General features: G+C 32.9%; 7 protein-coding genes and 1 long non-coding RNA gene across 9 annotated transcripts; 4 read left to right on the top strand and 4 right to left on the bottom strand.

Moving 5' to 3' along the window:
* Positions 1–854: 854 nt before the first annotated feature.
* On the top strand, positions 855–42,103 carry LOC132720077 (rabankyrin-5-like; the record flags this gene model as incomplete). The annotated part of the gene is made up of 24 exons (XM_060704068.1): positions 855–1,044; positions 4,604–4,725; positions 5,255–5,390; positions 5,986–6,109; positions 6,453–6,602; positions 7,351–7,516; positions 8,589–8,793; positions 9,557–9,686; positions 10,719–10,824; positions 11,863–11,960; positions 12,967–13,204; positions 14,777–15,026; positions 15,472–15,640; positions 16,096–16,214; positions 16,511–16,573; positions 17,228–17,321; positions 18,220–18,420; positions 19,357–19,533; positions 20,331–20,478; positions 23,298–23,388; positions 37,168–37,292; positions 38,738–38,884; positions 40,611–40,701; positions 41,293–42,103. Coding segments are annotated over 24 exons (3,473 nt in total), but the record flags the coding sequence as incomplete, so codon positions are not given.
* On the top strand, positions 25,045–29,696 carry LOC132720078 (neuronal acetylcholine receptor subunit alpha-7-like). Its single transcript, XM_060704069.1, has one exon. The coding sequence runs from the start codon at positions 27,738–27,740 to the stop codon at positions 29,085–29,087; it is 1,350 nt and encodes a 449-aa protein (XP_060560052.1). The 5' UTR covers positions 25,045–27,737; the 3' UTR covers positions 29,088–29,696.
* Positions 33,132–35,708, top strand: LOC132720076 (neuronal acetylcholine receptor subunit alpha-5-like). Its single transcript, XM_060704067.1, has one exon. The coding sequence runs from the start codon at positions 33,274–33,276 to the stop codon at positions 34,630–34,632; it is 1,359 nt and encodes a 452-aa protein (XP_060560050.1). The 5' UTR covers positions 33,132–33,273; the 3' UTR covers positions 34,633–35,708.
* A 4,118-nt stretch (positions 42,104–46,221) lies between the features above and the next one.
* LOC132720080 (amyloid protein-binding protein 2-like) lies at positions 46,222–65,759 on the bottom strand. Its single transcript, XM_060704070.1, has 13 exons — positions 65,581–65,759; positions 60,144–60,232; positions 58,140–58,288; positions 57,151–57,274; positions 56,196–56,364; positions 54,975–55,064; positions 54,615–54,682; positions 52,380–52,485; positions 51,516–51,640; positions 50,809–50,894; positions 49,992–50,182; positions 47,471–47,636; positions 46,222–46,813 (listed from the first exon to the last, which is right to left on the bottom strand). Exons 1-13 carry the CDS (start codon positions 65,719–65,721, stop codon positions 46,593–46,595), a joined length of 1,725 nt encoding a protein of 574 aa, XP_060560053.1. The 5' UTR covers positions 65,722–65,759; the 3' UTR covers positions 46,222–46,592.
* Positions 61,203–64,034, bottom strand: LOC132720079 (uncharacterized). Its single transcript, XR_009624297.1, has 3 exons — positions 63,876–64,034; positions 62,249–62,444; positions 61,203–61,760 (listed from the first exon to the last, which is right to left on the bottom strand). It is a non-coding gene; the product is annotated as an uncharacterized LOC132720079 (long non-coding RNA).
* Positions 65,760–72,318: 6,559 nt separating the features above from the next.
* On the bottom strand, positions 72,319–88,622 carry LOC132720081 (intermediate filament protein ifa-1-like). 2 transcript variants are annotated; one of them, XM_060704072.1, is made up of 11 exons: positions 88,470–88,622; positions 80,367–80,867; positions 79,605–79,770; positions 78,891–78,986; positions 78,332–78,499; positions 76,281–76,492; positions 75,626–75,762; positions 75,273–75,385; positions 74,685–74,795; positions 73,658–73,768; positions 72,319–72,919 (listed from the first exon to the last, which is right to left on the bottom strand). In XM_060704072.1, the coding sequence occupies exons 2-11, from the start codon at positions 80,843–80,845 to the stop codon at positions 72,887–72,889; spliced, it is 1,626 nt and encodes a 541-aa protein (XP_060560055.1). In that variant the 5' UTR covers positions 80,846–80,867; positions 88,470–88,622; the 3' UTR covers positions 72,319–72,886. The 2 variants fall into 2 exon arrangements, with proteins under 2 accessions (XP_060560055.1, XP_060560056.1); XM_060704073.1 differs by lacking the exon at positions 88,470–88,622 and adding an exon at positions 87,596–87,746.
* Positions 88,623–102,685: 14,063 nt separating this feature from the next.
* On the bottom strand, positions 102,686–115,442 carry LOC132720082 (fructose-bisphosphate aldolase-like). The gene is made up of 9 exons (XM_060704074.1): positions 115,288–115,442; positions 111,600–111,740; positions 110,579–110,737; positions 109,667–109,774; positions 109,030–109,190; positions 105,672–105,755; positions 104,676–104,850; positions 103,849–104,048; positions 102,686–103,058 (listed from the first exon to the last, which is right to left on the bottom strand). The coding sequence occupies exons 2-9, from the start codon at positions 111,712–111,714 to the stop codon at positions 102,966–102,968; spliced, it is 1,095 nt and encodes a 364-aa protein (XP_060560057.1). The 5' UTR covers positions 111,715–111,740; positions 115,288–115,442; the 3' UTR covers positions 102,686–102,965.
* A 3,458-nt stretch (positions 115,443–118,900) lies between these two features.
* On the top strand, positions 118,901–120,143 carry LOC132720083 (mitotic-spindle organizing protein 2-like). Its single transcript, XM_060704075.1, has 2 exons — positions 118,901–119,028; positions 119,927–120,143. The coding sequence occupies exons 1-2, from the start codon at positions 118,901–118,903 to the stop codon at positions 120,141–120,143; spliced, it is 345 nt and encodes a 114-aa protein (XP_060560058.1).
* The last annotated feature ends 24,036 nt before the right edge of the window (positions 120,144–144,179 follow it).

Consider the following 144,179-nt stretch of genomic DNA (forward strand, 5'->3'; position numbering starts at 1 on the left):
ATTAATGTTAGGATTTTTTTGGCTGTCCTATGACGTTAGGTAAAATGTTTATTTGATATAATGTCTGTTGTAGTCTGATGAAGCTACTGTATTTAGCGAAACGCATAAATATATATTAAACTTCACATTTCTACATGTATATATATATACATGTATATGAACAAAGACAGTTTCACTTTATCAAAAGACTGAAGATTTAAAAATATAAATATGATATATAAATATTCACAACCAATGTAACTATCATGAATTAATTTAATTTCGTGGGCATGAAATTTCGTGGAATATCTTCTTGAGGTTTTTAAATTCGTGGTCAGTGTATTTTTTCCAAAAGGTATAAAATGTAAATAAAGTGATGCAAAATAATTTTACAGAAGACAAATATAATTTTCGTTGGATCTTAACTTCGTGGTTTGGCATATCCAAGAAAACCACAAAAAGTATTACCCCACAAATAATAATGATTTTGCAGTATTTATATTCTTTATGAATGAATTCATCTTTATCACCTTATCTCTACCCTTCTACCTAGTAAGCATTCTTTTTGCATATTTTGACTAAAAAGCATGCAACATGAATAGGTTACTGTTTTTTATTCAAAGATTTTCAACCCTAACTAATATTATAACATAATATTACTAATTTAATGCTTATGCTCTATCAATAATTGCAACAGCTCCTGATAGTTATAACATGTGTTAATAGACTTTTACTGTTACTACTCATTTACCGCATAAACTTTATTTGGTGTCGGGATTGAGTTTATATATTTATGATAATACAAACTAAGAAGAAGCAAGAGTCTCTTCAGGTCTCTAGAAATATTATTGGTAATATACATTTTCGTTTTTAAGGAGAGGTCACAAAGCTACAGAACCATTTGCGACTCCTCCGTGAAGAGTATGTCAAGTTGCAGAAACGTCTCGCAGATGTTGAGAGGAAATACCAAGTTCTGTCAGCATCTTCCGGTCAGAGTGGCGACAATAATTTTGTTACGAAACTTCTTCACACAGTTGCAGATCTGTTTGATAAACAACTTTACAGGTAATGTTAATATGTTCCATTGATTGATTTTTTTTTCAAGTCTATGGCATTAAAAAGAAGCTCCACTGAGGTTTTTTGATATGATGAATCTGGAAAGATTTTTCGGAGATTAGTGTGCCAATAGATTTTATAAGGAACTGGGCAAATGTGGGTTTTTCCAAACTGATCCCCCAGTACATGTACAAACAAACTTTTACCATTATAGTTTCACTGTCTGTTGCATTAAAGGGACTACACTGAGGTTTTTTTTGATATGACGATGCATGAAATATTTTTCAGAGTTTTGTGTGCCAATTGATGAAGGTCAGGACCAGTATCTTGTATGCAAATATTAAGGACATTCCTGTTTTTCCAGAATAATTAATTTTATTGTGTAAAACAACGCTAAAATAAAAAGTGTTGCAATGCATTTCACTTAAATCCAGCTAAAAATCACACTCAATTAAATTCTGGATATTTTTCTTTGTTATTCTTAGCCGATTTTTCCATTTTAGTGCTTCACTTGATATTTGTAAGATTTTCAAATTTTATGTTTTTAGGCCTTTGGACCTCAGTGGAGTTCCTTTAATTCATAAAAAATTTATCTATCTAAGATGTGTGGAGGGCATTTATTCCACCAAATTGTTGCTTTTACTTTAGTTAATTTGAGCCTGACCAAATGATTATTTTTCTTTGGCTTAATTTTCTTATGGATTTAATAGCAGACAACATGTATATCTCCAACATTCTTTGCTTTCTATAAAAATCACGGGGGAGAATCACGCCGTTCGTTACCCAAACAAACAAGATGGCAGATGCAGCCAAAAAGTAGGTTTTTCCATTTTTACTCTGAAATTCGTGATGTTCTAATGTAAAGGTACATATAATAACCTTCTCCACAATTTTCCTGGCACACACGATTTTGTTTCATGATGTTTCGTCCCGTACTTCATCTGAAATGCGCGTCACCAGATTCGAAGCGAGAGAATTTTCCACCGGTTTGATCGTGGTAACGTACTGCTTTTTTTCCTAAAATTCACTGTTTCGTTTACATATATGTATATTAACTGAAACCACTGACTTTAAAAAAATGTAATATGTCGTCATCTAAGCATTCATGCCCATTCTGGCTAGAATAACCCCTGAAAATATTAATATCGGGATATTTTCTGGAAATGATAACGTATGGCGCACAAAATATCAATGATAACATACAGCGCATTTTTTTCTGATTTATTGATTTTCTATATGATAGGCATAAGAGGATGTGTAGAACCAAATAAAGAAACTGAAATAAATAATATTAGTGTCCAGCTTTATTTGTCATCCAATGAAAACGCTATATTTCTTAAAAATTCTTTGTGTGAATTTTTATAGAAGAACAAAAGTCGATGATATATTTAAGTCCGTTCATAGCAGCCTTCTATTTTTCATAGTGCTTCATAGAAACGCGTTCGTGAAAATAGACGAAATAAAGTAAATATTAATGAAGTCAAATAAAGCTTGACACTAAGTATGTTTGTATTCATCCGTAGCTGTTCTACAGAAATAAGAAATATTCTCCGGTCGCTATCGCTCCCGTCGAAGTTTCTAATTTCTGTAGAACAACACGGATGAACACTAACATATACTTAGTAAACACTAGTTTAAGAGTAGCGTTATAATTTTTAAAACCGTTCTGTCATAAAGATAATGACGACATCTAAGAGCATGAGCGGTCTGTTTTTTATATGTATGTACATGTATATGTATTTATGTATGTGAATATGTATACAAGAGACCTATAATTTAGTGGTTTAAAGATCAATTTTGATATGGAAATGTTCATTATGTAACTACTTAAGAAAATTTCGGCTGGTATTTACTTTATCAATCAAAATTGATCTTCTCCAAACTTTTTCAAGATTTTTGATATTACACTGTATGTTTATATGAAAACTTATGTCATACACTGTTCATTATTGTGCATGTTTTTATGTCGTCATCGGCTTTTAAGCCTATTGGAATAAAATAAAATGTTTACTGTCTACTATAATAAAAAAAACTGTAAGGCTATGTCGCGTAAATATATCCGACGTCATAGAGGCACAACGTCACGCTAAATGATAGCGTTTCAATATTAACCGCCCGTCAAATAAACAGAAATTTTCTTATTTACTAAATTCATTGAAGTTTTTCGCATAACATTATTTTCTAACTTATTCAATAAATTCAATATAGAACCTACAGTCATTCATTATTCTCTGTTATGTATTTTTCTTTCAATGGGCGACCAGATTGAATAAACACAGGCTCATCTCATCTCACCTGGGTGTAAGCTAGTCGCAATCACTTTTCGTTTTGTTTATGTTTGACAGATTTGATAGGAATGTTTTTAGACTTTTTCTTTTGAAAAGAAAATATATCAAGCCGTCCGTACCTTTTTAACAATTTTGCTCTGCAGAATGCGTTTCTTCTTTCTGATAAGGGGATACGACCATAATTATCGCACAACACTGGCAAAATTTAATGTGAAGACAACACTACACAAATGTTTCCTGAATGTGGAGGCTTTTCTTTCCATTCTGCATTTTATACAAAATATTCTCAAAATATACACGTGTGTTTTAATTGGTATATTAACATCGAATATCTATTATGCCACCAGCTGGAAAGATATTTATACCCAATGGTGCAGCATAGTTCAATTAATTATTTCTTTTCTGACCTGACCAACATTTTTTTTCAGATATCTATCATTTCCTACATAAAAATAATTCATTATCAGCTGATTGGACAAATGGAAATCCACCAAGTAGTAAAATGCCCCGTACGTTATCACTGATATTTTGTGCGCCATACATTATCATTTCCAAAAAAGCCCCGATATTAATATTTACAGCAGTAAATCTAGCCAGAATGGGCATGTTTGCTTACTTGACAACATATTTCAACTTTTTAAAGTCAGTGGTTTCAGTTAATATACATATATGTAAAAGAAACAGTGAAATTTAGGGAAAAAGCCGTACGTTACCACGATCAAACCGGTGGAAAATTCTCTCGCTTCAAATCTGGTGACGCGCATTTCAGATGAAGCACGGGACGAAACACCATGAAATAAAATCGTGTGTGCCGGGAAAATTGTGGAGAAGGTTATTATATGTACCTTTACACAAGAACATTACGAATTTCAGAGAAGAACAGGGAAAACTTACTTTTCGGCTGTATCCGCCATCTTGTTTGTTTGGGTAACGAACGGCGTGATTCTCCCCCTTGAAAAATGGCAGTTAAGTTATATAACTCTTTTTATCTACAAATAATTGCATAATTGGATAAATAATTCTCATTTGAAATATAATTTCAATTAATTGTGAATTATGTATATCTCAATGATTTTATTTTTAAATATCTCATATTTTTAGTATAAATATGCATAGCTAAAGCTTTAATAAAATTTCATTTTAATGGTTACGGACTAATTTTTATTATTTCATATGAAAGAAAATCTTATGAAATAAAAAAGTACTGCAAAAAATGTATATAATTATGTAAATGTCAACATATGTAGCCTTGACTAATATTTTGTCAACTATTGTTTTAGTGATCTGACAATACAATTGGAAGGTGGCAGACAACTGTTTGGACACAGGTTTGTGTTGGCAGCTCGTAGTGACCACTGGGGAGTTGATGACCTGTCAAAAGTGTCAGATCTGGACTTTTCAGGTTAGTTGATACTGCCATCAAGAGACCCTTTTTTCTCTCTTATAATATAGGATTTTAATACCAACCTAAAGTTCTTTTGATAAAAATTTTCTTATTGCTATTATTTAGTTGACAGGTAATTGGTAGGATAATTTAACTGAATTGAACTGATTTCTACAGATCAAGTACCGTAGGTGTCGGAGAGGGGCTTTCTTTAGGTGCAAACATGTAGATAAAAAAAATAAATTTTTTTTTTAAAAAGCAATAAATAATTTGTGTATTGGTTACTCAATGGAATAAGTGGGCTCTACACTTTAGCCCAAGAAAAACAATGGAATATTATAAAGTATTAGAATAAAATGCTTCCTGAACGGTTATTTGTATTGGTTTTCTGTCCCCCACACAGGTCACAAAATGTCACATGGTATAGGAACCATAATATTACATTGTGATGTTGATATCATTTAGGAATCAAAAACAGTATGTCGAAATTGAAACAGAGCCGTATAACAAGTAAAAACTCTGACTTTTTTCTCCTTTTTGTTTACAGATATAAAATATAATGTATCATACGCCTTGATGAAATGGGTGTATACAGATGACATCAACATTGAATCAGATAGTGGATTCTTGTTAGAACTGTTACGTGCAGCGACCAGATTCAAACTAGAGCATCTACGGCAGAGGTATGCTCCACATATTTAAATATTATGTACTTTATGTAACAGGAAATAAAGCTATATGTGTATCTTTCACAGAAAGATTAAAATTTTGGAGAAAATTGTTTGACAAATAGAGCCCCATAATGGTAAAAATGTTGAGACAAACCTACATTTTAGTTAAAAATTATTTTACCCGTTGTGCCCCTTAAAGAGTCCCAAAGTTGGGACAATCCCAGCAGTTATTTGCAACTTTAATCTTATTTTATTTTCAGAAGAAAAAGTAAAGAATTGGATTAGAAATAAAAAAAAAATAATGACCTCAAAGTGGAAAACACTTTTTACCTACTAGTATTCATTAGGGTTTGATATCCTGTATGGTTTGGTATTATTAAATCAAATCAGGTTTAATTTTATTTATAAACATTTTTTTTTTAATACTTGTTCTCTGTACATATACAACAAATGCTCGTATGTTATATCTTTTACTCAATTATTTGTCATTTGTTTAATGTCTGTGTTAGATTTCTTTGAATATCTACCCCTAAAATGGTTGCCCGTTTTGTCAAGGGATATGCAAAGTGAAACAGGCAGGAATTATAAATTACAAATATCGTTTCAGGTGCGAGAGCGGACTTATGTCGTACGTCAACATGAAGAACTGTATACAATTTTATCAGACAGCTGAAGAGATGGACGCTGAATTGTTGAAGAGCCATTGTTCCGAACTTATATCTAACCACTGGGTAAGTGATCAATTTAATTAATTTTATTTTAGTTTGAGAATGGGGAAGGCCAGCTTTTGATACAGTAAGTGGTTGTATGGTCTTTATAATGTCACTATGACATTAATCAGGAAAAAAAAAAAAATTGAAAACCATTTGTTTAATGTAAATGAATATGATGTTGTTTTTAACTTTTTATGGAAGCAGTTACAAAAATGCTGCTGTTTTAATTCGGAGCATTGTCTCTTTGTATAGCTATTACTGCTATTTCTACATCTATTTTCATGTTTTTATGAATTAAGGACAAAATTTGCATCCCATATATACATATTTACAATAATAATATTTCATTTTATTTTCACAGAATGACTTTACAAGCGAGGATTTTGTGTCAATGCCAGCACCGCTGTTATACAAAATGTTTAAAGCAAAATCAGACTATCCTCTACATACAGCTATACGTGCCAAAAGAGAGGATGTTGTTTTCTTGTATCTTATAGAATATGATTCACAGGTATGTATCCAATGGGTAGATGTTCTATACGAGTTCCGCACATTTCTTTGATAAAGTTTCATGCAAGTATTTCAGTGGTCTATCATTCCATCACGTACCTTTGCCATTTCTCATACCATCTGTATTGACTGATGTTTTACATATTTAACTTTGGGTTAGAGATTATCTGGGGTTATATTGGGTTAGAGACTGTCTGGGGTCTTGTTGGGTTAGAGACTGTCTTTGTTATGTTTCCTGATATGAAACTATTACTGGTTGGTACAGAAAGTAGATTTAAGATGGTTAGTTCCAATCTTACAAGGGGAAATCACTATGTTTTATCACATATTACTACAAAATGTGCTTAATCATGCAAGACAAATGTGGGGGCATCCTCTCCAAGGGATTTGGTTAATTTGTGAAACCCCTTTGAGATTTTGATATAAACTTACAATTTAGTGAAAATCACACAGAGGCTAGTGAAAATTAGGAAAACAATATCACACCCTCTGGAAAACTAGTAAAATATCCCCCCCACCCTCAAGAATATGCATTACCTCTTGTCAAAATTTTGCAAACCTGATTTGGAAAAAAATCCTAAATCAATGTCTTTACAAAGTTGTTTCTATAGTGATTTATAGAATTTGAAGATATCTTATTGAAATTGAACTTAAATGAATAAAAATATAATAGATAAATTAAAGCTAGAATTTTACACTTTTGATTTGTCTCCCCTTTTATATTATTGTTTGATAAATTTTTGTTTTAGTTGAGCATAAAGTTGAATGAGGTGGACAACCAGGGAGATCTGCCACTAGATCTTGCTCTGAAATCTAAACAGGAAAGTGTGGCACAGACTCTGGTTGGACATGGTGTAAACTGTAGCAATAAAGATAATGCTGGGAGGAGTCTACTTCATAAAGCAATTAAAAGAGGTACGTTGTATTTGCAGGTAAATAAATCGTACAAAATGAATAAAATAGACCATGGTCAAAAAGTGTGTCAGCATTGATAAGAATATTCACAATTAAGACCACCCCGCAATTAAGACCACTTTGGTCCAGTCCTGATGGTGGTCTTAATTGAGGGATTTTACTGTAATTTTTGTAACAATTTACACAAAGAGTTAACCTTTACCACAGTAAATGGACTTGTCTATCTTAAAATCTGGACAAATCTATTCCTCATTTTTAGGTAAAATTTAAAACTTTGAACTGACTGAATAGCAAACAGTGCAGACTATGATCAAACAGCACCGATGTGCCTGTAATCTTGGGTTGCACTAGTCTGATGGGTAGATGAGCATATTGTGAAAAATAGCCGTTTTCATTGAAAAGCTTCCTGATACAAGTTCAAACTGCTATGAAACTATGAATACTAATCAAACTTGGCACAAATGTTGACTGGATCATTGCCTTTGTAACAACATGCTCAGTCTTAAATTTCCTGTTACCATGGCAACGATGGGACGTCTCAAATTGCCAAAAATCACTATTTGGGTTGATTTTTTCCATCAAAATTGATTTCAAAGTGCTGCAACTTCTCAATGGATTGAGATAGAGTCAAAGGCTTTTCAGAGTTGGTTACACATTACCTTATGATCGAAGTGGGGTCATTTTTAGCCACTCACGATTCAAAAAAAAGTTCTTGGCGATGAGGGGACTACTGCCCCCCTTCAACCCCCCCCCCACGCCAAACAGAAGGGGGCACATCCTCCTTCTGGCAAGCCCCTGGTGTAACTTTTTGAATGGGGGTGGAGCCGAAAAAGTGATCACTTTTTTAAGCAAAATTTCCCAAACGAAACACAGTGTTTTGGGCTTATATAGGGTAATTTTCACTGTTTGAGGCCAGGGTCGAAAAACCGTCAAAACACGTCTATATGAAGTAAAGGGTTAACTGTTCATTCTTTCAGCTGTTTAATTTTATGAATGCTAACTTATTCTCATCAGGTTATACGCTTTTGGCCAGATAGGTACGTGTAATATAATGGAATTGTATTATATTTAGGGGACGAGTTTTCCGCAAGTTTTCTGATAAAGAATAAAGCAGATGTGAACATGACCACACATCTGGACAAAGAGACCGCACTACACATGACGGCATGTTTCAGTCCTGATGTTACGAGTCCAGAAATAATGTCGGGCATGGCAAGAATTGCGGAACTTCTGTTAAATAATGGTGCGCAAGTTAATGCTCAGGATACGGCGGGAAGGTTTGTTTGTTAATTTGTTTGTGTAACAATATCTGTATAACGAGTATTTATGCATATTGTATGTTTCATCGATCAAAGTTTTAAGACCTTATCAATGTTGATGTGAAAATAACATAGAAATAAAAAAAAAGTAGTAATTGATATACATGTATAACATTTGATAGATTTCTTGATAACATGTGACAGAAAGCATGCAAGAAGAAACAAGCTACAATAATGATTTATTTTTTTTTAATTGAGATAATGAATATCTTTTTTCAGGCCTTTCCATAATATCTGACATATTTGATAATGATACTTTACCATGATACAGTATATGTATTAAGGGAACTCCACTGAGGTTCAAAAGTCTAAGAACAAAATAATTTAAAATTCTTACATAGATCAATAGGGACATTTAAAAAATGCAAAGATATGCAAAAAGATAATAATGAAACATACTCTGAATTAAATTAAATATTGTATTGTTTGCATGATCCTTAGCCATATTTGAGTTAAAAGCTTTAAACACTATTAATTTCTGGGTCATTTTTCATGATTTATGTAATTATTCTGGAAAACAGCTTGAGTGAATGATCTGAGATTTTGAACAGATATTAGTCCAGACTTTTATCATATGGTATTGAAAATTTGAATAAATAATTCCAGTTAAAACATTAAAAAGTAAAAATGTCAGTCTTGATATTTTTTCTTACTTTTTGAAAATGTTTGACTTACGAAATTAACCCATTTTATGAGCAGATGTATTTTATATTATTTACAGCACCCCACTTCATAGTGCAATATTCTGTAAAAACAAACCAGTATTTAAAGTATTACTGCAAGAAGGAAAACCAAACCTAGAACTGAAAAATGCTGATGGTCATACTGTCTTATGGCTTGCGTTACAAGAGGTAAAATTATACTGGTGATTTTAAGCTATTTTATTTCTCTTTAAAACTTTCATTCACAAGGGCATATACATGTAGTTGCTAGGTATTCTTTCTTTTATCCAAACAGATTCATTTCTCATAGCTCCTTCAAAAATTGAGCAGTATCTTAGCTAATTGGTGTTTCTTAAAGTATCTTGCATGACATCCCACTGTCTTGACGTCAGATATCCATCTGTAGACCAACAAAACAATGGAATGTGGGCGTATGCATGTTCTGTATACATATTTTTATTTTAACTGGGGTGGTGAGAGTCTAAGATATAAATATTTCCACTGTTTCTGCTTAATTTGTGTAATGACATTGTTACTTTGGAACAGTCTATAACCCTCATCATATTAGATATCTTAAATGGATTTGTCGCGCCTTCAATCTGGACTAATCCATCATGAATAGGAAAAATTTTCAAAATATGTATTTACTGAATAGCGAATAGTAAAGACCATAATCAGATGGCACTGATGAGTTGTTTGACCTTGATCTGCACTAGTCACAGTTGCAACTAGCAGGCTAAGGGTTAATTACTGTAGTTATACTTAAAATATGAAAATTAAAGGCACATTAATTCTAAAAAATGAAATATTTTTCCTTCTATAGAAAGAGCAAATATTTGTTTTATTATGTTGTAACAATGGATTTAGAACATGAGAGTTGCTAATTTCCCGACGGACATAACGTTGAATGTGAAATAATTTGTGAAAAATGGAAGCAAAATGTGAACACAGTACATACAAAATACTAAATCACTATAAGTTTTGCTTAAATGCAAATGAAGCAAAAGATGATTGTGTTATATTGCCATTGAGTATCTTTTTTGAAACTATTAACAAAACACACACACAAAAAAAATAATAAAAATGACAGCGCTAATTTAAGGCTAAGTGGGCCTTTAACAGTCTGGTTAGATAGCATGGTTTTGTAGACTGAGCTGAATCTACACTTGATGCCTAGGTCTGTAATTTGTATTGCTAGTACTTGTAGTGTTGTTATTGTAGGGCGAGTCAGTAGATGGAAGGACAGAAGATATCTATAATGAGGAAAGTTTTGCCGCTCAGTTATTGAAACATGGCAGTGATCCAAATGCTACTGAACCTGAATCAGGTAACTAGAGCGTCACTTTTTTTTATCAAAAGTACAGCATACATATGAGTAGATATGAAGTACATCAATGTAAAAATAAATAATATCAGAAATGTTAAGAAAAATATGTTTTTTTTTCATTTGACATGTTTTTAACATTATTTCATTGAGACTGTGTGCTTTTTGGTAAATATTTCATTAGGTCAAAGCTTTTTTTGGTCATTTTTTCATTGAACCTAGCTTTTTTGTCTTTATTTCATTGGACACATTATTTAATGGGGACAAAGCTTTTTTTGGGCATTATTTCATTGAACCTAGCTTTTTTGTCTTTATTTCATTGGACGCATTATTTAATGGGGACAAAGCTTTTTTTGGTCATTTTTTCATTGAACCTAGCTTTTTTGTCTTTATTTCATTGGACGCATTATTTAATGGGGGACATAGCTTTTTTTGGGCATTATTTTATTGAACCTAGCTTTTTTGTCTTTATTTCATTGGACGCATTATTTAATGTGGGGACAAAGCTTTTTTTTGGTCATTTTTTCATTGAACCTAGCTTTTTTGTCTTTATTTCATTGGACGCATTATTTAATGGGGACAAAGCTTTTTTTGGGCATTATTTCATTGAACCTAGCTTTTTTGTCTTTATTTCATTGGACGCATTATTTAATGGGGGGACAAAGCTTTTTTTGGGCATTATTTCATTGAACCTAGCTTTTTGTCTTTATTTCATTGGACGCATTATTTAATGGGGACAAAGCTTTTTTTGGGCATTATTTCATTGGGACAAACTTTTTCAGGCATTATTTCATTGGGACAAAACTTTTTCGGGTATTATTTCATTGAGACCTGGCCTTTAAAAAAAAAATACATTGATAGAATTTCCACATTTTTTTCACTCAAGGGGAACTTTTTTATTAATTTTCCAGTGTCACCAATCAGTTAACAAAAAGTTGAGATGTAAATCATGATTTTTTTACATAAATTTGAACGAAAAAGTAAAGTAACAAAATTAAAGGCAAATTCTTATTTTAAACATACATGTATTTCATTACCTAGGTGATACAGTTCTACATTCTGCAGCAAGATCTGGTAATGAGAAGGCAGCAATATTCCTTGCTCTCCATGGTGCCAAACCTGGCCTGGCTAATCATAAGGTATACGTTTAACTTAAATATTTGTTGTTGTTGTTGTTTTATGTATGTTAATGTATAGTTAAACTCATTAAATTCATATCCTAACTGTGGCTCCACTACCTTTCACTAGGTAGCTTTGTAGTAAAGAGTAACAGAGCGAAAAACGATTTTAATGAGATTGATGTATAGTGGTCCCAGGTAAAACAAAGTGGCCACTCCTCTAGATGTGTGCTGATAGTCATGTGTAAATGTTAGATTTAGTTTAAGTCAGTGCTAGTGAATGTCGACATTAGCATGCTTTATGGACTTTCCTTTGCTGTCCATAAGCAGGCTCAGTCAAGCAGAACCTGTAACATTTTAAATTTTGGCCCTTTTTGGCGTTCTTTAGGGATTCCAATTCTCTATTATTATTTTTTAAGTACATTTTGAGAACATTGCAGGTTACAGAAGCTCTTCCATTTTAAAAGTGACATTTAATTCTTTGTTGTACATGTTCATAAGCAGAAATAAACAGGGCCTTGTCATCAAAATGCCCATTTGTTATTATACCTCCACCATATACTGGAATCACTTTGTTGCATATAGTCAGTGGATCTGTCTGTCATTGTGTTAGCTCTATAAATCCTATACCCCTTAAAGGAATTTCTTCAAACTCGGCTCAAAAGTTCAACTTAACAAGAGTTTACAAGTCATGCTGCAACTGTGCAAGGTTAAGGTCAGGGTCACCCTTAAAGGTCAAAAATTGAACATTTTGTATGTGCACAATAATGTCTAAAACCAGTCAAAACATAATAAGATTATTGTTTATTGATGTTATATTCATACATAATTATATCCTAGTTATTATCTTTTGCTCTTGAGAATGGTGTAGCAGATAAGCATTTTATGAACAAGTCTATATTGCATTTACTGAAAATGCACAAATGATTTTGTGCACAAATGATTTAAATGTATCTTTTATGTAAGTGTATTTATTTGTATCTAAACATAGTCTTTTCATTATGAAAATTTGTGTTCTATATTCCAGGGTGAAACCCCATTACACATTGCCTGTGAAAAAAGCCTTACAAATCTGGTTGTTGTTCTACTAGACAAGGGAAGTAATCCAAATGCACAGACAGTAAAAATAGAGACCTCTGGTGGCAGCTTGACTTCAGATTTACTGTCAGAAAATGACACAGTGCCAGTCTCTCAGCAGACTCCACTTCACCTAGCCTTGTTAAATGGACATAGTGATATAGTTAATGTCTTCCTCCAATTTAAATGTAAGTTTACAATGCTGCATTTGTTCATAAAGTCTACATTTGTTTTATGAACTTGTCATGCTTGGGACTGTTCATTATCATATATAGCATGACTATTAGAAGAATTTGGAGAGCTATTGTACTTGCCCAGTTTTTGGATCAGCATCACACTTTGGTAAAGATACATGCCTCCGTGGTCGAGGGGTTAGAGTCGATGACTTCTAATCCAGTTATCTCTCTTGCGTGGGATCGATCCCGGGGAGATGCTTTGGTAGTTTAGTGCGGAGGAAGGTAGTCTAGTACGGGTGTAACTCTCCAGGAACGATGGTTAGGAAACTACCCGCCTATATGACTGAAATACTGTTGGAAAAAGGTGTAATATGAAACAAACAAACAAAACAAACTTTGGTTAAGATAAAGCTTGCAAGTTGATATCTCCAAAAGTACTGAAGAAAATGGGTAGAAACCACATACTTTATGAGAGCATAATAGGAGGTCGCTGCCTAAGGCCCATAATTTTAACATGGGATACTATCAAGCACTGCTTACCTAAAACAGGTAACCTTTTATACTGTTGAAATGTGTGCTCTGGTTAACTTAAACAAGTAACCAGGTATGCCCCTGAAATGTCTGCACTGGTTACCTCAAACATGTAACCAGTTATCCTCTTGAAATGGCTGCACTAGTTACTTCAAACAGGTAACCAGCTATGCTCTCGAAATGTCTACATTGGTTAGCGTAAACAGGTAACCAATTATGCTGTTGAAATGCCCACACTGGTTTGCATAAACAGGTAACCAATTACGCTGTTGAAATGTCCACACTGGTTAGCTTAAACAGGTAACCAATTATGCTTTTTAAATGTCCACACTGGTTAGCTTAAACAGGTAACCTGTTAACTTATGCTCTCAAAAGGTCTACACTGGTTAGCTTAAACAGGTACCCAGATATGCTATGAAATGTTTGCATTGGTTACCTGTTTTATGCCCTTGAAATGTTTGCTTAGCTTAAACAGGTAAAGTTTGTTATTGAATGTCAAGATTGGATATTTGTAGTCCTTGGCATTGCAAAATTACAACTAGGTATTCTGTGTGATGTATTTAAAGGGACTTCATTTAGGTTTATTGACATTACAATATTATAGAAATATAATAATGAAAATATTATAAATATTTAGATGGAAATATTTTTGTGATTTTTGTACCATTAAAAAGGCATTTGATGTAGGTCTGGATCAATAACATGTTTGCAAATTATCAGGTCATTCCCTCACCCCAATTTTACAGATTGTGCAAAATGACCCAAAAAATGAAAAGCATTGCATTTCTTTTTACTCATCTAGGGCTAAAAATTGCTCAGAAACTCGATAACCAATTTATTCTGAGTATATTTCTTTTTTATCTTTTGCAGATTTTCCAATTTAAGTGCTTTACTTGAATCTATGTAAGAATTTCAAATTTTAAGTTTTAAGGCCTTTTGACCTCATTTGAGCAATTTTGTTAAATTTTCCTCAAAAATATTTTGTTATCTGGTTTGGTTAAAAACTGTGTGAAGCCAAATTTTCTCTACAACAATTTGCTTTGTTTTAAACAGTGGAAGCTGCTCAGAGCTTGGACAACAAAATAATCCCAAACTTCAATATCAAAGACTCTGATGGGCAGACCGTTCTTGGTCTTGCATTGTGGAGCCATCTATATGAGGAGGCGGGGAAATTGTTGGGGGCGGGAGCGAATATTAATGAGAAGAACACGGAAGGTCTTACTCTACTTCATCAGGCAATTGATAAACAAGACATCTCTGGGGCATTGTTTTTAATAGAACATCAAGCAGATCTGACTATCAAGTGAGTAAAGAATATTGATGTTTTTTTGAAAGCATAAAAGAATGCGAACAAATCTTCAAATTCAAAAACCACCATATTATTCAAATATGAAATTCTGGTTTGAATAATCGAATTTTGTTCTGTTGAATTTAATGACTTTAATTTTACAAAATAAACCATATATTCAGGTCTTTTGTTTATTGTGTGTCATAAATTGTCCGAATAACAAAGAAATTACAATGTTTAACTTGTTATCAGCGTTTGGATATGCAACAATTTGAAGATTATTTTCCCATAATGTTTATATCTTCAATTTCTTTCTAAACATTTGTGTAAATGGTATTTGAGTGTTGTTTTTTTTCTCCATTTTCAGAAAAATGGAAATTTCAGCTTCATTGAAACTTGCATTTACATGTATGTGCTATATTTGTGTTTGATGTTATTTTATCAATCTATTCTATTTTAGAACAATGGAAAATGAAACTCCATTACAACACGCAATAAAGCGCCACCTACCTGTGGTTGTAGAGGTTCTCTGTCAACGTGGCGTGGATATGAACATAACAGACAACAACAACAACTGTCCGTTGTGGCAAGCCTTAGATTCAGGACAAGAAGATATAGCCCATACCTTGGTAAATATTACTGAGACTTCACTTTATTTCTTTGGCATCAAATTTCATGGTCTTGTCACAAAGAACATTTTCGTGTGTTCTTAAATTTGTGAATTTTTTTTTTTCGAAAGTTTAATTGTAAATAATGTAATAATGTTTTATGGCTTTACACCCAATAGTTATTTTACTTATCAGTTACACAGTATATAAAAATCTGGAAAAGGGGTAATCCAAACAATTGAAGGAAAGTACATGCAAATTGTAGACTTGCAGACATACCCAAAATAAATCCTGTTTAAAGTGCAAAAGAATCATATTTCCTATAGTGTAACGCAAACATTAAGCGCGTCTTTACACTTTGTTTATATTGTGTAAATGATGTCACATCAAAATATATGAATGATAGTGCAATACCATTTTTATGGAGTCACAAAATTGTCATGGGTATGTGATAAACATGTATATTATAATTGTAGGTAAAACATGGCTGTGATGTAGATCTGTGGTTGTCCGGTCCTGGAAACTGTCAACAAACATTGTTACACCGAGCCATCGATGAAAACAATGAATCTGTAGCGTGCTTCCTTATTAGAAGGTAAAATTTCTGTGTCCATGGCAACTGTATTAGTTTGCTTAGTGGTCTAGTTTTGTTGTCTCCCTTTGTATAAATGTTGTTGGTTGTCTCTCTTTGTATAAATAATACAATCCTGTGTTAGTGTGTTGATTGCAGATTTGCTTTCTAATTCATTGAAGTCTTCATCGTTTAGAGATGGTCCAGAGCATATATTTTACTTTATTTAGAATTAAATATTGTTAATCTTGATTTAAATATTGATTTTCTTTAGATTAAATGATGTTTTTTATTCAGATTAAGTATTGTTGTTCTTTCAGTCACTGTGATAAAAACAGTCCTCGAAGACCAGGACCTGATGGTGAAGGTGGGGATGAGGCAAGGTTCGTCACTCTTGCTTATTCTTTTATAGTAATTTTATATTACAGACATGTATTCATTTCTTAAGTTAAGTTGTAAAGTGTTCAAAGCTGTAGTATGTAAAAGATGTGTGAAATGCAAGCATCCAATTGAGATTATCTTGGCACTCATTAGATACTGGCTATTGAAAACAGCCTTTTTTGAGAGTAGTTCTCATATATACATTGTGCTTCAGTGGATATTTAGATAAGAATGGCAAAATATTTTGTTTAAAGATATGACAAATTGATAAATTGTAAAGATTGTGGGATTGAAGTTTTGAGTGGAATGAAGATATTCATATCCTAGTCGGACTACGAATTCAGGTTAAGGTTCACCCGCTTGTCAGTTAATGACAGTATTGTAAAACTATGGTTTTCTGATCCGCCTCTACTCCAAACACTTTTACTTATGAAGGCAATATTCAGCTAGGTCTAGTGTATTGCACGGTAAAGAAAATGTTTATTTTTAAAATCTATAGTTTCTGTGCCTACAGATGTTTTCCAAAATAATACATAATAGTTATAGAAGTTAATGACTAGTACATGTATATTCCTAAAGGGTTTTCCCTTTGAGATTTGAAGGTGGTGGTTATATATAATAAATGTAACATATTAGGTTAATAACTTTTTTTGCAGAGATGGACAAACACCTTTGCATTTATCATGTGCCTGGGGACTGGAAATGGTTGTACAATGTCTTATGGAGTTTGGTGCCGAAGTGAATACTCAGGTTAGAAAAGATTTTATATTTTCATCTTGTTTAAAGTTATGATATGGGGGAGAGGGGTTCGGTATTTTTGTTTTACAATCAGCTTTTAAGTACATAAAGTTTTTACTTATTTGTACTTTGAGGGGCAATTTCTTCATGAAATTATGCATTTTCAAGCTACTTAAATTTACTTTCTCTTACTTTTAATAAGATGTAACTTCAATTATGAACTGTTCCATTCACAGATTTTTATTACTCTTTGTCTGTCTGTCTATCTATTTGTCGGCCTACTGACAACTCTTAGTCTAAGTTAGGCACTGCTATGTCTTTTCTATAAGCTAGAGTCTTAATACTCTTTGAGGTTTAAAAATGAGCTTGACTTCGCATATTTCTGACATTGAGTTTAATAGTCATTTGATTTCTCACAGCTGATTTAGAAATCAAGTTGAATAAGTAGACCAACACTTGGTAATTACTGGTTAGTTAACCATGGACCAATCTGTGAGATATATCTAAAAGAAAGTTAGAATCAAATAAGAGGGAGTGGTGACCTAGTGGTTAAGGGTTCTGCCTCTCAACCCAGGAATTGTGGGTTCGAGCCCTACTCAGGTCATGATCATGATTTCTCATATGATACCAGTAATGGTTTGTTCAAGGAAGAAGACTCGAAAGTGATAAATATAAGTTGCAAGAACTTGTTTTGCAATGAAGCTAAACTAAATCATGTGTTTAAACTTAAATCAGAATTAAAAAAAAAGAGACAAATAAACAAAATTCAATGTACTTGATAACATCTGGCTTTGTGCATTTTCTCTTATATCATAATTTAAATGTACATGTAGTAACATTATGATAATTTTTAATTTCTTACAAAGATTTTTATATACATTGTGATGTTTTTTTGTTAAATTTAATTTAGGATGTGGATGGAAAAACACCAGTCCATATTGCCATAGAAAATCAGCATACTGTGATAATCTCCCTTTTACTCTCACATCCAAATCTTGATCTTAACTTACGAGACAAGAATGGACTCACCCCATTTGCAGCTGCCATGACAACTAAGAATAATAAAGCGGCACAGTCTATTTTAAATAGGGAGCCGAAAGCCGCAGAACAAGTAAGAATATTTGTGATACAGTCTAAGTTCATATTTTGATTTTATCGTGTTAACCTGCAAATTTTCTTAAATGGACTTGTTCATGTTTCATTCTGGGCAAAACCATTCAGTATTTAGAAGGAAAATTTTCAAACAATATACTGACTGAAAAGCAAACAGTGCAGACCATGAACAGTTGGTACAGATGTGTCAGCTTGCTGATCTTGGTCTGCACTGGTTACATGAGTAGTATTAGTTGCTGCTAGAAAGGTAAGAGTATAAAGTTGTATTTTTTTTTGGTTGTCTGTTTTTGATAGAAGAGAATATTGGTTTGTATGTTGGTAAAAATCATACCTTGAAAGAATGATGACCTGTTTTATAATATATAAGATATGGCAGGGTGTGTCATTAAGCCAATAACAAATTACAAATTTCTGACAAATAAAGTATGACAGCAGTAAAACTTAATTATTAATTTATTACTGTTATTACATACGTTTGCATAGCTCCACAATGTGTGGATGCTGCCTCCTAGGGCCTCAGTCTTGGTTTTAGAAGTATATAGAAAAGATATCTAGAAAGGATGCATATTTATACCAGTTAACTGCATTTTCATGTAGTGTAAAAATCAACAATGGAGCATGAAATTCACAGTCGGCAACTTTTGATTCTTTGATGTGGGGAAGTGAAACCTTGCGCAATTCTCCACCAGCTAAGCTGTAAAAGTCCTATATGACCTAAAAAAATCAACACAACCCCTGACATGATGATGTAAATGCCACATGCACTTCAGGTGTGGAGCCTTAAAATGCAAATAAATTGTATATTTGTCAGTCCTAGCTCCTAAATGTATCTATATATTTATATATGTGAAAAAAATCATATTTTACATTGTACATTTTAGACATTGAAATATTTAGAATTATTTTTCACCAATATTTTTCTATTCTTTTTTAGGTAGACAATAGAGGTAGAAATTTCTTACATGTAGCCATAATGAGCAAAGACATTGAAAGTGTACTGTTCTTAATAAGTGTTCACGCTAACGTTAATTCTCGTGTACAAGATTCCAAACATTTATCTCCGTTACATCTAGCTGTAGACGTCGGCACTGAAATCATTGTTCGAAATCTAGTATGTATTGTTTTTATATCTATTTTAGATAGCTTTCGAAAAACAAACTTATACAATGCTCTGTTTTTCAAAATGCTAATTTTGTTTTAATGATAGGGCTCCTCTTTTAACAATTAACACCGATTTGGGATTAAGGCCATTGACTTCAAACCACTTGCCCCTCACAGCTGTAGGTTCCAATCCCAACAGAGATTTCGAATTCTTTCATGTGAGGAAGCTATCCAGCTAGCTTAAGGAACCTTAGTGACTCTACTCAGGTGCCAGTTTGTACCTGAATTAATGCTTGGAAGGGTACCTGAGTAAAGCTTGAATGTCTCCATATGAATTCTTAATTAGATAAGGCAGTCTGCCCAATAAGCTCAATAGGGGAGAGCAATGGAGTAGTAATCCGGAAATCACTGGTTCAATCCTTTCAATGAGCCTAAATTTCTACATGATAATTGATCTCAGATATTGAGTCTAATGATCATTTAACATTTGACTTTCATTGCTGATTCTAAAATCATGTGAGATTAGTATTTGGTCACTTCTAGAAAAATTGGTATTTACTGGTTATGGTAGTTATTCAGAAAAGAAGTTAAGGTGGACAAAGCAGCAAGATAACACCAAAAAATATGTTAAAATGGGCATTAAAAGAAACCAAATAAATAAACTAACAACCACCCCCTCAAAAAATAAATAAAAAATATAGCTTTATATAAAGATATTATGGATAGAACAAACAAAAAACATGATGTAGATTTATTCTTTTTTTAATTAACACTGAAAAATAATTTTTTTTTATATATATTTTGTAGTTATTAGCTGGTGCGGATGTTAATGCCAAGACGAATAATAAACAAACGGTGTTACATATAGCGGCCAGTAAAGATCATTCTGTAATTTGTACAATATTATTGGAGAATGGCGTGGACTTTGATGCTGTTGATGACAACTTAGATAATGGTATGTCAGTGCTTTTTTATGCTTGTCCAAAACAAAAATATATGGAGAACGTTTTAACTGTTTACCTGCTGAATTTCTTTAATGGACATGTCTGTCTTTCATATTAGGAACCCTCCATTATCAGTTTTAGGGATATAAAGATAAAAATTTAAGAGTTATCAGGAAACAGTTTTGGGCCTTTTTCAGACTGGACTTGGTCTATACTGATAGCAAAGGTTCCATCACTTTTGATCCCAGCAGGGTTACTGTAAATTTGCTTTATTTTGTGGGCATGCATTTCATGTTTTTTGTGTCATAGAACATTGGCCTCTTAAATTAGTGGACTGTTTATTTATCTAAGAGGTAAAAATGTAAATAATGTGATGCAAAATAATCTTACAGCAGACAAAATAAAATTGTGTTGAATTTTAAATTTGTGTATTGACCTTTACACGAAAACCATGAAAATTAGTCCCCCCAGAAATAGCCACTTTGTCCTTTCATCAATCACATTTACTGTTTCTCATATTGTCTTTCTGTAATGACCAATATTATAGATGCATTTGTTATCTGAACAGAAAAGGATTAGCCTTTACCACCAGTATAGAGGTAGGACAGCCTGCATGTCATTGCATTCTTACCAGGCTTTATACTGTTGCTTGAATAACTTTAAAGTTTGATCTTGATATCCCCAAAATTAATAATTGACAGTTCCAAAAATGGAAGCTGGACAAGTCCATTTATGAAAGTCAGCAGATTGAGGGATAGGTACCTTGAATGACTCATTGAATGAGCTCAACCATTAAGAAGGATTCTAACTTGATTGGTTTAATGTCAAGGTTACTGAAGCAAAAATGGATTTTTAAATTGACTAATTTTATAAACACATTGGAAATAATTGATGGAAGTTTTGAATAAAAATATTATCATTCCCCTTCAGTTTGCTTTTGATAATTCTGGACTGGAAAACAGTTATAAAACCAGTTATTTCCCCATTTCTGTGATCAAATTGTGTCCATTTCATAATTGTTTGTTATTTCTGAAAAAATTTATTTTTCATAGCTGTAAAACATATTTTCGATATTTTCACTGGTGTCTTGCTGGTGTACTTTCTTCTAAATTCAGCCAATACAAAGTATATCAACTCTTAAGGTTAAAAAAAAACAGAAAAGGTATATGATAAACATAAAGTTCAAGTATGGGATTTCTTTTCAATTTTTTATCTCATAAAAATGAAATCCATATCTATTGTAAAAAACTTGAATATCCTCTCTATGTATTTTTGTTGTATACAATACCATTTATTCAACAAGAAAGATACGTGGTGTCAACTTAAGAAAAGATTGAGGGTTGTTATCTATACTGATGGCTATGTTTATAATCATATAGATCTCCGACAAAATAATAGCAAGCTCGGAGAGCTGGCCCAAAGGTCCTCCTTGCAAAGCAAGCTTGACTATAACACGAGTACCAGCTTGATGGTGATGGTTTTGAAAACTTAATACTGAATTGACACATCACAGATTTTCCAATTACATGATAACGATAAAAGCCGAGAAATTCTGTTTGAAAATGGAGGCGTAGACTAGTGTCCTTGGCACTTTTATAGGACAGGAAAACCAAAATAAATGGAAGTAGTGTATAAAATACCGAATGACAGTTTTAAAACTGAAAATGTAAAATAAAAATTAACAATCATTTATACTATTTGACAGTAAAAGTAAATGAAGCTCGCTTTGAGGCTTTGCCTTTTTATCCCCCGCCGAAAACTTTTAGGCGGGGGATATAGAAATAGTCTCCGTCCGTCCGACCTTCCGTCCGTCCGTCTTTTCGTCCGACATTTTTGTCCGGAGCATATCTCTAAAAGTATTTGAGTTATCAACTTGAAACTTCATAGGTGGATAGACCTCATTTAGGAGGTGTGCAGTGCACAAGAATGATAACTCTACCTTTCATAATTTTTTAGTTATTGCCCTTTGTTATTTTTCTTACTTAATTTTTCACCTGAGTGAATCATAACTCAAAAAGTGTTTGAGATATCAACATGAAATGTCATAGGTGGATAGATCTTATTGAGGAGAAATGTTGTGCGCAAGAATGATAACTCTTCCCTATACAATTTTTGAGTTATTGCCCTTTGTTCTTTTTCATGCTATTTTGTCCAGAGCTTATCTCAAAAAGTATTTGAGGTATCAACTGGAAACTTCATAGGTGGATGGATCTCATTGAGGAGGAGTGCAGTGCTTAAGAATGATAACTCTACCCTGCATAATTTTTGAGTTATTGCCCTTTGTTATTTTTCAAAATTAATTTTTGTCCAGAGCATAACTCAAAAGGCCTTTGAGATATCATTATGAAACTTCATAGGTGCATAGATCTAATTCAGGAGGTGTGCAGTGCACAAGAATGATAACTCTACCTTTTATAATTTTTGAGTTATTGCCCTTTGTTATTTTTCATACTTAATTTTTCAATTCAATTTTTTTCTCAAAAAGTATTTGAGGTATCAACTTGAAACTTCATAGGTGGATAGATTTTACTGAGGAGGGATGCAGCCAACAGGAATGATAAATACCCTGCATTATTTTTCAGTTATTGCCCTTTGTTATTTTCAGCCATCAGTATTCACATAGGTTTCAAATCTGTAATCACTATAGCCATCAGTTTTCATTATCAAAAGACCTCTTAAAATGGAATTATTCTGCTCTACTACATATACATTTTTCCAATGAGCAAACACATTCGGCGGGGGATGGCCATGTTGACATGGCTCTTGTTCATATTATTAAGGGAAAATAATATTGTCACTGTAATAATTTGTAAAACTATCTTGTTTTCAGCCCTACATTTAGCTGTAAAGAATGGAAACTTGAACAGTGTGCGTGTCTTACTAACAGAATCTAGTATTAATGCTGAAGCTGTAAATGCCAAGTAAGTAGCAGTATTTTATGTGCTTGCAGATTAGTTTATTATCCCCCCCCCCCTTCGAAGAAGAGGGGGTATATTATTTGCTAATGCCCCCCCTCCCTTGCTAGTGTCAATCTGTCTGTCTTTCGGTCTGTCCATCAGTAGACAACATGGTTTCCGCTGATTATCTTGAAAACTATTTATCACACAGTCTTCATATTTCACATACTGATTGGTCATAAGTAGTAGATGACCCCTATTGATTTTGGGGTCACTATGTTAAAGGTCAAGGTCACAGGGGCCTTAAATGTCAAAATGGTTTCTGCTCATTATCTTGGTTACAATTCATCACACAGTCTTCATATTTCACATATTGATTGGTCATAACTAGTAGATGATCACTATTGATTTTGGGATCACTAGGTCAAAGGTAAAGGTCACAGGGGCCTTGAATGGTAGTATGATTTCCACTTATTGTCTTGATTACTATTTATCCCAAAGTCTTCATATTTGTAATATTGATTGGTCATAACTAGTAGATGACTTCTATTGATTTTGGGGTCACCAGGTCAAAGGTCAAGGTCACAGGGTCCTTGAATGTTAGTATGATTTCAGTTCATTATCTTGAAAAATGATTATCACAAAGTCTTCATATTTCACATAGTGATTGGTCATATCCAGCAGATGACCTGTTTTGCTTTTGGGGTCACTATATCAATGTCAAAGGGGCCTTAAATGTCAGAATGGCTTTCATTTATTATCTTGAATACTATTTATCACAAAGTCTTCATATTTCTAATATTGATTGGTCATAACTATTAGATGACCCCTATTGATTTTGGGTCACTAGTTCAAAGGTCAAGGTCACAGGGGCCTTAAATGTCAGAATGGTTTCCATTTATTATCTTAAAAATTATGTATCACAAGTCTTCATTATTTTTCTTTTTTCCATAATTGAACACTTCCTTGTACCCATTTATGGCAAGTTTCTATAACAAAATTACCAATAATTAGAGTCAAGGGCTAGAAAGGGGGACATATGTGTCGGTCAACATTTCTTGTTATTCAACTGCTGAGCTTCATAGGTGGAGTATCTGATCCAGGAGTTGCGGGTTTGATCCTCAGCCGAGGTTTAATTTCTCGGTGACAATTGATCTCTGGCATTGAGTCTAATGGTCATTGGTCATTAGAAATTATATAGAAATCATGTCGGATTAATAATTGGTCAGTTTTGGAGAAATTGGTAGTACCTGTTTAGATATCAAAGAAAGCCAGTTAGGTGGACTGACATCCAAGATGTGACCAAAAATATGTTAAAGTCTGCATTAAAACCAACTTGTCAAACCCCAACCATGCACATGATACATGTTAAAGGGGGTGAATAGGGGGGGGGGGGGGAGGTATGTGCCACTTTAACATTTAACTTAGCACTATTTTCTGTATTATATTTTATATATCTGTCTCACAACATTGACTTTAATGTGTGTCCAAAAGTTTAAACTAGGGTGTCAGTTCTAGGTTTTCATCATTTTATATTTCAATCAAATTGGAACTACTAGTATGTTAACTATTTACTTAAAATAAAACCATATCATTTTAGACTCTTTACTGATATAAAATGTCTTATTTGAGACATTTAAAAAAAAACTGTTACATACGGGAAGTTGTAGGTAAATTAGCATTATGAACATGAACAGAAAAAAGGTATTGTTTTGAAAATTGAAATAAAAACATCACTGTGCATGACTTTAAAGCTGCACGCCTCCAGATGAGCCAAAATATTTCAAGAAAATCAATATTGAGAAAAATGTATGAAAATTTTAAGAAAAGTAAAAACATTCAAGATCCAAATTATATTTTACATGTTATGTGTGGTTTAAGACTGACTTTGCAGTATTTTATTACCATATTTCTACTGTGTTACAAACGCAATAAGGGCCGATTTTGCAAATATTTACCACATTTTGGTAATTTTCTTGGATTGTTTAAAGGCCAATTGCAATATATAATTACTTTTTTTTATCACCTCACAATATTTTACTTTGAAATACATTTCCAAAATGTTCATGAAAAGTAACATGAACCTGGAGGTGTGCTGCTTTAAAATGACGAGAAAAAAATGATTATGTGCCACTTGGCTACCTGTACGATGTATTACAAACAGAAAAATTATGTGAAATAATTGGAATATGTGAAAAAAATTTAATTACTGAAATAAAACGCCTGTTAGTCTGATGTAAATGTTTTGAATAACAATGACTGGGTAAACTAGGTTTCAACCCAATCTGTTTACATTTTACCACAAGGTAGTATGTGCTCATTTCTTTACAAAACTAATTAAAAGCTAATTTATGGTATTTTTGACATTCCGGTGTCAAAAAGGTAAATATCATAAAATATTGATGACTCAAATTACAGAATTATTTGAATGAAAATTTGAAATGATATTTTTTATTTACTTCAAACTGTCAACCATAAGGTGATTTTAAGTCTCAATTTACATCTTACCAATAATTGACTGAAGTTTCTGTTTACATTGAACCAATTAAAGTATACTTCAAAATAAGCATTGTCCTCTTTTTAAGATTTCTGTCTTCAAACAGATTTAATTATAATACTATTTATATCACAAAGATTCCCAGTATTCATGGTATTGTTATTTAAAAAAATTAAAAAATTAAAAAAAAAAGTTATTTATTAAATCACAGATCACTGTGATCACTGAAATAATAATGGATAGATCACAATTTGATATCACTGCCCTTCAAATAACAAAGAATAGTTCCCAATTTTGATATAGTTCCATTAAACAAAATGGAAAAAAAACTGTTGCAATCATTGTGATATTAAAAAAAAAGAAATAGAATGAATGAATGAATGAATGAATGAATGAATGAATGAATGAGTGATAGAACAAAGAAAAAAAGAAAGGAAGAAAAAAAAGAATAAAGAAAAGAACAAACAAGCAATCATATGAATGAATGATCATATGAATGAATAAATAAATTAATTAAATTAATTAATTAATTGATTAATTAATTAATTAGTTAATTAATCATTCAATCAATAAATCAATCTATTCAATTAATTAATTAATCAATCAATCAGTAGAAAGATAATAAATAAATAAAAACTATGTTATGAAGAAAGTAACAGTGGTTTGAATATCAAAGAGAAAGAGATGAAAAAATGGAGAGTAGTGATAAAATAATTTTTTTTTAAAAATTAAAGGGAAAAATATGTGTTATCGTGAATTTTAAATTGGTTGATTCTGATGGAAGGTAAGTTGTAATGAAATGAATTTCCTTTGCTTTGTAATTGTGATTTCAAATTAATTACTAATTACACCTCCAAGAGAATGTAACTGAAATGGGTTCAATTTCCATTTCACCTGAACAGATCTTATCCCTATTATTTCATAGAAATTGATAATAAATCCTCACATATCTGCTTATTATCCTGCAGTTCTTAATTATTATGTCATCAATGTTTTCAATTAAATTTTGTTTGAAATTTGAAATTTTAAGCCTGCTTCCAAAGCCCATGGTTTTAAGCCCCTTTTATTCTCTAATAATAAAAGACATAGCCACCACCAATGTTGCTACTTTTAATGGGAAAATAAAAGTTCAAACAAAATGTCTCAACAGTTTTTGATTAAAAGTAAACATTATAGTGAACTATTATTGTTTGCTTTATTCTTTGTTTATAATTAAACACTGTTTAAATTCTAAAAAGTCAATAAATAAAATAAAAAGATTGAAATTAAACATTTTAGAAACATTTGTTTGAGAGACAGAGAGAAATAAGGCTGGTTTCCTAATTGGCATTTAATATGACCCATTTAATGTAAACATAATTCATATTATTGTATGTTTTGATCAAACAGTACATATTTTTTTTGTAAATAGATATTTCCTAATTTCCTAAGGTATATCGATAAAGCAATAAGGCATTTAAGGTACGAAAACTTGATATCAAACTTGATATCTCTAATGTCACTAGTTGTTACTGCTGAAAAGTGTCCGCAAAAGTCAGATATTCTTTTGTCCGGAAGAAATAATTGGCTATTTAAGATGTATGTAATAAATTCAAAATAGATGATAAAGAAGGTTATTAACAATGAAAGAAATTGATTGATGGCACATAATTGAATTTCGTTCGTCCCGAAGACATGTTATAAATTTGAACGTAAAGTTTAATTGTTGATTATTGTTAAAATTTAACAACAGGACTACACATTGTTAAAATTTAAGGACAGGACTTCAGCTTTAATTTATTTCTTAACCATTACTGTAATCATACAAATTTCAAGATTAAAATAAAGGGACGTGGAATAACAAAATAAATACCATACCAAAATTACAGAGAAGACAATGATGCAGAAAACTTTGCTTGTAAGTGTTTGGATATTTTTGGGTGCCGATATTTTGTGTTTTGTGAGCGGCTTTTCAAATGTTACACACTCTACAACAACGTCGTACTTTGTAACATTACAAAACTTGTACAAAAGCAACAGCAGTAATAATGTAACTCTACAGGACTTTATCCCAAAGCTTTATACTGAAAATGCAATGCAGGTACAATTTGACATAGAATTGTACGCTTTGAACGACTTTGACGAAGTATCTGGGTCGTTGGATATAATGCTCGGTTTCAATATGTCATGGTTTGATGAGATAGTGTTCTGTAATGGATTGACAATGGAACAAGCGTTTCCATTGGATACTGATATAGAAAGGCTTAAAGTTCTTCATGTTCCACATGGAACAATCTGGACACCTAATTTGATATTGCTAAACTCGGTCGAGTCAATGGAGAATGTCGGAGGCGTAGCATTTAAGCAACGGTTTAACTTAGAAACAGGAGAGGTGAAATGGAATCCAATTGTTAAAGTTCACAGTGCCTGTTCACCAGATGTGACATACTACCCTTTTGACAGACAGATCTGTCGATTTACTTTCAGATCTTTGGGATATTCAGGGTACGAGTTGTATTTTGATCCATATAAAAGTACATGGGGCATGAGTTCCTATGAGGAGAATGGGGAATGGACTTTGATTGACACAAAAACGGAGACCTCTGGCTCTTTTTCTGATAATGAGCCAACTGTTACTTTGACGTTAACTATTCAACGAAAGCCGTTATATTTTGCGTTCAATATTATTCTACCTATACTGGTTCTTGTTATCCTAAACGGAATGGTTTTCTGGTTGCCAGTCGAATCCGGGGAACGTGTGGGATTTTCGGTGACTTGTTTTTTGTCATTTGTAGTTCTTTTGAACATGATCATGGACATTCTTCCAAGATCCTCCTCGCCGATCGCATATCTTTGTTTCTATACCGTTTCGATGATGATATTTAGCGGACTCAATACGGGATTTGTCATTCTTCAAATGAAACTTTACCATAAACCGGACACAGAGGAAGTTCCACGATGCATTGTCGTTTTTATAAAGTTCCTGAAGTGCAAATACATTAGAGATAAGAAGATATCTTGCTCTTGCTTAAAAGGAGGTGACAAAATTCACTCTGAAAATGACCTGAAAGTAAAAGATATTGACTCGGATAGTGAAATGGACTTCAAAGATAAAACTGAGAGTGAAGCGGAAATCACCTGGCAACAAGTTGCTAGCATTTTGGATAAATTTTTCTTTCTTGCATTCTTGGGTGTTCAAATGTTTTTCAGTATGTGTTTTCTTTTGCCCATTGGGTCAAGGGCTTAAAGTTAAAAAAAACAACTCTTTATTTAGATAAATACTTTAAAGTGAATTGGTCTATTATTTGGTCTATAATGGGACGTCTGTAATGCAATGAAAATTACATATCAACTTTAACAGCAAACTAGGAAAGAATTAAAAAAAGTGTAACCAGATGTTTTTGGCAAGTGAGAGTTACATGATCCCATGTAACATACATTATATATTGATATAGCAGATAATAAAGTGTTCTGGAACAAAAAATTATAATTCATTGTAGTTCATACCTTAACTGTGTAAAATTTGTATGGGATTAATACCTAACTGTGTAAAACTTTATCAATTTTTACTTTGTATACTGTGATTATTAAAAGTTTGTAAATTCCTTCCCTTTTTTAACAAAAATCAACAACATCTTTTTCCTTATTGTTGGTTACATTTTTGTGTTTAAAAAGTAAAAAAATCAATAGGAAATGAAGGAATCATGTTGCACTTTATTTAAATAAAAATTGAAAAAATGAAAATGCTTTATTTATTTCAAACTGTCAACAAAAAAGTGAGCGAGGTCTCTGCAATTTAATCCAGATACATGCATGTACTTCTTGCTTCACTAAGCAAGGTCGGGGCTAATCAGTGGCCTCCTCAGCACTGACTTGTCATCCAGTTTTGGTCCAAGGTGTATTCTTTTATGTGAAGTAAAATTACAAGTCATTTAAAATCAGTGCTGCCCATACATATATGTATATGAAGAGTTGAATTAATTCAAAGACTTTGGAAAAATTTATGATTCTTCTAAGTGTTTTAATGTTAATTGTCTTTTTGATTAATTGGTTTATTATACAGGTATAAAAAATATATTACTAGAATTTTTCATTTTCAAATATTAAAATTAATTTTCAAACAGAGCTTGCAATTACTGCTACGTCTAAAGTTTTTCACAAAACAAATTTGTCCAAACCTTTATCTAATTGTACACACATCACGAAAAAATTATTTTCAGTTCCGTCAAGTCAAAACTCCTCAGTGGAGTCCCTTTAACTTAAAATAACTTTTCATTTGTATTTTTTTTTAATCCATGAAAGTTAATGAAATAGACAAAAAAAAATTTTGAACAGTGATGAGAATATTTGAAGAATAAATGGAATTAAATGTAATAGATATCATTATTTTCAAAGTGTTTGAGAGTCGAGAACAGTAATTTAATATTGATTGAAATAGTTATTTCGGCACAGAACTGGTAATTGTTTTTCTATTGATTACCCAATCTTTAAGTGTAATTGTTATTTGATTGGTACTTAAACTATTGGAACTGTATTTATCTTTGTGGTGGGTATTATGATAGAGTCTGATTGATTAAATAATTATATGTCATAATAAAATTATTACCGACAAATTATCACTGAAACAATGTATATCTATCACGTACATTTGAGCCGCATCATGACAAAACCAACATAATGGGTTTGCGACCAGCATGGATCCAGACCATCGGCGCAGTCTGATTAGGATCAATGCTGCTCGCTTACAGACCCAATAACAAGTCAAGAAACGCAGGCTGGTCTGGATCCATGCTGGTTGCAAAGCCATAATGTTGGTTTTGTTTTGACGCGGCTCTTTTGTGAAACACAAATTAATGTTAAACTATTACTTGGACATGCATTCATATTAAATCAAATTTCTGGTTGATCTCAAGACATATAATAATTTAACACAGTGTAACCCATGAAAGTTCAATATTGGACAAAGAACTTTAATTTCCAATGGGGTCCTGGTCAACAGTCTTACGTTAGGCTCTGCACTGTTGGTAAACCAATTTTTACATACCTATCATATATATTAAAAATGCTTAAATTTTGAATGGACTGTTCCAAATTCAAAATGGTAAGAATCCAGTGCACAGAGCCTGCACAGTGGGTTTGGGATTAATGGACCTTTCCAGTTTTTAGTAGTGAAAAGTTTAGCCCCGTCTTTCAAAATTATAAACTGCTCACAAATAGTAATCAAAAGAAAGCCATGTGTTGTTTCCTTGAGCAAAAAAATAATCACTCATTGCCCAGTACTGGTTGACTTTTCTATTACATCCTGCTAGATATAGGGAATTTTAAAGTAAAAATCTAGTTGTCACCATTCCTTAAACATTATTATATAATTATTATATAATTGGCAGAACATCATGTTACAGCTAGTTTAATTCAAACAGTAGTAAAAATGTAAAATTATTTAAAAAACAAACAAACAAATAAAACAAAAAACAATTGGGTACATTGTTAATAATTACATAAAAAACTTGTGCAGAATTGCCCCAGTAATGCTTTTATCTTTATTTCTTGAAAGCTGTTTTCCTTGTGGGTTGTTTTGTGGTTTTATTAAAGTAGCCACAATTTTACTTGATTCTTTTGCTTCTTTTGATTCTTTTGCTTTGTTGGCAATTAATACAGTTATATTGATTTAGTTCTTTGTAGTGAAGTTGTTACTTTAATGACAAATAATTTCTTAGACCACAGCTGTTTTTTCTCGGCCAATCAGAGTAGTTTAAAAGTGTTTGATATATCCCACACATCACAGTAAAGTGTTTGATATAACTATTATGTTTGTATTCAACTGAAAGAAAAACCCCGTTATGTGCACGCTTTATGCGGGGAAAATTTATATGTATATAGTAAAGTTCAAATTGTAATTCCCTTCTTAAAAATTAACAGATAGCAATAGTCCTTTGACCAATTTATTTCGTCAGTTCATCATTTTACAAGAATAGTTACTGTATTTGTAAATAAGAAGAAACAAGCAATAATGAAATGAAATGCGTTTGTCGAATCTATTTAAATCTATATATGTAACTACATTTAACGACCGCTTTTTTACTTAGATGTACATTCATTTTCGGTTTGGGAAGAGGGGATTCCACTGGTTGGCAGGGGGGTGGGGTTTCCGAACGGTGACTGGGCTGAGGTTGCAACGCTAAGGCAATGTTATGCTTTAAGGCTTCAGAGGGACGTTTGGAATATTTTTTCAGTTCATGAATGAGATAAAAAGGCCAATGCAGGATGTATATAAAGCATACAACAAAAACACAATTCTATATGTCAAGTAAAATATTTTCAACTTCAGCCGGACAATTAGCCAATAAATATCCTGAACCCTAGGGTTGTTTAAGCATTAAGGAAAACGTTTAATGAAAGTTACCTGCCCGTTTCTCCAAGAGCCCACTCTTGAAAAGCAGCCATCGCCCATGATTTCTGTCTAAGAGTATTTTTCGGTAAGCAGTTTTGCTTATTGACTTCTTATTCAAGTGCTGTGTACAGTGTTATTTCATTAAATCATTTAAATGAAGAATCAACAGGAATAACAACAAAATCTCTCAACTTGCAAAATTGTAATAATATCACATTCAGAAATATTTCTTCTTCTGACTGCACCTTGTGATGGAATGTGAAATCTATCATTCATAAGATTGTGTATTCAGTAACTTATGAAAGAACATGAATTATGCCATTTTCTTGTGTGCTTTTTTTGCCTACAATAAGGCCAAATAGATTGAATAAGAAATATTTGGATGTCCCTTTGTAATTGTCGGAGAAAAAATCGTTTACGCATGTTAAATCTTCACCTTAAACAGAGAAAACTACATGTGGTCTAAGTCAGATAGATCGCTCGTACCAGTTGGATGTGAGATTTATCAACTCGCTTCGCTCCTTGATAAATCTCACATCCAACTGGTACGGATGTGAGATTTATCAACTCGCTTCGCTCCTTGATAAATCTCACATCCAACTGGTACTCATGATCTATCCTATACATATTCAGTGCTACTTTCTTCTGTTGATACTACTTTAAAATCTGATCACTAAAACATCATAAAACACATGAAAGACCATTTCCAAAGAAGGAAACATTTAGTTATTTCTGAGGCATCATTGTGGCTATAAATAGGTCAGTGGAAGTATTGTTTCCTTTGTCAGAAAGAGTTAATCAGGCATTTCATGTGGGTGTTAAAAATTAAACCATTATAATATTATGAAGGAGGGTATTAAAAGTGATTAATGGTATATAAATAAATTTATTTCTTCTAAAGGACAGTCACTGATTTGAGCGTAAGTGTACTTGTAGACAATTGAAATATTTTTAAAACTACTGAATTTGACTTAATTATTTCTTTTAAGACCAGTATATTTAAATTTCAAGATTAAAAGAGGCAAGGAGAAAATTAGAAAAGATGATGCTGAAATCTTTGCTGTTTAATGTTTGGATAATCTTGTGCTCAGACTTTTTGTGTTTTGTAAGCAGTTGGAACGTGACACACACAAATATTACGTCGTACTATATGACGCTGAAGGATCTGTACAACAAGAGTACTAGCAACACCAGTGGTAGCGTACCTATGCAGGACTTTATCCCGAAGCAGTATCCAGAAGACACAATGAATGTTCAACTTGACATTGAATTGTACTCCTTGAACGACTTTGACGAAGTATCCGGCTCAATTGATATAATGCTCCGATTCAACATGTCATGGTTCGACGAGATAGCCGCCTGTAATGGTATGGATATGGATGATGCATTTCCATTGGATCGTTCAACGCCAGATAGGCTTAAATGGCTACAAGTTCCCCATGGAACTATCTGGACACCTTATTTGATATTGTTAAACTCGGTTGATTCATTGGAAAATGTCGGAGGTATGGCGTTTAAGCCAAGGTTTAATCTAGAAAGGGGACAGGTGAAATGGAACCCGATCATTAAGGTTCCCAGTGCATGCTCTCCGGATGTGACATACTATCCTTTTGACAGACAAATCTGCCGATTTACATTTACAGCTTGGGGCTATACAGGGTATGAGTTGTACTTCGAACCGTTTAAAAGTACATGGGGAAATGATTCATATGAGGAGAATGGAGAGTGGAGTTTGATTTATACAAAAACCGAGACCTCGGCCTCAAATTCTGATACTGAACCAACAATTACTTTGACGTTAACTATTGAACGAAAGCCATTATATTTTGCGTTCAATATTATTCTACCCATACTGGTTCTTGCTATCCTGAATGCATTGGTGTTTTGCCTGCCCATTGAATCTGGTGAGCGTGTCGGATTTTCTGTGACGTGCTTTTTGTCATTTGTCGTTCTGTTGAATATGATCATGGACATAATGCCACGTTCTTCTTCACCGATGGCATATCTTTGTTTCTACACCGTTTCGATGATGATATTTAGTGGACTCAATACAGGATTTGTCATTCTTCAAATGAAACTATACCATAAACCGGACACAGAGGAAGTTACACGATGCATTGTTGTTTTTATAAAGTTCCTAAAGTGCAAATACATTAGAGATAAGAAGAAATCTTGCTCTTGCATAAAAGGAAGGGACAAAATTCACTCTGAAAATGACCTTAAAGTGGAAGAAATTGACTCAGATAGTGTAATGGACTACACGGATATGGCTGAAGGTAAAGCGGACATCACCTGGCAACAAGTTGCCAGCTTTTTGGATAAATTCTTTTTTCTTGCATTCTTGGGTGTTCAGATCTTTTTCAGTATGTGTTTTCTCTTGCCCATTGGAGCAAGAGCTTAAAAGTCTAAAACTAATGTTTACTGAAAAAAGAAAAACAGAAGATTTTGGGTCAAATTTTCATGAACACATTTTTATGCATCACTGTTGTAACTCAAAGATGCTCAGTACTGAGGTCAAAACCTTTTGTATTTGTTTCCCTTAAAAATGGAGGGAAAAAATGAAAAAAAGGATAAAAAAGATGACATGGCCAAATTAGCCTGAATAATGTGTAAAAAGCATTTTAATGCTTTTCTTTTCAGGTCACTTTTCAAAATAAAAATGATTATTCTGGAAAAACCAGTTTGAACAAATGATATAGAATTTTGCAAAAGGTTTTTGGTGTAGACCCACATTAAATGGTAGCAATGAAAATGTATATTAAAAAAAAGATCCAGTCTTGCCATATAGAACAAAACAAGGAAACCCATTAAAGTGCCAGTAACTTGTCTTTATTAGTTCATTTCTAAACCGCATTTTTCTAGTACTTTATTGTGCAAAATTGCAAAAAAATGAAAAGCCTTGCAATGCTGTCAAATTGGGCTATGAATTTCACACAAAAAAAGAATTTCAATTTAATTCTGAGCATGTTTCTTAATTTTCTTTTGCAGGTTTTTCCATAAAGTATTATCTTAATCTGTGAAAGAATTTCACATTTTATATTTTTATGCTTTTTGACATTAGTGAAGCTGATGAAGGTAAAAGAATGAAAAATGAAATCAATATTCAAATATTTTAATTTGCAAATTGTTGGAATATATTAATCTCCTATTTCATTTTGGCGAATTTGTTGTTTATCTGAAGATTGGTTTTCAGGTGGTTAAAGTTTAATTTTTCCTTCATTCTGTATGTATCATAATTATAATTGTGGTTATCACTTTCATAAAGTGGTTTTATTTTTACAATGCAGTTTGAATACCACTTAAGAATAGCAATGTTGGGATGTCTGTACAATGATATATATTGGAATCCGAATTTTGTTACATTGAAATCTGAATTTGGTGTATTTAAATCTGAATTTTGATGTCTGGAAGTTATTTAAGTTAATAAAAGCCCTCCTTTTGCAGAAAAACAGACAGAGAAAGAAAAAGTTGGGTAGGGGAGGGATTGAAGTTTGCTTTGATACTATTATCTTTGTTATATAATTAAACAGATGTATAAAGTACTAATGTTCTCATTGTGTTTTATATATAAATGTGTTAAGTGTTTGGTGTTATGCAATAAAACATAAACAAACTTATTTTGGACTTTTGTTTTGCATTTAACCTCTTTACTTTTGAATAATAGAGATTATTAAGGGCAATGTTATTGTTTAAATAAAAGTGCAAATAATTATAGGAATTAAAAAATAAGTAATATAAATTTAATAGAGATTAATTTAGAGAAGTGTCAGGTGTTTTAAGAACAAAACACATTGTAATAGGATAAGATTTAGATTATTGCAGATGTTAACTTTGAAATAAGGGTTTAATAAATGTGACGTCATGAAAATTTATGGTTGTTAAAGCTGCATGGCTGCAGATTAGACAAAATATTGCAAAAAAATCAAACTTGAGAAAATTGTTACAAAGTTTTAAGAGAGGTGAAAAACATTTGATTAATAATTCATATGTTACATGCGATTTAAATGACTGATTTAGCAAGGATCACTATATTTGTACTGCATGACTTAAGTTCTGCATATTTTGACCTCTTTTTAATAATATACATGAGTTATAATTGCCACTTGCAATGTGTAATCACTTATAAATTCTTTGTTCACTTTGCAATATATCACTTTCAAAAACATTTAAAGCATTTTATGAAAATAAGCTTAATGAATCAAGAGGCATACAGCTTCCAAAGATTGATTTATCCAAAGATCGATTTATGTAACATAAAAATTCCAATGAGAAAACAAGAGAACCTATAAACTATGACAAATCTCCATACTGCAGATAACTTAATTGCAATCATCTTACAATTCATACACTAGAAAAAAATAGTTCTTCTATCAATTGTACATTATTTATAAATGTGAACCCAAATAATTGTTGGTTTTCATATTACAAGTTTAAAAACATTGCCAATGGCGATAAGATGACCCCTTTCAATTTTAGGTCATTAGGTCAAAGGTCAAGGACCTTAGGTCATAAAATCCATGTAGTCATCAGTTAATTGTCAATCTGTGGCCAATCAGTATCTTAATTGGGAAATAAATTAACTTCAGTTTTTTAACCTAAGTAGGGACTTAGGTTTTGACCTGGGGGTCATGACACCTTAAACGATTTTGCACATGACTTGTGTGGAACCTCGCTGAAATTTAATATCAAAATACATTAGTGTAGTATAAAAACATAAGTGATGACCTTTTCTGGAAACAAGTTAAATTCCTAACCTCCCCTGCATACCCCTTGTGAAATTTTAGGTGGTTAAAAATCTTTGATTAATGCCTGACATAGAAATATAGTCCTTTCATTTTACTATTGGTGCAGAGTCACAAGTAAGGTTATATTGAGCATAAACAAAACTATATGAACTATTACCATAGTTCTAAAATTATGCCCCATTTTCTTACAGAGGTCAGAATCCACTGCATGTTCTTGGTCAGTATGGAAGAGACAATGCTGCTGCAATATTTGAACTGTTTAAAGAAAGTATGCCAGACTATCCCATTGCTAAACCAGACGTGGAAGGAAATACAGGTTTGCTTGATTTTAGCTTGACTATACTAAAATTACAGAGAACTATAATTGAACTCAACCTGGCATTGGCTTTGGCATCGCTGTCACGCTTCAGTTAAGTTTTACATCATGCAAGTTGGTATCTCCAATTGTATTAAAGGGAATGGATTTGAAACTTCTTACACGTCTTGTTATCTGTGATTATCTATTATCTATTAACATATTAGGCACAAGACTAATAACTCTGACTTACCTTTGTACAGAGTTATGCACCTTTTTTTACTGTCGAGCACTGAGAAAAGTCAAGCGCCATATAAAAACAATAGGTTAATCATATTTTCTTCACAACAAAGGCATAAATTTTGTTGAAAAATGGTTTGGTGTAAATGATGATACTATCAGGAACAACAACTCTTACTAGTAGAAATTTAGTATTTGAATTATGTTACTTAATTTGGAGAATTTATTGTGCCCCCACGTTAGTGGCGGGCATTTAGATTTACCCTTGTCCGTCCGTCCGTCCTTCCGTCCGTCCTTCCGTCAGTCCGTTCACATTTGTGTCGCACGTAACTCAAAAAGTATTTGATCTAGAGTCATGAAACTTTACAGGAATGTTGATCAGCATGTGTAGTTGTGCACCTGGGTATTTTGGTCTGGATATTTTAAGTATTTTCAGAGTATTAGCCCTTGACTTAGTAAAATTTTGCAATTTTCAACTTGTGTCGCAAGTAACTCAAAAAGTATTTGACCTACAGTTATGAAACTTTACAGGAATGTTGATCAGCATGTGTAGTTGTGCACCTGGGTATTTTCGTCTGGATATTTTTAGTATTTTTAGAGTAATTGCCCTTGACTTAGTAAAATTTTGCAATTTTCAACTTGTGTCGCACATAACTGAAAAAGTATTTGACCTAGAGTCATGAAACTTTACAGAAATGTTGATCAGCATGTGTAGTTGTGCACCTGGGTATTTTGTCTGGATATTTTTTAGTATTTTCAGAGTTATTGCCCTTGACTTAGTAAAATTTGGCAATTTTCAACATGTGTCGCACATAACTCAAAAAGTATTTGACCTAGAGTCATGTAACTTTACAGGAATATTGATCAGCATGTGCAGTTGTGCACCAGATATTTTCGTCTGGATTTATTTAGTATTTTTAGAGTTATTGCCCTTCACTTAGAAAATTTTTGCAATTTTCAACTTGTGTCGCAAGTTTCTCAAAAAGGATTTGACATAGTCAATAAACCTTATGGGCAGGTTGCTCAGCATATTTTAGATTTGCACCTGGGGTTTCGCTTGTGGATTTATCCAGTATTTGTATAGTTATTTCCCTTGACTTAGTAAAAAGATTGATAGAACAGTGTCGCGAGGGGGGCACCCGTGTCCTATGGACACATTTCTAGTTTTTTAATGTATTTTACCATGGCTTAAGTTACTTTTTGTAATATTCTTTATAATATTTCAGTATTGTTGTTGGCATACATGAATGGTAACGGGAACTTGTGTAGGGCACTAGTGCGAGCGGGATCTCCATTAGGAGATGTCAATAAACAAGGACTGAGTGTGTTCAATGCACCAGTAGCAACCAAACAGCTGCTGTTTAAACTTTTAGGTAAATATTTTTATCTCACCTGTCACAAAGTGTCATCTGTACATCCATGCATTAACTTAATTTTGACAGACCGGTTTTCTTCTACGGTTTTGTCCGTATTTTCTATGGATTTGATGACTAAAATACGCACTATGGCTAAATACCGAAAATTCTGGATTTTGGCCAAAAAATGGCGTTGTATTAATTTTTAGCTCACCTGTCACAAAGTGACAGGGTGAGCTTTTGTGATCGCTTTTCGTCCGGCGTCCATCTGTCCGTCCGTCCGAGCCAACATTTGATTATTATGAGCTTCATTCAGTAGTTAAATAAAGAACATAATTCTTTTAAAGAACTCAAAGAGCTAGAGCTAAGATATTAAGCATAAAACATGTTCTAATGGGTGTCTACCAAGTTTGTTCAAATAAAAGCCCTGGGGTTAAAATTGGCCCCGCCACGGGGGTCATTGATTTTCCTTATATGTGTATAGCAAAAACTTAAAAAATCTTCTTTGAAAAAACCCAAATAGCTAGAGTTTATATATTAAGCATGAAACATCTTCTAGTGAGTGTCTACAAAGTTTGTTGAAATAAAAGCCCTGGGGTCAAAATTGGCCCCGCCCCGGGGGTCATTGATTTTCCTTATATGTGTATAGCAAAAACTTAAAAATCTTCTTTTAAAAAACCCAAATAGCTAGAGTTTAGATATTAAGCATTAAACATCTTCTAGTAAGTGTCTACAAAGATTGTTCAAATAAAAGCCCTGGGGTCAAACTGGCCCGCCCCAGGGGTGTCATTGTTTTTAACTATATGTGTATAGTAAAAACTTTAAAAATCTTCTTTTAAAAAACCCAATGAGTTAGAGCTTAGATGGTTAGCATGAAACATCTTCTTATGGGTGTCTACCAAGTTTGTTCAAATAAAAGCCCTTGGGTTAAAATTGGCCCTGCCGATATTTATCATACATCTGCTTCTTGCCTGACAAACCTGTCAATTGCCTGCTTAAAATACAAGGCATTAATGGGTATTAACTTCAAGCAACTTGCTCTTTACCACTTTAAGTTCGAATCCTGCCAGAGAGTTTGGATTCTTTCATGAGAGGAAATATCAAGCTAGCTTGATAGTTGATTTTAAATATGATTTACATAAACTTGATCGTGACAGAAACATTGCGGTTTATTTGAAGGACTTCATGCTGGTACTAACCAGTACTGATATCAAATGAGAATACATGGTTGTGACCCCATTTGAGCTTGATCCCACAATCATGGGGATTGTTAAGAGGCACAAACACCTTTACCACTAGCTATTGTTCTTTTTTCAGAGTTGAAGTTTACAATGAATAATATGTCTGTAATGAATAATCAGTCTGTGATTTAATCTACCAAATTATGAAAATGTGTTATAAAAAAAGTTTTTGATTAGGCAAAATTTTTGTGGTAATTGATCTCATGACATTGAGTCTAATGGTCATTTGTCCCTCACCACTGATTCAGAAATCATGTGGGATAAGTTGTAGTTCACTTGTGGAGAAATTAGTGATTACTTGTTAGTTATCCAGGAAAGCCAGTTAAGTAGACCAACTTGTTAAGTAGTCAAACTTCAGAAATACAGACATTGATAAAATTGGCATATGCTAAAATTGGCGTAAAAAACCAATCCACAAAACAATCTCTAAGAAATATAATATATTTTTATTCTCTGTGTACATGAAATGAGATTCTACAAGTAAATATATGTAACTATTTCAGATATGTTGTCAAAGGAACCACCTTGGAGTGATGGTGAAGTTTGTTTAGAGTGTACTACTAAATTTAGCATCAAAACTAGAAAACATATTGGGTAAATAATGAGAATTGAACAAAAAACAAAGGGGTTTCGACCGCAGGGAATAACCATCCTTTTTGGGCTTTGATTAAAGGAAAACTGATCCAAGGCCTAAACTAATTGTATTTACCATCGGGTGAAAAAGGGGCATTTAAATGAAAATTAGGGATCCCAATTTTTTTTCCCTTTGGGTTTTATATTTTTTTTTTGTTAACTGTCAAATTTAAAACTTTTGAAATTTTTGGAGGGCTTGATTGGGATTTTTTTAAAATTTATTTTTTTGTAATTGTAATTTTTAAAAAAATGATTTTCTTTTACATTTCACATGCCAATAGACAGGTGAACAAGCAGATGAAATTGATTTTTGCTGAAAGATATTTACTATTCTCATTCCACATTTTATATTTCATTATCAATCATATGATAATAAGAGAGCTGTTTATTAGTCATTCATTGGCAATTAATTGAATTATTATGATTTTTAAAATCCATAACTATTGTTAATGAAAAGATGATGACTCCCTACTTTGTAAATTTGTCATTTTTTAAAAAATTTATATTTAAATGAAGATATCAGTTTTGTATTATTTTTTTATTTTTTTGCAGTCGGCACTGTGGCCGCTTATTGTGTTCCAAATGCTCTGCAAAAGATATGCCAATAGTGAAATACAACCTGTCAAAGCCTGTACGAGTTTGTGACGTCTGCTTCGATGTACTCTCACTGGGAGGGGCATTTTGAATGGGCGTAATCAACTTTTCTATAAATAACTTTCATAAATGAATGACATTTGATTCTCTGTCTTGGAGAGACCTCAATTCAAAAAGGATTTTGATTGGACAAGAAGTCACATTCTGCTTCCAAATCCTGTTTTCTAACAGGACATGTGATTAGAAGTAATGCTATAACATTCTGACTATGGGGGAAAAAAAGACTTGATTGGATAATTGTGATGTCACATGTTAATTGGTTTAAAGTTAACTAAACCTGTGTAGTTTTGTCTATGGTTCATATAGAAAGTTGCCTTTTGGTAATTTTGAAAACTTAGTGGGAACTAAAAAGTGATTTTGCTTCCAGTTTGAGCTGTTGTTTGATATATTTTAATCCAGCAGAACTAATCTAATATCTTGAGGGTTTGGTGCAGAATTGTTATATTTCCTTCTTTAATCCCATATGAATTGTAACCATTATTCACCAAACCCTCATTTTTTGTTCAGCTGAATTTATAAGTACAATGTATTAAAGGCAGCTTTTAGAGAATTGAGTGACTTATAATATCACATTTCTTTTAATAACATTGTATTAGGGATCAGTCATTAATCTTAAATGGGATCCCTCTTTAATTTTATGTGCAGATTTGTTATGTTTGATACTTTCGTGGTGAAAAAGTAGAAAAAAATGTTGTTATCATATTCCCTTGCATTTATGGTCCAAAGAAATAAAGGTCCACAAAAATTTAACAAAAAAAAAAAGGCAACTTAAATTAACCCTTAGCTTTTTGAACTGAGTTTTTTTTTGCCAGTAAGAACGGGCCCAGTCATTCCATGCTAAAATTAAAATTTAAAGAAAAGTTTAAAAATCAAGCAGCGGGTTTATGGTTAAATTCAGGCCCGTAGATAGGCTAATTAAGATGAGTAAATACAATAATGGAATTGTGTACTTTTTTAAATCTGTTAATAATGCATTAATTTAAAAAGTTTTTCAAAAAATAGACAATCGCTTTGTTGTACTCATTTTTAAAAGTCTATAAAAGGGTTGGATACAGTTAGGATATATTTTAATGAGTTTCGTAAAACAGCTAAAAATCATGTGGAAATCTGTTGGTTTATTTTCCAAAATAGACAATGGGGTAAACAGTGTTTAGTATGGTGTTAGTTTTTTTAAACAATTTTTATCACCAAAGATTTTACTATTTCAGCTTAATGCCACTGTTTTTATATTTAAAATTTTTGCATTTGTGCCTTTCTTTCCAAAACAGACTTAAAAATATTTACCATTTTAAAAATTTAATATTTTTTTTTTGGAAAGTAAAAAATTAAAGGTAAGGGAATTTATATTTTTCGCGGAATTTTTTTAATTGGGTTTTTTACACGAGTGGCATTTTTTTCATGGTTTTATTTTTAAAAAAAAAACGTGGGGATATTTTTTTAAGTACCTAATTTATAATACATTTTTAATAATCTCTAATCTAAATGTTTAACTGTAAAGTTTTTATTTTTTGGAAATAATTAATTTCACATTTTTTTTTAAACAAGGATTTATGCTTTACCTAAAAAAATTTAATTTTTTGGAAAAAATTTCCCTTTTTAAGTTTTTAACTTGTTTACAATATCACCAGGATTATGTAGTATATTTTGACAAACCTTCACGGGGGTTTTTTTTAATGAGTGGTTATTTTTAGTGAAATGTAAATTTTTGGAAATTTAAAAAAGAAATGAGTGAGTGGATTTTCACTGTAATCTCACTGTGAAACATATTTCACTAAGAGGTATATTTCACTATTAAATGTTTAGGAACATGTAAGACTTTAGAGATAATTATGGAAAATTAATTTAATTTTGTATTTGTTTCAAAAATAATTAAGTATTTGCTACAGTTAGAATATAAAATATATTTCACTGACCAAATTTAAGTATTTAGTTAGCAAATACAAGATTTAAAGATATTAAAATATGTTCATAACAATCTATAGATAGCTATATATGAGTTGTGTTTGTGGTGTGTTAATATATTTCATTAGTTATGTCAATTTTTCTATGTGCAATAACTTACATTAGTGCTACAATGAGTACATTGATTGGTAGCTATTTTTAGAATTTTACAAGCTGAGTTTTGTAGTTATTTTTAGCCTTTTGAGCAAAGAATCTTTATTAGTGTTAGTTGTTTTGCCATTTTTTACTAGTTTATTTAGTACATTCCATTTAAATATTTTCATTTTTCTTTTTGTGCTTCTCAATTTTTATTTAAGCACTTAGTACTTTAGATATTCAGATGTATGCATGTTTATAGACAAGGGTCAAAGGTCATAAGGTCTGTGATTCTGAATGCCTGGTCAAATAGATTATAAAAATATTATCCAGAACAAGGAAAATGTGTTTTTTTTCAAGCTTATCCCTAAATGGTACAAACAAACCTTTACCGTTTTAGCTTCACTGTGAAATACCGTTGACAATAGATAAGTCAACCAGTTGCGCATACATACCGTAATATTTAGGCTTATTTCCGGGGGACTTTTCATGTGGAGGTGGGGCATTGATCAGCAACCATATTGTTTCTAAAATTTACAGTACTAGCTTTTATAATTTTGCAAGGCATTAAATATTTGTTTTTATGCTTTAATACTTTTGTTTTTTATATTATTTGCTGTCAATTTCTCGTGTTTTTTGCCAAATGATCAAAAATAAAAAAGTGTTATATTATATTACGTTATATAAGATTATAAACAATTTTTTAATGGTTTGATTAAGCTAAATAAATATGGGATATGGTGATTAGATGAGCATGGAGTGAAGTTGCATTGATTAGTGTCTGTGGACAAAAAAAAATGCAGTGCATACTTTATCTCAACAAATCTGAATGAAAAGAAATGAAATTTCACTAGAATTACTGATATTAAACGTGTCTAACTGCCCATATTGCATTAGAATTACAGATATTTAATGTGTCTTACTGCACATATTGCATCTAACTTTTCATGCATTTTCATACAGAGTTACATCCATTTGTGGTTTTTAAATTCATATGAGAAGTGCTTTTCCTTACATCATTAGTATTAAAGTAAATGAGAGACATTGTGTGATATTTCATGGATCATGTTTTACAGCCAAGTTCAACATTCACTGTCATGAAAGCTGCACATACATGAATGAACTAGAACAACAGTTTACATTATTTCAATTATTTTTACATTAAACTTCATGTAGTTCATGATAAAAGTTCATGTTCATTATATGACAGCTTACAGTTACATATAATAACATTCATTTTTGCATGTTTGCTATTAACAGTTACATTCTTGATGCCAGTGTGCTTAAATCAATTTTTTTACAGTATCATATTTATATAATGTTCATAGCAAATCAAATTTTATCTAGACAATGTTGAAATCATTTAAATTATAGCTGTGACAGAGGGCCTTTAAATACTTATGCAGCTGAAATTTAACATAAGCAATAATTCTTAATGTTGTATTGTTAATTGTATTAAAGACAATATTGGTAGTTGTATGGTTATGAAATTATTTTAAACTTAGACTTTTATTGTAATAGTAATTTAAGTGCAGTAATACTATCTTGCCTAAGTCATCAGTATAGTTGGGTCAATCTACAATACTGTGAAGTCTGACCAAACTCTATTGTAGTGTGACCAGACCTGATACTGTAGTCTGACCAGACCCTATATGGTGGTCTGACCAGACTATATGGCAGTCTAATCACACCCTATAATGTAGTCTGACCACACACTATAATGTAGTCTGACCAGACCTTGACCAGACCCTATAGTGTAGTCTGACCAGACTCTATATGGTAGGATGACCAGACCCTATAGTGTAGTCTGACAGACTCTATATGGTAGGCTGACCAGACCCTATAGTGTAGTCTGACCAGACTCTATATGGTAGGCTGACCAGACCCTAAGTGGTAGTCTGCTCATCAAGGTATTTCCATATTGAAGCTTTGAAATGCTGGTACCTGTATGGAGCTTGGCCAGTCTGTACATACATGTATGTTACCTGTCTTACTTAAATTTTCATTCTGATATCCCAAAATTGGTAATTGACTGTTCCAAAATATGGAAGTTGGAAATTCAGTAAGTTAAAGGTTAAATCCTGTATGATAATGAGGAACAATTTGAAATAAAGTCCAGTCAATTAAACAACATCTCATTCAGCTTGTCTGGTTGATATAGGTCCTCTGAGGAGCAATTATAAATTATTGACATTTTTTCATATAAAAATCTTGGTAGTGTTTTTTTTTATAGAATCAATAATATGCATGTGATTTAGTGTTGTATTGTTAAAGTATTGCTATAAACTTATAAAAAATAATAAATAAAACTTGAATGTACAAATACTGTGTTATTATTTATTAATAGGATTTACACTGTCTTCTATTGTCCAACAAATGACTTTCACACCCCTTTAAATCATTTCGTATTTTATTCTTCGCAAGGCAACGCATATATTAAACCAACGAGGCATTTTTACATTATGGATACGGAAATTAATTTTTTTTAAGCTTTTGATGTACCTGATACAGCTCTACACCAATAACTTGTGTGAAAAATTTCTGATAATACCCTTACTGTGTTTTTTTAGAATAATCATTTAAATTGTGTAAAATGACCTAAAATAAAAAAAAAAAATTAAGTTACATTGGACTACGGTCAATTTTCCACAAAATTATGAGTAAATTCCTTTATCTTTTTATATTCTTCAATTAAAAAGCCCAAAAACATCTACCTAAGATTTTCAAATTTTATGTTCTTCAGTGGAGTGCCTTTAAATCTTGTCTAAGTTTTATTTAATGAAGAAACAATTTCGTTTTATTTTGTATACTTTAATATCATTTGTTTAGAGGATTCCTCCTCCTTTAAGCGTACATACATCACACATGTATATTTTAAATCACATAAATATAGACACAAAAATATCCATTCACAATATAATGTCATATAATTTAATTTCCCTAAACATTAATTTGGCTTGTCCCTTTTACCCAAATATACTCCATGCTACAGATTTTTCACAGCTGAATAAAAATCATGGATAAAACATTATCTGCATTATACATGTATACTCCAATCTTTTTTCACTATAATCACAGCATTTTTTGCGTCATATATAATGAAAGAGCCAGCCTTGAATTTCATGAAATAAAAAAAAAACGCTTTAAAACACAATTCTTCATTAAAAATATGTAGTCACAAGATCTTGTAAAGTAGAAGTCAACTCAAATTCTAGAGGTTTCACTTGTATAGCATTGTTTCTATGACGTATGCCGTTCCATTGTTGGAGAATACTGGCATACTGATCTGCCATGTTCTGGTTCCCGACTTGTCGATAAAGTCTTAACAAGCCCCGGTAATCATACTCTAGTCCAGAATAACCTTCCCCAAATAGCTTTTTCCCTGAAAAAATATCCAAAATATTCAAAACCATGTTATGTTACTAAAAAATGGATATGTTACTATAAATAGAAAGTATGCTGCTATTAATAGTAAGTATGTTCTATAAATAGATAATGTTGCTATTTATAGACAATAACCGGTTCTGGTATACAGTATTTGATCGTAACTGCTTGCTGGTATCTGATCTAGTGTCCTGACCTATTTTACCCCTACTTATTCAATTGATTTCATCAACATCATGCAAGGAATTATGGGGAAAATCATACACTTCTAACCTAATGGTCCAATAAGGTGTGATATTTTCTGAAATACTTGAACAGCTGCTGAAGCTTTAACAACATCTGACAATCATCCGGTCAGATTTAGACTGTCTGAAAATGCTTTTACCTGTAACTGACTGTTAGTCCATGAATCCAAACTGACAATCACTCATTAAAATTTGTTTAAAATTCAAAAACTTTTTACTTGTGATTAATGCCATTATTTTTACTTTCTGACCAATGATTTTGGCAGTTATATATGAAGCAGCCCTTCAGTTTTTCAAGCAGTAATATAATACTTTACTAAGACAGGACCAAATCAATAACCAATCTTTTTTTGAGAAGGTTTAGGTATAAAAAACATAAAGCTAAAACTACAGAAAACAACAATAATTACCTATTTCAATGGATCTAAGATACAGTTTTTCTGCTTCATCATATTTATCCATATCATAATTATATAATGAGGCCAGATGTCCAACAGACAGAGCCACCTCGTAGTCCTCGGCCCCCAACAGTCGTTCCTTAATGTCTATAGCCTGAAGGTGCATCTGCTCTGCTTCCTGTAGAGAAGAGACAAAAATATAAAAAATATCATGTCTCAAATAAAATATGGAGTTAAAAAGTTATTTAAAGCGGCCTTCAGCTTTTATTTTCTGTTGAGAAAAACAATTTTGTGTTGTTTCAAATTAAGTATTTCAGTAATTTTATCTTGAAAAAGTGTATCATATCACTGTAAAGACTTCTACAAAACAGCTTCCAGAGAGTTATTTATAAAGTGTCAGTGAATTTTTTGTTTCTGAAAATAGAGGGCCGGAAACGAATTGTCCGCTTTACTTATTTAAATTCAAAGAGCAGACAGGTAGTTTAGAAGCATTGATATGTTTCTTTATTATGTATTTTATTGGTGGCATAGTTTATTTTCCACCATAACTCTTTAAATTTGACATATAAAATGATTTATTTAAAAATAAAATTTAACCTTTAGAAAAGCTAAATGCTGCATTAAGTAAGCATATGTCAACCATAACCAGGCTTTATTTAGGTATTGGACTCATCTTGTTTTGAAATCAGAACTGTCAATTATTAGTTAGGGAAATTTCAAAATCAAAATACTTTAACCATGTAAACTGTATGGACAGCAGCGTAAAGTTTGATCAGATAGAAAATTCATGAGCAATCAAGTCAGGCTTAATGCAGGTGACATAAATAAGGACTTATAATGAAATGTTTTAAATAACCATGTGGGATTTGTAGTCTGTAACTAGTGGAACAAGAGGGCCATGATGGCCCTGAGGTCGCTCACCTGTATATAGGCCCCATCAACCCCCCCCCCTAACGTTGCAGGGCCAATTTAACCCAAGGGCTTTTATTTGCACAAACTTGGTAGACACCCATAAGAAGATGTTTCATGCTAAACATCTAAGCTCTAGCTCATTGGGCTTTTTAAAAGAAGATTTTTTTTAAGTTTTTACTATACACATATAGTTAAAAACAATGACACCCCTGGGGCCGGGCCAGTTTTGACCCCAGGGCTTTTATTTGAACAAACTTTGTAGACACTTACTAGAAGATGTTTCATGCTTAATATCTAAACTCTAGCTATTTTGGGTTTTTCCAAAGATTTTAAGTTTTTGCTATACACATATAAAGAAAATCAATGACCCCCGGGGCGGGGCCAATTTTGACCCCTGGTCTTTTACATGAACAAACTTGGTAGACACCTATTAGAACATGTTTCATGCTAAATATCTTAGCCATAGCTCTTTGAGTTCTTTAAAAGAAGATTTTTTAAGTTTTTACTATATGCATATAGGGAAAATCAATGACCCCCCAGGGCGGGGCCAATTTTGACCCCAGGGCTTTTATTTGGACAAACTTGGTAGACACTTATTAGAACATGTTTCATGCTAAATATCTTAGCTCTAACTCTTTTGGTTCTTTAAAAGAAGATTTTTTAAGTTTTTACTATATGCACATAGGGAAAATCAATGACCCCTGGGGCGGGGCCAATTTTGACCCCAGGGCTTTTATTTGAACAAACTTGGTAGACACCTATTAGAACATGTTTGATGCTCAATATCTTAGCCATAGCTCTTTGAGTTCTTTAAAAGAAGATTTTTTAAGTTTTTACTATATGCATATAGGAAAATCAATTACCCCCCCCCCCCCGGGGCGGGGCCAATTTTGACCCCAGGGCTTTTATTTGAACAAACTTGGTAGACACCCATTAGAACATGTTTCATGCTAAATATCTTAGCTCTAGCTCTTTGGGTTCTTTAAATGAAGATTTTTTAATTTTTTACTATATGCATATAAGGAAAATCAATTACCCCCCGGGGCGGGCCAATTTTGACCCCAGGGCTTTTATTTGAACAAACTTGGTAGACACTCACTAGAAGATGTTTCATGCCAAATATCTAAGCTTTAGCTCTTATGGTTTTTTAAAAGAAGATATTTAAAGTTTTTTCTTTCGGTTGCCATGGCAACCAAAGTTCTGCATGGAATTAAATTCTTTGAACAATTTTTAAAGGTGACCACCAAAGGAACATTCCTGTGAAGTTTGGATGAAATTGGCTTAGTGGTTTATGAGGAGATGTCATTTAAAGTAAAAGTTTGCGGACGGACGGACGGACGCCGGACGAAAAGCGATCACAAAAGCTCACCCTGTCACTTTGTGACAGGTGAGCTAAAAATTGAAAACGATGCTTTTCACTCAAATCCAGCTAAGAATAGCACAAAAATATTTTTTGTTTTATTATTCTGAGTATATTTCAGAATCATCTTTTGAAAATCTTTCTGTTTTAAGTGCCTCAGCTGATCTATGTTAGGAAATTCAAATTTTTGTTTTTGCCTTTAGGACCTACCTTAGTCGAGTTCCTTTAATAAAGCCTTAAAGTGATAACAATTCAATTTACCTCAAAGTTATGCATTGACTGATAAAGGCGACCAAGATTTCCATAATGCTTGGCAGTCTGTACGTTGTTTTCTCCGAAAGCTTTCCTCGCCAGTGCAAGAGATTGTAAGTGTAGTTCTTGTGCCTCAGTTAATAACTTGTCCTCCACTTCTTTATTGTGACTATCTATTGCTATTTCTTCTAGAATAAGAGCTGAAAAACAAAAAACAAACACTGTTTTGTATGCCTTAAAAAGCTGAAATCTTATTTCAATTGACGTTATCCGAAATTCTGCAAAGTGGGTTTTTCCCAGTTAATATGTAGGTATAAACTAACTTTCACCATTATAGCTTTATGGTGCACTACCCGTCACAATAGATAGGTCAAACCGTTTCACTTATTTTCAAAGCTGTTACTGTAAAAGTTTGTTTGTACCTACGTCATTAGCTGGGGGGAAAAACGAAATATTCTTAATTCCGGAGTAAGTCTATTGCTTGCAATTTCATTTGATAACCTTGGAAACCCAGGGTCCCTAGTTTTCTTGACCTTAGAGCTGGTGAGGTGAACGGACAGCCAAGACACAACATAAACATGTCTTGAAATTGGAGTGAAGAAACAAACTAAACAAATGAACACAAATTTACTTAATATGAAAGTAAGATACCCTATACAGGCAGAGCCATGAATCTTCTAAATATCTTACAAACTTTAAAAACATTGCATAATACTGTAGAATCTTTTCTTTTCTGATCAACTGTAAAATATAAATTTTGAATTAGCTGTGGCACAATTTTCAAATAACTTTAACTCAGTGATTAAATACAATACCCAACACATACCTTTCACTCTCTTTGATGATGACAGCATGAGATGGTCTTTTGGCAAAATGTGTTCTAGAATTTCAATGGCCTTTTCAGCATGATCCCTAGAAAAATTGGAATGAATACATGTTAAAAGCCACTTAAAGCAGCATGCCTCAAGATTCATTGTGTGGTAATTTTCATGAAAATTTTGAAAACGTTTTTTTAGAGTAGAAGAATTGTGAAGTTAACAAGACAGTTATTTACACATTGCAAACCGCCCATACAAATCCATCTTAGTTACCAAAACAAAGTCAATTACTGAGTTAGTCTCGTAGTAACAAATATGGTAATATATACTGCAAAATCAGCCATAAATGGCACATATCATGGATTATTACTTCTTGAATTTTTTTCTCAAGTTTGATTTTTTTTTAAAATATTTTGGCACATCTGGAGGCATGTAGCTTCAATATCAAATGTGAAATTATGCCCATTCATAAGTAAATTGTAAGTGTTCAGGTAAAATTCCAAATAACTAAACATTTTGTCATATTTGTTTTTAATTTCATGATAAATATCACCTTAATAATCAATAACTGCTGTGACCAACACAAGTATCTAAAAATCTTCAAAAATATCTATAATGTTCTATTTATAAAAACCTATAATTAAATCATAAGAGCTTACAGAACTTGTAAATTTTACTGTAAATAACAATGCAAGAATATGTATAAAAATCTCACTTGGCATCAGTAAATCGTCCGGAACTATATTCTTGTACATACGAGGCATAAGATAAATCTTCATGGGCGACAGCTACGTGTAGATTGTTTCCTCCAAAAACAGCTTGACGTATATCTAATGCATTCTAATATAAGCACATGAAATATTTTGTTAATAAGCAATGAGACCATAATAATAATAGAAACAAGAAAGCAGGGTACTTTGTATACATGTCCCTTTTGGCTTCTATACGCAAAAAAATAAAGCAAGTCATAAGTATTAAAATACATTTTTATCAGATATTCTCTTTACCTTCGCCTATTTAAGAAAAATATTTCAGAGTGACAATACATACAAACCATAACAATAATTTGAAATGAATAATTTCATTTAGAGGACAAAAGGCCTACAAGTTAATGTGTCATCCTCTAATCCTTGCAATCATAGGTGTCAAGTGTCGTTTGACAGCTGTAAAAAGTTGCCCAATACTTCACTTCAGTATTGTTATATTTTCTGCTCGTCAGGATCAATGACTCCAGAACTTTTAAGTGTTAAAAATTGAGCACCGCTCAAGACAGTGCTAGGGGGTGCGAGGGATGTTGCATTTTTTCATTATCCCTCATGTACAGACTCAATTTTAACTGAGTCTGCAATATTCATGAAAATTTGCTGTGATTAATGCTTCCAAGGGATCACACTTTTTCCAGATTTTTATACCATTCTTGTGTGTGTTAAAAAAGCCATATTTCCTTGTGTGACTCTAGCACTGGTTAGTCCAAGTACTAGATTTAGTGGAAATTTAATTAAGTTGCAACAATTGGCGCCATTAATAAGAGGAAAAAGAAAAATAATATGTTTGAAGTAAGCTAACAATGACAAGTTACCTGATAAACCTGTACAGCAGCAGCTATTGAATCTACATTGAGTAGATAGAAGCCGTAATCTAATAAAGCATCAGCATACTTCGGGTGATGGCAGCCAAAACATTCTCTGTAACAAATGCTACATTGTCAAATTGTGAAATGTTACAAAAAAGGACAGTTAGGACTAATCAAGAGCAAAATATTACTGGTGTAAGGGAAATTGAACAAATATAACAACATGTGACATAATACATAGATTCCTCACAATTTACGACAAACTTTATGAATACAATACAACACTAAAACAAGAGCCGGTTGAACCGGGTGATGCTCCCCGAATAGGTTTTGGACACAGGAAGGTATACCTCTTGTTGTGTCAGAGTTATGGCACAGACAAAGTTCAAAGTGTAAAAACAACCCAAATATTGTGCATGACACATTGTCTCAATGTGGTGATCATTTTTGTGAAATAGTTGTAAAATCCGACTTCAAATAACGAAGTTATGCGCCTGACATTATTTTGCTGCAAGGTCATGCTGTGACCTTGACCTTCAAGGTAGTGACCCAAATGTTACATGCGACACGTCGATTCAATATGGTGATCATCTCTGTGAAATAGTTGTTAAATGCGAGTTCCAGTAACAAAGTTATGGGCCGGACACGATTTTGCTGCAAGGTCATACCGTGACCTTGACCTTCAAAGTAGCGACCCAAATGTTGCACGCGACACAATGTCTCAATGTGGTGATCATTTCTGTGAAAAAATTGTAAAATCCTACTTCAAATAATGAAATTATGTGCCGGACACAATTTTGCTGCCTTCAAGGTAGCGAGCCAAATGTTGCGCACGACACGCCATTTTAATATGGTGATCATTTCTGTGAAATAGTTTAAAAATCTGACTTCAAATTAGGAAGTTATGGGCCGGACACGATTTTGCTGCAAGGTCATGCTGTGACCTTGACCTTCAAGGTAGCGACTTAAATCTTGTGCATGACACGTCATCTTTATATGATGATCATTTCTGTGAAATACTTTTTAAATCCAACTTCAAATAGCGAAGTTATGGGCCGGACACGATTTTGCTGCAAGGTCATGCTGTGACCTTGACCTTAAAGGAAGTGACCCAAATATTGCGCCCAACACATCGTCTCAATATGGTGATCATTTCTGTGGAGTATTTTTTAAATCCGACTTCAAATAACAAAGTGATGGACTGGACACGATTTTGCTGCAAGGTCATGCTGTGACCTTGACCTTCAAGGTAGCAACCCAAATATTGCGCGCAACATGTCGTCTCAATATGGTGATCATTTCTGTGAAATATTTTTAAAATCCGACTTCAAATAATGAAGTTTTGGACCGGACACGATTTTGCTGCAAGGTCATGCTGTGACCTTGACCTTCAAGGTAGTGACCCAAATGTTGCGCGCAACACGTCGTCTCAATATGGTGATTAATTCTGTGAAATATTTTCAAAATCCGACTTCAAATAACAAAGATATGGACCGGACACGATTTTGCTGCAAGGTCATGCTGTGGCCTTGACCTTCAAGGTAGCGACCAAAATGATGCGCGTGACACGTCGTCTCAATATGGTGATCATTTCTGTGAATTAATTTTAAAATCCGACTTCAAATAACAAAGATATGGACTGGACACGATTTTGCTGCAAGGTCATGCTGTGACCTTGACCTTCAAGGTAGCGACCCAAATGTTGCGCGTGACACGTCGCCTCAATATGGTGATCATTTCTGTGAAATATTTTTAAAATCCGACTTCAAATAATTAAGTTATGGACCGGACACGATTTTGCTGCAAGGTCATGCTGTGACCTTGACCTTCAAGGTAGCAACCCAAATGATGCGCGCGACACGCCGTCTCAATATGGTGATCATTTCTGTGAAATAATTTTAAAATCCGACTTCAAATAACAATGTTATGGGCCGGACACGAATTCGGGATGTACGTACGTACATATGTTCGTACGGACGGATGGACGGACAACCCGAGGACTATATGCTCCCCCGAAATTTTTTGGGGAGCATAAAAAACTCTCCTGACTTTCTGTTAATATACATAATCATGCTTAGTTTTCCTTATTTATTGCTTAAGTTCCTTACAAGTTACAATTTGTATGACTCTGGGTTTGCAATATAATTACCTAGCTTTTAACAATAAAAGCATGTCATTTGTATAAGCAAAACATATTTTCAAGGAAATTCAATATTTGTGACAAAATTAACCATCATTTACCTGGCATAGCTAACAGCATACTTGATCAATACTTCAGCTTTACAAAACTCCCGTTTTACAACACAAGCCTTGAAATATACAAACATTTACTCTGTTATACAAGTAACATATATGGTAAACAGTGAAATGTTTTTCTGTTTTTCTAAATATAGAATGTCAACAGTGATTTCATTGCATAATAACACACACTTTTGATCCTAATAAAATTGTATTGAACACATTGAAGAAAAAAAATGTTTATACCAATATCCAATTCAAACTTACAGACAAGGATCAAGTGGTTCAAAATTAGTTACTCATGTAAGATCTTTTGGAACCGTTATATATGTGTACACATAGTATAAGCTTTTGTGTACTTACCTTAGAACATTGCCTCAGAATATCAACAACAGCTTTCTGAGGTAAACTCAAAGACAATTCTTTCATCGCCAAGCCACAATGTTTAAATGCCTGTAATGAATGTTTAATGATCATTAATTATTATGTATAAAACCATGGGCTACCATTGTCAGCAAACCATGTTGATTAACAATTTATCAAGCTGTGGATCAAATGAATTGATTTGTGCTTATATACAGCAACAGGTGTGTAAAATATCAACCAATAAAATTGTGTTTAATGCCATTTATATTCTTCAAAGCGGAAATGTTTGTGTAATTATCATTTTTTATCTACGGGACTGGGAGAGGAACTATATAAGTTTTCTTTCATTCTAATCCCTCTCAATTTTATGTTACAATTATATCCATATTAAATGTAAAACATTGTATATGTAAAATATTGAAATAAATATGTTTAAACTAAATGGGAAAGTAAAAAACTTGCAGTCACATTCAATTTTCAATGCTTTTTTGCTGGAATGTAGAAGTTTTCACAAACTGAATTTAATTGGTTTTGTCATTGGTTTTATTCCCTTCCTGAAATCCTGAGGCAACAAATGAAATATCTGTCTTTGACACACCTCTAATTGACTGGATATAGACCGAAATTCCAACAGCTGATAAATGTTAATTGTTTGGCAGTGAGTATCAGACGATGATGGGCTACATAACATGATACTTATATTATTTCTTGAAAAATTTCTTTTTAAATTTTCAGGCTTAATGGGACAGCATCTGTTATTATTCAAGCAATTTATTGGTCAATTAACCAGAAAAGCCAATTAGGCAGATCAACCACCGAGATATGGCTAAAAATGTGTAAAAATAGGCATAAAAAACAAAATAGAAAAACAATGATGAAATTATACCTTTTTCATAGAAAAGAATTCTGGCTCCAAGTCATGATTCAAACCCTACACGCTCAGGTGCAAATGATTCAAAATCATGAGTTTTTAAACAATTGGCTACTTTAAATTCAGGTTTATTTGCCTCAATCCTTATCCCCCTAAATATATTCAATGGACTTGTCCATTCTTTAATCTGGACAAAACCATTTATCCTTTTTATGGAACTTTTTTTTAAATCAGTACCAACTGAATATCAGTGCAAACCACGATCAGATAATCCAGCTGATTTGATCTGAACTGTTTACTTGGGTATATTATGCTGCCGACAACAGGTTAAAGGTTCAAGAACTCACCTCATCATACTGGCTCTCGGCAAAGAGCAGGGCACAATATTCTGTGTACAATGTTGCTTTGTTTACACTGGTTCCATGCTCATCAATCTTCTCAATTACATACAAGGCATCTTTACATGTGGCTTTAGCCTCCTGATATTTACAGTTAGAGTTCTGCACATGAAGTAACCTATAAAAAACAAAACCTAAATAATCTATTTAAAGAAATTATCTCAAGCCGTAAACAAAGGCAGGAAACATGCTTTTTCTCCAGAATCCAATTTTCACAAACATGTATTCAAGACTTTGACATTCAAATATCATAAAAATCTTGAAATCAGCATGTTTTTCCCCCTAGTTTTACATGTAGAGAAAAAGAGAGGTTAAGTGCTTCTCAATGCCCTAAAATAAATTCAGAGATATTCTAACCCATGAATTCAAGGAAAATTAAAGTACTAGAAAATCAATAGTTACATGTAAAAGCTCAAATAGACAAGAATAAAGGCTGTTTGTAAATGCCCATTTTCCACCTAAATATGATTGATTTGACAATTATATGAAACACTTTACCTAAAAACAACATATTTAACCTTTAGAAAACCTGAACTATAAATAAACACTCTCTAAAATCATAAGTCTTAAATAACATGTTTGCTATCAAAATGCTTTGCACAGTTTAAATATAAAAAAATCAGGAATAGTTATTATTACATGTAGTTATAAAGATTTTTGACAGGTTATATGGCCCTATATAAACCGTTGTTTGGAAATAGCAGCTTGGGTTGCATTGCAAACAACGGTTCATATACGGCCATATAATCACTCAGAAAAAAAATAATTACATGTATAACAAACTTGTAATACAGCAAGCATTCTTTTAAAGAGGAAAAAGTGTGAAATCTTCATAAATTGAATGTTACGATTATCCAATGAAAAGCGATGTTACGATTGTGCAGTATTATAAATACATATATACCTGACACTGCACTCCAAGGATTTACACATACTAGGAACAGTGACATCTATTTGACATACACTCAGACATGCCTTATATACCTTCTCTGCATCACTAAACCACCCTGCATCACTGAGAAAACCTCCTGGAACATTAAAATTATACAAAATATAGTCTTACCAAATATTCATTTTAAACCTTTTTAAGCTTTTCAGAGCAGTTATACACTGCATTTATAGCTCCCCATGTTACAACAGAGTTCTTTGCATTTTCTGAGATAGCAAGACAAGATCAATGATTAGTACTATACAGTTGTACTTTGTTTCTCATTGGTAAATTAGAATTTTTATGTATATAATATCAGTTGACTCAGTACCTTTTTACTCTACTCTATATGCAACATATATAAAAGGTAAACTTTTCAGGTCATTACCAACAAGTCAATTATTGTACTCAGGTAAGCTAACAGTTATTTGTGTATTAAAAACAAAAGAATTAACTTAGATTTTTGTACATGTTTAAACTTTGGCTTTTTGTATGACCATGACAAATACTTGTTTACAAGAGCTGTACGTAAGACAGCGCGCTTAACTTTTGTAGGTATTTGCAAGAAAAGTGGAGAAGATGGTCACTAACGAGTAATTTAAAGTTTCAAACCAATACCTCAAAAGGTATAGGAAATAAGTGGTGTGGTACAAAAAAACTAAACCAAAATTCTGAGTGAAAATCCATCACAGAGTTATGTCCTCTTGCTTGGAAATGGAGATGATGATCACTAACAAGAAAGCAATACCTCAAACAGTATAGGAAATAAGGTTGGTGGTGCAAAAAGTTTTGTTTTTTGAGAAATCCAGGTCAACCAGTGACTATGCATTATTCCAGTGTAGCAGTTAGATACTCATCATAGCCACTCAAGTCAGCCAATTTGCATGTAGAATTGTAAACATTGGAAAGGTCCATTGATATGAACAGACCTAAAAATATCATTTGATAAAATCTGCAAATCTTACCTAATGCAAAGCCTAGCTGTATTACTTTATCTTTTGATTGTATATCTGGTAAAGCCTGGTACACTTGACTTGTAAATGCATCGGCCAGTATCTCAGAGACTCTTACACCATGATCCATCAATGCTTGAAAGCAGTGGTGTAACAAATGCCTACAATTTGAATTGACGAAAATTTTATATTCGCTAAAAAAGATTATAAATTTATATAAAGACTATGATATATGAAAGAAAATAGTTCATTATCAGTGGCTAAAATCAAGATCGTGTAAAAAAATCATATCACTGTCTTTAATCAATCTCTTCTATAAGGATTCATCAATTTCATGTTCAAACAAACTTTTAAGCCTTTAAATTTTGTTTTGAACAGTATTATTATGATACTACACTTAAAGTGAATTGGTCTACAATGGAAGGTCTGGAAATACAATAAATAATTATGATCATAGTATTTATTATCACACATAACATAAAACCAAAAAAGAATTCTACAAGGACATTGTTTGCAAGTGTGAGATATATGATCTGATATCTAATATATTTATAGCAGGTAATAATTTATTCTAGACCAATATATTATATTTTATCATACTAATGTTCATTCTTAATCACTTAAACTTTATCAACAATCATTTTTTCAAGCAATATTTAATAAGAATATCCAAATGATACATTTCTATTGTTTTTATCAATATTTGAAATACTTGTGAAAAAAATATGCCTATTGTAATTTGTAGACCAATCCACTTTAAGGTTCAATGAAACTGTGTGTTTGAAATTTCTACAGCTCCCTCAAAAACTTTTCAACCTCTAAGCTAACTCAAATATAGTAAGAAGAGTGTCTATAAGTACAACATACAATGCACATGTATCACGGATTTATATTACAAGGATCGGACACTATCATTTAGCTTAAAATCTTGTGGTGTGCATGCACGGAATCGCACATCAGATAAAGGTGGACAGAATGAGAGATGACGGAACGAGTGGAGTGCGATATATGACAGATTTTCACAAGAGTATGCGGTGTTATTGGCAGCTTTGTGAAAAATTATACACATATGAATGTATTGATACAGTATTATTTTGTGCCGCTAAAGTATTAATATTTGAAAATACATGTATGCCGATAGAACGCTGCAACGCTGAGTTAAAAAAGTACCTAATTTAAAAAATACCTATTGTTTATGCATACTCTCTACACCTTGACACCCTTTTACTTCAAGCACAAATTATTACCGTGATTCAGATTAAGATAATCATTTTTTAAATGGTTTAATGGTTGCATTGCAAAAAAATGTTTCTCGATTGCTTAAAAACTTTTAAAGAAATTCATGTTTAAAATTTGTCTTTATTTCTGTGAATTATTTCCAAATGAATACCCTAATATTAGTATAAATATAGTAAATCTTTTACTAATTAATGTATTAAATATATTTTCAGATCATTCAAGACAAGCGTTCATATATAGATGAATTCATTAGATTGACAAGGAAGAAACTTTTATTGGCATACAGAACAGCTGTTTTATAATATTATTTTTTATTCTAAAACAGATTTTTTTCATAGTTATCCTTCACATCAAATGATTTATTTGTGATATGTTTATTTTCATTATTTTTCAAAGAAAAGCTATACAAATTTAGAAATCTTGACAATAAACTTTAAATTTCCAAAATCGGATAATAAATGGAAAAGCTATATGGTTTTTTGTAATGTAGGTATCCGTTGCGAACGGGCATTTTCGCTTAGCGCCGGTAAATTATCGATCGTTGTACCTTTATCGGGTGCATGACAAGATATTTAAGCATTTATATAGGGTTAACTGGGAGTGTCCCATCCCTGTAATATAAATCCGTGCATGTATGTATGTTATTCATTGACCAAAAAAAACAACAACAAAAATTCCTGCTTCTTGATTTCTGTTTGAGACTACATGTACCAATATTACAGTAAGTTGACTGTCAAAATGCTAATATTTAGAGAATTTTTAACTAACATACAGTACCTCTTGTCATTTACTTTAAGAACCTTTGCAAAGGTATCTAATTCTGAGAATTCCATGCCAAGTTGACACAATCTCCCTTTGTTGTATAACTGCAAAACACAAAGGTTTTAAATGTTATATTGTAAATATTTATATAATTTTGATATATAGTTTAACTAGAAATTAAAAACACAAATGATCACAATTGGTGAGAAAGAGTGCAAACTTATATCAAGGTAGCACAGTCAAATTGCAAGTAGAACACACTACATAATTCAATACACCGATAAACACTTTCCCCAACTAGCAGACGACAGGCTATTCTTATCAGTAGGTTTTCAAGTTAAGATAACCGGTTGCGTATCTCACTGTATAAATCGTATGTAAAAAGGGCTGACACATGGCAGGTTTAACAGTTAATTTAAATACTTTGATGTCAAAAGATATGTAAAATTATATACTGTGACAAAGCTAAGATCCCAAGCTTTCCATTGATGTAAAAAAAAATATAAATCGGACATTTAATCACAACAAACTAGCTGTTTAAAATGGCTTAATTTGTATTGTTTTAGCGTAAGAAATAACAATTTTACTCTAAGATAAGGGAAACAACTCGTATTTTTTTCACTAGATATACCTCGGTTTCTTTACGTAGTTTATATGAAAAGTGTTTAATTATAAGTTTATGGGTGTATAATTGTTTAGGCAGGCCTTGTAAAAATGTCCTTCCCAAACAAAAAAAAGAAAGGAATGAATCAGTATAATAAATGATAAACAAATTTACAATTTATTCCCAATTTATTATAGATGGAAATGACATGCAAATGAGCCAATGCATTATGAATAAATTGTTAATAAATCAGTGAAATGAATTGGTAATGAATTGGGTCCATTTACCAACTTATTATAAATTGTTAATAAATCAGGTTAACAAATGGGTAATGAATTTGGTCCTTTTTTTTTTACTTAGTCAATGAATTATCAACAAATCAGGTCAATGAATTGGCAATAAATTAGGTTCGCTGACCAACTGATTCATTAATGAATTGCAAATAAATTGTTAATGAATCACTAATAAATTGTATTTTTCTTCTTCCATAAACCGAAATTCAATGTATTAATGAATCATTAACAAATCAGGCTTGTCTGCTTATATTCATCTAATGGATTTTGAATAAATGCAGGTTCCAATGATGGTGTCAATTCCGGAGAAAAATATGAAAATAATAATAATAATAATAATAACATATCTTGATAAATTTTATTTATTTTTGTTTTATTTTTTACAAACAAAAGCTGACTAGATAAATCAAGAACATACAATAAGATTAAAATTTGTGAAAAAATCTATGCCACCACATCATAACATTGAAAACTCATAATGTACGTGCTTAGCTCATTTCATAAATATCCCTGCAAATAAAACAGGTAATGTCAGGTAAACAAGTAAAGGGGAATAATTCTGGAAATATTCGTGCTTGCTGTTAGGAATATATTTCTAGTTTTAGAAACTAGGGCTTTATGTCAGTCTAAAAACATCTTTGCCTTCCTTTTCAGTGTCTGTCTGGAGCTACACCTTTTTTATTCCTATAATTATTAAATGTTGAATCTCTATACTGAGGCAATGAATGGCATACTCTGAAATAGAAAAGAAAATTCTCATAAAAAGTATCATATTATAAATAAAATATCAAAATTTAAACTTAGACTTCTGACATATCACTCTGAAAAAAGTATAATATATTTTTATTCTATTTGCAATACAATCTGAATTTGAATTTCAACTCGAGCCAAATACACTAAAGGACTCAACCACTTTAGACTGTACATGTTCAGTATATTTCACAAAGTCTGATGATAGATAAATATTTGTTGATAAAACAAACGGGTGAATGTTCGATTTCATTTTCAACAGAGGAATGAACAAATATTTTGTAGCAAGTCCAGTTTTTTACTATTTGCTTCAATTAAATTTAAAACGAAATTGAAAGGCTATGACATTGAATGACTATATGTACATGAACAAAATTCAGATTGAGAAGTATTATTTTTTATCATTTACTTAATATTTAAAAAGCACATTGTCATTTTTAAAATGATTAATATATATGTAGCCCTATACTTACGCTTCAAAGACTCATATATGTCATTTCCTTGGAATGCCCTCGTCCCATAACTAATAGCAAACTCTTCACGATCAAAGAAGCCGTCCATCTGCATTTTATTATCTCCCGTTCATCTGCTTTTTACCATCTCATCAGAGTTGCTGATTTTTACGTTCTGTCCTTTCTTTGCTGCTCTTTTCAGTTTTCTGCGAGATAACTAAGTAAAAGAAAAATAGTCTTCTGAAGTCACTTAGAATAAAAAAGAACATCATTTTTCATCGCATTCAAATGTGCAGATGAGCTCAGTGTGAAATAATGCAGATTTATGTTTTTGAAATAGGCTGTACGTATACATAGATATCCTCATAAACAATGCATGTACATTCGTGCATATTTTAAAACTTGTATCTTGTATCATAAATATTTTTCAATCCAAATCAAATGAATAAAAAAATGTTTAATTTAAATTAAGGTGGTGCCATTAGGGTGGGACGAATCGTCACTAAAATGGGGCGAGTCGTTATGGGGCGAATCGATCGTTATCCTTATCTGCACATTACTCCAGTAAATTTTTTTTTTGTCAACTTACTACATATGATATAGATCTAGAAGGTTTTTAACAAGAGCTGTCAGAAGGACAGCGCGCTCGACTTTTTTAGTGCTTGCCTATAAAACAAAACTTTGACAGTTAAGGGCACACAAGACTTTAACTAGGAATTTCTAAGTACAAATCAAGAAACATTTTCACAGAGTTATCTTCTCTTGCTTACAGATAGGTCTCATGATGGCACATAAGAACTCCAACTTCCAAAGTAATATCTCAAATGGTTAGGTCAACAAGTGGACAAGAATGAAAATTTTAACTGAGTTTCTAAGTCAAAAAGGGCCATAATTCAAATAAAATCCTTAACAGAATTACCTTCTCCTGCCCATGTTTGGGACCATGATGGTAAACAAGTATTCCAACTTTCAATTTAATATCTCAACCAGTTCAGTCAAAAAGTTGACTGGTACAAAAAACTTAACCAAGATTCTAAGTCGATAAAAGGCCTTAATTTTTAAAACAAATCCCTGACAGAGTTACCTTCTCTTGCGTACAGATGGGGGTAATGATGTGAAATAGCATTAAAAGTTTCAAAGCAATATCTCAAAGGGTTAAGGCAATAAGTGGATTTTACCCATATTCAATGTATTTTCTAAGTCAAAAAGGGGCATAATTCTGTCAAAAACCTTGACAGAGTTATGTCCTCTTGTCTGTTGATGAAGGTCGTGATGGTAAACAAGTATGGTCAGTTTCAAAGCAATACCTCCAATGGTTTTGAAATAAAGTGAGGTGGTACAAAAAACTTAACCAAGCTCAATACACTTTCTAAGTCAAAAAAGGGCCATAATTCTGTCAAAAACCTTGACAGAGTTATGTACTCTTGTCTGTAGATGGAGGTTATGATGGTGAACAAGTATGGTAAGTTTCAAAGCCATACTTGTAATACTTCTGAAATAAAGTGGGGTGGTACGAAAAACTTAACCAAGGTGTGACGCCAACGCTAACGCCGACGCCGACGCCGGGGCGAGTAGGATAGCTCCCCTTTTCATAGAAAAGTCGAGCTAAAAAACGCTATGTAGAACGAAAAGAAAATTTTGAACTTACCGTCTTTCAGTAGTCTAGATGACTTGATATTGTTTTTTATCCATATTTTTGTGTAATACCACAAGTTTTCATCTTCCAAAATAACCGCCTTTTTCCTATGCATAGAATTAATGCAAACGAAATGTTATTCCTAGCTACTATAGTATTGTATAAAGTTCCTAATTTTGCAGCTGCAATGACAAAATCTGTTGTAAGTTAGTTTGTTTCTGACATTAGTTATATCCAAAAGAAAGAAAACTGTTTGTATGGTAAGATATCTTTTTTTCTGAAATGGCAAAAAAATTTCGTTTCCTATTAATCTTGTTCTGTTGTCGGCTGATAGGGGGCGCTCGGTAGGCTGCAGTTCCCTGCAAGATCTTATCGTTTAATCGCGCGGCTGGGAGCCATGCTGTTTAAAACAATCAACTAACAACAGATGTTAAGTCCGAGAGAATTAAGTCACTTTTTTACGACATTTTACCTTTTTACGCATATACGTAAATCTATTCGACAGTTTTTTTACTGATAATGATAGATCTAATCATAAAAAGCCGTGGGTATGGATCAGATTGCGTATTAACAATAAGAAAGACAAAAACTGATCTTGATCACTCAAAAATAAAATCTACATGCAAATTAGTTAGACATATTTAACAGTAAAACGAGATTGTATAATTGACTCTTTTTTACGTTTTGCGCTGAGCATGGAATTAATAATATGGTGATGCTTAAACTAATTTATAAGAGACTTGAAAACCCCATTTATATTTTCCAGTGACTGATTAAAAACAAGTACGGTAATGAGTAAAGGGAAATTAAAAAAAAATGTGTATAGTTGATTATGAACAGTAAAACAAAAGGACCTACATCAATGAAAATTTCTGTTATAATTAAGCAAATTATGAACATCTGAAGTACAATGAATATGAATTGTATTGAATAAATACTGGAAAATCTCTGATTTTAATGAATCATGAACAACTTGTGAATATCTCAGAACTTTAAAGTGTAATGAATTTGTAATAAATGGTATTAAATGCAGTCGGGAAAAGTTCTATTTCCAATAAATCATGAATAAATTGTATACATTCCAGTTCAAGTGCAATGAATTTGCAATAAATTGTATTGAATATATCTTATGTTTGTAATCAATGGTTAATAAATCTGTCTTTTGTAATGAATCTATAATAAATGGGGTCTTTTCTTTCCAGTAAAAGCACAATTTATTTATGATTCATTTAATTAATCATGAACAAATTGTATTAACAAATCAGGAAAACATGATTTATTCCAGATTTATTCACAATTTTGATATAATTTGTTGATGTATTTTTTTGTTTGGGTTGTGTCGAAAATTTATTTAGCACCTTGTGCTTTTACGTAAGAATATTTAGGTTCAGTTAACACTTTAATTTTTTGCAAAAGTAAAAATCTCCATGGACTGATAAAGGTGCCTGCTATAATGTAATAAAGTCTAACCAGACCTGTCACCAAAATGCCCCTCCCACTTTCAAAATGCATGCAGGAACTTGAAATTCTGTCAATAATGGCAGTTAAGTCCTAATAAAAACAAAAATCCAATATGCAGATGGAATATATTTTTCAATCGGACATTACTGCTATAACTGACAGAATTTCAAGGTCCTGTGCAAAATTGATTATGAAAATGTCAAATGAGCTGTCAAGTGGCAAATTTCGTCATTGAATTCACGTCAAAGATACTTACTTTATAATAAATATCAAACTGGACATTTTCAGGTAAAGACTTAAGTTCCCTTCTATATTTAGAATATGTTGTAACTATTGCAGAAACTGCCATATTGTATAAAGAATCTGGAACCCATTCTAAGGCACAGGCGGAAGCCATATTGAATTCCTAATTTTTGTTGAAGTTGTCTCCCTTGTCTCGAGGAACATTAAATGAACTGAATGTATTTACACGGAAAGTTTAAGTAGCTTTTAATGTCACGAATTTAACAGAGACTTATCTTAAATAAATAGCTCTACTGTGATTAAAGTCGTGGACATATTAAGTATAGATCTAATTAAGAAGAGTTAAATGATGCATTTATTTCTATAATGAACAATGAAATATTAATTGATACATATACCACCGTGCATTATTTGTGACTATTACCGTGCATTATTTGAGACTATACTACCGTGCATTATTTGTGCCTATCACAGTGCATTATTTGTGGCTATCGCCGTGCATTATTTGTGACTATCACCGTGCACTATTTGTGACTATCGCTGTGCATTATTGTGAATATCGCCGTGCATTATTTGTGACTATCACCTTGCATTATTTGTGACTATCACCGTGCATTATTTGTGCCCATCACCGTGCATTATTTGTGACTATCAGTAATCACCATGCAATATCTGTTACTATCACAGAGCATTTTCTGTGACTATCACCATGCATTTTTGTGACCATCACCGTACGTGTATTATCTGAGACCGTCATCGTGCATTATTTTAGACTATTACCGTGCATTCTTATTTATTTTCACCGTGCATTATCTGAGACTATCACCGTGCATTATTTAAATTGTGACTATCATCATCCATTATCTTAGACTATCACTGTCCATTATTTGTGACTATCACCATGCATAATTTTGTGACTATCATAGTGCATTATCTGTGACTATCACCATCCATTATCTGTTATTATCACCGTGCATTATTTGTGCCCATCACCGTGCATTATTTGTGACTATCAATTATCACCATGCATTATCTGTAACTATCATCGAGCATTTTCTGTGATTATCACCATGCATTTTTGTGACTATCACTGCGCATTATTTGTGACCATCACCGTGTATTATCTGAGACTGTCATCGTGCATTATTTGAGACTATTTCCGTGCATTCTTTTTCATTTTCACCGTGCATTATCTGAGACTATCACCGTGCATTATTTGTGACTATCACCATCCATTATCTGAGACTATCACTGTGCATTATTTGTGACAATCACCGTGCACTATGTGTGACTGTCACCGTGCATTATCTGTGACCATCACCATGCATTATCTATGACCATCACCATGCATTATCTGTGACCATCACTATGCATTATTTGTGACTGTCAACGTGCAATATTTGTGACCATCACCGTGTATTATTTGTGACTATCACTATGCATTATTTGTGACTGTCACCGTGCATTTTTGTGACCATCACCGTGCATTATTTATGACCATCACAATGCAATATTTGTGAGTGTCACCGTGAATTTTTGTGACTGTCACCGTGCATTATCTGTGACTGTCACCATGCATTATTTGTGACCATCACCATGCATTATTTGTGAAAATCACCGTGCATTATCTGTGACTGTCACCGTGCATTTTTGTGACCATCACCGTGCATTATTTGTGACCAACACAATGCATTATTTGTGACTGTCACCGTGCATTTTTGTGACTGTCACCGTGCATGATCTGTGACCATCACCATGCATTATTTGTGACCATCACCATGCATTATTTGTGAAAATCACCGTGCATTATGTGTGACTGTCACCTTGCATTATTTGTAACCATCACCATGCATTATCTGTGACCATCACTATGCATTATTTGTGACCATCACCATGCATATTTTGTGACCATCACCATGCGTTATTTGTGACCATCATCATGTTTTATTTGTGACTGTCACCGTGAATTATTTGTGACCATCACCATGCATTATTTGTGACCATCACCATGCATTATTTGTAACTGTCACCATGCATTATTTGTGACCATCACCATGCATTATTTGTGAAAATCACCGTGCATTATTTGTGACCATCACCATGCATTATTTGTGACCATCACCATGCATTATTTGTGAAAATCACCGTGCATTATTTGTGACCATCACCGTGCATTATTTGTGGCTATCACCATGCATTACTTGTGACCATCACCATGCATTATTTGTGACCATCACCGTGCATTATTTGTTACTGTCACCGTGCATTATTTGTGACCATCACCATGCATTATTTGTAACTGTCACCGTGCATTATTTGTGACCATCACCATGCATTATTTGTGGCTATCACCATGCATTATTTGTGACCATCACCGTGCATTATTTGTGGCTATCACCATGCATTACTTGTGACCATCACCATGCATTATTTGTGACTGTCACCTTGCATTATTTGTGACCATCACCGTGCATTATTTGTGGCTATCACCATGTATTATTAATGACCATCACCATGCATTATTTGTGACTGTCACCGTGCATTATTTGTGACCATCACCGTGCATTATCTGTGACTATCACCGCGCATTATTAGAGACTATCACCATGCATTATTTGAGACTATCACCGTGCATTCATTGTGACTATCATGTGCATTCATTGTGACTATCACCGCGCATTATTTGTGACTACTATCGTGCATTATTTGTGACTATCATCATGCGTTATTTGAGACAATAACTATTAGATACGGATATCGCCGCGCACTTAGTGAGATATACTGTATTCCTGGAGACGACCACCGTTCATAATTGGAGACTATCACCGCGCATTATTTGAGAAAAAAAATATTAGATAAGGCTATCACCGTGGGTTTACTCAGCTAAACTGTATTACTTGAGATGATCGCCGTGCATTATTTGAGACTATCACCGCGCATTATTTGAGACAAGAACTATTAGATACTAATATAGGGTCATCAACACGGAGCTTAACTGAATTACTTGAGACTACCACCTCATGACATCTGTTCTTGAAATGGCACGATCTTTTATTTCCTCTACACAATGAATACATAATCTAAAGCGACGTAATAATGACTTGAAAAATTCTTTTAAAATGTAATTTTTCACAATGCACTATGTATCGTCTTTGTTTTGTTTGGTTTTTACACCGATTTCAACCCATTTTCGGTTCATCTAACCCGTTTTCCATGACAATTTACTTTCTCAGCACATGCCGATTACTAATTTTATCTGTATGGTAATTGATTAATGAGAAACAAATGGCCATTAGATTGAATAGAAGGAGAAATTTCGCCTCGTTCGAGGATTGAACCAGATCACAAATCCAATTTGATGTTGTCTCTTGGGCTAAGCATTCTTCAACATGTAACATTTTTACACAGGAGTTCCGCGCGTTGTTTGGTCAATGTACCTTTATTTATTTTATTTTATTGCAAAGTGACCGATCAACGTACCAAACACCATGACGTTGGCCTGCACTAGTCAAAGAGATTGACTCAGTTGCCGCCACCAGGGCAAGGTTTCAATGAGAAAGAGTGTTATTTTGAATGTGGTATGGAATGATTAGATTTTGCGTTTTGTTATTTGAACTACACAAAATCCAAATAAATTTATCCTCTTTTTTCCCTTTGTTTGATTTTGTCCGATATACAGAAAAGAACTACTTTTCTTAAATTATTTTTGCATATCAGACTGGCGTGTCCGTTAGTTTTACCCATGCCGGAAATTTAATATGGCATGGGGGTGCCAGATAAGTCGCGTGTTGTACAATGACACGCTCAGGCAAGCCTCGTTGCCGCCCTCGGGATGGATATTCCAAACCGAACCGCAACATATATGACATATATCATTATTCTTGTATATCAGACTAGCGTTTCCGTTAGTTTTACCCATGCTGGAAATTTCATCTGGCATGGGAGTGCCAGATGAGTCGCTGGCATGCTTATGATGACGTAATTTTACCGTTATGAATGAAGTTGTAATTTCATACGTTGTTGGAAGAAAACAATTTCGGATGTTATGACATAAATTTTCATGGAAAATTGTTTTATTGAGGTGAAGAGTTTGAAATATAATAAAATATGGTAGAATATGCAAGAAAAATTATCTGACATTTTTGCAAGCCTCGTTACCGCCCAATGGGTGGGTCCCCCAGCTCGGATATTCCAATCAGAGCCGCAACATATGACACTCACAGATATTAAGGCCCTGTCACACCAGACTGCACTTTCACTGCGTTTGCACGGCGTTGTAAAATTTAACAAAGCGCCACGAGATCGCAATAAAACATGTTATATATTTGATGACATGAAGACTTCACGGAGTCCCTACGGCGATCAGCTTTCACGGCGTTTTAATTGACGATTGTCTTCGTTCAGATCGCGCTTCTACGACGTTCTTTGCGCTTACACTGCACATTTACGGCGCTCATACGGCGCTCTCGCGGCATTCACACTGCGCTGAAATCGTAAAGCTCTGTAAAAGCGCCGTGCACACGCAGTATAAGCGCGGTAAAGACGCCGCACAAACTCCGTAGAAGCGTCGTGGATAACCACCGCGTTCATTCGGCGTTCCTTTTGCGCTTTCACGGCGCTCCTGTTGCCTTGTAGGAGATGCTAATGAGTTGCTATGGCGTCCTATCTGCGATCCCACTGCGCTCATTTTAGAACGCCGAGTGACGGCGTTTGTTTTGAACATGCTCAAAATGCGCGCCGTCGGTCGGCGTTCTATGCGATGCCACTACGATGCAACGGCGATGCTGCGGCGATGTTTGCGATCTTACTGCGCTCACCTCGGCGTTCTGAAGTTTCATTGGACGCAGTGAGAACGTCGTCCTAGTGTGACAGGGGTTTAATTGATATAGTATTTATACACACGTATCTGCAATGACGTTGCCATAACTTTAGATCTAAGTGAGGTGTATGAAACGCCTGGGCAATGCTAAATAGAGTCATCGTCCGTCGGATATCCGGCACATAGTCGACCGATATGAAGGCCTTGAATGAAACACTTGGGACTTTATGATGGCATCTCAGTTGATTCAACGGTTTTGATACGGACAATGTTTCCTAATTTTTGACAGCTGCTGCCCGTTATACTCGGACAACAAAGGATCCGACCCCCTGTCAAAAATCCTATTCATTTAGTTCCGCTCAGTGTTTTTCTCATTTTAGGCCCATTCTTTTACTTGGGGTCCATACGCCATTTTTGATGGGTTGGCACGAAATCGAAACATTGATAGTTCCTCGATAATTGCCGTAAGAATACATCTGCGTATGTTACTAAATTTCCATACTTAAATGATATACTTTTTGCCTAAGTCGGTGCTAGGGGGCTCAGATAGCAGTTTTCGTTACCAGTACCGTCCATGAACAGAGTCAGTGAAATATGTTCAGTGGCGGAGTGGTCGAGTGATGAACGCGTCGGACTAGTAATCTAAGTTTTGCTGGCCGAGTAGGTTCAAACCCCGTCATGGGCAAGCCGTTGTTTCCGTGAGCAAGATACTTAACATTCATTGCTTAGTACTGGTTGGTTCCAAGAACGGATTCGAGAGTGTTCCAATAAGCGTATAGCTTCTAACACAATCAAACTATAATAAATTAGTATAAACTAAACTAATCATGTTCAATTTAGTCGTGATGTGCTTTTATAAAGGTTTCCATTTTATCTTTTTCAGTTTTCGAAAAAAAAACAAAGTGAAATGGCACGTGGAATTGTTCCAATCATCTAAATGATGTCAATATAATGACGAATGTTCTTAATATTCCCCCACCCCTCACCCCATAATAAAAAGCAATATACGTCTGCACTGAGATTGATTTATTTTACAATAGATATAATTTGACCAGTACTAGAATTCTATTTCTGGAATTTGCTTTCTTGCATATTTTATAAAATTTCACAAAGGATACCCTCCATTTTGTATGAAACTCCGATTTCAACATAGCTTTTAATATACAATGCGTTTGAAAGATCCTGTAACTCAACTTTTTACGGTTTTATTTCATAAATATGATGCTGGATTGAAGAATTTTCGATATTGTAAGTTCGAAAAAGCATTATTTGTAAAGATATAAACACATTTAAATTTGGGAGGTAGTTAGAAATTTATTTTCGATTAAGTCTAAACCAAATGTTTCAATACGAATTAAATGGATATACTTTAATGATTACATATAATGCGTATAAACATTTGCAGTACATATTAAACATATTCTTGGATGTTTTGGAATTGTTTCAGAAGAATAAGTACATATATATGCATATATAAACTTTTACTTAAGTATGGTTACATCCAACAAGATCTTTTATGAAAAGGGCTGCGATGAATGCAAAAGGGTAAAACAACAACAATAACAACAACTTTTTTGTTATTTCTGTTTAATTAACAAAAGCAGAAGAAATAAGCGACTTCTTTAATATACAGTTGTCATGTTAATTTTCAGCATTCTGTAAGTTACGACTCAACTTACAATAAATAATACATGTACTCGTCTTTAAGACGGCGAAACGAAAAACATGTACATATTAATGCTAAATATACTAGTAATTATCATTGATCCCACAAAAGCTAGTTAGCCAACGCAACCATTTCTGTTGTGTACTAGTATTTATCAAAACTTCTCTCAGCAGTTGCTGAATCAAAAACATGCTTAAGCTTAGTACATGTATATGTTAATATGCGATGTTTTATGAAACCAAAGCATCGGGTGAGCTTAATATTAATAATATTAACATTAATAAAATATGTTATATATTAATGATAATAATAATATCTGCCTGTAACAATAATGACATTAGTCAGATATTCGATCTCCGATTTTAATTCGAACTTAACTGTCACTATCAACTTAATACGATGCTAATGTGGTAATGTTTAATTTAAAAGTAAATACAATTCCTTTAGTATAAAAATAATTCTTCAAACTTCATAAATATGTTTTTATAAAGAAGTACCAATGGGTATGCAAGTGCAAAAATACAAAACAAACCCAATCCATTTGAATGCAGTCAGTATATAATAAAGCAAACAGAAAATACACACATTATGTAAAAATGTATTAAAAGTACAAATATGTATAATAAAAATACGAGTAGAAATTCGTTCAATACTTCAATGCAAGCGATTCGTTGCCATAAAGGACATGCACAGCCATACATCGCTGTGTATTCAATCTAAACAAACATTGTCCATAACAGTTTATCAATCAATGAAAGCGACACAAATAAACTATTCAATATGTCATCGTAATTGTTGGACGAAGTTAGTAGACTTGTTCCCCCTTTCTTGGCATTATGACATGGTATATGTGAACAGTATCACCTCCTACAAGAAGAAATCAAGTCATTGATTAACGATGGAATCAATTTCCAAGAAAGCATTAAAATTTATTATGTGGATTCAAGGTAAGAAAAATATAAGCGTAGAATAACATAATATTTTGTTCTTTGCTTAGCAAGACCAATACATTTGATCAAATTCCTGACAATATTATTAAGCGATTCAAGCAATTCACCAAGGAGATGTAAAATCAATCTAGATTAACAAATTTTCATTTTTCAAACATGTTAATTGGTAGGAGCAAATTCGGTGGTTTTTTTTTCCTGATTTCTTTCTTTATAGGTGACTGATATGATCGAATTTGAAACACAAAATCATTGAATTTGTTATTCATCAAAATTCAAATGAAAATTTATATAACGTATCTTTAAGGAGAGTCTTTTAACGAGAGAATGCAACATGATCTCTGTGCCCCCTAGCACCTATTTAAATTGGTATTCAATCAATGAGCACTTAGGACATTCAAATATTTTTACACTGTCGTGACTATGTTATTTTTTTAAGATTATGATAAGGAAGGCAAATAAAAACTTATATCAATAAAAGAAAGTTCGACAAAAAATCCGTAAAATCTTGTATTAAATAGCTGGTCATTTACCGTTTTTATGTCAAATGTCATGTTTGAAAACACCTAACACCGCGAGTATCATGCTTACAAACATAACTTAATGCATTGTTTAACAAGGATTTTTTCTAATTAGCAGTGTATTAACAAATCCTTACCAATCCATTTTCGTCATTTACTTTCACTTTACCGTTGCCTGTACCCCATGACTTGCAATTTGCTACAAGATCACCTGCTGCTTTTTTGTCAGCACCGGCTTTTGAGCATATCTAAAATAGAACATACGTAAATTGTTTTATCAAATTATGACATGACATTTGACCGAAAACTGAGAAATGCAAAGCTGTCTCTTGATGAATTTATTTTATATCTACAATACCCATTTAACTAAAATATCAGATCATCGATCGGAATAATAAACTCTTATGGAATTGTAGATGATTCTACAAGTAACACTTTTCTGACTAACGTATGTTTATTTGGTCTTCAATATCATTGTGCTTTCTACTCTCTGACACATTCACGATAATTAATTTTGTTTGGCCCTTTTATGAAACAACAGAGCATACTACAGGATAAGTAATAGAAAGAGCACCGAAACACGAGGCTATCTGATTTGTACGAGGGGACGTAGCCCCCGAGTATTAATCAGATTGCCGAGTGTTTTGGTGTTCTTTCTCTTTTGTATCATAGTCAAACATAAAAGCACGTTCCCTGTTGTCACAATATGAAACCCCGGCAAAAATGAACCAATGAACGAACATCTGAATATGACATTTCGGTCGCTTTCTCTCTCTCTGCCGTCACAATATGTAAACCCCAGCAAAAATGAGCCAATCATTGGGCATGCTCTGGAGTGCGGGTAACGTGCGGGTATTAGTATGTATACGATTTAACCCTGACACATTTTCAACAGAAAGGTCTCCAAACTATGATACAATATATCATTATGTTTCAATGTGTGAAGAAAAGTATCAAATATGATGAAGTGCAGCCCGACACCGCCCCAGGTTAACAAACTCATTGTTAATCTGCTAATGAGCATGTAAATTAAAGGTATGTCTCCACACTACCGTATTACAAAAACAGTTGGAGCAGCAAAGAAATGCATCATAACTGTTCAAATTATATGATGATAAATTTCTCATTAGTTGAGGGTAGACAAGAAACTTCGATCTTTCTTACCTTAATTTCCTTATCCGCGCCAATTTTTGTTCCCTGTGGTATCTTGAACTGAGCCGTACCTTTTGGATGAACCCTTTCTATTGTCCAGTTTGATAAATCAACCTCCTGTGTCTGAAATGTAACCATGAAAACGATAATTATGTTATCATTCAAATATAATTTATGTTTATTGATATTTTAATACATTGAACTTGTAGGACGCAACTTGCTATCATGTTTATTTCTTTGCCTGAAAAACGTTCCAAAGTTTCAACAAATGTTTCTTAAAGCGGTTACATCGTTCGCACTAATAAAAACAAGTGCATAGCAATATACCCCTACTTCTTCGGGGGGGGGGGGGGGGGAGGGAGGAGGGGGGACAATAATGCAAAATATGATATCACTAATGAATATAAGAGAAAACAAAAGTAAAACAAAAAAGATGCACAAAGGATAACTGAGGTACATACAAAAGTCAAAATATTTATGACACAAATAGCATTGCATTTTGGCAATTGTCTAATTCATTAATTTAAAAAAGGATGCATATATTTGATTTTAGATGAAACAGGTAGACATTTTCAAAATAGTATTCATGAATAGCTTTACCTTTGAAGTGTTGTGGAATAGGAGATAACTTCCTGTGGATTCGACGTCCTTGATGTTCATGGGTGTGGACATGCGTACAGATTCGGAAGATTGTGTAGACACTACATTGGTAACTTTGTAATATATATGTAAGATTAAGATGTAAGATAAGAAATACCAAAGTCAAAATATTTTTCATACAATTAGCATTTTGGCGATTATCTATTTTCATTTAAAAAGATGTATATATCTAATTTTAGTTGAAAAAGAATAAAGGTGAGCATTTTATGTAGAATTTTATATTCATGTTTAACCATTCTATTTTTCTACGTAGAAACTGATGAAAATTTGCTACGAAAGTAAGAGAGACCTACACGAAGTACTTGATGTTTTCACAACGCCACTGCTACCTGTCACTACGCTGCTACTCGCTGACGATTCCGATTTCTTTTCTCCACTTTTTACCACGACATTTTCGGCTTTCTTTTCTTCCAAGACAGCTGCGTTCAATCTGTAAGTGTTGGAAATTTGGAATGATTTAAAGAAGCTGACGAAAGACATGTTATCACTTAAATTGTTAACCCTATCCGACTTTGGAAAAAAAATTACCGAAAAATGGAAATCTAAAATAATGTTATTGCACGATGGATGATCTTACTACAAACGGTCAAGAAATTAGAGTAGTGTGAAAAGTGTCGTGTTGCTGTTAATTAAGAGGTAAGTCAACTTGCAATGGTTTTTGCTCGTTTGGAAAGAGTAAACGCGGACGTTAAAACAGTTCGTACTATAACGATCAGACATAAAGACACACATAGTACCTTGTAATCTTATCGGAAATCACATTTATTGGTAAAATTTCATAGTGAGAAATGCATGTAGTTAGAACAAACAAGGCATTGGGATAAACGATAAATGTTATAAACGGTTTTAATACATTGGCAAAACCTAGATAGATATCATAGTCACACAAATTCATTTGTCACTTGAAAAATATGATGCAGTAAATATTTATATATCAAATCTAATTACTCAGCTTTTCCGTCCAGAAGTTTTCTGTAGGTGGAGATTTCAAGATCTAAAGTGTCGGTGCGCACGCTGCTGAAACGTGCCATTAGTGCGCGAAGTTCACCCTCAAGCTCACTGACCCGCGTCTGAAGCTCTGACCGTTCTCTATCAAAATAGCTACACTCCTCCTCATAACGCATGCGCATCTCAGACATTTCTGTTTCCAGCCGTTTGTTCTATGAGAATAAAACATTTTATATAGTTAATTATTCCTCAAGTGTTGAAGACAATTTTTCGTCATACATGTATACGTCTTTAAAGTCATACATAAACTGCATAGAAGACAATGACGTTATATATGTTGTAATAGATTCTATGAATAAAAAGATCAACTGTACACTGTAATTTGTAATCACGTATAACATAATGCTTCCTCTTCATAACGCATGCGCATTTCAGACATTTCCAGCCGTTTAATTGTTCCAAAAACATAAAATATGCTTCTCAAGTAAATTTATACCAAGTGTTGAATGCAAACTTTCAACATGTATATCTTTAGATTAAATGGGTAAAAGTTTGATGTATTAAATTGTATATATAGTAGATTTCATAATGTTTATCTTTTAATTAATAGATCAAACTGCATATTGTTATTTTGTTATCCAAGGTAACATTATGTTTCCATTATATTTACAACCTGCATAATCAAAGCTCATAATGGTCGTGTCATTGTTAATTAAGACATTGCATTGATGCTGCTTTGATATAATTTACTAGAAATGTTATACGGATGGATCTATGCAGACGAATTCTAACCAAACTGGAACAGTTTTGTAAAAAATGCGTTTGGTTTCTGATTTAAAAAAAATCCACCGTTAAAGTAACATATTTTTTTACAAAAGCGTCAATTTTGTTGGTATCCATTAACTTTGTATTGCAACATTTAGAACATGTTTTAGTATGAGTACTGTATTTGGATAGCTTTAACGTACATTTAATTAAATGGTAAAAGGTCAGAAAACATCAACATTCCTGTCACAGAGAGCCGACATTTCGAAAGCATATCAGAAGCGTTGAAATATACATGTATATAAGATATGATTTTAGCCTCGGTGGAAAAAAAGTGATAGAAAATACGCTTTGTTTTACTAACTTGCGCAACAAACTTAAGTACACCACAGCGCATGCGCACACATTGAAACCGTCAAAGCAAAAAGTGTTGAAAATGACAATTATTAAAGAACAAAATGGTTTAGTAGGCAGTTGATGAAGATGAAATAGAACCTTATAATGTGAATGCAATTAATTCTTACGAATAAAAAAACGTCTAAGGTACATTTTGCCTCAGATTAGAAATCATTTTTACATACAATAATTACAAAAGTTTTGTATAATGTTTTAATAAGGATTATTAGTATTAAATAAAAAAATCTTTGAAAGTTGTGTTTCATTCTTGTACATTAAAACAGTTTGTTAAATGAGTAAAACTGTTCTTGGGATTGAATACATTTTTCACCAGAGATATGCATTGCTCATTGATCACACTAACCAGATCTTCTCTGCAGAAAAGCAGAGACGTAGTTATTTCTGTCCCACATAAGACATGGTCTACATTAAATCATCTGAACTCTTATGAACAGAAAACTGAAGTAAAAAAGAAAATATTAAAAAAAAATGTGACTGCATAGTTTATGGAACACCCACGCGCGTCTATATTAGCAACATTCTCCGCCAGTGCTTGCTTACGGAACACCTACCCATGGCCCTAAGCATCAAAATGAGGTTAAACAGATGTAAATGTAGAAAAGTTCTTACATGTTTCCAAATATATAACTGTATGAAATAAAATGTGCAATACAGATTTACTACAAGTGTTTGGACACAAATGCGATGATAAAGGCAAAGAAAATCAACGTGAACACACTCCTAAGAAGGTAATAAAAGCAGAAACTACCAAAACTAATGATAATAATTTGGCTCACTAGAAAACGACAAAAGGGATCATGACCGGGTATAAGCAAATGTCTCGATACACATATACAAATATAACTGCAGCAAATAGAGGGGTATATTACCTGTACTTCGTGTGAACCCTGCTGTTCAGCTCTCAGCTTGGCCAGTTGACCATTGTATTCGGCTTGTATAGCCTTGATACATTCACTAAACTCGTTTCTGTGAACTTCCTCTAGATTGGGTTGTACAAATTCAAATGTAGACAGCAATCCACGAAGCTCACGAATTTCCTGAAAATGGTATGATTCATATTATTATCTTTGTATAAATGAAAAAGGTCAAAACACATATTTTCAAGAATGCCTGAGAAAAATTTGGATCACTGTCAATGAACGAAATCAAATTCACTCACATTAAAAATGGAAAAGGACAGAAGGGGTATTGAGGAAAACATTTGTTACAGTTTTCAAATAATGTTAATTTTGTGTATATTGTATTTCTCCATTATCTATTTTTGTTGCTGTTTCTAAATCGTTAGCTTTTAAAGTAAAAGAATTTGAAATTTGACTATCTGAAATTGTACATAGGTCAAATAAATGCTTACTTTCCGTCCTTAAAGCTACTTACCGAATATAAACATTTGTTTCACAGACGAGAATGATAAGGAAGATGCACACTTACAGCATGTAATGTTATTTCCAAGTACTTCCTTTCTTCCGCTAGGTTATCACACTCGTTTTGTGCCTTTATTTGCCTTGTCAAAGCTATTTCCATTTCCTGTAATGGTCAAATACAAATTATCAATGTTTGTTTCATGTTCGAGGTGGGGCACTATTATTTGTATTATACATGCAGATGACACTATACTAGTTGTCAGTAGAACATTTGACTCTTCTACGTTATCTTTTATCTAAAAAAAAATGTTATCCTTTCAAAAAAAAAACTTTTGGGAGAGGACACTCATAAGCTTTCATAGCTTTCTGCCCAATCCCAAAATGTATTATGTAAATACTATTCATCATACATAATGTAAATGCATCGAATAAATATATTTAAACCAAAAATAAGTTATCCTTTCTAAAATACGTTAACCATTCACAAATACGTTATCCTTTCAAAAATATAATATTTCTTTATTCACATCTACCTGTACTATATTATCTAATGTAATATTTGTATGTGTAATATCAGGTGGGTGCGAAAATTGACTTTCAACAACGGTTATGTCAGCTTCATGGGTTGTATTCTTAAAATACTTAAGAAAGCGGACAAACCCCACTTTAATAAGGTAAAGAACTATATTTATGTACATCGTAACATCATTTAAAACATTAACAATCCTTTTATTGAATCTTTAGGTAAAGATAAATAGCTTGTATTATATGAGACACTTACACTTCTTATTCTATCATTGTCCGTTCTAATACGTTTGTTATCTTGTCTTATTTCTTGAATTTGATTTTTAAGCACGACATATTCTCCGTTTAGTTCACCAATGGTACGGTCCTTCTTTTGTGATGCAACCAGTAACTCCTCTATCTTCCTTTTCAGGGATGATATTCTGTGAAAACAATAGAACATTCTTGCTAAATTGATTAATACGTGTGTCGTCAATTAAATAGGTAAAGCGGATAAATATCCGTCGACCTTGTTGAAGAGACACACAAAATATTAAAACTACTAATGGGGCAACCATTAATTGTTTTGGGGTGTATGGATGTGTAGCATGCTGAATTAAGACTGCTGCCTGCCTATATTTATTTATATACTGGTAAAGGATATTAAAAGTATCCTTTTATAGCATTTTAATGGTCAAGTGTATATACTTTATTTGTGACAATCAGCATTCTTTTGTACCTGTACTTTTTATTTTAGCAACTGTCAATGCGAATAGATTCACCTTTTTTAGACCAACATAATTTGCTGGTAACCCTTCATGTATTGTGGCTGATGAATAACTCGTTGATATTTATAAATAGGTCTATAACTTTGTCATTTTATACAATTTTGAAGCAATTCTATTAAGAAAAAAAGACGATTTAATATAGAACTATGAAAACTATTATCGGACTAAATGTATATATTTGATGTAAAATTTGTATAATTATAATGTTAACAGTATTGAATGTATAAAGAATATGAGGTTTTGGTCCTTACTCCGAATCTTTCATCTCTAGAGTCTGTTCCAAAGATACCACTCTTGCTTTTAATGGAGCCACATCTTCAGACATTTGGATAATTTTCACTTTTGACTCTTCTATTTCTATGCTATACTCCTCTCTTATTCTACCCTGAGTTTGCAGGAATGCTTCTTTGAGGCGTTCGATCTCTTCAAGGAGATGTTTATTTGTTGCCTCTTTTGACCTCACCGTGACGATGTAACTTGCTAACTTTGCGTTGAGTTCGTCTAAATCTTTGCGCTCTTTATCAACAGAGCTCATCATGCTCTTCATGACCTTTTCCGCGTCAGCCTCTGTGACCTTCATTTTGATTGGTGAGCTGAATGACCTTGACACATTGACATGTCTGGCGTATACAGAAGCGACTGAATTGGATCCGCTATAAGAACTTTGAGAGGAGCTCGACCAGGACCTGTCAAGGTCATATTTTCTACCTACGTCAAATGTTGTCGTCATATTGTATCGGTTGAAATTAATTCTGGAAATGAATAAAACACACTGCATAGGGGTAAATATTTAATAAAGTTTTATATTATAACAAAATATTGAAATGAGCTTACGGAGGGAAAGCCACTAACCCGCTTTATGATGCGGTGTGCATCGGAATTTAACTTGCAAGCTTAGCACTTTTAAAATGACTTTAATGAGCTTCTTTCTCTCGGTCGCCAACTAACAATAATATGCAAAAAAAATCTTGTTGACAGTGCGAACATAAATATCAAATGTACTTCAGTTGACACTATTTGTTAAATGCTCAATAAATGATACATATTAATACAAAAGAAAGAAACACTTCTTTAATTTTCTTTATTTTAATGAGCATGCAAAGCTAGAACGAGTAACTGAGCAACGATGTCAAACATTCTCATCTTAGACAGTTAGTGATTTTGCCCAAGAATTTGCCACGTAAAACAAGTCTTTTAGAGCAAACAACTAACTTATTTGCCATCGAAATTATTGCTCAAATAAGGATATTTTTTATTGTTGTTGTTTTTTCTTATCTAAACTTCATTGCATTTAAGTTGAGCATGAAAATAGATGTCAAAACATAAATATGAACCGTGTGGCTGTACTTAGAAGGATCACACAATTATATAGCAAAAAATCAAAGGGTCGGATTGACGGATAAGCATAAATGTGAGAATACGCATAAACATTGGTACATACAATAATTAATACTAATAAATATTACTATTGCCAGGCAATTATATTCACCTCTTTCAAATCTTAAGTTTGCATACGATTTATATACGTGCACGTTCAATTAAAATAAAATTGAAATTGTTTCTGTGTGTAGCCGATGACATGCTTTTTTGTGGGTGTTTGACAAATTTATCATGTTTAATCAAATTGATAAAACGATTTTCTTAAGTAATATCAGTAACGTAATGTGATAGCTACTGTTCATTTGCTCTTAATTTTTTATTCATCAGAAATCTCGAGCTGCCATGTGATTAGCAAATATATGCATGCCATGGAAAACACAAGTGGTGTACAAATACATTTAGGCAACTGCCGTGGGCGTCGAGATAACCCGGACTATTTACTTTCTGTGATTAAAAAATCAAGTAATAATAAATCAAGATTCGCTTTTCAAATGCATTAATCTCATCTCACTTTTTGAACTTTTCTACACCAGCAAATTCTGATACAGTGAATGAACAAATTCATTGAAGATGATTTAAATATATAACTTTATTTAATTAAAAACTAAAAACATTAAAAATTAATATGAAAGTGGGGTGAGTCAAAACTCATATTTGAGCCGCGCAATGACAAAACCAACGAAATGGGTTTGCGACCAGCATGGATTCAGGCCAGCCTGCGCATCCGCGCAGTTTGTTCAGGATCCATGATGTTCGCTTACAAACCCTATTACAAGTAGAGAAACTGATAGCAAACAGCATGGATCCTGATCAGATTGCGCGGATGCGCAGGCTGGTCTGGATTCATGCTGGTCGCAAACCACTATGTTGGTTTTATCATTGATCGACTCATTTATTTTTTGGACAACTTTTTCAGGTGATTTTTCTCTGGCAGTCAGTAGCTTCAGCTATTCATTTCATGGGCAGTAAATTATCTGGCTATGTTTTTCAAGACAGTTCAAGGTGGCTGTAATTTTGTGTTAAACCTTGTGAAAATATATGGACTTTTATCATGTTATGGAAAAGATATTCCATATCTGGCTTAAACGAAAAAAAACCCTCTTACTAAATAAAACCTATGGACATTATATGTTAAGCATATTTGTCATTACCCCCCCCCCCCGCACCGCAAGTCACCGTTAAAATACCGAACAGATCAAAAGTAGCAAAATACAGACACAAATTAAGAGAAATCAAATTATGAAAAATAAACATTCAGGTCTAATCGGCAAAACGTACAGTGGCATACTTTGAGTTTGAAAAAGTGATTAGCTGATCATTTTATATTGAAATGTCGTTAAGACAGTGTAAACAGTGCAAAAGATAAATTACAACACTAACCAAGATTGCAAGAGTACAAAGGTATCATTTTCTCATTTAAGTGAGTAAACGCTGTGCAATTCAAACATGCACTTGAATCCGATATATAAAACACTTATTTCTGTTCAAACATGAAAATGTTCGTACATGTACTTAATCTTTTCGCAAAACTATAAGCGGAAAGAAAATCATATGGGTTTAGAGTACCGACTAAATCTTTTGCACAATATCCTTCAACATGAATGTTTTAAGCAGGTACGCCCGTTGTCATTAAGTCCCCGACTCTAAAATTTATACTTGCGGTGAAGACAATAACCCTGGTACCTACGACGAAAGATGTATTTATTATACACGTGATAAAGGTTACGATATCTAATATGTGTGCCACGTAATAAAGGTTACGATAGCTAATACGTGTGCCACGTGATAAAAGTTACGATAGCTAATACGTGTACCACGTGATAAAGGTTACGATAGCTTATACGTGTACCACGTGATAAAGGTTACGATAGCTAATATGTGTGCCACGTAATAAAGGTTACGATAGCTAAAACGTGTACCACGTGATAAAGGTTACGATAGCATATACGTGTACCACGTGATAAAAGTTACGATAGCTAATATGTGTGCCACGTAATAAAGGTTACGATAGCTAATACGTGTACAACGTGATAAAGGTTATGATAGCTAATACGTGTGCCACGTGATAAAAGTTACGATAGCTAATACGTGTGCCACGTGATAAAAGTTACGATAGCTAATACGCTTGTCACGTGATAAAGGTTACACTAGTTAAAACGTAGGGGTAAGAAAAAGAAAGGCACAATAGCTGAGACATCCTATCTAAATAACCTTGTAAATAACCTTGTAAATAACCTTGTAAATAACCTTGTCAATAACATTGTAAAGGACACAATAACTTTACAGTAGCTGATACGTGTGACAAGGAGCAAGCACACCAGAAAGACTCAATAGCTAAGACCTGCTATGTAAATATTTTTGTAAATGACACGACAGCTCTGTGTGAGGTATAAGGGCCTGACACGTGCTGTGACTCAACTACTGATACGTGCAATATAGAACACAATCTCTGGAAAATGTGATATAAATGACACAAAAACTGATTAAAGGGCACAATTTCGGAAAATATATCATATATGCTGTCACAATAACAAATGTTTGTACATGTAGTAAGAAGGGGAATTATCTAAAACATGCTCTTCACGACCCTATCACTGTTTCATGGTAAAATTTAAAAAAAAAAAACATGTTTTGCTTATTATTTAACACAGGATAAATTGTCTATCTTGAAATCACATGATTTATATGACTCAAGGAAAAAGACTGCAATCATGTATATAGTATATAGCTTGGTTTAATCAGATGAAAAATATCCCCGACACTAACATTCATTTATGCGTCTTGATACATGAATCATAATAATATTAGTTTAAGGACAAGGTTCTTTAGAGAGAAAGCTTAATCTTGACCAAAACCATTGTACTGCCACAAAATAACATATTTCATATTCTTTGAGAAAGTCTTATTATTGAAATGAGTTTCTATTTTCTTTGAACAAAATTTATACAATTTCGGACCTGTCAGAAAATAAAATCATTCTATCTATTCAAGTAATAGAGTTGAGAGCGCTTGCGATTAGGCGTGAACGGAGATTAGTCAAACTTTTGATATGTATATATGAGCCGCGTCACGACAAAACCAACATAATGGGTTTGCGACCAGCATGGATCAGACCAGCCTGCGCATCCGCGCTGTCTGATCAGGATCCATGCTGTTCGCTATCAGTTTCTCTACTTGCAATAGGTTTGGTAAGCGAACATCATAGATCCTGACCAGACTGCGCGGATGAGCAGGCTGGTCTGGATCCATGCTGGTCGCAAACCCATTATGTTGGTTTTGTCGTGACGCGGCTCATATATTTCGTATTCAAATCAACTTGTCAACGAAACAATGAGCATACTGTCAAATAATTTGATTCATTTAAAGTGAAAAGCATTTTAACAGAGTAAGTGCTTCCTAGTGCGAAATTCGAAAATCAATTGGTATTTTATTTGTTATCTGTGATAAAAAAAAAAGAATAGAAAAATGTCGTTTGTAACCTGGCCAATTATCTATAATAGATTGTAATCTAGCGTCAAGAACTGAATTAGATATTATTATTTAAATTCTTGATAAAATTTAAACATTTATTTCTTATCGAAAAAAGATTCCCAAATATTCGTGTGTGAAACATGACAATGAGAAAAATAAAATCACGTACCGTCATGCAGTAATGCAAACTAATGCAACTACTGTGTTCAATCATGTAGTAAAGTCAAATCAGACATAATTATACTGCGTACTATATCATGCAGCATTGTACAGTCAGACATATACTGCGTACTATATCTTGCACCAATGCAAACTCAGACAAGTACTGTGTACCGTTATGCAGCAACGCAAACTTAGAAATATACTGTGTACAATCATGCGGCAATGCAAAATCAGACATATTCTGTGTATCGTCATGCAGCAATGCAAAATCAGACATATACTGTGTACCGCCATGCAGCTGTGTACTATCATGCAGCAATGCAAAATCAGACATATACTGTGTACCGTCATGCAGCAATGCAAAATCGGACATATACTGTGTACCGCCATGCAGCAATGCAAAATCAGACATATACTGTGTACCGTCATGCAGCAATGCAAAATCAGACATATACTGTGTACCGTCATGCAGCAATGCAAAATCAGACATATACTGTGTATCGTCATGCAGCAATGCAAAATCAGACATATACTGTGTATCGTCATGCAGCAATGCAAAATCAGACATATACTGTGTGCCGTCACGCAGCAATGCAAACTTAGACAGTATACTGTATACCGTCATGCAGCAATGCAAAATCAGACATATACTGTGTACTGTCATGCAGCAATGCAAAATCAGACATATACTGTGTACTGTCATGCAGCAATGCAAAATCAGACATATACTGCGTATACCGTCATGCAGCAATGCAAAATCAGACATATACTGTGTACCGTCACGCAGAAATGCTAAGTCAGAAATATACTGTGTAAAGTCACGCAGCAATGCAAAATCAGACATTTACTGTGTACGGTCATGCAGCAATGCAAAATCAGACATTATACTGTGTATCGTCATGCAGCAATGCAAAATCAGACATATACTGTGTGCCGTCACGCAGCAATGCAAAATCAGACATATACTGTGTACCGTCACGCAGAAATGCTAAGTCAGAAATATACTGTGTAAAGTCACGCAGCAATGCAAAATCAGACATATACGGTGTACCGTCACGCAGCAATACAAAATCAGACATTATACTGTGTATCGTCATGCAGCAATGCAAAATCAGACATATACTGTATGCCGTCACGCAGCAATGCAAACTTAGACATTATACTGTGTGCCGTCACGCAGCAATGCAAAATCAGACATATATTGTGTACTGTCATGCAGCAATGCAAAATCAGACATATACTGTGTATCGTCATGCAGCAATGCAAAATCAGACATATACTGTGTACCGTCACGCAGAAATGCTAAGTCAGAAATATACTGTGTAAAGTCACGCAGCAATGCAAAATCAGACATTTACTGTGTACCGTCATGCAGCAATGCAAAATCAGACATATACTGTGTACCGTCACGCAGCAATGCTAAGTCAGATATATACTGTGTTTAAAGTCACGCAGCAATGCAAAATCAGACATTTACTGTGTACTGTCATGCAGCAATGCAAAATCAGACATATACTGTGTACTGTCATGCAACAATGCAAAATCAGACATATACTGTGTACCGTCATTCAGCAATGCTAAGTCAGAAATATACTGTGTAAAGTCACGCAGCATTGCAAAATCAGACATTTACTGTGTACCGTCATGCAGCAATGCAAAATCAGACATATACTGTGTACCGTCATGCGGCAATATTTTTGAAAGGTTGTTTTTTTTGCATAGTTTGAGTATAATAAACGTCTTGATATGGCTCAATTATGCATTTTTATTTTTATCACGGGGATCCTTATAAAGTTTATTTGACATATTACAGCCTAACTATAGTTAAGGAATAGCCTCACGTGCCCTTCTGTACAATATGTCACCCACGAATGAAGTTCGTACATGTACGTGATATAAAATTATGAACAAACAAACATAATTACATATTTAGTAGTATGTTAATATTCATACCAAATATAATAATAAAACAAGAACATGTATTTTTAACACAATTAGAAACATAATAATAATGATGATGGTGGTGATGATGATGATGATGATGATGATGATGATGATGATGATGATGATGATGATGATGATGATAATCATAGATAATAATAAGTATAGTTTTGAGGATGATACCAAACTAGGACCACCAATCCTCCTGCCCCAGCTAAAACACTTCATCACAGTATCATAATTATTATCATTCTTAAAACGGGGCTGTAATTTTTTAAAAAGTAAACAAATTCAGACCATTCATTCAGACTAAAAATGTTGGCACCGAACATCGCCAGCCCTTGCTACTAGTGTCTTTCAAGGATATCCTACCTAATGTTGACGATTTTCATCTTCATATAACCAAAACCTTATTATGTACATTTACAAAAAAAAAAAATACAGACGAAAAGAATGCAGACGGGGAAAAAAGACCCATTTCACAAATTTAGTAGAAATGGAAGAAACTTCAAATGTAATGCATTACCTTTAATAGCTTTTATTCACTTCCGTTCTTTATCGTAAGTGGGCTGTATATCAGTTAGCTTAAACAACAACTCAATTATTTTTATATTATCTTATTTATTATATTATCCGCCAATATGTTATTTTTTATTATCTATGACGCATGCGTTTTTAGAAAATCGTCTGCCTTTCAAAAACATTTTTTTTCCAATCCTAGTTTAAAATCTATTGTTTTATGAAATACGTCATTCATTAAAAAGATTTTGCTTGACTGGTATTTATTTCTGACTATTGTTCTTATCTAATGTCTGTTAAGATATATTGTCTATAACGAAGCGCGAAATAATTGCACTCGGTATGCCACATATTAATTGAACTAAAAAAACCAGCGAGGGTATTATTACAAAAACATCGGGGTTGTTAGATTACAAAATGTACTTTGTTAAAAGCTTGTTTACGGAACTTGGTAATTTATCAAACGTAATCTTGTTTAAATTTTTTGTTACTTATATTTGCGATTAAGTGTAATTTTAATTAATGTATACAGTGTATATGCACTGTTTAAGCTATATTTGGATAATAAATTAATACTGATATATTAGCAAGGCTAGTCCGACTCCCTAGAGAAATAAATAAAAAATAAATAAATAAATAAAAATGAAATTCACACATGAATAAAAAAAGGAAATATTAAAAAAAGGAAACCAAACGGCATTTAGTTGTTTTAAAGGTAATTATTACATATGCACACGCAGATATTGTTTTTCCACTATTTCTTTTAAATATACATATAAAAAGTAATAAGTTGGACAAGAAACAGCATCAGAAATTTAATCCAATTTCTTAAAAACAAACAAAAAACATCACATGAAAAACAAAAGAAAACATTAAGATACCTGTGTTGATATCTTCAAAGAAGTCCTTCCTATGTATTAGCAAACGTTCCTTAATTTAACTAATTAATTCTTTATAAATACGTCCAAAAACAGTAAAGAACGCTCAGAGTCAAATTTGCAGACGACTGCAAAATTGTGCATGCACGCACGCGCTTATATAGCAACGACCTTGGGGGCAGTAATGTATTTTGGCGAGCACTAGAAATACTATATTTGTCTTGTTTGTAAATGCTCAATCAAATGTCATTGAAAGTACAAATAAATTATAATAAAACCTTACAATAAGCGATTTCACTTTGATTGTTTAAACTATCAATCAATCAACCAATCAATCAATCAATCAACATCATTATCAAAGTTGTCATCATTATTGTTATCATAATCATCATATTTTATTGTTATGAATATCATTTTTATTATTATTTAATTATTATTAATAATAATGATAATAATAATAATAATTCAAGCTAAAATGTTCTTATTTTGCTGCACCTAAGTTTAAATGTTCTAATATTGTAAGTTTTCGGTCTCAATGTTCTAATATTAAAAACGTTCAAGCTAAGATGTTCTAATTTTGCTGCACCTAAGTTTAAATGTTCTAATATTGTAAGTTTTCGGTCTCAATGTTCTAATATTAAAAACGTTCAAGCTAAAATGTTCTTATTTTGCTGCACCTAAGTTTAAATGTTCTAATATTGTAAGTTTTCGGTCTCAATGTTCTTATTTAAAAAAAAGGTTCAAGCTAAAATGTTCTAATTTTGCCGCACCTAAGTTTAAATGTTCTAATATTGTAAGTTTTCGGTCCCAATGTTCTAATATTAAAAACGTTCGAGCTAAAATGTTCTAATTTTGCTGCACCTAAGTTCAAATGTTCTAATATTGTAAGTTTTCGATCTCAATGTTCTAATATTGAAAACGGTCAAGCTAAAATGTTCTTATTTTGCTGCACCTAAGTTTAAATGTTCTAATATTGTAAGTTTTTCGGTCTCAATATTCTAATATTAAAAACGTTTAAGCTGAAATGTTCCAATTTTGCTGCACCTAAGTTTAAATGTTCTAATATTGTAAGTTTTTCGGTCTCAATGTTCTAATTTTAAAAACGTTCAAGCTAAGATGTTCTAATTTTGCTGCACCTAAGTTTAAATGTTCTAATATTGTAAGTTTTCGATCTCAATGTTCTAATATCAAAATTGTTCAAACTAAAATGTTCTAATTTTGCTGCACCTAAGTTTAAATGTTCTGATATTGTAAGTTTTTCGGTCTCAATGTTCTAATTTTAAAAACGTTCAAGCTAAGATGTTCTAATTTTGCTGCACCTACGTTTAAATGTTCTAATATTGTAAGTTTTCGGTCTCAGTGTTCTAATATTAAAAACGTTCAAGCTAAGATGTTCTAATTTTGCTGCATCTATGTTTAAATGTTCTACGACGTAATATTGTAAGTTTTCGATCTCAATGTTCTAATATTAAAATCGTTCAAGCTAAAATGATCTAATTTTGCTGCACCTAAGTTTAAATGTTCTAATATTGTAAGTTTCCGATCTCAATGATCTAATATGCAAAACGTTCAAGCTAAAATGTTCTAATTTTGCTGCACCTAAGTTTAAATGTTCTAATATTGTACGTTTTCGATCTCAATGTTCTAATATTTAAAATGTTCAAGCTAAAATGTTCTAATTTTACTGCAACTAAGTTTAAATATTTTAATATTGCAAGTGTTCGGTCCAAATATTCTAATATTAACAGCTTTCCATTTGAAATGTTCTAATTTTGCCGCACCTAAGTTTAAATGTTCTAATAGTGTGAGTTTTCGTTTTCAATGTTCTAATGTTAAAAACTGTCAAGCTAAATTGTTCAAATTTTGCCGTATCTAAGTTTTAATGTTCTATTATTGCAAATGTTGGATCCCGATATTCTAATAAAAACAGCTTTCCGGTTGGAATGTTATAATTTTGCCAGCACCTAAGTTTTCGGACTCAATGTCCTACTATTGCATGTTTTCGGTGTCAATGTTCTAATATCAATAGCTTTCCAGTTAAAATGTTCTAAAATTGCGAGAAAATCAATTAAAATGACCTTATACTGCGAGAAAAACATGCTTTTAATGTTCTTTTATTGTCAGATAACATGTTTACAAAGACATTAAACATGTTTTTTTTTCTTTTATGGCATGAATGCATTTTAATGCATATTATTTCGTTAACTGTAGTATTTCATTCAATTTATTTTTATGCTTCAATAAATAAAATAGTAAAACAGACGACAATCCCTGCAAAAATTATCACGAAAAAAATAAATGAGCGCGTCACGACAAAACCAACATAATGGGTTTGCGACCAGCATGGATCCAGACCAGCCTGCGCATCCGCGCAGTCTGATCAGGATCCATGCTGTTCGCTTACTAACTACATGTATTACAAGTAGGGAAACTGATAGCGAACAGCATGGATCCTGAACAGACTGCGCGGATGCGCAGGCTGGTCTGGATCAATGCTGGTCGCAAACCCATTATGTTGGTTTTGTCGTGACGCGGCTCAAATCATAATAATAGCTAGAGTGCATAATAAAGTCTGTATGCAATATGATAACGTAACAAATTAAAGATCATAAACCCGGACTTTCTGACTGATAAGTTATTTTATGCGATTAATAAAAAAGAAAAAACGTTATTGTATATTGAAAACATCAAAAATACCTTATATGACTCATTAGTGGAAACTCAATGGGGGTTATGCATTGATTTTAAATTGTAATATTTTATACAAGTGCAAAGCTTTGTTGATAAGGGCAAATAGGAGTGAAATAAAACCACTGAAACAACTTTTTGGTAACGGGTGAAAATTTCTTTAAGTCTTAATCTATTGATTTAAAGACGAAAATTAACACAAGAAGAAAAAAAAACCAAGTCTTGGTTTATGCATAACTACCATATGTATCGAAATCACGACATGCGATTAGACATGTTCTTTAAAGGCCCATTATGCCTAAAAATGCTTTTATTTCTATTCCTCAAAGCTCTTTATTTTTGGTGTATTGCTATAGTTTCTTAAAATGTACAGCCTGACCAATTACTGAGCCATCTTTTGCTCTGTTGCTTTTTGGCAATTCGTAGTACTAGTATTTAAGTAACTTATTATTTTGTATAGAAGTCAAAATACTACTTTCTTTACAGTTTTCTACTTTTATGACAGATAATTTCACTTTAGTGCTACTTTCTTCAGGTGAAATATATCTAACATGCTCTTAAACCGTTATTCAAACGATATGAAACTATTTTACCCTTTCTAAAGAATATTACTTTTTTATTTTTGAGGCATAATGTGCCTTTAACAAAATACTGTTTCATTTAACATGAGCTATTAAAAAATCTTTCCGATTCACAAACTACTGATTACATTCTACAGTCTCTTATAGTATTATACGACTTAAAATATGCTAGCATAGCAAATCATATATACATTATATTGTAAGCTTAAACAGTTATGCATGTTAAATTTGCAAACTAAGTTATCATAAACAGGTATGCATGATGTGTATATAATCAAACCATTGGTTCATTTTGGCCCATAAAACATGCCGAGGCGGTGGGTATGGCGAAACATCGCGATATTATTAGCTTGTAGTACATGTAATTGGAAAATGGACAAATTCCTAAAAAAAAAGAACAACAAAAAAAACATAGTTAGAATATAGTGTTTCGTTGTATACTTCTTTTTTACTTGACATACCACCTTTCATCAGTAGAATGAGCATTAACCGGATTGGTGTATGTCACGTACTTGTTTTCAGCAGAGAATGACCTGTCGTATGCAAATGGGTACATGTACCGTTTTAGTAGATTTTGCAAATGGGTAACTGATACGGATAAATGCCTTCTCTTATAAAATCTTGTAAAATATCTGGCTTGGAAGAATACGTTTTCTTTTTATACATTTGCTCGCTTGGCGGATTTACACATTTGCTAGCTTGACAGAATATTTTTTTCTTTTTATACATTTGCCATTTTCTGTCTATACTTTAACTAAGTCGAGGGAAATATTTTCTTTTTTTTACATTTGCTAGCTTGGCAGAAAAGGTTTTCTTTTTATACATTTGAAAGCTTCGCGGAATACGTTTTCTTTTTATACATTTGCTACCTTGACAGAATATGTTTTCTTTTTATACATTTGATAGCTTGACAGAATATGTTTTCTTTTTATACATTTGCTTGCTTGGCGGAATACGTTTCTTTTTATACATTTGCAAGCTTAGCGGAATACGTTTTCTTTTTATACATTTGCAAGCTTGGCGGAATACGTTTTCTTTTTTTACATTTGCTCGCTTAGCGGAATACGTTTTCTTTTTATACATTTGCAAGCTTGGCGGAATACATTTTCTTTTTATTACATTTGCTCGTTTGGCGGAATACGTTTTCTTTTTTTACATTTGCTCGCTTGGTGGAATACGTTTTCTTTTATACATTTGCTAGCTTTGCAGAATAGGTTTTCTTTATGACCAGTTGCGAGCTTTGCAGAATATGTTTTCTTTTTATACATTTGCTAGCTAACATAATCTTTTTCTGTTTATACTTTGACTAGGTCCAGGGAAAACGTTTCCTTTTTTTACATTTGCTAGCTTGTCAGAATATGTTTTCTTTTTTACATTTGCTAGCTTGGCAGAATATGTTTTCTTTTTATACATTTGCTAGCTTGACAAAATATGTTTCCTTTTTATTCATTTGCTCGCTTGACAGAATATGTTTTTTTATACATTTGCTCGCTTGACAGAATATGTTTTCTTTTTATACATTTGCTAGCGTGACAGAATATGTTTCTTTTTTATACATTTGCTCGCTTGGCGGAATACGTTTTCTTTTCATACATTTGCCCGCTTGGCGGAATACGTTTTCTTCTTATACTTTTGCAAGCTTGGCGGAATACGTTTTCTTTTTATACATTTGCTAGCTTTGCAGAATACGTTTTCTAAATGAACAGTTGCGAGCTTGGCAGAATATGTTTTCTTTTTATACATTTGCTCGCTTGACAGAATATGCTCCCTTTTTATACATTTGCTCGCTTGACATAATACGTTTTTTTTTAATGCATTGCTAGCGTGGCAGAATATGTTTTCTTTTTATACATTTGCTCGATTTGCAGAATACGTTTTCTTAATAAACAGTTGCGAGCTTGGCAGAATATGTTTTCTTTTTATACATTTGCTAGCTTGGCAGAATATGTTTTCTTTTTATACATTTGCTCGCTTTGCAGAATACGTTTTCTTAATAAACAGTTGCGAGCTTGGCAGAATATGTTTTCTTTTTATACATTTGCTCGCTTTGCAGAATACGTTTTCTTAATAAACAGTTGCGAGCTTGGCAGAATATGTTTTCTTTTTATATATTTGCTCGCTTTGCAGAATACGTTTTCTTAATAAACAGTTGCGAGCTTGGCAGAATATGTTTTCTTTTTATACATTTGCTCGCTTTGCAGGATACGTTTTCTTAATAAACAGTTTCGAACTTGGCAGTTTAAATTTCTTCTTGTCAGTTTTTTTATTTCATTAATTTGTAAAAATGCTGCCTTAGTGAAAATTTCTTCGGTGAAATTGCTTGCTTGGAATTTTATGTTTACTTTTGTAAATTTGTCAGGTTGGCAGTAATCTGTATCGTTTGTAAAATGTTGCTAGGTATTATACGTTTTTCGTTTTGGAAAATTGCGAGCTTGGTAGTACAAATGTTTTGTTTTCTTACTAAAATAGCTGCACTTGCAGTTTACATTTATTCGGCAGTATATTTGCCAGCTTGGCAGCGACCTATTACACTGGCCGAGTGATTCAGGTCGTTGACTTAAAAAACTTTGCCCCTCACCGCTGTGGGTTCGAATACCCACAGGGCTTAGAATTCTTTCTGAGGTCTTTCTCCATCAGTAAAGATGGAAAGTCGCCATATAATTATGACATATTGTGTTGGTGCGACGTAAAACCCAACCAAAAAACCTGCTAGGCATCTCAATTAACACAAAAATAAATTACTTTTTTGTTTTCTAATGGCAAATAGTAAAGTACGAGTACATGTAGTTTTTCGCTGTGATGCATCACGACCGATCCTGGTGTAAATGTTATTGCTAGAGCTGACTGGCATTTTTGCGACGGACGCGCCCTCAGGCGCGTTCAGAGCTAAGTCATCTACACATGGGATTTCGTCTGCTACAATCGCGCAAAGTGTCCTCAACCGAATAACAGCCCAGAAATAGTACATGAATTTGATCCTTTAAAACTCACATACTTTGTCGGGATATCTTAAAATCTTCCATATCTAGCCTTTTCAATTTCAAATTAAGTTATCCAAGTTAAGATATGAACGTATTTGATTGATAAAAACGTTGTAGTCCCGTAGTATTATTGCGCAATATGCAAATTACTGCCGAAACGATTTACAGCTGTCGAAAAAGTAGGACAGCAAATTATACTATAATAAAGATGTAAGCTCTGAGTTCCAAGAAATTATTAGTAGTAAATAAATATTTCTACATTATACAAAACATTATTATTATCAAATCAAAAGTTTTTCGTGGCTCTAGAATAACTCGCGCATTAATAAAAGAAGAACTATTTTCGTGACTCATACCGCGGGTTTAGCTGAATATTCAGCAGTTATTAATAAATTAGATACAGTATAATGGTTAGTATAAATATCTATTTTTGAAAATGCATGTAACAAGAGACTTTACCACCATGTAGTCTTTCATGGTAATCTTTATTGAAGGAAGTTATAATATCAGTTCTACTTCCGATTCTTGTGGTTTGTTTACATATTTTTCTAGGCCACGATATGAGTTAACATTCGCTATTCTAAAAATAGATTCTGCTTCACCTGCAGGCGATTAGGCAGTACACATTATACATGTTATAAATCAGCGGATACTTACTTTGCTTACAAGCAAACAAGTTGAAAATGGAATTTAGTTTGAAATTGAAAAGGACAGCTTAAGTGACATTTAAATTAAAATAAAAACGATGTGCTCTGGCCTATACATCTATGTTTATTTTATTGTCTATATGCCCACTATGATATAACACGAATCAATTCTAAATAACATTCTCACATGTATAATGTATTATGCTTGAAGTTAATTTGCATGGTTTTATTTTAGAAATATTTCGCTGACAGTTTTTTTTCTATTTGCCTATCATTCCTTGGAATAAATCGATAAGGACACTGATTTACAAGTTTGACCAGAGTTTTTAGGCATAAATTTCATTCTGTATAAGTATAAAATCTGAATTATATCAGATTGGGACACATAAAATATATTGCTCTACAAATCTCGAACTTGTATGGAACAAATTTTCTCTGTTATATCTTTTGTGTTTTGTTTTTTGTTTTTTTTTAAAAAAAACCTTAATGTCTCTCCGGTTGCATGTCCGTCGCATTCAGTGCTGCAGCACTTTGATTATTTTCATCAGGATCGTGATCAATCGCAACGTTCCGGTCATTTCCGTTGACACCCGAATAATTGGCGTGGAGTTTTGTTAGGAGTCATATCTGCGAATTAAATGGCAGATATATTCACCTTTATTTGACTCAGAGATAGTTCTTGTGAATCGTTACATTTTAAATTGTAAATTTAGATACATAAAAGACTTTGGCCTATCTTGATGTAAGAACAACATTAATGTATGACATTGCCATTTCACATTTTGAATGAACTAAAATAAATCTTAATATATTTTACAATAATTCAAAGTATAGTGTTTGCTTAATTTCTGCAATATTTTTTTTTGCCAATTCAGCATTTTGGAATTCAGAACATAGAATTGTATAAACTTGTTCGGACAGGAATATTGGCAAATTGAGCACCTCTTATAATTATATATACAAAAACGGTCGAAATGAGTGGGTTGGGGACATACATAGTTCTCAAGATCAATTTTCAAGATTAGGTTTGAAGCATCAGATGTTCTTCAAAACGGATTATAAGGTATTTAAAAAAACGTCTGAACGAAATTTGTTATCTGAATGGCAATAAATAAAAGATAACCGGTTTAACACTGAATGGTTTTGTTGCGTCTTTGATCCTTTTATGATATCATAAAAATAGAATAAGAAGAAAAAACCAAATCCTGAATCAAATTTGTAATTGGCTATAAAAATTATGAATGGCTGTTTTAAGTGTATTATAATATGTACCTTTGAATGTAGTTTATCGTGATAAAGTATGCCACAATAACATGGAAAGACTATACTATTAGTTAAGGTTATATGGCCCTATATAAACGATTGTTAGAAAATATAAACCGGGCCGCTAGACAAGAGTTATATTACAAACAACCGTTTATATACGTTCAAATAACCTGTCAGGAATATTAATAACGATTATATATTACAGCAAACTACCCTTTTTTAGAGATTAAGGTAAAAATTCTTAATAAATTGACAGCAGTCGTCTATATATATTTATAAACGTCAAGATTACCCATGCAATGAAAAGCTACGTTACAAACGTGCAGTATCATGAATGTTATGAGATTGATTGATGATTGATTGATTGATTGATTGAACCAGCGTTTTGGGCGTACGAAAACGAAAATATTTTAAACGTTCATATACTGTAGGTTTCAGGTGCTTTTTTATCAGTGCCTTCGATTTCAAAACTAGACACAAGAGCAGAGGACATAGCAAAGCAGACAAATGTTCAATATTTACATTTATCAGGGTCTTTCCATACACACGTTCCTTTGTGTGACAGATGTGACGGCACATGAAAAAAGTGCTTTCTTAGAGTTCATACATGTAATTATAAAATCATTGATGATGGTCTACATCGTGTTTTATTTATTTAGACAGCTCAACATTCAAGAAATCATACATAGTTGCATCCACAAGAATCTGCTGCTGGTAACTGATTCGTCCTGTAGACAATGTTATCTCCACTTTTCCCAATCGCAACTTTTCGGCCCTTTTATCCGTAAGGCTTCGGATAAGGATAATTGTAGATAATAGCCGAGGCCGTGCCGATTGTACTTTTACGTGTCTTCCCTCAATCTCCATTGTACACCATTACGGGAATGAAAAACGCAATTAACACAAATTATAAAATATTTTAGTGCGAAGCAGACTCAGTAACTTTTAACTGTTTTTCGTGTTTTTGTGTTTTGTTACCCTTGAATTATCTCCCCTTCCCAGAATTTTTGAAACTGTTGTGATCAATACTGTACCAAATTACTTTAAGATATTTTCAGTGCATGCCATTAATATATCCCGGACAGGATAGCCACAGGAACGCCTACACTAAATCGATCTTTTCATTATTTTTCAAGACATTAAAATACTATTCACGGAAGAGAATATTTGGATAGACAATTTTGACAATACAAAATACAAACTTGAAGAATTTTCGTAACCGCTTTTGTGAATTCTTAAATGTAAAAAAACTAATTTCTTGCTGAACATTAAATTTTACGAAAATTGCACTGTGGTGTGTGGTTTAAATCTGACCCCGCACGAAATTAAACGTACTCGAGACATTCTAAATATTAATCTATCCGCCATGGAATTCAATACGAAATAATAAGTTGATAAGAAGTTGAGCATGCAAATTAATTTTAAGGAAAAAAAACGTAGGTGTAAGGTTAAAGCTCAAGGACTTCTCTAAGCACCAAATGCTGAGTCAACAGCAAGTCTAATAAATTACCTCGAGTGGTCCAATAAATCTTGATAGCTTAAAATATCATTGAGATTAAGAAAAAAGAAAAAGAAAAAAAGAGCACGAAATTTCACTATAATTTATGTACTGAGTTCGCTTGCTTTTCATGATATAGGTAAGGAGTGGGTGGAAGAAGGTTTCCCTGGAGGCGTTGAAAGAACTTAACTTTTAACCTGCTGAAGTTCTTAAAAAACAAGTCTTTCTTCCATTTTCTCGGACAGTCCATTATCAAGTTAAGGGATATCAAGATGACAATTTGTAAAGTTGGTCAGCCAACTGTATAGAGCTTGGTCAGACTGCACAGATGTATAGACTAGTCTGACCCTAGACTGTTGACAAAGACTAAGCACGTTTTTTTTTACAGCGGCCTTCAGCTTATATTTTCTGTGTTGTTTCAAACTAAGTATTTCAGTAATTTCATCTTGGAAAAGTGCATCATATCATTGTTAAGCCTTCTACAAAACAGCGTCCCGAAAGATACATGTATATACAACTTAAATATAGAGAGCAGATCGGTAGATATGAGGTATTGTTTGAATATGAGGTATTGTTTGAATATCGTCTGCAAATTTCATTTTCCACCTCTAAGTTAATTCTTTTGATTTGACAATTATATTAAACGATTTTGTCTAAAAATATATTAACCTTTAGGAAAGTTGAAGACCACTTCAAGATAACTTATCACTCGCCCCTTTCCAAGCATGTTTGGAAAATTCAAAGTTTTCAGGTAAAGGAGCTGTCAATCTATCTTGCAAAGATAGGTGGTAAGGTGCTTAAGTTTTCACAATTAAAATAATAATTAAAGAATTGCAATTGGATGAAATAGAAGATCGAAACCAAAAAAATCTTTTGTCAATTCTTAAGTCATTCTTAAGCCATTCATTGTTTTTAAAGATTTGTTTTAAAAACTTAATAGTTCATATGTTTTGATATATTTTGATATATTTTGTACATTTACAAGACAGGCATAAAGTGACAAACAAATAGGAGTGCATGTTAGATTTAAGGGGAACTAAGTTTTTATTTTCGCATAAGACAAAACAAAAACAAAAATATCTGTTCTATATCATTTGCTGAATCATACTATGTACGTATTACTATGTAATTTATATTTCACCGGTTTGGGTTATTCTCAGTATTATACAAAAAATGAAAAAGGAACCTTTTCCCCTTTTTTATTAAGAATTTATTCAAAATTCGTCTGTGAAAAACTGGAAATAATGCTCTTGCATGTCGGCCACATGTGTCAGCTAGGAACCAATACGAGTTGCATAACCTTATCAGTCAGTCAAGCTCGTCCGACAGACATGCATGACCATTCATTTTGGCAGCAATTTACATCTTAATTTTTTCCATGATGGTCTCATTGGCCTCCCGTGCATCAAAATACTATTATCACAAAAATCGACGTAGTACATGTTTAGAATCAGTCAGTAAGCTACTGAATTCAAAATTTATAGGTCACATTTGGTAGATAATAACCTTTAAGGACATGAATAGTGACATGTCCGAGGTCCGTACTCTCATGCCGGATACATACATTATTCCCCTAATATTTTTATTGATTCGGAATGTAAAAGTGACTCATAAAACATTGTTTTTTTTTCTTCCTGCCATTTTAATTATTCTAAAAATTAATTATTTTCAAAGTGTGCACTTTCATTATTTACAGATTGCTTATACCTGTATTACAATTGTAACACCATTGTCAAGACGTTTATGTATTCTTTCTTTCTATTTTATTTTGACCTACAGATTTTCAAGAGTTTTACAAAAGAAAAGAATGATGGACAACAGATGCATAGATCGTCACGTTACAAGATAGCAGTTTACTTTAACGCGGCATTTTGAGTAAGGCGATTTTCACTTATTGAGGTAAATGTATATTGAAATAAACTAGAGCGGCATTACTATACCAAACCGGAATTACATCATTTCACACTTAAATTCCATAGGGCACATAAAACTTAAAGGTCAAATATTGAAATATATATAAACCTAAATTCCACAGAGCACAAAAAACGTAAAGGTCAACTATTTACACTTATTGAACGAAGTACATATAAACAATTCTGTACGCATTGGCATCCGGGCACATATTGAATAAACATACTGTTGGATAAAAAACTTAATGCCCCGCACTCTGATCAATCAAATTTGAAATAAAATTTGTAAAGTTGATACTGAAAGAAAATTTATTCCCATTATAGTTAATTATAGCTATGAAAACAGAATGTTTCCTTTTTCCCCCGGATAAACTTGTTGTCATAGAATTAAAGCGAGCGATTTTTCACTGGCTGCTTTGAGGTCCCACTTTTCCAATGAAAATCTCACGAAGAAGAAGAAGAAGTAAAAGATAGCATGACAAGAAAATTAAGGCACGAGTGTTAAGTCACAAAGTTTTGCAATAGTTATCTCCCATAGCGTACTGCATGAAAGTGATGGACTATTTTTGAGATTAGCGCAAAAGTGTAACATGTTGGCATTTTTACTTGCAACTGCATACATCACAGTCAGGTCCACGTAACCATTTGACTGTTCTGGCGCCAAATGCGGAAAGGTTACGCGAGTATAATCGAATGTCTGGTACGTTACCTTAGCAGCTGGATAAATCACAATCTCTATCCCTCCTTAACTTTCATGATCAAGTTGTTCTTCTTAAGATGTAGAATTGGACATACTAGAGGTACACATTCTTACCATTTAATAGGAGACGATGCTCCATTTTGTATAGCTTGCGATGAATATTTATTTAAAAATGTGCGACTAAAAATGCACCGACCGAATGCCACAATTTCATATGCATATAATATCCGTACGGGGAGAAGCTTTAAAAAGCACCACTTAATTTTATATTAAGATTCCAAGTAATACAGCTTTATCTAATAAAAGGAATATGCTGCGTCCCAGACTACAAAGGTCAGCACAGAGGTCAATAAGGACAGAGCTTCCACAATTTGATGCAGTCCGCATAAAAATCCATACTACACGTTTGTTTTGTTTTCGCGCCAAAATTGGCCCAATACCCATGGACTGAAAATACAGGTCACAGTCCTTGCTACTTCCTATTTCAGGGTGTGGGGGTGTGGTGAGTAACAATTGACTGGTGCTAAAGAATGACGAAAATTTTAGGAGTATTTTCTTTTTATTGCCTCTACATGTACAATAGTCTTCATAAAACAATGGGGAACACAAAAATATTAAAGATTCAGCACAAAGGATTTCTTGTTCTTTACTAATCATAAAATTTACTGACTTGTTTTTTGGTGCACAACATTATTTATTTGATCCAGTTTGACTTTTGCTAGTAATTTAGAGGGCCGAGAACTTACTTTTTCAAACATACTTTCATGCCAATAATATAACTTATGGCAAGATTTCTACAGACCTCAGTCATATCTATGGCAGCTTGAAAAACTGAGATTCTGTTCACATAAGATATATCTACTAAAATTTTGTAAAATAAATTCAACAAAATTTTACGCTAAACAATATCGACCAACATATTGCCAACAATTCAACAGTGAAAAAGCACATTTTTGTGTACAAATGAACACCTGAAAATAGCACTTTCTTTGTAAACCAAGAAGAGAGTAACCCGTTTTTAAACTAACAACTACGCAATGGCCTCCCCTTATTAGTAATCTGCCAAGGGAGGTAATCACGGTGAGGAGTTTGTTAAACTTCTTGTCATCATTTGAAAACATAGTTTGGCAAGATTATTCGGTAAAAACTTGTAGGACAGGATTACTCTCTCCTAATTAAAAGCACCTATAATAAGCATACATTATTAGTAACTTGAAGGTGGTATATGCCAAATCTCGGTAAATGGTAAAAAATAATTTTTCCATTTGACTTTAATAAGTGTTGCATTAGTAATGTTTTTTTCTGAAAACTGTTTAATACTTTACTGACCATGCCGTAGAAGTCATAAATGCTGACAAAAATATAACACTCTGATCTCTATTCAACGATCAATCATAAATCTTTGAGTTTAAAAGCACAAATAAATGCAATAAGTCAAACTGCTTAATACAATAGTAATTACCCTTATGTATTATACTAAAATGACGTCCCCTCATAAAATGCCATTTTCATAATTATGAAACTCAATATTTTCACTGCAGGTATTTAAACTCAATATTTTCACTGCAGGAACTAAAAGCAAACAGTGAAATGTAAATTTAAATAGAGATTCAAAGTTATTTACATACAGTAACTATATACATGTATATATATTGAAAGAACTAAATAAAGCAGGAATGGAATTTAAGTGTGATAAAATACAATATCAACTTTGATATGAAATAAAGTGACATGTAAACATGTATATATTAAATTCTCAATTTATGCTAAAAATCCATTCCTATCTTATAAACAAGCATTTTTTTACACACACATGTATAAAAATTCCAATAAATTCATATTTTTTCATTTTGGTGTAAAATTTAATTCCAACAACTATTCTCAGTGAGTAGCCAGTAATCCTGCATAAAAATACAAAGAATCTTCACTTATGGCCATTTTTTGTACAAAAAAATAAATATAAAACACAGACACAGATAAAAATAATAAAATACTGTTTTTTTAAAGAGTTGATCTAACAATAATAAACAGGTGAAAGTAATTCTAGACCAATGTTACAGTACTGTACATGTATATACTGGAAAAAAGCGGAAATTCATAACAAAGCATTTTAAAAAAAAACAACAATTAAAAATGTCAAAATTCTTCACTATTTCTTAACTGACTTCATAATTTAAGTCTTTAACAAAGTGTTGATATTATCTTTAACATTTATTTGTTCAATGTCTCTAGTAAGCGTGCTTAGCTACAAATAACGATTGGTCGGCTGCTGCACTGGCAATATCCCCCTTGTACTGTCCGAGTGAAGCAAGACCGTTTGCCTGAAAAGATAGAAAATAATATTACATTATTAAACATATATAATTAGCCAACACCTCTACAAGGGGTTGGGTTGGTTTGTTTTGTTTAAACCATGGCAAAATAGTTAAGGAGTTTGCCTCTCAACCAAGAATCAAATGTTCAAGCCCTAAGAGGGATTGGGTTGGTTTGTTAGGCCGTGACATAATGGATCAGGAGTTTGCCTTTCAAAGTAGAATCAAATGTTCCAGCCATACTTAGGTCACATCAAGGCTTCCTCATATGATAGCCTTGAGGTTATATATCATATTATAAATTTTTTCCAAGTTCAGTTTCAAATCTCATGATTTTTATTCAATGTTCATTCTAAGCTTGTTTCTGAACAAAGTCAAATAATGGAGATCTGAGTTTGAGCTTAGAAAATTTCTTTATAAACTTTAACCCTTGATAGTTCCAGGAAGCCTTAAAGAAAATGATTAGTATAATTTACAATAATTTGATACACAAATGAGCTTAAATATAAACATGTTATACGTGATAGGTATAAATGTTATTTATATTTACAAAGAAAATGTAATTCTATAAAGTTCGCAACTATATGTTAAAGATTTGTTTATTTTGGAAAGAAAGGTTGTTTTTTAACACACACATCAATTACGACTTATACACAGACCTTCCTGCTTTACTGGAAGAGAAAAGATTTCACTAATGGTTCATGATAAAAGAAAGCAAGTAATCTTTTTGCTTACTTTTACGATCTGCAAATCCTAGTTCACCCTTTCAAATCAATATAAAATTCTTTAACTTAAGTACCTTTGCTCTCTTTAACAATTCTGCTTGTGCGGCTTTGACATTCTCATCTTTTCCTTGCCAAGCTTTCAAAACACTAGCCTGCAAAGCTCTACCATAAGAGAAGGTTAATGCCCATGGTTTGCGTCCGGAGTAAGCATTGATGGCGCTCAGATTGATGGATGCATCCTCTTCTGACTGACCTCCAGACAAGAATGTGATTCCTGAAAAATAACATAAATATTATAGCCATATACATAAAGCTTAGGCAAAAAAAACAACTTCAGGCCAAAAAAACGAGGCTTAGGCCAAAAAATAAATTTCAGGCCAAAAAATGATGCATAGGCAAATAAAATAAAATTCTGTTTCTGGTCATCCTACATACCCTCTTTTTAATTTTTTAATTCTCCCTATCAAACACTACTTAAATACCTTTTTGTGCCTTTTTCTTAATATACTTTTTACACTTTATACATAAACCAAAAACTGTTCTTATGCAAATGCCCTTCAAATGCCACTTTATCACCAAGATATTAAAAAGTTTAATTATGATACATCATATTGATTTAAAGTTATACTCTGAACAAAAATTTAGTATGAAACCAGAAATCTGTCCATAGAACCACTCATTCCACTGTTTTGTCTTAACAAAGGTTTAAAATGGCTATTCAGTGCTTAATCAAGGGCCTGAAACTCTGCCGATCTCTAAAACAATTGCATCAAAATAATAATATGTAAATATCTTGGATGCCAGTCATAAACATGTGACTAGATTTTCTCGCATAAAGTTACTAATTGAGGTACAAGTGATCTGAACAGTGATTAAACTGGATAGAGAAGTATGAACAAACCTGGAACTGCTGGTGGCACAGCGCGGCTCAATGCTGTAACTGTGGCTTTAGCAATTTCAGCTGCTGTTGCCTTGTTTGGGCAGCTCTGTCCTGGGGTCACCATGTTGGGTTTAAGAAGAGTTCCTTCCAGGAAAATATGATGATCAGCAAGAGCTTTGTATTGGAAAGCGAGCACCTAAAAATATTTTAAGAAACAAGTAAGCTAAACTTTGTGTCTTGCCATACAATAGTCTATTTATAAGCTATGGCAGACAGTATAGAAAATGTTAACAAATGAAACATGAAAATTGTGCATCAGAATCTAAAGGGTGTGAAAATTGTTAAGATATATATTATTTTCTGATAAATTTTTTCGTGAAAGTTGATATTGTATTTATGTACATTTAATGTAATATTATGTCATTTTTCTGTACACTTTATAAATTTAATTCTGCAAACTCTATGAAATATCATGTAACATATACTGTAAAGTTAAAGGCCCATCATGCCTCATAATTTTTTTTATTTTTATTACTTAAAATCTTTTAAATTTTGATGTACTTTTATAGTGTTCAAAAAGCTGATCTTTGGCAAATTACCAGACCCATCTCTTTCATCTGTTGCTTTTGAGCAACAAGTGCAGTGATATTGAATAAGCATTTTGTATGGATGTCAAAATACTACTCTGTTTATAATTTGCTACTTTTTTACAAATTCTTTCACATTTATCACTGCTTTTTCAGGTAAGAAGAATCTTATGTTTCTGTTAAACCATCATTTACAAATAATAAGATTAGTGTTTGGCCTTTCTAACTATAGGCCAAACTATAATATTATTTGTTTCTGAGGCATAATGTGCCTTTAATGAAATAAATTCTATGTAAAACCATTACAATCATTCTTCATGGAATATCAGTCCTAACTAGATGATGATAAAGGGGGACAAATCTGTAGAAACTTTATTCTAATTTTAGCTTCTAATGCTATTTTCTGTATATATTTCGTGAACATATTTACCTGCTCAGTGACTTTTCTTGCAGTTCTCAGGTCATGTGTTCCATCAGGTAATACCTCAGGTTCAACAATTGGTACTAAACCATTCTGAAAAGTATAAATAACATTCATTTAAACTACATAAGATCCCATTCCATCTTGAAATTTTTAAAGTAGTCTTTCATTTAAGTCAAATTTGAACAATTCGGGTCATATTATGTATATGTTGCATATTTACAGGTTTATATGATGGAGAAAAACTTTATAAACCACTCACTTAGTGCATTACTTCAAGTACATGTGGTCACAGTGATTATTCTTAGGGGCCTACATAAAAGGCCTCTTCCCAATTAAAATGTTCTTGAAAGTTGCAGTTTTCCCAAACAGCTGAACTTACACCAGGTTTTTTACTTTCAAAATAAGCAGTATTAGTACTTGGTCCCCCCACCCCCTCCCCCCAGGAAAAAAATCCCACTCATTTTTCATTTTATTCTTTCATTTAAACAATATACATGTTATCATTTCTTAGAAATAAACTCTCAAGATACTTTTAATAATTATTCATATTTTTGTTTCTTTTGTCTGTAAGCCTGTTCCTTTTATCTAAAATATTTTGTAAAGCATGTCACATGAAATAATAAGGACTGTGCTGATTTATTCATTTTCCAAGAAATATTATCTAGATTTTTTTTATCATTATTATAAAATGAAACCTTTTAGATTCCACTTTTTAACAAATTTTGATATGGCATCACAAAATGCTATATGCAAAAATACACTTCCTCATAACATACAATAGTGTTGTATAAATAATGTACTTTTGAGTTCATCACATTAGACAAATGTATGTTGAACCCTTGACTTATATATTCGTCAGTATACATTTGATCTACCTGTGTGAATTATATATTCTCTCCCAGGGCTTATCTCACATATCAATCTCTACCATTGTACCCTATATACTAGCAAATTTTCCTGCAGCATCTTACACTACCTATATATAAATGTATAACTCCCAATGTCATTATACAAATGTATGTGCCTACGAAGGTCAAATGAATTCAGGCAGACAACAGACAAAAAAATCAATCATTAATAAGACTTTCTTCTAAGTTTCTGATAGAAAAAAATTACCCCCAGACTTCCTATTGAATAAATATGCAGAAGTTGGCACTCTGCCTATTCCCTACTTACTACCTGAACCTGTGCTATCAACATATCTTGATTACCTTGCAGGAAAAAAATGTGGTGTTCCTCGTGGAGTTTTGGCACATATATTATATGTGATATATGCAGTACAACATATGTATGTGAACTTGCAATGTAGGCTTAAGATCAGAATGTTAAGTAATATAATAAATATAATAAGTGTTGCACTGGTTTTAACATTTTCATACATAATTTGGCACAGTTTACTATGACCTTTACTTTAATTTGTAAAATAAATTTCATTATCAGAACGTTTTATTTTGTTGTTGTTTTTTTTTAATATAAATTGGCCAATTTGCGTAGAATGACTTAAAAATAGCACATTTTCATGAATGATTTTCTTGTTGCTCTATAAAATAACTTAACATCTTTTAGACATTAAATCTCAATAAATATTGGAAAAAAAATCTTTTAATATGATGACAATTTTTCTTTCTTTTCTAAAACAGATTTTGTATGCTTATGTAATCCCTATGCCAATACATACTTGAATTTCCCTGTTTAATATTCAGAAGTGTCCATTGTTATTTTCTGAGGGTTTTAATCAATAAATCTAAAATGGATCTGCCTACAGTATAGAGGCCAATTATCAGTTATGTCAAATTTATGTTTATAGCATTGGTAACTCATTCAACACCATCAGCATTAAGTAAAAAGTTATAATAACAATTTTTAAACAAAATTTTGTTGCTCCATTTTTACAACTCATCTATTAAATACTAAAACATACCTTACCAATATTTTATGATCTTACGGTTATATTAATCATAAATGAGATAAAGATCAGGTACAATTCTAAGTCTTAATAATGAAAGATGTGGATAAAATATTGTAAGTTTTATTAAAATGGTGTCTTTTAAATCAATACTATAAACAATGTTTCAGCTGACATGTGGTTTATCCCACTGAGTTAAAATCACTGCCTATATAGTTAACCTAAGCTTTGGGTTCATATTCTGCCAGGGACACACTTATATGTTATTTGTTGTGTTTTTTTCTTCATAGGAATCTGAATGAGGAAGGTTTCCTAATAGTTTTAACCCCCATTGTACCTGACTTTTTACCTGACATTACTTTACTAGTTCTACTATCATGCCTGAAATAGTGCATTGAGAAGTGTCTGCAATCTTAATCAATAAACAGATTGGAAAGTTGCCATATGACCTTAACTGTGTCAGTGTGTGACTCAAAACTAAAACTCCAAAAAAAATATAAACATCTCAACTGTAATAAGGTATAAAGGAAAAAAAGGTTGGAATGCTCAGATTTTTGTACAGGTATATAAATCATTGACAAACTGTGTGACAGGTTACAAATCATTATGCTAAAAACCATGTATATTATACCAGATACTTTTTGTAATTATTGTACAATATACATATAACTGAAGGACATGTTGATTGTTCTTTTAAAAAAATTATACTTATCACATCATAATGCATTTCATTTTCAAGCTTATGTGTATTTTTATTGATCTCAATAATTTCCTCTTCAACAGTTTTACCTCCCAGTCTAACTTATTGATGGGATAGACTTTTTAATTCATAAAGAAATCCTTCCTTGATATCAGGGTCAATGTGGCAATACCATGTGATATTAAAGACATTTTGCCTGATGCAGGCATGCTCTTTAAAAACCTTTTTAGGTGCTTTCTCAATTTCGATAAGCTTGTACAGTTACTGGTACTCTGCATATTATCTTGTCAAAATCAGTGGGGTAACAGCAAAGATATTGATAAAAAACATAACTGAATTGTCAAAAGTTATGTGTGTCCCATACCCTAAATATCACAAGGTATCAACACAATGACAGTAATTGCTTTGTTCAGGTTTTAAGTCTTAAATAATACTTCTAAGATAAAACAATTTTTAAATCAAGGAATCTCAAATTTGATCCTCAGCTTTACAACCAAAATTTACCAATAGTCAATGATAAAAAACCAAGGAGACATGCAATTTTGCTTTACACCATTAAATGACCATTTGTTTCTTCATAAATGAAGACATTTCTCTATATGTTTTAGATGCATAAATGCTCAACACATAAATTCCTAACAATCTAATACAGTGAGGCTCTCCTATGGGTTTCTGATGGCCACTATAAATACATGTATATACCACATAAAAAATTAAAATGGTGGTATTTTGGTACAACATAACATATCGGGACTAACCTGTTGACAGATCATAGCATATCTAGCAAGGACATTGGCATTTTCCAACATGGCCTGGTATGTGGGGTTGTACTGTCCAATCTTCAATACACATCTCCATTTAGCAAACTGTGCACCGTCTTTCTTGTACTGGGCACATCTTTCAGACAAACCGTCCAAACCTGTTGTAATATGACCAGTTTAAACCGCTTACTAACATTCTTATCACTGATAAATATATTATAAATATATTCATATATATCTAACTCATTTTAAAAGATTAATTGTTTAAAGTTATTGCTATTTCATGTACCTTGCAAGAAATGTAACAAAGTACATTTATATGTTTAATCTTCCAAGAATTTGACTGAATAGAATATATCTGAATGTTTAAAAGTTTCATAATAATCAATCAATCAATCAATCAATCAATCAATCAATCAATCAATCAATCAGAAAGTCACATGTGAGTTATTAATAACATACATCATGGATTAAACATATACATATTCAACAATTATGGATCTAACCATAGATGCAGTTTATTTCATCTTAAAATAAGGTACACATGTATACTAGGTGTCAAATGTTAAGTGGCTTATGATACAGCAGAAAGTGTGATTGATATGGTTTCTGTAGTATCTAAATAATTCAATACCTTGTGTTGTGCATTCATCATCTGTGCCAAGAAGGGGGACAACTCCCTTGTCAACCTTGATGCCTGGAATGATTCCTCTTTCTTGGAGAAGCTTAACAAATGGTTTACCTAAAATTTGATAAGAGGAAACAATTGAAATACAGAATCAGTCCATCAAACAACTTTGTAACATATCTCACTTATGAGTACTTTGGGGCAAAACAGTAAAAGCAAAGGGCATGATGGCACTTAACTACATTGTATATACATATATAAAAGAAAACGCATCAACCACTTTCAAGTACACATGAAAAATGGGGCAATGAAGAAAACAAAGAACTGATGGTAGTTTGTAACTTGACAATAAATCATTTAATCAATGAAGACCATTATCATAAAGGTAACCGTATGATTCATTTCCCATGTTATACATCATCATATATATGCTTTATATACTTTAAGCTATATTTTAACTAATCTTAAATGACGAATGAAGAAGTCCACTCATTTCATAACTACTTTGACAAGGCTTTTAGGGACAGTAAAATCAACAGTCCATATTGCCCAAGTAGTCCCACAGCCTGTAAAGGCAAGATTCAAGTATGAACTGTATTGATTTGATATGGAAAAGTTAAGAAATGCTACAGATTAAAACGGAGAAGTAATAACAAATCAGATAATCGATCCTGGATCATTTTACATCACAACAACACTGTTAAGGTCTTAAAGCAACCTTCCAGCTTTTATTTAAGACTTAAGACAGTGATAAGCCCTTCTGAGCATAAAACATGTTCAAGCAAACACCGGAAAAAAAACCAGTGACATTCCTTATTCAAGTTGAATAAATTTTGATTCTTCATTTGATATAATTCAACATCCGTTTTCTTCCAAAGGTATAATTGTTAAAATGATCAATATCAAATATCAATTTACCGTCTTTGGTTTTCTGGTAGAATGTTTCATGGAACATGATGACACCACTGATGTTTTCGGCAACAACGGCATCACTGGTAAACAACACTTCACGGTATCGTCTCCTGTTCTCCTCTGTGTTCTCCACATTGATTGGACCAAGACGTTTTCCCATGGAACCTGTTATCAACAAATACAGTACGAGTTAGTTGCAATTTGTTTGTGTTTTGTACATGTTATAAGCGAAATGATAGATATTTACATGTTATATTTTCTTTCATTATGTACAATATACATTGTAAGATCATATATTTTCAAATCAATATCAGAAAGGTTATCGTCAGATACCCACGGCCAGACCATTCATTTTATCAGATGTTGATTACATGTTATGTGTACATGTTAATCAACTGTGGGTATCTGGCGATGCAGAAAGGGAAGCAAAATAATAATACACAATTCTATGTTGTTGTCATGTTATTAAGCATTAAAGTGTTACACAAAGCTTTCCTCTGAATTGATTTCCTCATAACTTTTTTATGATTAAAATCAGATCACCATTTTCGCTGTGATACATTACCCTTCGTAGTCAAAAGTATTGTAGTGGCACATCAGTTAGGATATGGTTTTAATGAGATTGTATATTGGTTGAGCAATTGAACAGATACAAACACACATTTCCACTGTAGGCAGTGATGCTAAATCAAATTGAAATGCATTGTAAAATCATTAAATATATGGCGTTATTTTGTTTTAAAAATCTTAGAAAAGTATATAAAACAGTATTTGGTTTGACTGATATTTACCTCACTTTTAACACATTAAATTAATATTTGGTTGTATCTTGGCCGATGATCAACCTAACTGGCTTTCCTGGATAACTAACCAGTAATTACCAATGTCTCCATAAGTGAACAGTAATTACCAATTTCTCTGTTAGTGACCGGGAAACAGTCTAAAACAACTTTCTTTTCCTTACACTACTCACTTGAAAACAAAAAATTGAACAAATTAATAACACAAATATATTATTATACAATACCTGTTGACTCATCAGCAGCTAGAATTCCCTTGCCAGGGGCTACAATTGCATTGGCTATCTGGCGAAGTTCATCCTCCTGCTCTGGTGTCAAGTACTGAGGGAATTTGGCAGACATTTTAAAATTTGTCTTTAATGCTTGGCCTGTAATACAATCAAATCATATAGGTTCTGACAGACCAATCTTTTTTGTTAATAAATTCCATTTTTAAATTTAACATATGCTGAAGAAAAAAAAAAAAAAAAATATCAAAGGTAATCACAGTGCTTACATTTGCATTATATGTCTGGCTCTATGTCAGCCCATACTTGATAGCTACAATTATGCAGCAAAAATTGCTAGTGGTTATTTTAAAAATAACAAGATATAATACAGTAGAAACGCTCTGACTGCACCACAGTTAAGACCATCTTACAACTAAGACATACATTCTAAGAAACTCTATTCTACTAATTCTTTATTTCAATGGACACATGGATGATGGATAATAGTTAAAACCATTTTTTTCTTATATCTTAACGAGATCCTGAAATTTATGCAAAGTGAACTTAAGAAGGAATACTTTGCTCTTCCTGAATACTAGTAAGTTATCAAGCAAGAGATTTACATGAAAAAATTGTTTCACAATATCCCTGCTTTTGTAGCAGGTTTTTTCTTTCACAAATTGGGAGAAGGAAACTTTTGCCCAAAGGGGAGAAAGAAATGATGTAAATTAAATTTGAGGAGAAAACGCCATAATTTTAAAGCATTATCGTTCAGGGAAAAAACCTGGGCTCTAGCAAAAATGGATGCTTTGAGCGGCAAAGTTGCCTTTAGATACTAAACTTGCCTGAGTTTGAACATCAAAGTGACATTGAATTTGACCAGCTTTTCCACTCACAAATTTTTATGTAACACACAGTCAGTGTTCAAAATTAACACTAGTCCTATAGCCCCTGACTACTAAATTTCTCCTCGGGCTACCAACTTTTCAAAGTAACAAGCCCAACCAGACTACTGTATTTTCAGAGGCAATATAAACAACTGTTTTGAACAATTGAATTGTACTAGTGCAATGTCTTTTGGGCTATTGAATATTCCAATCTGGTAGTCCGACCAGCCTAGTGGTTTCAAATCCTTATTTCTTACACTGCACAGTGCTTGTCAATAAATTTAATCCTCGCCTGCACATACATGTACATGTAACTTATACTTAATTAGTGATACACATTAACAGCTGAATATTAATTCACTGCAATTAACTTTAATCTGAATCAGTACTTGATATTAAGTAAAATATTTAATGCAATGTTGCATCTATATATAGACCCTGTATTACATGCATATAAATTTATACACAAAAACAGCAAGAGATAGAATAATGTGTGCATGCAGTTAAAAGTCAGCACTGTCTGTCACAGATCTTCACTAAATGGCAGGTGTGCAAGTACAGATTATCAAGGGCTGCCGTAGAATTATCAAAAAGAGCAGTGAATGAGAGAAAAACAAAGAGCGAAAAAACAGATTGTCAATCTGAATTGTCCAAATGGCTTTTAAAAGAAGCTTACCAGTAGATATGCATCGCGTCATTGACAAGCTCAGGTCTGAACTACTACACAAACTTCATCATTATGAAATTTAACTAAACCCTAAAGCTTCCAGAGATTTAGAGCCTAGGCCACTCTCTTTAAAAATTAGGAAGTGGCTAGCCGTACATGACATGTACGGGCCCGTACGGCTAACCAAAAGTTCTAGCTGTACTTGAGTCACGTATGACTAGCCAGGACTCGCTCTATTGTCTAGCCGTACGGCACTTTTCAAAAATATATGGAAGACGAACATGCATATGTTATTTTGTGCCTCATATTTATGATTTGTTGTTTTATTTGTATGAAAAATGATATTTTTATAAGTAAGCACATAGATCGAATAAATAATTGGCCTATATAATGATCGGAGTGGAATAAATAAAAAGAACATTGAAAAAAAAAAACGGTGAAAAGCAAAAATAATTGTATAATAATCAATTTTCAAATACAGTAGATAAATATCAAACATAAAAGCAATTAGCATTACTTAAAGCCTACCCAGGGACTGACAATAGAATTTTAAAATGCGTTTCACGGAACATGTAAACTTTCCTTATATCAATCACGGATTTATATTGTAATATAAATCCGTGTATTAACAAACTTCTAGATACCATCGGTAATTGACGCAATTATCCTAGCCTAAGTTCCTAACAACAATAATTTTCGGGGTTTTTTTTTGTTTCATTTTAAACAGGGTCTTTCAAATAGAATGGTCTGGAGACAGACCAATTTTACGAAAAATGCTGTCTCGGTTGAGTCACGTGATTGGGTTATCTACCGACCGTGATATGGCATAGCACATCACCATTCAATAAACAAATTACAAGATAATGTTTTGTTAAATCAATAAAAAAATACTAAAAACTAACTCTGACTACATTATATTATCAGTTTTTACTTTAAAAGTAACAATTTTATAGATTTGCAATGAAATTAGAAATTTTACGTTCCCGGTGTCAAGGTAAAAATCTACTGCTCATATTTGAAGACAGGTCCGAGTTTCATGAGCTTTTTTACATTCATGCATTGTTTCAATGACAAAATAGAAATTGATTTTAACAGAGAAAAGATGTTATTAAATCGGATCATGTAAAAATATTATAATATTTCACAATGTAATTTGGAAATATTTTGATGTTTAGTTTGGTGCATTTTCAAAATGGCGCCGATTATCGGCAAATATTCTGAACAAACAATCTATGTTTTTTAACAAAAATGGCTTTAAAAAACATCATTTCCTGAAATATTTATCCTTTTTTCAAAAGTTTAAAGATTTTTTAAATAACGTCATGTCGTTAAAATTTTCATTTTTGCTCTTGTATTTAATATTCGCCCTTTTCTTGAACACTTACATAATTTGTTTATAGCAAACTATACCGATTTATACGAGACATGTATTATTGTAGCGAGAAGGGTTTACATAGCGTGTTTCCAGACCATTCTATTTGAAAGACCCTGTTTTAAAGGTGTCGAAAATTAAACTTTTTTTTGTTTCATTTCAAAGGTGTCGAAAATTAAACTTAATAAAACAAAAAAGATCATCATCAAAGTTTTGTAAACTATTTCAATTGATACTATTTAACTCTGACAAAATGCTATTAGATCGATATTCATACTTTTTTTGCTGTAGCCAACAAGGCGATTAACCTCTAAACAGTTAAGATACGTAGACAATTGCTGTTTCTTGGTTAAAATCCTCGCTAAAAGTAATAAAATAACATGTGCTTTCTCGACTTCAATATAATTTTGAAAAGTGCTGTACGGCTAGCCAATACGGTGTGTCCTAAAAATTAAAATGTAGAAATCTAGCTAATTCATGAAAAAATGGTAGCAATTTATCTGTAAATAAAGATATTTATAATTTAAAAGATAAATAATAAGATCTCAAATATTATAAAGTCTGCAGTGGCATATTCTGTTAATATAAAATATTACGTGTGATCAGATCAGATCATCCTATCAATTCAAGGTCAGATTCTGCAAAGAAACACCCGGCATCAGCAACATCAATTTCTTGATAGAGCTCTAATAATTCATTTCCGAATTAAAAAAGTATTTCAAACATAAAATCAAATTAAATCTAATATGCTTATATCACAAAAAGTTTAATTTTACTTACCAACCGAGAAAGCACGCTTAATGGTGAAGAAATCACTTCCAAGATCAGACTGTCAAAAATCACTAAGGTCAAGGACGCTGTCAATGCCAAGGTTGGTTACTCCTGTCGGCTTCCTGTTTGCAAACAGGGGAAGTAACTTTTGAAAAAAAGGGTAAACAATGGACCACAAACAATAACAAAAATTTCGGCATGGAATTGAAATTATAGAAGTATATAGCTTACATCAGACAGGGTAATTATCAAAATAAACCGCATTTCTTTGATTACAACATTTCTATAATTTTCATTTCAGTAATAAGGCGTATCTAAGACGATTCAGATGATTCTAATCCGATAACGTAACGTTTCGACCTCAGTATGTTTCGACCCATATTAAACGATGTGACTAAAGAAACACATTTTAGTGTTAATCAAGCAATTATTTGTCAATTATAATTAAGTAATACATGTGATATCATATTTGTGTTTATCTAGTTTTCTACTTTGTCTGAAAATAAATCCAAATAAAGTATTATTAACTCTTATTTGGTAGAATCTATGCCTAAAATACGAAAGTGACTTTTTTGATGAAAGTGAGCGAAAGTGAGCAAAGTCTTCTTCTTCTTCCAATACTGTACATAACCCACTCTTGGCCATTGACATACAGGGTGTATGTACAAAGTGTTATGCTGCGAATAAGTACAGATTTAAAAGAAGAACATGTTAAAAATAAAATCAACCCCGGCATATAAGGGCCCCATGACTAGTCTTCCCTTGAAGGCCTCAAGGTTGACTGCTCAAATTCCTGTAGATCAGGCTGTCGTCAGCAAATAGGCGGCTGATGGAAGTCACGCACCTTGGTAGGTCGTTGATGTAAAGGAGGAACTGTAAAGGACCTAGTACTGTCCCCTGGGGTACCCCGGATGTAACAGGGGAGGATGCAGATGAATGGCCTTCAACGACAACTTGTTGGCTGCGGTCAGACAGGAAGCTCTCAGTCCAGCTTCTGACTGTCCCTCTGATGCCGCAATGATCCACCTTGGAAAGGAGTCGTTAGTGAGGCACAACAACGAACGCCTTACTGAAGTCTAGTAGTATGGCGTCTACTTGTTCCCCTTGAGTGAACGAGTGAGAAGAAGCCGACTTTCAGTTGAGCATTGTTTTCTTAATCCATGTTGTTGATCTGAAAGGATGTTGTGGTGGTCAAGGTGTTTCATAATTTGGCCCTTAGGATGTGTTCTTGGAGTTTGCTGCATACTGATGTGAGGGAAATGGGTTGGCGGGGTTGCTACTGTCACCTTTTTTGAAGATAGGTGATACATTTGCCTTCTTCCAGACTGAAGGTACTGTTCCTTGTTGCAAAGAGGCGTTGAACAAGAGGGTGAGAGCCAGAGTAATGTCTTCGGCATAGTCCTTCAGGAATTGTGCTGGTATATTGTCAGGACCAGAGGCCTTATGGGGGTTGAGGCTGAGGAGAAGTTTCTTGACAACCTCAGCTCCTACTGTGAAGTGTGGCATGTCTGGGTATCTTTATCCCTCCATGGCTGGCACGTCTGTTGTATCATCTGTAGTGAACACCCCAGTGAACTGTTTGTTCAATATTGTTAATTTGTAGCCTTCTTACTTGGATCGCTGTGAGTCATACCATCACATTTTTAGTGGAGAGATTCCCGTGCTGTCAGACCGCTTCCCTTTAATGAAAGTGTAGAGCTTCTTAGGGTTTTCTGTAACCATGTCTCTAACATAAGCTTGGTTTGCCTTACGACATTCATAGTGTTTTGAAGGTCTTTGTACCGCTTGATGTCGTCTGCTGTCCCTGGGCACTGGGCTTTCTAGAATGCTCTCTTCTTTTTTCTAGAAAGGCGCTTGATCTTTGCTGTGGTTGGTTTTGACTAGTTGTTGACATCTTGGATGATAACATGAATTATAGGCTATAATTCATGTTATCATCCAAGATGTCAACAACTAGTCATAACCAACCACAGCAAAGATCAAGCGCTATTAGCGCTTTGATAGATTTTTACAATAAAACTGCAGTTTGTAGACGTATATTATTAGAAATTACTTATATTTATTTTCAAAAATAATCATTATGATGATTTAATCACCATTTATTTGCATAATTTCTATACATAGTAACAGAGATCTTCCTTTCGCTCACATTGAAAAATAAGATATTGACTTATAAAGAACTGTTTAATTTGAATTTATATTAATATAACAGTTTGTAGACGCATTGTTTCAGAAATTAATAAAATATATTAAAAAAAAAATCATTATGATGATTTAATATCCATGCATTTTCATTACTTCTATATACCAGTTCAGAGATCTTACTTTCGCTCACTTTAGTATTTTCAATGTGAGAGAGAGGAAGCGGAAGTGATTATAAAATTTAGAAATATAAAATATGGCGTTTAAAATGAATTTTATATTAATTTTGCAGTTTGTAGACGTATATTTTCAAACTAGTTTTTTTATCAATATGATTTTATCTTCATTTATTTGCATAATATCTATACACAACAGAATACAAGCAGCTGTCCTGTTAGGAAAAAAACGGCCTTATCCAGAAATTTTGGGGAAGGCCCCCTAGTATAGAAAAATTATTCAACATTTTGGGACATATTAAAAAGTTGAAAACCTGACTTTAATATGTGTTTTATGAAGTTTTTTAACATGTGTTTGATCATGATTCATATATAACTTGCCCGTTGTTTTTAGAAACACGTGAAAACAGTTTAATTTTTCTCAAAAGTTTAAACAATTTGATATTTTGGCAGTGGTTTGGATTTTTTCTTTTAAGTTGGAAAAAAGGGGCTATTTTTGATTGGGACTGGGGCCTCATTTCGGCCCTGCCTAGGTGATAGGGTGGAAAGGCCCTGAAATACAAAAAGCGTTATAAATATGCCTCATCTTGAGTCATGGTCCTCCTTGTCCCAAAATTCAGTTTGCCCAGTCCCAAACTATTGTCTGCCTCGATAGATTAACACTGGTCCCACAGTGTGCATTATCCCAAATTTCTGAGGTACGGTACCTAAATACTAAGAAAATTAAATCAAGTAAAAAGTAAGGACGTGGATATCTGTTCAAAGAATTTTCTTGATATTTATTTTTTTAAACTCTACAGCTATAGACTACATTGAAGTTTTGGTATTATTATTCAACCCTGTTATTTCTGGAAGAGCTACATCTCTTTCTAAAACTTGTTTAAGTTCATAGATGATGTAATGGCATCTAATGTTAAAGCCTATATAACTATAAGCCAAGACTCATGAACATTAGAAAGAGTTTGTTTGTTTGTTGAAATTGTTTGTTTCATTTTACGCCTTTTTCCAACAGTATTTCAGTCATATAGGCGGGTAGTTTCCTAACCATCGTTCCTGGAGAGTTACACCAGTACTAGACTACCTTCCTCCGCGTTAAACTACCAAAGCATCTCCCGGGGATCAAACCCACGCCAGAGAAAGTAACTGGTAACTGGATTAGAGGTCATCGACTCTAACCCCTCGACCACGGAGACTAGCATTTTAACAGGGCACTGTGTACCATCATAACATATCATAAAATACACATATCCCAATTTATGGAAATAAATTCTCTATTTTTAACTTTTTCAGGAAATTCTTTCAAGATGTCTTCCAGGGTGTCACACACTATGAATGTTCAGTTGACCAGCAAGAATGTGTTAACATTAGATGAACTGGAATTATATGAATTATGTCAACTGGCAGGTGTCTTGATGGAACCAGCAACTTTCAAGTAAAGTTTTATATTCATTTATACAATGTGTAATATTAAATATAAAGATATTATTTGTTCATGTATTTTAGTCATTTATGCGTAATATTGAATAATACAACTGGGTATGTATTATGTTTTTTTGAAAGGTTGTTTTCATTGTTTGCTGACAACTGTTTATTATAATTAGGCAATATAAGCTGTCAGCTTAAACATTGATCTCTTGCTTATTTGTGAGAGAGCTTCAGTAGAACTGAAAGTTTACCAGTTATTCAGGGACAATTTAACAATAAACAACACTTGTCTATTATTAAAGAAAACTTAGGAATTTCTTACACTAGACCAGGGGGCGTCCGTGGCCGAGTGGTTAAGGTCGTTGACTTCAAACCACTTGCCCCTCACCGCTGTGGGTTCGAATCCCGACAATGACTTTGAATTCTTTCATGTGAGGAAGCTATCCAGCTAGCTTACAGAACGTCGGTGGTTCTACTAAGGTGCCTGTTCGTGCCTGAAATAATGCACCGAAGGGCACCTGAGGTCTTCCTCCACCAGTAAAGCTGGAACGTCGCAATATGACCTATACTGTGTCAATGTAACGTAAAACCCAAAATAGATAAACAATAAACACTAGACCAGAATTCATGGACACATAACAATTTCAGTCTAAAGTTAGAAAGTATTGATATTGCATTTATAGTGTTTGTTACTTTAAAGGGATTTCATTGAGGTTTTATTAGACTTGACAGGGCCATTAATATTTTTTTACATATATTTATGTTCTATTTGATATATAGGTCCTGACCAATATCATTTGTCTGAAAGTTTAGTTAATTTGAAAGTAAGTTAAATAGTTTTAATATATACTTTTTTCCATGACTTTGAGAGTTGTACTATATTCTATAATTATTCTATGTTTCAGAATCATATTAGACCTTCTTAAGATGAATGTATCTCCGCAGGCAGTGTTACAGATGTTAAAAACAATGTGTGCAGGCAGCAAGAAACACCAGACAATAAGCAGGGGTCACGCTGGCCATGCTGAAACAGAAAACATGCCCCCGCCCAGACAACGCTCAGCCCCGAAGATTAGACATCCCTCAGGCAGTTCTTCAAGAAGAAATGAAGGAAAAAGATAGCATACACATTTCATATGAACAATTTTATATAATTTTATCTTGATATGACTTGAGTAATTGATACTATGGCACTGTAAGACAGTAAATTAGCATCAAATACTGGAACAAGACCAGACCTATTTGAATTTTTATCTTACACATAAATCATGTTGAAATTTTTAAGCTTGCTTGACATGTTTTGTATTTTCTGATTTAGACTTGATGTTTTAATTAATGAATATATGATTTTTAAAGACTATTTCTTATTTTTTTTTAAATGATACTATTGAATATTTCTTTTTATTAAAATGATTATTGAACATTTTATTAAAGACTTTTTTCAAGTTTTTTGTACATGTTTTTTTTTAAAGAATTTTTATGTTATTTTATTTCAACATGTTCCATGTTATTTGCCTGTCAAACACGATGGGCAGTTCAGTTTATTATCATATGATATGCACAGCATATATAAGAAATGTTTACATGTCATATTATGACATCAATAAAATGATGTCAGGAGTACTGCAAAATCATTATTATTCATGAGGAAGTAATTTTTGGCTCGACTATTCGATAAGAATAAGTAGAGCTATTGCAGTCACCCGAGCGTCGGCGTCCGCGTCCGCGTCGGCGTAACCACTTATGTTAAAGTTTTTGTAATAGTTCAAATATTTTCAAAGTCCATAGACATATGGCTTTGAAACTTTGCACACTTGTTCACCATCATGACCCCAACCTGTAGACAGGAGGAGGTAACTCTGTCAAGCATTTTGACAGAATTATGCCCCTTTTTCGACTTAGAATTTACGTTAAAGTTTTTGTAATAGTTCAAATATTTTCAAAGTCCATTGACATATGGCTTTGAAACTTTGCACACTTGTTCACCATCATGACCCCAACCTGGAAACAGGAGGAGGTAACTCTATCAAGCATTTTGACAGAATTATGCCCCTTTTTCGACTTAGAATTTACGTTAAAGTTTTTGTAATAGTTCAAATATTTTCAAAGTCCATTGATATATGGCTTTGAAACTTTGCACACTTGTTCACCATCATGACCCCAACCTGTAAACAGGAGGAGGTAACTCTATCAAGCATTTTGACAGAATTATGCCCCTTTTTCGACTTAGTATTTACTTTAAAGTTTTTGTAATAGTTCAAATATTTTCAAAGTCCATTGACATATGGATTTGAAACTTTGCACACTTGTTCACCATCATGACCCCAACCTGGAAACAGGAGGAGGTAACTCTATCAAGCATTTTGACAGAATTATGCCCCTTTTTCGACTTAGAATTTACGTTAAAGTTTTTGTAATAGTTCAAATATTTTCAAAGTCCATTGACATATGGCTTTGAAACTTTGCACACTTGTTCACCATCATGACCCCAACCTGTAAACAGGAGGAGGTAACTCTATCAAGCATTTTGACAGAATTATGCCCCTTTTTCGACTTAGTATTTACTTTAAAGTTTTTGTAATAGTTCAAATATTTTCAAAGTCCATTGACATATGGCTTTGAAACTTTGCACACTTGTTCACCATCATGACCCCAACCTGTAAACAGGAGGAGGTAACTCTATCAAGCATTTTTTTTTACTATCAAGCACTAAGAATAGTAGAGCGTTGCTGTCCTACCGACAGCTCTTGTTCGTGGTTTTCATCATTTGGTCAGTCCACAAATTTATGATCCAAGTAAACTGTAATATCTTGCATCACATTATTTACATTTTACCTTTTGTAAAAATAAACAGTCATCAAATTTAAGAACCCATGGAAATGTTCTTTGTGACAAAACCACAAAATTTAATGCTTATGAAATTAAGCGAATGCACAGTAGAAATTTTCAGCTGAGGGGTATTTTATCAATTTGTTTTTATGTTAGCCTATTAGAAAGAAACTATAGATGTTAATTTTTCTTGCATTGCAGTACTATGATAAAGGGTTACTTGTTCAAAAACTTAAAACTTTGTAATTATTTACTAAGTCCTACGGCATTTGTGATTATATTCCTGTGCATTTGAACTTTAAATGTGCTTTATTGTAAATTCTAACAGGACCCGCATTTTTCACTATTGAATATAGAAGAACCGAAAGTGTGTGTTATTATGCAATAGAGTTACAGTTGATGTTATTTATTTAGATATGTGACGTAATCATTAGACCTGTGACGTAACCACTAAAAGAATCCAACGCACTTAAAATAAGTACGGAAACAAATCAGGCGCAATTTTGCTAAATATCAGATACGGCAGCATTTATTTGTTGATGTCGTGTTAGAATCGAAATAATATATCCAAATTGGTGATTTTATAGCTTGATAACATCACTGTTTGTTGTTGGGATGCGCATCATTATATATTATATAATTCCTGCATCCAAACTCCAAACAGTGATGTTATTGAGGGATAAAATCACTGTTTGGGATATATTATTTATTAAACAACATACTCAAAACTGACATCTTGCACTAAAACTGACATCTTACCGAATTATAATCATGTCCTTAATATTTTAAGTGAGAGGGCTTTGATATTCATGTGTTTTAACAGATTATGCCTGTAGTTATAAAATTGCCAAAGTCTAAGAGTTTCTTTAGTTTGATAATTTCATAAATTTGAAACTGTTAAAGGAAAACACTTGGCCTATGATGTTACTTGGTTTACTTCATTAAATGGTCTTATGCAATACTAGTATATATATATATTTTTCAAATTGTATTAATGGGGTTGAAATTGAACCATCCATTGCGCTTATTAGATAATCTTAAATGTGCTTATTAGATAATCTTTACATAAATTGTAAACTTATAAACTTTCCTTGTTCAACAATGTACAATATAAGCTTTATGTTGGGATTGTGTCATCATTTGGAAGTTCTCATGAAAAAAATAGATTTACTCCTGAGGTTATTATGCCTCAATTAAGGATGATGTTTACATATTTATAATGTTAAGAAAATGTAAAATTTCTCTGTTTTTTCTCTCTTAAATAAACCTTTATTTTGTAAAAGTTTTGTTTACTGTTTCTTTTCCAGGTATATTTTGACGTCAGTAAATTATCTCTTTTCATCACTCATATGCTAAACAGATGAGCATTGTACCAACTAAAATATTGCTTGGTTAGGTAGATTAGATATTATCATTTGAAATGTTGTTCAATAAATTTTGATATCACATTGTTATAGTTTATGCCTTCAGATATTTGCAAAATAAAATAATATTATTCTCCATATGTGTACAACTGTACATGTCTAACTTTTTCTTGTGCCACCTCATTTAAGCATTTTGATGTGTTGGATCAGAGAGGTATCTTGAAATAAATATGTTCTTATGTAAAGCTCAAGGTAACATAATTATTGTCAACACCCCTTGCGGTCAACACCCCTTGCGGTGAGCTTGACTCAGTCGCCACTTTTGGCGTATAGTTTTTATAGTATAGTTTGCATCTGTGCAGCCGTCCGGATTTGTGTGGTCTATATCTTGCTCATTCAAAGAAAACAAAATAATTTGGTGCAAATGTTAACCATGATGGGGTGGTGTGTCCAACACAAAACCCATGTCCGCTGCTCAAAGGTCAAGGTCACACTTGGGTGTCAGCGCAAAACTCGTGTCCGGAGCCTGTGTGCATGTTTTGTATTGAACACTATTGGCACATTCTCATCTTGACTGCAATGCTCTTGTGTTTAGTATGAAGAGAAATGAAAATATTTTGGCATAAATGTTAAATACATGGATACAACATACAGAATGGAACACAAAGTACATTCCTTTGTGAAAAATCAAGGTTATATTTAGAGTGTTCAATAGATATAAGGTATTGGTAAAGACTTGGCACAAAAGTTCAGCACATTAAAAATAACTGTCGTGCAAAATATTTTCCTTGTTAGGCGCTTGAGTTTAATAACGGCTATTTATACTTTGCGGAACGGAACAGAACAAACGTTTAGGCACCTTACGGGACACAGCAATTTTTAGCTCGACTATTCGATTAGAATAAGAAGAGCTATTGCAGTCACCCGAGCGTCGGCGTCGGTGTAACCACTTATGTTAAAGTTTTTGTAATAGTTCAAATATTTTAAAAGTCCATTGACATATGGCTTTGAAATTTTGCACACTTGTTCACCATCATGACCCCAATCTGTAGACAGGAGGAGGTAACTCTATCAAGCATTTTGACAGAATTATGCCCCTTTTTAGCTCGACTATTCGATAAGAATAAGAAGAGCTATTGCAGTCACCCGAGCGTCGGCGTCGGCGTAACCACTTATGTTAAAGTTTTCGTAATAGTTCAAATATTTTCAAAGTCCATTGACATATGGCTTTGAAACTTTGCACACTTGTTCACCATCATGATCCCAACCTGTAGACAGGAGGAGGTAACTCTATCAAGCATTTTGACAGAATTATGCCCCTTTTTCGACTTAGAATTTACGTTAAAGTTTTTGTAATAGTTCAAATATTTTCAAAGTCCATTGACATATGGCTTTGAAACTTTGCACACTTGTTCACCATCATGACCCCAACCTGTAGACAGGAGGAGGTAACTCTATCAAGCATTTTGACAGAATTATGCCCCTTTTTCGACTTAGAATTTACGTTAAAGTTTTTGTAATAGTTTAAATATTTTCAAAGTCCATTGACATATGGCTTTGAAACTTTGCACACTTGTTCACCATCATGACCCCAACCTGTAGACAGGAGGAGGTAACTCTATCAAGCATTTTGACAGAATTATGCCCCTTTTTCGACTTAGAATTTACGTTAAAGTTTTTGTAATAGTTAAAATATTTTCAAAGTCCATAGACATATGGCTTTGAAACTTTGCACACTTGTTCACCATCATGACCCCAACCTGTAGACAGGAGGAGGTAACTCTATTAAGCATTTTGACAGAATTATGCCCCTTTTTCGACTTAGAATTTACGTTAAAGTTTTTGTAATAGTTCAAATATTTTCAAAGTCCATTGATATATGGCTTTGAAACTTTGCACACTTGTTCACCATCATGACCCCAACCTGTAAACAGGAGGAGGTAACTGTATCAGGCATTTTTTTTACTATCAAGCACGAAGAATAGTCGAGCGTTGCTGTCCTACCGACAGCTCTTGTTCGACTTAGAATTTACGTTAAAGTTTTTGTAATAGTTCAAATATTTTCAAAGTCCATAGACATATGGCTTTGAAACTTTGCACACTTGTTCACCATCATGACCCCAACCTGTAGACAGGAGGAGGTAACTCTATTAAGCATTTTGACAGAATTATGCCCCTTTTTCGACTTAGAATTTATGTTAAAGTTTTTGTAATAGTTCAAATATTTTCAAAGTCCATTGATATATGGTTTTGAAACTTTGTACACTTGTTCACCATCATGACCCCAACCTGTAAACAGGAGGAGGTAACTGTATCAGGCATTTTTTTTACTATAAAGCACGAAGAATAGTCGAGCGTTGCTGTCCTACCGACAGCTCTTGTTCGACTTAGAATTTACGTTAAAGTTTTTGTAATAGTTCAAATATTTTCAAAGTCCATTGACATATGGCTTTGAAACTTTGCACACTTGTTCATCATCATGACCCTAACCTGTAGACAGGAGGAGGTAACTCTATCAAGCATTTTGACAGAATTATGCCCCTTTTTCGACTTAGAATTTACGTTAAAGTTTTTGTAATAGTTCAAATATTTTCAAAGTCCATAGACATATGGCTTTGAAACTTTGCACACTTGTTCACCATCATGACCCCAACCTGTAGACAGGAGGAGGTAACTCTATTAAGCATTTTGACAGAATTATGCCCCTTTTTCGACTTAGAATTTACGTTAAAGTTTTTGTAATAGTTCAAATATTTTCAAAGTCCATTGACATATGGCTTTGAAACTTTGCACACTTGTTCAACATCATGACCCCAACCTGTAAAGAGGAGGAGGTAACTCTATCAAGCATTTTGACAGAATTATGCCCCTCTTTCGACTTAGAATTTACGTTAAAGTTTTTATAATAGTTCAAATATTTTCAAAGTCCATTGACATATGGCTTTGAAACTTTGCACACTTGTTCACCATCATGACCCCAACCTGTAAACAGGAGGAGGTAACTGTATCAGGCATTTTTTTTTACTATCAAGCACTAAGAATAGTCGAGCGTTGCTGTCCTACCGACAGCTCTTGTTAATTAATATGTTTCCTAAATGAAAAATTGAACAGTCGATCAAAGGCTTTTTCCACCTGACCTGAACCAATTCTCACTTCTCAATGAACATTATTTTGATAAAATCTTTGAGACTGCAAACATCATTCTGTAAACAATTCCGTTTTGTTCCGCGAAGTATAAAAATCCCATATGAAAATGATATTGGGGGTTTGAACACACATACTCGACAATCAAAGAAACATTTTCACAAACGAATGTACTTTGTGCTCCACCCTTTTGTCTCCATGTATTTAACATTTGAGCAGAGTCATGACAAAACCAACGTCATGCGTTTGCGACCAGCATGGACCAAGACCAGCCAGCGCATCCGTGCAGTCTGATCAGAATACATGCTGTCCGGTATCAGTTAATCTACTTGAAATAGGGTTGGTAAGCGAACAGCATGGATCCTGATCAGACTGCGCGGATGGTATGGATCCATGCTGGTCGCAAACCCATTATGTTGGTTTTGTCGTGACGAGGCTCATTTATTTTTTCTTGACAACTGGTACAGATACATGAATTTAATACACGCAACATCACGGATCAAAATTGGCCCCGCCCTGGGGGGTCATTGATTTTCCCTATATGCATATAGTAAAAACTTAAAAAATCTTCTTTTAAAGAACCCAAAAAGCTAGAGCTAATATATTCAGCATGAAACATGTTCTAATGAGTGTCTACCAAGTTTGTTCAAATAAAAGCCCTGGGGTCAAAATTGGCCCCGCCCCAGGGGGTCATTGATTTTCCCTATATGCATATAGTAAAAACTTAAAAAATCTTCTTGTAAAGAACTCAAAGAGCCAGAGCTAAGATATTTAGCATGAAACATGTTCTAATTGGTGTCTACCAAGTTTGTTCAAATAAAAGCCCTGGGTTCAAAATTAGCCCCGCCCCGGGGGTCATTGATTTTCCTTATATGTGTATAGCAAAACTTAAAAAAGCTTCTTGCTAGAGTTTAGATATGAGGCATGAAACATCTTCTAGTGAGTGTCTACAAAGTTTGTTCAAATAAAAGCCTTTGGGTCAAATTGGCCCCGCCCTGGGGGGGAGGGGGGGGGGTCATTGATTTTCCCTATTTGTATAGAGTAAAAATTTTAAAAATCTTCTTTGAAAAAACCCAAATAGCTAGAGTTTAGATATTAAGCATCAAACATCTTCTAGTAAGTGTCTACAAAGTTTGTTCGAATAAAAGCCCTGGGGTCAAAACTGGCCCGGCCCCAGGGGTGTCATTGTTTTTAACTATATGTGTATAGTAAAAACTTAAAAATCTTCTTTTAAAAAACCCAATGAGCTAGAGCTTTGATGATTAGCATGAAATATTTTCTGATGGGTGTCTAATAAAAGCCCTCAGGTGAAAATTGGCCCTGCCAGGGGGGGGGGGGGGGATAGATCATTGTTTTTCATTATATGTGTGTAGTAAAAACTTAACATTGCGAAATAAAAACTTAACATTGTGAAACATCTTCTAATGAGTGTCTTCCAAGTTTTTTCAAATAAAAGCCCTGGGGTTTAAACTGGCCCCACTCCGGGGCCCTATATACAGGTGAGCGACCTCAGGGCCATCATGGCCCTCTTGTTATGTACTATAATTCATCTTGCAGGGCACCAGAGTTTGATGCATACGGAATTTTGCATAACTAGAGTTGCATCAAAAAATCATTTATGTTCATTTTTTATGACAGCCACACTTTATCCTTGCATATCATGGCTACTTCCTTAAAAATTGCATGCCTCGACTGGGATTTGAACTCCAACCTCTCACACACTAAACGAGCGCGTTGAAGCTACACAAACAATGTCTGAATAAAAAATCAAGTCATTCTAAATTTAGAATTTCCATTGCATTTCGGGTTTGTAATCCTTATTAATTTCGAGGTATTTTGTTCAGGACAAACTTGTTGTTAAAATTGAAGTAAATAATTGAGTGAAAATCTTCTCGCCCAAACAGTCCGACATGTAGAATCTAATATATATTCCACTACTCGGCAGTCAGATTTATTTGTGTGGCATATAAAATTCTAAAAATTATTAATAATCATCAATGTAAAATATGGTTGCCAATGCATGCACTAATAAAGCTGAAATAACAATATGACAGCCAGCGTTGTTATCGAGTCTTTTATTGTGATGCAAAGTATAAATATACCCTAGAATAACGATATTTAGCGGAACGGAACAGAACAAGATTTGTTATTCATGATCCATTTCCTCCTTTATAATGTTTGTATAAACTTCACTTATAAATAATCATCATTCACGATGCATAAACAAAATAGCAGGCTACGAGTCCCCATAGAAAGCCAAAACAACAGAATTAAAAATGTTGCAGACTCGGTTTGATTGAGCATGTTCATGGGACGGTACTGTCAAATGCAAACTATACCGTCCACGCCCCCTAGCGCGGGCTTAAGCAGAATTCAACATTTATAATGAACTAATACAATTTTGAATTTCGAAACATCCGCAGATGTGCTCATATGGCGGTTATCACGGAACGTTCAATGTGACACGTAAGTGCCATTCAAAGAAAAGCGCCATATGGTCCCCAAGTAAAAATTTGCGTGTGTCCTAAACGAGAAAACAATGGGCGGAACTAAACAAAATGGAATTTTGAAAGGGGATCAGAGGTTATGAAGCCTGTATATCACAGATAATACGTCAATAAAGAAATTTAAAAAGCAGGCACATATCCTAACGTTGTTACAACAGTATTCAAGTGAGAAATACTGGAACCACCAAACAAGAAATAAAAACCGAATAGAAAAAACTTAATTACCACAAGCATAACAATAATGTCGTGCTGAAAGATCTGATAAATAAAGTCGTGCTGAACGATCTTATAAAGATTTGTCACTATCTAAAGCAGTATTTGTTTGTTTTGGGTTCAACACCGCTTTCAACAGGACTTATTTCCTTCTTGTGATATGAAAATTATCATATTTCACTCGTGGCTCTTGCTAATCATGAAATATTTATTTTCATACCACTCCATGAAAATAAATCCTGAATTTATGAAAAAAAACTTGACTATTATATCCTCTATTTTTTGCTTATAATATATATAGTGATATAGAAATAAACAAAATTGCCAACCAAAGATGTTGTGTATAAAAGTTTAAAAAACGCATCGACAAGAACATAGTCTTTTTCATTATTGTTTTTTAAAACCATTACTTTTAATGAAATTGAACTTTAACAAAATTAATATAAACATGTGACATGAAAATAAAATGATTTCTTAAACTTCATTTTGTAAATTTTACTATACGACGAGGCAATACATCAGCGAAAGTTCATTTCGGGGGACACTTGTTTTTGCACGTGCATTATACATGCTGTAAAAATTACATGTACACTTAATGTTCATATTTAACATAGAGGTTTTGTTATATTTGCTTATTTGAACACAAATGAAATAATATGAAATGCAACTTTTTTTATAAGAATATTAAAGAAGTCCTAGGCTTACAAGAATCTTAGATATATTAATATAGATTCATGTATTTTATTTATTAATTATAGTGATATTTGCAGCACAATTGAATAAAGAAGCGGGAAAAAATGTTTGATCTGATCTATTTGATTTATAACTTTTATACGTTTCAAAACAAACCATGTGAAAAAGAATGGCTTGAGAAACCAAAATATATGAATAGCAAAATCAACAAAAAATAACATTAAGAGAAACGCTTGATAAAGAATAGCTATAATTTCAAAGAATGAAAGATATACATTCATTTTTTGGGACTTGTCTGTACAAATGTCATTGCGTTTATATAGAAATGTACAATAATGGTCATTTTATATATAACACGGAGTGAACAGACTATAACATGGAGTTGTGTAACTGAAACATGGCTGTACGTATTATACCCACATGGGTATAAACAATCGTAACAACTCGGCAATCTCCGTCAAGTTCGCGAATTCTTGAAGTCGCCCGAGGAGTTCCGATTGGGCTATAAATAGAGCTATGCACTGTTTACATACACAGACACTTGGGGTTTGGAGCTCAAAACGCCTTTTAAATCCAAATAAAATGCATATTTGTCAATCCCAGCACATGTACTGATCATATATATCAAAAAAACTTAATATAAGCCGTTTTGAAAAAAAATTCATATTTCAACATCTATAATAATACATTATTATAGTTGTTGAAATATGATTTTTTTTTCAAAACGGCATATATTAAGATTTTTTGATATATATGATCAGTACATGTCCTGGGATTGACAAATATGCATTTTATTTGGATTTTAAAGGCGTTTTGAGCTCCAAACCCCAAGTATCTGTGTTTACATATGGATAGTAAACATTATACAAGTTTTATAACGCAAAGATTTTATTTTCATTTCAGACCAAGAAAATTGATAGGTAAAAAAGCTGAACAAGCACTGTTTATGTTGATTTTCCCATTTTGAAATCTTTTATTTTACAGTTGAAATGTTTTTTTTTCCCATTTCGAATGGGATTTTCATTTGTATCTTTCAAAGAAGAAAATAAAACAAATCTAGTTAAAAACTTTATACAATTTGTAAATGTGAGATTGAATTCATTTTTCGAAAATATTATCTTATTTTCCTTTAAAGACCCATAATGCATCAGAAATTCTGTATCTTCATTTCTCAGGAAATGCAAGAAAATGTGGGGAAATATTATGAAATGTGTATATGTTCTATCGTTACATGACATATAATTATCATACTATTTTAAAGATTATCAATTTGTTCTTTAATTAATTACTTTTCTAGAACAGCTATTTCAACCAGACAACGTGTGAGACATCTCACGCAAAAGAAGGCACAGTATTTTTGCAAAATAGAACTATATAAATTATGGCATGGTTTTAGGACAAAGAGATCATACGAACCTACAAAAGGTATTTTGTCAAAAATCTTAATATTAATAAAATACTAAAAAATGGAACGAAAAAAAGTATTATTGTTTGAAATCTTGTGCAAGAGCAAATAGCTGTGGGGCAAAAAGGTTTAAAGTCAACGACTTTAACCACTCGGTCTAGGACGCTTCGTCGCTCATGTAAGTTTCAAATGGCAGGCTTTTGTTTCCAGATCGTTAACTCCTACAGTAATAGTGCAAGGAAATAAAACGAAGTATGTGGACCTACCTTGGTACTTAAAGAATCAAGAGTACATAAGAAAGCAAGCGAGAATTGGATAATGGCTTTGGCCTCTGTTTTTCATTATTTCATTTTAGAAATCTAATTAACACTCTCATTTCACTCCTTCAGTTTGTTAATATATCACAAGTAAGGTCCATTAAAGCAGGTAGGTGGCTCTGTTCTTGATAAGACACTGTTAGCAATTATGTAAGGGAAAAACCAATGTTTATATTAATGTTCAAGATTTAATTACATGTTGCTTACAAATCACATTGTTAAAACAGACAAAATGTTTACTCAAGTGCACATGCTTATAACATTAATTAATACATTTTACTTGAAATAAACATTATCTTGTAATGTAAGTCATATTCTCACGATATCTAGGTCAAATTTGCACATATTTTCACATTGTCAAAAGAGGAAAACCCCTAAGGTCGCTTAACATGCCTTATGAATGTCGCCCGTCATGACAAAACTGAAGATACCAAAGACTCGTGTAATGAAAATTTTCACTCCAGGTCCATGGCATATATCCAAGCTATAATCGCTGTCGAAATCATGAAGCCGTTGAAAACAAATGGTCGCTTTGCATTAGCAAAAATATGTGCATATCTAAATTCTTGTAAACATATTCTTACAGACTGCGCTATCATACTAGAATTTGATTCCGATAATCGATCATTTGTATTGTCTTTTACCCTTCTAAAATTGCGAATGGTTATGTTTTTAACTTTGAAGAAAATAGTTTCATTACGATCTTCGAATTCGTCAGGAAGTAGATCAACTTGCTTGCAAAAAAATAAATCTGTAATGAATATTTCTGACTTACGATTCCAAAATTCCCCTGAAATCTTATACAAACTTTCATCTGCAATGTCTCTTGCAATTTCACCCTCTCCATGCCCATTTATTAGTGCATCGGGGACTAGAACCGTGTTGAGACTGACATTCTTCTGTTTTAGGAGGCCTAATTGGTCATCTTCAGGTAAAAGTATTTTTCCAAAGAATTCAAAGAATTCCAGGTATGCCTGAAATTCATTAAATTCTATTTTCAAAGCAATTTTAACTTTATTTTGCGTTATGTACCAATTGCCTTTTAAAGTCGCTGTTACCTGATTTTCAATATAATTTGGATCCACGGAATGGAACGGGCATTTAGCAAAAATAACAAAATAATCAATGAAATTATCATTTACAGAAGGATGGTAAAAGGATCTTATCGACCACTGTTTTAATGTATCTCGTTTAAGCCATTTCGCCACTCTGAAGCGGTTGTAATTTTCGGATATATTGTCAACAAATGATCTCAAAATCCTCACATTTCCATCTCGTGGCATTAATCGCAAAATCGTTACAAAAGTTCCACCAATCCATTGGTTGCTATAATACTTGCATTTCCCTTTAACAAGGGCTTTCCAAAACGGACATTTAATCGGCCGACAGGTATTCTGAAGAGAAAAGAAAACGTGTACTAGTTTTAGTTAACCTTAATTAGTATGTTAATTGATTACCAACTCAAAACTAGCCATTTATGTTAAAGCCATTTTTATGGTATCTATGAGTATCAGCTTTTACTCTTATATCAGATTCAAATTAACGTAATATATAATAATATGAAATATGATTGATTTTTAGTACTTACCGAAAAAGAGTAGATCATGGCATGGTTTACGGGACATTCTTTTTCTGTACTAGAGATTTCGATTTCGTCTTCAACATCAACCTGAAAGCCAACCCTTAGCATCATCGTCAGTGTATGTTCTCCTCCTATGTTTTTGTTCGGAAAACGGGTTGCATTGCATCTATATTTACTGAATACCCGACTTTCATCGTAAAATTGATTACACATATAGCAATAGATGTTGCCATAGGCTATGTTTCTTGTGCTTTGATTTAAAATAAATGTTGCATTTAAAGCTTCACAAAAAGCCCAGAATGGTTGCCACGTTGTGACATCTCCCGTCACATTACATTTGCGTATGACTTCTGGTTCACAATATTCCGATTTCAGATCGACATCTTCCGGAAATATATATTTCGTGACACAGTCAGCGTTTGGCTCTTCCCCTTGAATTATACGGCTTGATTCGGCCGGAAACACATGTTGTAAGGAACACATGATCGCTTTCCGGGAATTAATAACATCAGTAGCATTATTACATTTAGCGATTTGTTCATTAACGTAGATGAAGCTAGTGTTTGTAGAATAAACGGGATTGAAGGCGTCATTTGCTTTTGGTATTTCCTGATATTCGTTTGCTGCACCAAGGCATTTATCGATCATTCGAAAATGTGGTTCCAAAGCAACAGCATATATATTTTTTAGATGATCGGGTAGGTTCATGGTAACATACAACGATTTACAAATCATCTGATAAGTCTCCTCTATATTAAATGTATCTAAATGTTTAAAACAACAGTTGTTTTGCAAGCCACATGACGGATCGCATGAACAATCATGACAACACGGTATTTCATCGTCGCTTCCTGGAAATAGCAAGGATGAATTGGCTCCACAGAAAGACGTGTAAAGACACAATTTCTTAACATCTGGTGGATTAGAAAATGCATCATTTTCCCTGGATTTAAATGTGTAACGTGGTTGAAAAATAGTCAGAAAAACCAGCAGTTTTCTCAAGCTGAACATTTTCTTGCTGAAACGAAATGACATGATTAATATGTTTCTCTTTCTTGGTAGAGCTGTTAAGTTATGCTGTAATGTAATTCATTGTGTAAATATTGTGTTGACCGGACGAGATGCCCACCTAAGTACTACATTATCTTTTGCACATCACTACTAACATGACCTACTGGTTTTAATAATAAGATATTAAAGAAAATTCTTGCTTCATGACAAGAAGGTTCATCATCAATATTTGAAATATAGCAAAGAATGTTGTCAAATTAAATGTTATGACGTTTTCTGAATTGGCAGTTTATTTTTATTAAATTTTTGATTAAAAAAAGAGATATTTCTTGGTCCTTATCCTATTCAATTTCCATGTTAATATGTTTGAGATCTTTTAAAGGATCCACAAATAAGTATGTTCCTTAACGGTATCATTTATTTCCTAACATCAACCTGATTTGAATTAATGGCATTTCATTGTAAAATCTTGTTTTCATTTCTAAAATCATATGTATTTTCTGAAATATCTGTGAAATTAACGGTCTCAGAGTCCATGGTTTCTACTTGAGCTTTCGATGGTCTTCTTTGGAAATCGATTACTACGTTAAGCTTGCCTATTATATGTTTTTGTTCCTATTATATGTAGATAAAAATGTGGCCAACCTTTGAACAAGGGTTTATCTAAGATATGTTTTAATATGCTTTTTTACTTTTGTAGATTGTAAATTCAGCGCCACGAAGGTAATGATGTAATTTGTAAACACTATAGAAAATCGCCAACAATTCTTTCTCAACTATTGAATATTTCCGTTGCGTTTTACTAAAACGATGCGATATAAAACAGATTGGTTTCTGCTTATTATATAGACCTTAATCGTTTGGGTCTCAATCCTGAGTTAATACGTCACTAATCTTTTCGGAATTCGCCCCACAATAGACCTTAAAGGGTTCATCTATATCAGGGAAACCAACGTACGATATTTTTGTAAGACTGTCTTTAAGTAAATCAAAACTTTCTTGACATTGTGAAGTCCAGTTAAACTTAACATTTTCCGGGTTAAATCTATCAAAGGTGAAATAATATCAGTGTTATTTTTGGTACCAGACCTAATCAAAAATCTGTAAAAACCGATCATTCAATGGAGGCAGCGTGTCTCGTTCGGGTTTGTTGGTGGTGCCAATTTTCTGATAGCCTGTATTTTGTCAGGATTTGGTTTGATTCCGTGTCGATTAACAACGGAACCCAGAAATTATGTTTCGGCCATTAGGAATTTCTTCAACTTGAGTTTTAGTTTATGTTGTGGTGATCTTTGAAAAACAGTGTCTATATGTTTTAAATGATCCCCATAATAAGAACTAAAGACAATTATATCATCACTATAACTGACAGCAAAATCGTCACAGTCTTTTAATATAATTTTCATTAATGGTTGGAAATAGCCCAGTGAATTTAATGGACCAAATGAAACTCTATTAAAACAAAATTGGCCGTCATTAGGTGTAGTAGAAAAAGCAGTCTTGTGTCTGTCTTGTTCTCTGATAGGTATCTGATGAAAGTCGCTAGCCAGATCTATGCTAGTAAAGAACTGACATTTACTTAATTTAGCTATGATATCATCAATCCTAGGTAATGGATATGTAGTGTTTTGAGTAATTTTATTAAATTTTCGAAATCTACACAAAAACGCTTAGTTCCATCTTTTTCATCAACGGTGACAATTGCACTGTTCCACCTTGAATGAAGCATTTGTTTAATTGCATCGTTTACAGCTTAAATGTTTTTTAAGTGGAACACGATATTGTTTTGATTTTATCGGTGGATGATCTCCTGTTTTAATTTTCATCTCATTGGTATTAGTTACAAACAATTCGGAGTCATATTTAGCAAAAACATCCTTATTTGCTTTTAATATTTTTTTACAAAGACTGCAAATCTTTCTTGGATATTTACCCCATCAAAAAAAACCTGGTTCGCATTTACTTTGAGAAACGTGCTGGGTAATTAGTGAAATGTCATAATGGCCATCTGCATTTAATTAAGCCAGAGGGCAGCCTACATTTAGCTTAATAGTTTTGAGTGTATTATCGACAATGAATACAGGGAATCGTCCATGTTTAATGACAAATAGTAATCATATCGATGAAGCTCAGTTTTCTGCATATTTTGCTGATATTTTAAATAAGCCAGCACATGATGATGCAATGTTAAATGACTTATCCCATGATGAATTTTCTAATATTGTAATAGATAGTTTAGATAAACCTTTCGATGAAAATGAGATTGGTAATTGCATTTCCTCGTTATCTCGAAATAAGGCGCCTGGTATAGATTTGGTAGTTTCAGATTTTTTCATTGATGCCAAGACATTTATCACTCCATTTTTAGTACAAATTTTTAACAAAATATATAGTGAAGGTGTTTATCCTTTAAGTTGGACAAAGGGCATCATCGTTCCTATTCATAAAAAGGGGGATAAGAGTGATCCCAATAATTATCGAGGAATTTCACTTATCAGTACCATGGCTAAACTATTTTCTTTATGTTTAAGAAATCGATTAGACAAGTGGTGTGAAAATACATCAGTTTTTAATGATATGCAATTCGGATTTCGTTGCAACAGAAGCACGGTAGATTGCGTTTATATTCTGCATAGCTTAATTCAAAAATTGCTGTCAGAAAATAAATCTCTTTATTGTGCTTTTATTGATTACGAAAAAGCATTCGATACGGTTGTTCGAGATGCACTGTGGTACAAGTTATTTGAAATTGGTGTTAGCAGCAAAATGGTGAATATGTTAAAGGCTATATATTACAGAGTCTCAGCTTGTGTTAAGACACATACAAACTTATCTGATTTTTTTGATGTTTCGCTTGGATTAAAGCAAGGGGAACCACTCTCGCCCATACTTTTTATATTGTTCGTGAATGATGTTACCGTAAACCTTGATTTTAATGCGCTGTCAGAAGCAGATTTAAATTATCTGAATATTTATATGTTACTATTTGCAGACGATATGGTGGTATTTACTACAAATGCACAAAGTCTCCAAGCGCAGCTAGATAGTTTATACGTATATTCTGTTAAATGGAGTCTGAAAATAAATGTTAAGAAAACAAATATTTGTGTATTTAGAAAAAGAAAAACAAAAATTGATAATAATTGGTTTATTAATGGTGAGAAAATAGAAGTTGTAGAAACATTTTGTTACCTTGGAGTTAACTTTAAGTATAATGGGTCTATGACGGATGCAATGAAATCTTTATCAGAGCATGCATTAAAAGCTGTAAACAGCCTGTATTCAATCTTCTCAAGAATAAAGTTTGATGTTAAGACTAAACTGTTGCTCTTTGACAGGATGGTTGAACCAATACTACTATATTGTGCTGAAGTCTTTGGTATTTACAATACAGATGTTCGAGATAGAATTCAAAAAGATTCTAGGTGTTAAAATGTCAAATATGGCTGTACTTGGAGAATTGGGAAGATATTCGATATCTATCTTGTGTAAAGAGAGAGTTTTGAACTATTGGATGAAAATAAACAGAAATAAAAGTTCGCAATATCAAGAAACATACAATCAAAATTGCATATTTTGGACAAAACATGTTAAATCTCTTCTAGATTCTCTCGGGTACGGCTATATTTGGTACAATTTCAACGACGATATTTCTATGAGTATCTTAAAATGCAGATTAAGAGATCAGTTTAAACAAGAATGGAGTGGTTCTATTCGTAGTATGTCCAAACTTGATTATTATGTAAAATTTAAGAAAGAATTTGGTTATGAAAAATATCTTGATTTTATTGAAAATGACTATTTGAGAAAACTATTTACATGTTTCAGATTATCAGCGCACTCGCTAGCTATCGAAACTGGGAGATATATAGGAACTGATAGAATAAATAGAATTTGTAGATATTGCAATTGTAATGTCATTGAGACAGAGTACCACTTTCTTATGACCTGTCAAAAATATTCAAATATTCGTACCAAATACATGCCACATATTTCGTGGCCAAATCTTAATTTGTTCAACCGTATGATGGGTTCAAATAAAAAAGAAAACTGTATTGAATATGTGTAAATATCTTAAAGAAGCATATACTGTTAGAAACGATGTCTTATAAATGTACACTTATTCTGATCACTATGAATATATATGTATATGTGTTGATAAATATTGTTTCATATAAAATTGCTTTATATGTTTGTATATATGATCAATATTTGAAGTATTTTTTCTGTTCATTAGCCAAAGGCAAGTTTTTGTCGATATTTGCTAATAAAAGTTGTTGTTGTTGTTTATATAAATGGATGACCGAATCAATTATAGTTACATGCGGGTCTGATTGTACCTCAACATCATTTAAACCTGTCAAATCATATGCTTTGTTGTCACTTAATAGCCCATTGTTATATTTTACTTTACCCTTTAAAATGTGTGAAGTACAAGGTTTTAAAAAACAGCCTTTATCGTGTCTTACAGTAGAGGCATCATGAATATCCTCTTCTAAAGTAGTATTATGATTTACTTTTCGTAAACAAGTCGAACACCATTTTGTGTTAAAAATCACTACCTAAAATAGCACTACGATTAATGACCGGACGAGCTGTTCACATAAGTACTTTATTAATTTTTGCACATCTCTACTAACATGACCTTCGGGTTTTAATAATAAAATAATTAAGGAAGTCCTTGCTATAAGACAAAACAATAAAGTAAAACACCTTTTTTGGTTAAAAAAACAACACCTAATATAGCGCTACGATTATACTTTCTACTTCGAAAAATAAATGTTTCCTCTTTATAGGACAATTTTGCATGTGAGTTTTATACGTAAAAGTTTTATGTGTAAAAAGCTGGCCATTTTCAGACTGAAGATTAGCGGATTTATGCGTTAATTTTGGTTTAACTTTCAATGAAATTGACACTTCAGCCCCAGCATCAATAAGACTACCCAATTTAATTTTCCAATTAAAATAAAACAAGAAGATGGATTCCCACATAAAGCAATACTGTAAATAGGTGACTCGTTATATCTCTTTTTTCTTTGGTAATTACGTAATTACATTTACGAATTAAATGTCCTAATTGCTCACATCCCAAACAGATCACATTTGATTTTTCAGTTAGATCTTTGTGTGATTGGCTATGGTTATGACCTTGTTTATTTTTATGCATATTGCCCTCAGGATAAAAGTTTTGTCCACTATCATTATTATTAACTCTATTGTTAGTTTGTTGATTATCATATGATCTATCTGGTCGTCTCTGATAATTAATTGGTGAGTTAGAATATCTTATATCTGAATTAACATTTAATATTTGTTTGGGTTTTTTCTACAGTCTGAAATATGATGACCTGGCTTTTTACAGTATGCACAATTTTTAACTTTAAAATGATCTCTCATAACTTTCATCTTAAAAAAAAAGAAAAATTTTTTTTCAAAAAATTTTTTTCCGCCCCCATAAAGAACCATTCAAAAATTTGTTTTTTTTTTTTTCCCAATTTTTTAAAAAAAATTTTTTTAAAGTTTAAAATTTATAAAAGTTTCCCCCCTTAACTTTTTTTTTTAAAAAATTTTTTTTGATATGCGAAAAGTTTTATTTTTTTGTCCGTTTCCCCGTAATATACATTTTTCAATGTCAAATCCAAAATTAAATTCCCCCTGCTACCCCCAAAAAGGTGTAAACTCGAATTTTTGTTTTCCCAAACTATTGTAAAACATTACAAGTTCCCTTTTTAAAATTTAAAAATTGAGAAACTCTGGTTTGCCATAGCTAAAGTAAATATGAAGCATAAAATTGAAAGAAATAATCCCCCTTTTGTCTGGGCCGCGCTTTTGATCGTAAAACGTTTAAAAAGTTCAGGGTTTAACAAAAGCCTGGTCTGCCAAAACGAACCCCGAAGTCACTACAGCACCAAAACGCCGCTTGTATTGTAACCTGGTTATCTTAATAAACTCAAACACAATAAGTCAACACAGTGTAAATTCAATTGTCATTCAGTTTAATTATTATTCTTTACTAAAATAGTGCATTTACAGTAAGATCATTTTTTTTATAATCAAAAGTTCTAAGACAAACATATTAGAAAATATGTTTTAACTGCGTACCAAAATCAAGTGAGTACCAAGTAACATTAAAATCGGCACTGAAATGTTAATCCGCTCCCTGTGTATTTATTGGATAAACCGCCTACATTTTAGTATGTCAAAAGTGAATTAATTAAACCAAAGTCTCCGCTTAGTGAAAGGTAACAAATAAACTTATAATTAAACTAATATATATATGGATCCGCTGATAGTTGACAACTGCATTAATTACGAACATTTAATTAACCTACCATATGGTATTGTACTAAATTAATTTACTTAAGTACTGCTAATAAAAGATTTTTTAATTGATAATAAAAGATTTTATAACCGCTTTATATATTATAGTTCTTTTATAACATTTATGAGGCGGAAAGGGCTATTGTTTACTTGACACTTGATTACTAATGACCGGACGAGCTGTCCACCGAAGTACTCACTTATCTTTTGCACATCTCTACTAATATTACCTACGGATTTTAATTATTAGCTAATTAAGGAAATCCTTGCTACATGACATTTTAAAAATAAAATATCAAAAGTAATAAAAAGCAGGACAATTTCTACAATAATGTCATGTATGTACAATTCCGTAAATTTAATCACCTTCACTATAATTAAAACCTATTGTACATACATAGTACTTTGGTTTATGGTTGAATTTTATTCATGTATATTGAAGAAATTTTGAATAAATACAAGTGTTTTATGCTTACCAGCTAACAACATTTACACTCTTCTTTGTAAACAAGCTTATCAAAGTTTTGAGCTATATATGTAATCTTTCAAAAGTATAAATGTGATTTCTACTAAACATCATTAGATTTATAATTATAATTATATAAAAGATACTGAATGAGTGTAGGTTCAGTACTGAATCTATCGAACGAAATGAATAAAATCACGAAAAGCTTGCATAATATATTCATTTATTTATCGAAATCATTCAAATTGATAATAAAGCTACGCAAATATTCTATTTATCACACCCCCCCCCCAAAAAAAATAACTGTTTACAGTAAAAAACTCAATTTTTCCTTAACGCGCTTATAGTGTAACACTTACATTTGTATGACATCAAACATCAAATGGCGTCACGAGAATCAATTTTGTATGTACGGCCGTACAATTTCGTTTTTTACAAATTCACAGAAGTGGCACTAGTACAATGTGTGTGATAAATGCCTAAAATTGTACTGATGAATGCATTAATGCACATGTACTTATAAAATTACAAAGTCAAAAATCTATGTCACTTGGAATAAATAATGGCATTTTTAATTAAATTCTGTTACAAAACTTGAAATTGCTTAAATTTATCATTTTAATTGCAGAAACACAAGTAATAAATATAATGCGGAATATTTTTTCATTAGGCCAATTTTCTCTCGTTCTTTTTTTATTATCTCCATTATCTGAATTTACAGCTTGAATTTTTACGATTAACTTCATTATATTCTGATTTCATAACATATTAAAAGTAAGATTTGAAGTTACAGAAATAATTAACTAAATTAAAAAGACAAGTAGTAGTGGAAACATTTCAATGTACTTAAACAGGCCAGCACGTGCCATAACATTTGACCAGCTTATGAAAGTATCGTTTGAAATGCCGTCCGGTTAATTTTAGGTAGAGCGTTGTCTGTGAATTGGACGATCCGAGTTTGATTCCAGTACGGCTCTAGTCTATTTCGTTGTGATTGATCATGAAATACATTCTACGACCATTCGCACTGTACTTCTGCTCTGACATGAACAGCAGTTATCAATTCTTTGCGAAAGTGAAGGCAACGGTATACTGATAAACGGCTTAAGAGCTTAACCATAAACGATTCGATGGCTGAACTGTACTCTGTATATATTGGTATTTCAATGTGGCTAAATTTCATGATCCGGAGGGTAAACTACCAACACCACAAACAATTGAAACAAATATGTGATAAATCTTGTGATACACAAACTGGGAAAACATGTTCATAGTTTATGAAATGAACAGATTAATATTCAAAATCTGAGGGGAAAAAATGTTATTAGTTGATGAATTTAAAATCGTTTTAGCACCAATATGTAACTTGTTTTAGCATATATTTGATACATGTATATATCCCGAATCATTGTATGGTGGTGCACGAAAAGGGTTATCCATCAACAATAACAGTCTTTCAATCACTCTTACTATTATATTTTCTGAAATTATTTTCCTAATATTCATGAGCATGTGTTAAGGGCCGAAGGTGATGAAATATTGAACGTTTTCATTGAACGATTTCCAGTACAACAAGATCCTAGGAACCTACAAATGTTTTTTTTTTGTTAAAAGTTCAATTATCAATAAAATACTAAAACATGAAAAGAGTATTCTTGTGTGAAATCTTGTGTTAGTGCAAATAGCTGATGCCTGTCAGACAATTTTGAGAGTTTTACGGCCTTAAAACGAAGGGAATCCTTTTTTATTTCTGTTATTTATTATATTTTCGTAAATGATATTCAAGAAATTTCACAAATAGATAATGTTGATACATGTATATTTTCATTAGATGAAATACAAATATTTCCTGTTCTCTGTATATGTTATAAGATTTAGGTTTTTCATATATAGGAAATAATGATATTATTACAACTGGACATACTCTGAAGAAGCGCCGTCGTTTCGTTAGCTAGCTGGATAGCTTCCTCATTTGAAAAAAAAATACAAATTGGCTTGCGGGATTCGAACCTGCGGAGGTGAGGGGCAAAAGGTTTAAAACCAACGACTTAAACCACTCGGTCTAGGACGCTACGTCGCTCATGTAAATTTTAAATGGCAGGATTTTGTTCTCATACAGTAATAGTGCAAGGAAATAAAATGAAGTATGTGGACCGACCTTAATACTTAAAGAATCGATAATTGGAAAAGAAAAAACGAGTTTGGAACAGCTTTCTGGTTTTGTTTTCAATTTATTTGAGATTTAAACTTTTTAAATTCTCCAATATCTAATTTATAATGAAATTCCAGTAAAGCGGTGGGTGGCCCTGTTTTTGATAAGCAATGTTACCATTATGTAAGGGAAGTAACCAATGTTTATATTTGGGGATTTTAGATTTTATTAATTTGCTTAAAAATAAAGTTAAAAAATAAATTTTAAAATAGAAAAAAAATGTTACTTAAGTGCACATGCTCATAACATTAAATAGTACATTTTACTTTCAATAAACATTATCTTGTTATGTAAGTCATATTCTCATGATGTAGGTTTCTAGGTCAACTTTGCATACATTTTCATATCGTCAAAAGAAGAAACCCCCTAAGGTCGCTTAACAAGACTAATCACTGTCGTCTGTCATGGCAAAACTGAAAATACTAAAGACTCTTGTGATGAAAGTTTTCAGTCCAAGTCCATGGCATATATCCCAGCTATAATCGCTGTCGAAATCATGAAACTGTTGAAAACAAATGATCGCTTTGCATTAGCAAAAATATGTGAATATCTAAATTCTTGTAAACATATTCTTACAGACTGCACTATCATACTAGAATTTGATTCCGATAATCGAGCATATGCATTGTCATTTACCCTTCTAAAATTGCGAATGGTTATGTTTTTAACTTTGAAGAAAATAGTTTCATTATAATCTTCGAATTCGTCAGGTAGTAGATCAACTTGCTTGCAAAAAAATAAATCTGTAATGAATATTTCTGACTTAAGATTCCAAAATTCCCCCGAAATCTTATACAAAATTTCATCTGCAATGTCTCTTGCAATTTCACCCTCTCCATGTTCATTTATTAGTGCTTCGGGGACGTGAACCGTGTTGAGGCTGACGTTCTTATGTTTTAGGAGGCCTAATTGGTCCTCTTCAGGAAAAAGTAGTTTTCCAGAGAATTCAAAGAATTCCAGGTATGCCTGAAATTCATTAAATTCTATTTTCAAAGCAATTTTAACTTTATTTTGCGTGATGTACCATGTGTCTTTTAAAGTCGCGGTTACCTGTCTTTCAATATAATTTGGATCCACGGCATGAAACGGACATT

The sequence above is a fragment of the Ruditapes philippinarum genome, unplaced genomic scaffold (genome assembly GCF_026571515.1).
Source record: "Ruditapes philippinarum isolate M1 unplaced genomic scaffold, ASM2657151v2 ctg2684_1_1_1_1, whole genome shotgun sequence".
NCBI lineage: Eukaryota > Metazoa > Mollusca > Bivalvia > Venerida > Veneridae > Ruditapes > Ruditapes philippinarum.

Excerpts from the sequence above, each read along its gene's own strand:
- LOC132720078 (XM_060704069.1), top strand. The coding sequence starts at position 27,738 with ATGATGCAGAAAACTTTGCTTGTAAGTGTTTGGATATTTTTGGGTGCC.
- LOC132720076 (XM_060704067.1), top strand. The coding sequence starts at position 33,274 with ATGATGCTGAAATCTTTGCTGTTTAATGTTTGGATAATCTTGTGCTCA.
- LOC132720080 (XM_060704070.1), bottom strand. The coding sequence starts at position 65,721 with ATGGCTTCCGCCTGTGCCTTAGAATGGGTTCCAGATTCTTTATACAAT. Across the intron at positions 58,289-60,143 it reads CTTAAAGTAAATGACAAGAG|GCATTTGTTACACCACTGCT; the intron begins GTACTGTATGTT and ends TTCAAATTGTAG. Across the intron at positions 54,683-54,974 it reads TTCTGAGGCAATGTTCTAAG|GCTTGTGTTGTAAAACGGGA; the intron begins GTAAGTACACAA and ends GTATATTTCAAG.
- LOC132720081 (XM_060704072.1), bottom strand. The coding sequence starts at position 80,845 with ATGACGACAACATTTGACGTAGGTAGAAAATATGACCTTGACAGGTCC. Across the intron at positions 78,987-79,604 it reads ACAATGATAGAATAAGAAGT|GAAATGGAAATAGCTTTGAC; the intron begins GTAAGTGTCTCA and ends TGACCATTACAG. Across the intron at positions 74,796-75,272 it reads TATTCCACAACACTTCAAAG|ACACAGGAGGTTGATTTATC; the intron begins GTAAAGCTATTC and ends GTTACATTTCAG.
- LOC132720082 (XM_060704074.1), bottom strand. The coding sequence starts at position 111,714 with ATGTCTGCCAAATTCCCTCAGTACTTGACACCAGAGCAGGAGGATGAA. Across the intron at positions 104,851-105,671 it reads CAAGAAAAGTCACTGAGCAG|GTGCTCGCTTTCCAATACAA; the intron begins GTAAATATGTTC and ends AAATATTTTTAG. Across the intron at positions 103,059-103,848 it reads AATTGTTAAAGAGAGCAAAG|GCAAACGGTCTTGCTTCACT; the intron begins GTACTTAAGTTA and ends CTATCTTTTCAG.
- LOC132720083 (XM_060704075.1), top strand. The coding sequence starts at position 118,901 with ATGTCTTCCAGGGTGTCACACACTATGAATGTTCAGTTGACCAGCAAG. Across the intron at positions 119,029-119,926 it reads ATGGAACCAGCAACTTTCAA|AATCATATTAGACCTTCTTA; the intron begins GTAAAGTTTTAT and ends TCTATGTTTCAG.